The sequence below is a fragment of the Asterias rubens genome, unplaced genomic scaffold, assembly GCF_902459465.1.
Source record: "Asterias rubens unplaced genomic scaffold, eAstRub1.3, whole genome shotgun sequence".
Taxonomy (NCBI): Eukaryota; Metazoa; Echinodermata; class Asteroidea; order Forcipulatida; family Asteriidae; genus Asterias; species Asterias rubens.
Window position 1 is genome coordinate 1 of NW_022985721.1, and position 123,028 is coordinate 123,028.

Here is a 123,028-nt window from a genome sequence, read left to right on the forward strand (position 1 = left end):
GAAAAATATGCTAAAATAAAGCCAAAGTTTCAGAGTGGGAATATTTTGCTTGACATGACTGAGGTGTGTTTGTACTGTACTGCAGAACCTTGAAACGTGGTCCCAGTTTAAATGTCTCAATTAATTTTATGTCTGTAATCTGTGCAATTTTTTTCAATATTTTTGCCTTGTAATGCCACATTCAGCTTCGTGTTGCCCACTGCTGTCAGTTGTTTTTTTAATGAAATGAATGAATGAATGAATGAATGAATGAACAAATGAATTTTAAATAAGGGAATCAATGTGTGGTGAAAAGAGGTTTTCAACTATTGGTTTAATCCCAACGAGGCGTGGTTCTTGATAAATTTACCGAGACAAAGTCGAGGTAAATTATCAAGAACCAGGCCTCGGCGGGTTTAAACCCCTAGTTGAAAACCGATTCAACACACTTTAATTCCCATTCATAAATACCTTTTCGGTCAAAAACATCAACACTTTTTGGTCAAAAAGTAAAACAAATTATAATTGTTCAATGATTTCTTTCAACACAACACCCCTCCAGCTATGAAATGGTAAGGCCCTCGGGTAAACAACTCCTTATAAGGGAATACTGTGCGTGTCCTTATAAGGGAATGCTGTGCACGTCCTTATAAGGAATGCTGTGCGCGTCGCGCACGTATCGTGTGATGTGGCACAACTGTTTCAGCCGTTGCTCTCGACCAATAGGATTAAAGAAACTGTCTTATAAGCACAGATGCAAGCGCGCGCGTCACGCCCATGTTTTTAACACTTTTTACTGGTCGTTAACAAAGGTTTATACACACCTACGTGACACGCTCTCCACCAATAGGAATAGCGAAACTGTCTGAGGTATTTATGAATGCAAAGTAAATCCATTTGCAAACAGTACATGCATAAATATTCATGCAACTGTCAATCAACTCTTTTCAGATTTATCACAAACAAATATGCCTCACTATAGTTAGCATATGGAATATATGGCGGTACTGCTATAATTTAAAGTCATAAGTAATACATGACACAGCAAACCAGCATTTGAATAAATTTAACAGGCTCAACGTAGTACTTCACTTACAATTTTGTTTTCACTTTGAGAGTGGGTCATTTCTTCAGGGTTGTTATGTAAAAACGAGAGAAAAATATCACAACACAACATCTTCTTTCTAATAACCCCGCTTGACGTACATCCATTTATGTAGAAGTTTGTTAACCCTTTGTGTTACAAAAGGACGGCCATGCATATTTCATAATTACTGCCCGGGCAATCTAAGCCAGCTAGTACACTCACAACCCACTCTCCCTGAACGCCTTTGTAGGGGATTTATTATTAAGAAATGCATCAACCAGAAGGATTTATCATAAAATAAATGCATCAACGACGACACTGTTTTTCCTTCTTCAGGAGATTGCTCCTGCTTTTCATGAATAATATTTTTTTGTCTACTCTAAGATGTTTTGTCATCGCCTGATTCAACATTTCTTCGTCTGTATTCATGTTGTATTTGAGCAAAAGATTAGGGATATTTCTCAATGCCATCTGTGGACTTAAAAGCCTTGTTTAATATGCATGCTTTTTATCCACACATAAATTTACAAGAGAGTGCTTGTGTGTTTTGGGTAGAATTCGGGCAAACAGCCTTTTCAGCTGCTCAGCTGGTTTTCCTATTTTTTGTTGTCTTAAGCTGTGCCATTGACAATTGAAAAAACATGTTATAGAGACTTGCGGTGCCTGACACTTTCTGGTCAAGTATCCAACGGTGAAGCTATTTGCTGTTTGTGGTTAAAAAAGTACAACTACCCTTGAAAGGTATCGATAAAAGAATCAAGTAAAATTCTTCTCAAAATGTGGGAACAAAAATTGAAACAGAACACCCCCTTCCCCCCTTCTGTCAAAATCCGTTCAGAGAAATTATCCTTAAACAAAAAATAAATTAATTAAAATCTAGTGAAAATCTGGCCACGCAACTTTTAATGAGTTATTTTAATTTGTTCTCACCACACATGCATACTTTCCACAAATCACTGTAGGTTCTTGTGTCATGCATAAACCAAGGATGTACGCTTATTCACAGTAAGTGCAAAATTAGTGCAACAGAAAACGATGATTGTGAACATTGAAGGTGGTCACGTCAGTGAAAATCGGACCCTGGTCGCAAAATAGCATCAGACTAGAAGCCAAATTGACCGACCTTTGCCATCATTCAATTTGATGTATTAAGTAGACGGGTCACTTACAAGTCGACATGTAGTTGTATTGATTACGAGCACTGCTCATGAATATTCATTACGTCGGATTGACCGATGATGAAGCTTGTTATAGTGTGTTTTATAGGCTCGACTGTCCTTCGCTCGGTCAGAGTGATCGATACTAATCGTTTTTGGTTTTGATTGGACATATATCCTTGATCCCTGCTTGAACGTCAACCACTCCCTCTGTGGCGGTTGATCAAAGGTTCATCAACTCAAACGCATTTTCTGATATAGTTAATTATTCTTTAATCCAAAGGTTGCAGATTCAAAATCCCGCTTTAGTAAATTTCTGTTTGTTCAACCCCAGAATCATTCAAATTTGTCCAGTCAGTTTCTCTTGGTGGTTTATTACTTTTTATTTTGAGTACGAAATTAAGATATATTTTGGATCTTGTTAAAAACATTTCCAGCTAAGTGCATAGCTCTGAACAGCTATCTAAATTGTGGTAGTAGAGATTTTCTTGAAATCGAAGCCCTCTATAGGTACGGACACACTGCAAGAAAATAAAATTTCAAGCCAAGACTGGTCTATGCCCGTACCAAACTCAACGCAACCTGGTTTATTGGCTGCATATTGCGCCACAACATCTTGTAAATCATCAGGCCTACATGGTGCTGTCTAAAGGAATTGATTTCATACTTCACGGAAGCTCCACAATATCTTACAGGAAAATCATGGACTGATCAATTTGTTGAAGTGCCTTGAGCGTCACTGAGTGATAATTATGAGCGCTGCATGTAAATAAGAAGTGACTATTTTTTCAACTTAAAACATTGTCGGATTTTGTGGCTTTTGAACATAACTTCTTGACAGCCCCTGTTCAACTTTTATTTATACTCTGTAAAAATGTCTAAAGATTAATAAGAAAAAAAATTAAATTAACAAACTGTGTCCTAGTTTTTGATCCCCTCAATTCAAGAGGCTTGCTATCGTCAGAGTTCAGAGTAATGCCTGGTTCCGCATACTTCCTGCGATCGGATTGCGATATAAATGTTAACGTCACAGGGCTGTTTTCGCAGTGAATAATCGCAGGAGTTGAGCTCATTTCAACTGATGCGAATTATTCGTTACAAATATGTGTCACCAACATTCGTATCTCATTTTGCATTCTCAGGAAGTATAAACCGGGCTTGAGTGATGACTCAATTCTTATTGTACCAGTAGGTTGGAATATATAAATAGATGATGTACGTCCAAGGTTTTGTAATCGGAACATAAACCACTGTCAACATCACATTGACATTAAAGCTGAAATGTTTTTATTCTGATTAAACCAAATTGAATGAAAAATTCCTTAATGATATTGACCTTTTCTGCTTTCTTTGTTTCTTTTCTCTCCCTTGCTGTCCCTCCACACCCCCCCCCCTCTGTGATGCTTTCGCCTGATGGATGATTGGACCACATTCCTCACATTGTGATATTTTGGCTCCACACGCTCCTCCTAATACAGGTATGTATCAAACTTATGTATGACAAATTAGCCTACTTACATTATAAAGCTGACTAAAGCCGTGTTCCCATTGGACTTATTTTTGCTCAAGTAGCGCGACTTTTCTGTAGAATGACAAAATTAAATCCAATGGGAACGCATTTTAAACTGACCTCCCTGTCAACTTACCGCGACCGTGATGTAAAACTAACAGACCGAATGAGGTCGCGGAAGACTTTTCAAAAGTTACTTAAATACTTTAAGACATTCTAATGGAATGAAAGTGACCTTATGGAAAGGTTTGCGGTAACAATATGTAATGACTATCTCTAATGAGTTGGGGTGTTTCTGAAAAAACCCGTTGGTTTCAACTCGAAGTTTTGATTAGTATGCTCTGATTGCTTCTGGAGAAAGTGACCATGCCCTCGCCATGAAATTCAAGACCGGATAATCAGTTGACATGGGTCAGCAGAACTAAAAACAAACTTGAATCATTGTAAAGTAATTTTCCTGTAATAAACGGGTAACGCGTGGGGGGGGGGGGGGATTCACTTTTTAAAAATAACAAGTTAGCCTCAGGTCAGAAGAAGGGTTGAGGTCTACTCATCTTAATTCTCAATTTTAAACGGGATTTGTGGCCAGATTTATCGCAGCTTTCCTAAAGCCATAGTCCACCACTTGACATCTGACATTTTTAAGCTTGCGCTTATAGCGCACAGAATCGCCCGTCTTAGTTCCTACCTCCCCCCATCTCACGATACCCCACAACAATACCCCAGTAAATGCTATGAGTGGTAATTGTATTTTCTCTCTTGGAGCAAAGCTCTTTCTCCAGTTACTTTTATTAGTCTATGGAAATTAGAGTCTCGGGCATGTTGTCGGCGAGTGTCTTTTGATTACGGCGACTCGTTGAGAGTTTTTTTTAAAGAGAACTTTATATTCAGACGACTGTAATGTAATTCATGCATACAAAGTCCTTCCCGCTTTTTTTTCTCTTTGAGAATATCGGCGCTGCTCTTAGTTCAATCAATTTCTTGGTTTGTTTTTTTGTGTTCTTTTTTTTTTCTTTTTCTCTTTCGATTTATGTAAATTTGAGCTTTTCCTCTCTCGGACAACACTTAAAATTGAGGCCCTGGATAAGTTGTTTTGCTTAATGTGGTGATTGTAGTACATGTTGGCTGTACTGCCGTGAGGGTTTTAAAGTAAAGCACTGATTTGTCAGGGGATATGAAACCCAACATGTTTGTTCTTGTTTTTTTCTTCTGGCCAAGGGGGGATATGTCTGTCTGGATTTTTGTTATACTGGCCTGAACCTTCTATCTGGAAAGAGCAAGATAGGTTTCTCCCTGGTAAATAAGGCACTTGAATTAGGAATTTTTTTTATTTATTCAGGAACATTTCAAGAGGTATTGAGGCAATGACTAGAGGCAAGGGTCTCATTATCACTTAATAGGCCAACAAGATACTTTGCAAAAGCAATTGTGTATTTGGGTTTTTAAAATGGTTTTAATTTGTTTTAAGAAAACAGTCGTGTCTCACACAATGTCCCGAAGCACTTGTGACGAAAAAACAAGAAAGTTATAAATTATTTAAAGGGTCCTAGCTCTACAATTAAACCATTTTTACTTGTGTGTTTTTTTAGCAGAAAACTAATGCAAGACGATACAAAGTCACAAACAATTTTGAATTTAACCTGAGTTTGATGACTTTTCTTAGTCAAGATTCATCAGTAAATAAGATGTTGCCAGCCAAATAAATTAAAACACTTTCCTTGTTTGTATTTTTTTTTTTTTTTTTTTTTCGCTCACAAGTCAAGCCCTTTCATATAATTGTACTTGCACACTTGCAGTGACAGTTACTTAATTAAAAATAAGGATGAAATGCTTAGCAATGCCTTAATGAGATTAGCGTCTGTAGTGCAACCCAACTGACATCGTGTGCATTTTCCTTGTATGGAAATTTTGACATTTCACGACAAACATTATCGAAAAAGGCAAGGGGAAGGTGGGGATCAAATAGTTGAAAAAAAACAAAAACAGATTGCAACTTGTCACAATATCGAACCGTTGACCTACATGTAATTGTCATAAGAAGATGATTCGAAACTCCGTCCGGGTCCGGCCTCATGCCGAGAAAAAAAAAGCAAACCAACAATCATTACCTGATTGCAATAGTTGCCCCGTACATCACCTCCGCCCACATCGGCAGGTGTATCTTTATCTCTCCTCGGGGGCTCTGCCATCCCAATTTTCTTTTAAGATCTTCCCGTGAGGGCTACAAGATTGCAGGTGATTATATGGACACCATTGGTTTTTCTGTCGAGGTTTCACCTCGTCAACCGGAGACCAATAACGGGGAAAAAAATATTTGTCATCAAGGGGAGATGTGAGCCAGAGCAGAGACTTGACCTGGGTTTGTTTTGAGAGCCGGGAGCGTTCGGTAAATGTAGTTACTGTACTAATGCCTGATTGGTGTGTAGATATTGAGAAGACCTCTCTCGTGGCCACTAGAGGGCGCTTTGCTCGGGGGAAGTTGCTGCTGATTGGTTCGAAGATTAAAGAGTCTTTGGGGCATGTCACATCCACTGGACAGAGCGGGGATTGCCGTCAAAGTAGCATTTCTCACCATCAGTTTCTTGTTGGTAATCCTTTTTTGTTTTCCTTTTCTTTTTTTCTCACACAATCTCGCACTTTTATTTTCATTTATTTTGGACAGTTGCCCACCAATGTTTGTATGAGAATGAAATTAGCATATTTTATGAGAAGTTCGTATTACCTGTCAGGTCATTGCCTGGTGTCCCTCGAAATGATACAATAGAATTCACCTCAAATACGTGTCGTTTTCAAAGAAAACACTTTCTTGCCCTTAAAACTATGTCATTTGACAACATTATGTACATGTATAATTACAACAATTTTCAGACACATTTTGTAAGTCCCTTATTTTTAAAACCAAACAAGATGGTAATCATTATTCTGATTCTGTTTTTGGCATTACACATGTACTCCCTCTTATCCAACTAAAATGCATTACAGTCTTCAGCAAATTATTTACAACTTTTGTGCATAGAGCTGTTTTCAATCTGTTTCTTTATTGTGTAATTCTAATCTAAAACAAATATCAATAGATTTCTGTGGTAAATCTGCTGACAATCTCGGTAACAAAAAAGAACTGTCGGTCTCCAACCTTTTACCAAACTGAAGTTCTTCATCAAGTTATTTATAACTCTTGTTCATAGATCTGTTTCTTTATTGTGTAATTCAAATCTAAATCAAATATCAATAGATTTCTGCGGTAAATCTGCAAGCAATCTCAGTTTAAAAAAAATCACAGACGGTCTCGGCAGTCTCGGTCTAGGCAGTTGTCGCGTGCTGCCATTTGGGTCAGCTCAAGGCCTCCAGCACCTTGAGGCAGGTGCTATTATCTTAGCCCTCTTCCTCTTGCTTGGAACGTCAAGGCAAAACCCATCCGAGGTTTGTTCCGTACCAAATCACTCCTCCTCCACGTTTAGGCTTATGGTACGTACACTCCGACACAGATCACAACCATACGGAGGAAAACCCCAAGCCGGAGTCACGTGGGCACCGGCGACAACGACGCTTTTGATTCGCAGGAAACAGAAATGAAAACAAGAACGGGAAATTCATGGAGCCAGCCGGGTCGTCGTACAGCTCTGTTCAATTAAAAAAAAAAGGGAAAGACAGAAATGTGTACAGTATTGTTATTATTTGGGTGAAAGTCTGGATTCTAGGTCTGTTTAGATAAGTGAGCTGGTTTCAATTAAACACTGGCCTTCGTTTCGGAACGCCAGACAGAGTTTCTTGATCTTGGCCTCCTTTTCCAAATGTTTGATTTTTTTTTTTTTGACACGACGTTTTCTAAAAACCAGCTGATGGGTTGATTAATTTAGGACTGAAACAATAGATGTTTGAGGCGGGTTGTGTCTACTGAGGGTTATGTTTAGTGATGCACCTAGTATTTTCTTCCACACAGGAGATTGTTTTATTGATTCTGTTTCGAGGGATCCGTTTCCCCTTTGTTTAGGCAGTGTGCCTTTGCATGGAGTTTTTCCCCACACGAAATGTCAAATTTATAACTCTCTTTCTTCTTCTTTAGAGTTGTACTTCTGTGAAGTCGGTTTGAATTTCTCCTTATTGAATAAAGAAAGAAAACCAACCTTGCTGTGCTGCTTACATTTCGCAAACTTAATTAATTATTTTTTGTAGATACCTTCAACCACAAAAATGGCAGGACAATACGTGGCATTCTCCCAACAGCCAAAACAAAAGCAGTCCTTGTGATGACAATTTTATAGCAGTCGAATTGAGATATTTAATTAGTATTATCAAAAAATTTTGTTTTCCTTTCACTAGCCTTTGTTGGTTTAAGTGCATGATGCATTATCGTTGGCATGGAATTAATCAACGGCTGGATTTAATTAGAAAATTGGTTTTACATCTGCCATTGGTGTCTAATTAGAATTGCACCAATGGCTACCATCACGCCTTTTTGTTAGTACTAGAACTGAGCACTATGGCGTTCGTACCATTTATGGTGAGGCCTGCAAGGTTTTCGCCAGGATTCAGTAAAAGGGTGTTCGAATTTTGTGTAAATTTAAAAACTAGTGTCCAAATTTTTCCACACATTTTACCACACATTTGCATGTAAAATGACAGATAAAACAAGGCGTCAAAATGTAAAACAGGGGTGTCCAAAAGACACCCAGAACACCTTCTGGCTAAGTAGCACTATAGAGGCCTGCTAAAGTAAAAAAAATCTTGTTACAAAAAATAAAGCGAATGCAGGAAAATTTGATCTGATAGTATAACCTCTGTCCGGCCTCATGAGATAAGAAAGATACATCGACATGTATTACTCAATCTGGTCTGCATTATTCCCAGGGTATCTGTTTCTTGTAAGATTTTAAAGTAGAACACCTAGTTCACTGGACTTTGTGGTGGGTGTGGGGTACTGTGGGTGTCCATACACTTTTGTAAAAAGGGGTTATGTCAAGTTGGGATAGGGTCGAATTTCATTGGGCTGTGGAATCTAAGGTGGGTGTAAACATAAGTTCAGTGTGGGCCGAGAGAGGTTTCATTTTACACTTTTTCTTTCGCTGTTTATGTTTTTGATTTGGGCGTTGTGCAAAGAACTTATACTTTCAGGAAACAAAAAATTTGTTGAAAAAAAAAAAATGATTGAGGGAGACTAAAATGTTTCCGTTTCTCTAGTTCTCTCTTTTTTTTCCCGTCTAAATTTAGGAAAGAGTATGAATGTATGTTATGGGTGTGGTTTTACAGTGGAACAAGGAGGTAGCTGTATAATCTCAAGAGGCCCTGTAATAAATTTGTTAAACTTGTATTTGTAATAATACAGTGAACTGTTTGATGATTGGTTTAGAACCAAAAAATGTAAAATGGACAGTGGTTTTATTCGTTTCAATCTTAGGAGTGCAACTACTTGCATTGGTACAGCACAAAACAAGGCCTAGGGCCCAATTCAGGGCTCTGCTTACCGCCAAATTCTGCGCTTACGATCACGATGCCCCGCTTACATGCAAGCGCCGAATTTCTGCGCTAGCTGTGTAAGCATAGAATGCCCAGTAACGTGGAGTACGCACGCGCAGAAGCCAAAATTTGCCGCTTATCCACAGAATTCCCTGCTTTCGTAAGCGCCATTCTGTGCGTACGGTAAGCAGAGCCATGAAATTGGGCTCTGGTACAGCCACAAGACAGAGTACCAAGTACAAATGTACCAACAACCAGATGTCAAAATGTTGATTGTTAAACCTCCATTCCATACAATACTAAGAACTGTACTTGTGGAAATACCATGGGCCTCAAAATGCCAGACAAAGTACATTCCTGCAGAGGTCATTTCCTGTTTTCACTATTATTAGCTTAAATGTGTCTCAGCTCCCTCATTCCTTGTCAAGTTGTCTGAAGATTGAAGAGTGTTTTTTTTTTTACAAATATTACTGGAACTGGTAGGGGTTCAACCAACACCAGATGTTTTATGTGGTTCTGGAAGTCATTTGTAGTTCCAGAAAGATTTGGAAGGTTTTTTTAATATTTTTATTTGGATGAATAATGAACCAGACGTAATAGAATAAATCCTTTCATTGTTTTTGCTTACAGCTTACAACTCTAAACCGTTTTGGTCTTTGATTTGTTTTCCTCGTTTGGTTTTAAAGCAACTAGTACAAAAAGGGTGTGCTGCTTTTTGGGGTGCACCCTATGTTTTTTTTTAAACCGGGGGCATTCTGGACCCAAATTTGTTGATATTTGGTGGAAGCACGCAGAATTGAACAAGGTCTTTGGAATGTTTTCTTCTTGGTGTTTCAAAAACATAGTGAAACATAGGATTCAAACTGTCTCTAGCCACCGGGCAACCTCGGTAGTCTAGTTGGTAGGACACTGCTCTAGAATCCCACCCGGGTAACATGCCTGTGAAATTTTTCAGAGGACTCGGGGAAGTACCGGGTGTACAGTGCTAACACACATCTTTGTATAGGTAAAAACCCAAAAAATATTAACTTTGTGTTTATCTGGCTTTTAAATTAAAAGCCCTACTGTGAAATAAAAAGCCTCACAGTTTTTCTTTGATTTATTTTTTAGTATATATACAAACAAAATGACCAGCAGCTACTGCTGAAAGAAGAACAAACCTGGGAGAACCCCCAGCTAGTTTTGATGGATGATGGATAAAGAAAACAAATTAGATTTGACCTCCCAAGTCCAAAAACTTGATCTTAAAAAACAATAAGAACATATCAGGGTTTTTTCCTCCGTTTCTCATAATTCCAGCGACTGGTTAGCTTAAACTTTCACATGTTTTTTATTTCATGTGGATGATGATCTTTGACATTGATAACCTTAGACAATAACCAATGTTGTACGTCATGCTTTTAAACATGTGAGTTTAGAAAAGTACATGCACAATGTGTCTTTCAATTGGGCAGCATCCAGCATTCTATAGTTTACAAGATTATTACACGTTTCCCCACAATGGATTATGTGACTTTGCAAAGCTTTGGTTCTTCAAAAGCACGTAGCTGGCTCCAGCCACCTAATTAAGTTCTCAGGTATTTTAATAACATGGTATTGATGAAGGCTTGGAATTTCGCAGAAGAACTGATTAAAATTCTGATTCGGATGAATTCCGCCTTCTTGGATGTTTTGCAGCGTTGTAATTTGATGTATTGTGTCTGTTTGTAGTCTGCGAAACTCATGTCAAACAAAAGCCTGAGGGGTGCTCCAAAGAAGCAGACAACTCTGAGGAGTGACGAACAATCTTTCTTGATTTTTTTGAATTCACAGTACATCTTCTTCTTCTTTTTTTTGGGGGGGGGGATGACTGCATTCATTACTGACATTGTGCTGCATTTTGTATTGAGTGCAGCATGATTTTGATCTTGTGCCAGATTTTTTGATAATCTTAAAAATAAAGTAAAAATTCAAAGAAAGGAATTCATCGAGCTAGCCCTTGTATGAACAATATTGTAATGGATATTTGTGATGTTTGCAAATGCGTAACGAATTCCACAAATAATCTTGGCATGATCCTTCCTTTTCTTATGAGTGGCAATAAGTCAACTTTTACTTTAACAAAAATTACACACAAAAACTGAAGCTTCATTGAAAGAATCAAGTATTTCCCAAGAGGTCTTCAAAATAACTTCAATCTGAGAAATGTTTCCACTAAAGATTATCAAAGTGTTTTTTTTCTTCTTCCTCCTTTAGTTAAGTTTCATTGTATTATCTTTATACGATGAAAACAATTGAGCAGTTCCAAAAAACCAAAGATTCACTTTGCCTTTAAGGGAATTAGGAGCGGCTGTAAAATCCTTGCAAAGACTTGAGTCCGGAACGACCAAATCATGCGTGTGTCTCTGTCACAAGAAATGACAAGAAATCGTAACAAACAAGGTTTTTATCTATGGATTATCGTCCTTGGGATGAAGGAGCTCATATCCGACCAGCGTGTCGATCAAAATCTGACCAACAACCCAGTCGTGGCCCTCCAAAGCAAGGGAAGGGGAAACAAAAGTCAAAACCTATGAAGTCAGTGGAAATGACAGAAAATTATGAGGATGCTTCGTCAATGTTTGTCGGGCGACTGGCCATTAACAAGTTGGACCAGAACAAAGATAGTACCTTTTGGGTGACACTATCCATTAATGGTACACCCTAACGCATGGAACTGGACACTGGATCAGCAGTATCAATCATCTCAAAGGGAGATTATCTGCACAAATTCTCCAAGTTGGAACTGCACCCAACCCGCATGCAACTTCAGACATATACACTGGTGAGAAAATAACACCAGTTGGTTTGTTGCATGTGAGTACTGCCTACCAAGGACAACAATTCTGTGGAGAGTTATACGTTGTCGACCGTGGAGGACCAGCGCTATTAGGACGCGACTGGCTCACACACGTTAAGTTGGACTGGCCAAATATTTTGTCACTGTCTGTGGAAAATCATACTGACACTACAGCTAAGCTGACAGCTTTACTTGAGGAGTATGATGAGCTCTTTAAAGAAGAAATAGGAGAACTTAAAGGTATCAAAGGTAACCTCATACTTAAAGAGAATGCTCAACCAGTTTTCCTGAAGGCTAGACAAGTGCCGTATGCACTTAGGCCTAAAATTGAAGCAGAACTTGTTAAGCTTCAACGTGAGAACATAATTACACCAGTGGAGACTAGTGAATGGGCAACACCCATTGTGCCCGTCGCAAAGAAAAGTGGCGGAGTACGCATCTGTGGAGACTTTAAAGTGACTCTAAACGCTAATCTACGGACTAAACAATATCCCTTGCCAAAGATTGAGGATATTTTCGCGACACTTGCTGGAGGTCAGCGATTCAGTAAGCTTGATTTGAGACAGGCTTAATATCTTCATATGGTAATGAATGAGGAGTCAAGTAATTTACTCACCTTGAACACTCACAAGGGACTGTACAAAATGAACCGCCTAGCGTTTGGTGTGTCGTCAGCCCCTGCAATGTGGCAACGCTCAATGGAACAAATTTTGCAGGGCATTCCAGGGGTACAGTGCATCCTGGATGATATGATAATCACTGGCCGCAATGACACAAAGCACTTACACAATTTGGAAAGAGTGCTCAAGGTCCTGCGTGATCGCGGACTGCGACTTAATAAGTCGAAATGCGAGTTCTTTAAGAAGAAGGTGATCTACTGTGGGCATGCAATTGATGCCAATGGATTACACAAGACCCAGGAAAAGATACAAGCGGTCAACAATGCTCCACCTCCTACGAATGTTAGTCAGGTTCGCTCGTTCCTCGGACTCATTAACTATTATCATCGTTTTTTGCCTGACTTGGCAACAGTGTTACATCCACTTAACCAGTTGCTAGAGAAGAATCGCAAGTGGGCGTGGACCCCTGGTTGTGATAAGGCATTCAAAGTTGCTAAGACATTGATTACATCTGATGAAGTGCTAACACAATACAATCCAGCCTTGCCAGTAAAGTTAGCTTGTGATGCTTCGCCTTATGGATTGGGCGCTGTCATGTCGCATGTAATGCCCAATAACACCGAGCGACCAATTGCGTACGCTTCTCGCACGCTTTCCTCTGCTGAGCGTAATTACTCTCAAATTGACAAGGAAGCTTTGGCACTAGTTTGGGGTGTCAAAAAGTTTAATATCTATCTACAGGGACGGAAGTTTACATTGGTTACGGATCATCAACCACTCACTTCCATCTTCCATCCTGCTAAGAGTGTTCCCACGACAACAGCATCACGTATGGTGCGATACGCTCTTTTTCTTGCTAGTCACGACTACGAAATAGAATACAAGAACACCACTAAGCACTGTAATGCGGATGGACTTTCGCGACTGCCAGTACCTGAGGTTCGGACTGAAGACATTGACCCGGATGATCTTCTCCACATGTCTCAGCTGGAGAAAATGCCAGTCACTAGTGCTCAAGTACGCAAAGAAACGGCTCGCGATATTGTGCTCTCCCAAGCTTGTGAATTCACCATGAAAGGATGGCCGAACACATATGACGCTGAACTTAAACCCTTTAACGTACGCAGGAATGAACTTTCACTGCACGATGGATGTCTTATGTGGGGATTACGTGTGATAATTCCACTAAAACTACGTGAGACCATTCTCGCTGAGTTGCATCAGGGTCACTTGGGAGTTGTCAAAATGAAAAGTCTCGCTCGTGGATATGTGTGGTGGCCCGGACTCGATAACGACATTGAACTACTTGCGAAAGGTTGTGCTGGATGCCAAAAAGTACAGCACAATTCCAAGTCAGCACCACTCCACACATGGGAGTGGCCCACAACACCATGGCAGCGTATTCATGTTGACTATGCGGGCCCATTTTTTGGCCAAATGTTTCTTGTAGTTGTGGACGCCCACTCCAAGTGGCCTGAGGTTGTGAGTACGAAATCTGCAGACTCTACGCGCACAATTGAAATTCTACGCAGCATTTTTGCACGGAATGGAGTGCCAGAGCAGTTAGTCAGCGATAACGGCCCACAGTTTACATCGGACGAGTTTCAAACATTTCTGAAGCGTAACGGGATAAAGCATATTACATCTGCCCCGTACCACCCTTCTACGAATGGGCTCGCTGAACGATTCGTTCAAACCTTCAAACAAGCGCTGAAATCAATGAGTGGGGAGAAGGGTTCCACAGCAGCCAAATTGGCTAACTTTCTGTTTGCATACAGGAGTGCCCCACACAGCACGACCGGACAATCTCCAGCAATGTTGTTCTTAGGGAGAAACCTTCGTTCACGATTGGATATTCTAAAGCCTAATGTCCGTCGCCATGTCAACAACAAGCAAATGGATCAGACTGCGTCACACACATCTGCCAATACAACGCGTGAGTTTCACATTGGTCAAACTGTCTCTGTACCCGACTACAGAGGCAATCAAAAATGGATACCTGGTGTGGTACATGCTCGCACTGGACCTGTGTCCTATGAAGTTTGTGTCGGTCCAAACATGATCTGGCGCCGCCATATTGACCAACTTCTCGACTCGCACATTGGGAAACCCCCTAATCTCAATGTACCTGTACCCTATGATGTTATACCACAGATCGTACCATCGGAAATGGACAATCCTACACCAACACCAGTTGAACCAGACCTAACTGAACCTAGTGAAACGTCATCACCTACTAAACCTTCCATGTCGGGTAGTCCTCATGTTGTTGAACGTCGCTACCCCGCACGCGAACATAAACCTCCTGATAAACTCAATTTATAACTGACTGCACATAAAAACCAAACAAAAGAAGACGATTTTGTTTAAAGTCAAAGTTAAGGTGTTTTATTCAACAAACAAAAATGTTGCCATGGATTACTTTGATATTTAATGGACTTTACTCATTTTTGGATGTTCACTCAAACAAGTTGTTTTGAACTGTTGTTTACCTACATTTAATGGATCACTGTTTATTATTGGTTTTACCGGACTTGTTGAACATTGAAATCAACTTCATATTTAGTGGAGAGGAATTGTGATATATTTGCTTTGGCCCACTTGGTTACACCCAGCTCATAAATATTAAGTACTGTCTACTTTGCATACAGCTCATGTCAAAGGTCACACCATGACCTGCATTCCCAGGTATAGTTAATAAAACGTTTTTCCAGTATGGCAGCTCCTTTGCACAGTGTGTGGATTATTGTCTACCATCCCACGCGAAATACACTACAGTTACCCTTAAAAAGTGACTAGCACTGTGACCCTGAAGGTAGCTGTGTAGAGAAGATGATGAAGAAATTTCAGTTTTAGATGTTGGAGGAAAACCCAAACAGTTTATGTGTACAGTTCAGATTTATCTAAGTTCATGGTCTGGGTCTTGGTGTCAGACAATGGGGTCATGGTCTTGGTTCTGGAGGGACAGTCTTCGTCTTGGCCTCACAGAGGAGGTCTTGGTCTTGGTCTCCCCCTAGGAGGTTAGGTCTTTGTCTTGTCTCAGTCTTGGAGGGAAGGTCTCGGTTTTAAAGAGATGGCCTTGGTTTAAATGTTAGGAGGGAGGTCTCTTGGTCTCGAACTTGAACATGAGTTCTTGGACTTGATCTCAATTTCTTGGTCTTGGTCACGATCTCAGTGCGGAGGTCTTGGTCTTGATTTTAAGCTACAAGGGAAGGTCTTGTTTTTTGTCTCGATCTTGGAGGGGAAGTCTTTGACTTGGTCTTGAGGTCTTGGTCTTGATCTCAGACGGAAGGTCTTGGCCTTGGTTTCGATCTTGGAGGTTAGGTTTTGGTCTTGGTCTCACAGAGAAGGTATCTGTCTTTGTATCAATCTTGGAGAGGAGTTCTTTGTCTCAATCTTCTTGTGGGATGAGTATTGCTAATCTCAACATTTCATCTAGCCTGCACTAGTCATCATCAGCACTCACACTACCCTTTAAAGGAACACGTTGCCTTGGATCGGTCGAGTTGGTCTTTGAAAAGCGTTTATAACCGTTTGTTATAAAATGCATATGGTTAGGAAGATGTTTTAAAAGTAGAATATAATGATCCACACAAGTATCACTCGAAATTGCGTGGTTTTCCTTTACCTCGTCGTCAAACACGGTCGGTCATTTATGGAAGTCAAATTTTTGACTCCCATAAATGGCCCGCAAAGTAAAAGGAAAACCACGCAATTTCGAGGCAAATTTGTGTGGATCATTGTATTCTACTTTTAAAACATCTTTCTAACCATACGCATTTTATAACAAACGGTTACAAATGCTTTTCAAAGACCAACTCGACCGAGAAATAAGTAAAACAATGTCATGAAAAAAACGTTTTACATTCTAAAATAATTTTCGTCTCATGATCACTGAGACAAAAATTATTTTCATGACATTGTGTTACTCATTTCTCAAAAACTGCAGCACCTCAGCAAGTAATATTTTCAGGGTAGCTTTCTACTATCATTATCTTCAAACTGTAAATTTGGTGTAAATCAGAGACATTGTGTTTTTATCCTACAAACAGTACATAGACCCTTTAAAGGCTTGGGAAAGAGGAGACTGTTAAATCAGCCTTGATGGGAAGAATACTGCCCTCTGGTGGCGGATGGGGATGAGATAATAAGCTTCACTTTAATACCTGTTTTTGTTTTGTATATCTTAGGGAGAAGGACGACAAAGAGAAAGCTATGAAGCAAGAAACACTGCCAGATCTTCTCTCTAGTGACGTGCATCGGAAGATGATGAGGAAGAAATGGGAGGCTGAGGAGGAAGAAATGAGGAGCCGAGGTCCTGGGCCTCTTCACTACCAGAACCTCAAGTTTGATGGTAAGGTGTAAGATAGGGTTCTTAAAGGCACTGGACACCTTTGGTAATTGTTAAAGACCAGTCTTCTCACTTGTTGTATCTCAACATATGCATAAAATAACAAACCTGTGAAAATTGGAGCTCAATAGGTCGTCGAAGTTGCCAGATAAGAATGAAAGAAAAACGCCTTTGTCGCATAAGTTGTGTCCTTTCAGATGCTTGATTTCGAGACCTCAAATTCTAAATCTTAGGTCTCGAAATGAAATTTCTCGAAAACTACTCAACTTCAGAGGGAGCCGTTTCTCACAATGTTTTATACTATCAACCTTTACCCATTTCTCTTTACCAACTGAGGTTTTATGCTAATAATTATTTTGAGTAATTATCCTTTAAATGCCCCAGGCGGCCCTCATGCCTTCCTTTTGTAACGCAACGCCAGGCGGTTTCTCTGACTCCACTCACTACTGTGTACTCACTGCATGCACTCCCTCTCTCATTTATTTTTTTAGGACTCACTCCTGGATGAGGCAGTAGGTTAAAGCCATTGGACCCTTTCGGTACAGATAAAAAAATTAAAGTTCACAGATTTTCAAATAACTGACAGGGTTTACAGAAGGTAGTGGTGAAAGACTACTCTTGAAATATTATTCCATGAAATGCTTTACTTTTTCACTTGAGAAAACAGTAAAACAGTATCAATTCTCGATAACGAGAATTACTGATTTATTTTAAACACATGTCGTGACATGGCGAAACAGGCGGATACAAGGGTGGGTTTTCCTCGTTATTTTCTCCCGACTCCGATGACCGATTGAGCCTAAATTTTCACAGGGTTTGTTATTTTATATAGAAGTTGTGATACAGGAAGTGTGGGCCTTGGACAATACTGTTTACCAAAAGGGTCCAATGGCTTTAAAGGCAGTGTACACTATTGGTAATTACTCAAAATAATTATTGGCATCAAACCTTTCTTGGTGACGAGTAATAGGGAGAGGTTGATGGTATAAATCATTTTGAGAAACGTCTCCCTCTGAAGAGCCATAGTTTTCGAGAAAGAAGTAATTTTCCACGAATTTGATTTTGAGACCTTAGGTTTAGAACTTGAGGTCTCAACCATCATATGTTGAGGTTCACAATCTGTGAAGGCTAGTCTTTGACAATTACCAATAGTGTCCACTGCCTTTAACCATCACCAGAATGTGTGTATAATGAGTGCCACATAGCGACTCTTATCTGTTAGAGAGGACAATTCAATTCAGCACTTACATTACTTTATTGGGACTCTTGGTGCTGTGGTGTACTGGGCCTAATTTCATAGAGCAGAAAAATTTGCTTAGCATGAAATTTCTTCCTTTATTTTCTTCCTTTATAAAAACAGGATTACCAACCAAATTTCCACATGATTTTCAGGATAAGCAAACAACAGCTGAATACCAGTAACAAGAAATATGCAACAATGGAAATTATTCCCATCTGAAAGCACACAAATTCGTCCAACAAGGTTGTTGTTTCTTTCATCATTTTCTCGCAACTTCGTTGACCGATTGAGCCCAAATTTTCACAAGCTTGTTATTTTATGCTTTTGTTGGGATACACCAAGTGAGAAGACTGTTCTTTGACAATTACCAAATGTGTACCTTCCCTTTGAAGGCAGTGGACACTGACATTATGAGAAACGGCTCCCTCTGAAGTAACATAGTTTTTGAGAATTTTGTTTTCCATGAGTTTGATTTCGAGACCTCATATTAGATTTTGAGGTCTCAAAATCAAGCAGAAAGCACCCAATATTGTGTGACAAGGGTGTTTTCTGTCATTATTATCTTGCAACTTCGATGACCAATTGAGCTCAAATTTTAACATGTTCGTTATTTCATGCATATGTTGAGATACACTCAGTGAGAAGACTGGTCTTTGACAAACACCAAAAGTGTCCAGAGTCTTTAATGCCAGTTTTGTTTCTGTTCAGAGGTGAGAGAGATGGGTGTCGGCTGCTTTGACTTCCCAAAGGATGAGGGAGAGAGAAAGATGGAGATGTTGAGTCATCTTAGAGACGAGGTAAGAAGATAACATGATTTTTGTGTTAAGGGCAGTGGACACTATTGGGAATTGTCAAAGACTAGCCTTCACAATTGGTTTATCTCAACATATACATAAAATAACAAACCTGTGAAAATTTGAGCTCAATCGGTCATCGAACTTGCGAGATATGAATGAAAGAAAAAAAACACCCTTGTCCCACGAAGTTGTGTGCGTTTAGATGGTTGATTTCGAGACCTCAAGTTCTAAATCTGAGGTCTCAAAATCAAATTCGTGGAAAATTACTTCTTTCTCGGACACTATGGCACTTCAGAGGGTGCCGTTTCTCACAATGTTTTATACCATCAACCTCTCCCTATTACTTGTCACCAAGAAAGGTTTTATGCTAACAATTATGTTGACACCAATAGTGTCCACTGCCTTTAAAGACCAGCATTCTCACTTGGTGTATCCCAACATTTGCATACAATAACAAACCTGTGAAAATTTGGGCTCAGTTGGTCTTCGAAGTTACAAGAAAATAATGAAAGAAAAAACACTCTTGTTGCACAACTTTGTGTGCTTTCAGTTGCATAACCTCTTTCTCAAAAACTACGTTACTTCAGAGGAAAACTATTAAGGAGATGTTTTCTCTGCAACCTTACTAGTTTTTACGGTACTTGTAGTTTAGCACTTGGATAAGCATAGCCTGAACATCTGACGCCACACTTTGTGGCTCGCAAATAACACCAGAGACCGGCATCAAAAACTGGCGTGTGTTTTGACTTTTGTACTCATTAATTTCACATAGAGATACGCAGTCAAATTCCATTGCAGACTTGACAGTAGTGTACTGTTTGGGCATAATGGGTGCACGTTTATCCAATATCATTGTATCCAATGGAATCACTGGATCTAGCGGCATGGACCTGAAAGACAGACCCCCAGTCTAGGATAGGCATCACAACCAGCCCTCAACCCACAACCCGCATAATAATAATAATAATAATAATAATAATAATAACCCGTTTTTATATATCGCTTCTGACACCCGGAGGGCGTCCCAAAGCGCTTCACATTATTACCATGGTCACTGTGCCTTAAATCACTCCTTAAACCATCTCAGCTCCCTGGTGGGGAGTATGCAGCCTGTGCAACATCAATGTGCGCTACTCGGCTAAATCAATCACAAGAACCATCTCTGCCCTCACAGGTACACATTTACCCCTGGGTGGAGAGAAGCAATTTTAGTTAAGTGTCTTGCTCAGGGACACAAGTGTCACGACCGGGATTCGACCCACACTCTGCTGAACAGAAGCATCAGAGCTCTTATCCGCTCGGCCATGACACCCATACATGTATATCACAACCCATAACCAGGCCTCGGCGGGTTTAAACCACTTGAGGGGTAGCTTTTTCGCCGCCCTTGTTGCGCAGATTTATGCCACTGACACGAAACAGTTATAAACGTGTAGCGCTTGAATAGGGCTTTCCTCTGGTGTATAGTATGTGTGGATCAAAACATTTCTTGGGGTTCAAAATAACCTTTCTACTTTGAATTTCTCTCCAGAATGGCTAATATTGACGTCCGGAAAACACTCTTCGTGCCAACCATTCGGAGTAGGCTTGCTAAAACGTTTTTTTTTCGGACCAGATTATTTCGCTCGCCTATCAAGTTCAGGAATAATGGTCAAGTTCACAGACTCTGAGCGAACTTGTATGCCAACCATTTTCGGCACCCCGTTTCCTGGCGTTTTCAAACTTGCCCAAAATTGCCGTAAATGGCTCCCTCCTTTGTCGGCTTACAAGACTATAGCCTTGTGAACATTTTAGCGCAAAATTTGACTAGTACACAATACTTTTCAGGCAAAATTTTACAAGTACACAAGACTATAGCCTTGTGAACGTTTTGGCGCAAAATTTGACAAGTACACAAGACAATAGTACACAAGACTATAGCCTTGTGAACATTTTAGCGCAAAATGTGACAAGTACACAAGACTATAAGCCTTGTGAACATTTTCAGGAAAAATTTGACAAGTACACAAGACTATAGCCTTGTGAACATTTTGGCGCAAAATTTGACAAGTACACAAGACAATAGTACACAAGACTATAGCCTTATGAATATTTTCAGGCAAAGTTTGACAAGTACACAAGACTACAGCCTTGTGAACATTTTCAGGCAAAAGCGCAAAATTTTACAAGCCTTACGAACATTTCCAGGCAAAATTTTACTAGTACACAAGACTATAGCCTTGTGAAATTTTTCATGCAAAATTTGACAAGTACACAAGACTATTATAGCCTTGTGAACATTTTCAGGCAAAATTTGCAGGTACACAAGACTATAGCATTGTGAACATTTTCAGGCAAAATTTGACAAGTACACAAGACTATAGCGTTGTGAAAATTTTAGCGCAAAATTTGAATAGTACACAATATTTTTCAGGCAAAATTTGATAAGTGCACAAGACTATAGCCTTGTAAACATTTTCAGGCAAAAGCGCAAAATTGTACAAATACACAAGGCCTTGTGACAATTTCAGGCAAAATTTGACAAGTACACAAGACTATAGCCTTGTGAACATTTTCAGGCAAAATTGTACAAGTACACAAGACTATAGCGTTGTGAACATTTTAGCGAAAAATTTGACTAGTACACAATACTTTTCAGGCAAAATTTGACAAGTGCACAAGGCTATAGCCTTGTGACAATTTCAGGCAAAATTTGACAAGTACACAAGACTATATCCTTGTGAACATTTATAGGCAAAAGCGCCAAATTTTACAAGCCTTACGAACATTTCCAGGCAAAATTTGACTAGTACACAAGACTATAGCCTTGTGAAATTTTTCATGCAAAATTTGACAAGTACACAAGACTATTATAGCCTTATGAACATTTTCAGGCAAAATTTGCAGGTACACAAGACTATAGCATTGTGAACATTTTCAGGAAAAATTTGACAAGTACACAAGACTATAGCGTTGTGAACATTTTAGCGCAAAATTTGACAAGTACACGAGACTATAGTACACAAGACTATAGCCTTATGAATATTTTCAGGCAAAGTTTGACAAGTGCACAAGACTATATCCTTGCGAACATTTTCAGGCAAAATTTGACAAGTACACAATACTTTTCAGGCAAAATTTGACAAGTACACAAGACTATAGTACACAAGACTATAGCCTTATGAATATTTTCAGGCAAAGTTTGACAAGTGCACAAGACTATATCCTTGCGAACATTTTCAGGCAAAATTTGACAAGTACACAAGGCTATAGCCTTGTGAAGGTTTATAGGCAAAAGTGCAAAATTTGACAAGCCTTGTGAACATTTTGGCGCAAAATTTGACAAGTACACAAGACTATAGCCTTGTGAACATTTTCAGGCAAAAGCGCAAAATTTTACAAATACACAAGGCCTTGTGACAATTTCAGGCAAAATTGTACAAGTACACAAGACTATAATAGCCTTGTGAACATTTATAGGCAAAAGCGCAAAATTTGACAAGCCTTGTGAACATTTAATTTGACTAGTACACAATACTTTTCAGGAAAAATTTGACAAGTACACAAGAATATAGCCTTGTGAACATTTTGGCGCAAAATTTGACAAGTACACAAGAATATAGTACACAAGACTATAGCCTTATGAATATTTTCAGGCAAAATTTGACAAGTACACAAGACTATAGCCTTATGAATATTTTCAGATAAAATTTGACAAGTACACAAGACTATAGCCTTGTGAACATTTATAGGCAAAAGCGCAAAATTTGACAAGCCTTGTGAACATTTTATTTGACTAGTACACAATACTTTTCAGGAAAAATTTGACAAGTACACAAGAATATAGCCTTGTGAACATTTTGGCGCAAAATTTGACAAGTACACAAGACTATATATAGCCTTATGAATATTTTCAGGCAAAATTTGACAAGTACACAAGACTATAGCATTGTGAACATTTTCAGGCAAAATTTGACAAGTACACAAGACTTTAGCGTTGTGAACATTGTAGCGCAAAATTTGACTAGTACACAATACTTTTCAGGCAAAATTTGACAAGTGCACAAGACTATAGCCTTGTAAACATTTTCAGGCAAAAGCGCAAAATTTGACAAGCCTTGTGAACATTTAATTTGACTAGTACACAATACTTTTCAGGAAAAATTTGACAAGTACACAAGAATATAGCCTTGTGACAATTTCAGGCAAAATTTGACAAGTACACAAGACTATATCCTTGTGAACATTTTCAGGCAAAATTTTACAAGTACACAAGAACTTGTGAACATTTATAGGCAAAAGCGCTAAATTTTACAAGTACACAAGACTATAGCGTTGTGAACATTTTAGCACAAAATTTGACTAGTACACAATACTTTTCAGGAAAAATTTGACAAGTACACAAGACTATAGCCTTGTGAACATTTTGGTGCAAAATTTGACAAGTACACAAGAATATAGCCTTGTGAACATTTTGGCGCAAAATTTGACAAGTACACAAGAATATAGCCTTGTGAACATTTTGGCGCAAAATTTGACAAGTACACAAGACTATAGCCTTGTGAACATTTAAGCGCAAAATGTGACAAGTACACAAGACTATAGCCTTGTGAACATTTATAGGCAAAAGCGCAAAATTTGACAAGCCTTGTGAACATTTTATTTGACTAGTACACAATACTTTTCAGGAAAAATTTGACAAGTACACAAGAATATAGCCTTGTGAACATTTTAGTAAAAAAATTTGACAAGTACACAAGACTATAGCCTTGTGAACATTTTCAGGCAAAAGCGCAAAATTTTACAAGTACACAAGGATAGCCTTGTGAACATTTTCAGGCAAAATTTGACAAGTACACAAGACTATATAGTGAACATTTATAGGCAAAAGTGCAAAATTTGACAAGCCTTGCGAACATTTTCAGGCAAAAGTTGACCAGTACACAAGACTAAAGCGTTGTGAACATTTTAGCGCAAAATTTGACTAGTACACAATACTTTTCAGGCAAAATTTGACAAGTACACAAGACTATAGTACACAAGACCAAAGCCTTGCGAACATTTTCAGGCAAAACTTGACAAGTACACAAGACTCATAGCCTTGTGAACATTTATAGGCAAAAGTGCAAAATTTGACAAGCCTTGCGAACATTTTCAGGCAAAACTTGTCCAGCAGACAAGACTATAGCGTTGTGAACATTTTCAGGCAAAATTTGACAAGTACACAATACTTTTGAGGCAAAATTTGACAAGTACACAAGACTATAGTACACAAGACCAAAGCCTTGCGAACATTTTCAGGCAAAATTTGACAAGTACACAAGACTATAGCCTTATGAAGGTTTATAGGCAAAAGTGCAAAATTTGACAAGCCTTGTGAACATTTTGGCGCAAAATTTGACAAGTACACAAGACTATAGCCTTGTGAACATTTTCAGGCAAAACTTGACAAGTACACAAGGCTATAGCCTAGTGAACATTTTCAGGTAAAATTTGTCTTCTTTTTCATTTTTTTGCCTATTTTTCAAATACCAACATTTCCCTAAATATAGCTCATTTATTTGATCAAGTTTTATAAAAAGGCATCAGAAGAGCCCACTGCATCATTTTAGAGCATAAAATAAAAAATAAAAAAATGACAACATTTCGACAAAAAGGCTGGACTAAGGCCTACCCCCCTTGTCGATTTTTTCCAGTAAAAATCACAACTCAAATTTTGTAGTGGTTTATTATAATAATAGGTGTTTTTCTTAATGCTAACTGCAGGCCACCCGCTTCATTATATCATTTTCAAGTTGTCAAATACCAGCATTGTGACTTCTGACTGACCCCTCTTAGCCCTGCTAAGTAAATTTAGCATTAATTGTTTTAACTACTTCTACAAGAATTTCAGTTGATCCATGAAATGACACAAGTTGAAAACCAAATGATATTCAGTGTGGTAAACCGACATTAGTCGTTTATTGTTGGGTATTCCGTGCATCAGTTTTAACAAGTGACTAAAATGATGTTTTAAAAGTGAACTAACCGAATGCATCATTTTATTATCAACAGTAAAGCGCCAGCCAAGTAAAGCGCCAGCCAATAAAGTGCCAGCTTAGAACAAGCTAGAAAGTGCACGTCTTGCCCTTATCAGACATGTTTAAGCCTTTCAGGTTTTTATGGCATTGCTTTAATGTGTAAATGAAACAAACATTTGCTTGAGCGTGGCGCAATACTCAAATGTGCACTAGACTTGACATCATCTGAGTTCAGTGGTTGAGCTGATCTGGAGTCAGTACGCTATCATTGTGTGTGCAGTGAACGAAATATGTCTTGACATGGAACATGACTTCCAAGATGGCAGATAAGCTTAATGGCAGACCTCGTACTGACAATGCAGCATGTGAGGTCAGTTTAAAGGTCAAAAGGTCAAAGTTTCTTCAAACCGACCTCGTCAGAAGCCCCTACAACTATTTTCAGATTTGAGCATACCCAATGCATCCTACAAGTGTGGTGGCTTCATGGCCAAGATCAATTATATCGAGCTGAAGATCATTATTTCCCAAGCCACTACAATTGTAGCTTATTATAAAACCAGTTACCATCCCAATACTCTGTATTGTCTATTGTTTTTAACTGATTCAGGACTAGGTTTGCTTAGCAGTCAATTATTTCCCGCTTAGCAGTTCTTTGACATTAGGCACAGTTACTCACTGACATAGGCTTCAGTATTGATAATAAAATGACAATTCTAACACTCTGTACTTTTTTTCGTCAGAACACCATAAAAATAATATAATTATTTTACACTCATGAGAAAAACCTCTGAATTAAAATAAACCATTGGAATAAATTATTAATCTCAAATAGGCTATAGAAAGGGGATAAATATTGCAAAGTTAAGTTTGTCATTTTAAAGACTTCAAAATACTGTGCAACAATAGTGTGAACATCAACTAAAATTGTTTGTACGTCTTCTCACCGCTCTCTAAGATGAAGAAATTTACACATAATTTACTTCTTGTGGAATACAGCTTTCTCAGTCTTAAAAAATCACAAAATAATTACAAATGCATAGAGGTTCTCAAGATTTGTTTGGCTTCACCTAACAGTTAAAGGCAGAGGACACTATTGGTAATTACTCAAAATAATTATCAGCATAAAACCTTACTTGGTGACGAGTAATGGGTAGAGGTTGATAGTATAAAACATTGTGAGAAACGGCTCCCTCTGAAGTGACGTAGTTTTTGAGAAAGAAATAATTTTCCACGAATTTGATTTTGAGACCTCAAGTTTAGAATTTGAGGTCTCGAAATCAAGCATCTAAAGGCACACAACTTCGTGTGACAATGGTGTTTTCTTTTATAGTTATCTCGCAACCCCGAAGACCAATTGAACTCAAATTTTCACAGGTTTGTTAATTTATGCATATGTTGATATACACCAAGTGAGAAGAGTGGTCTTTGACAATTACCAATAGTGCCCCACTGTCTTTAAATGAAAGCTCTCAATTTGGCATCAGCACGAGGGGTGGGGTGCTTTTTGTTTTAGGGGGGAGGGGTGTTCAGCTTGTAAAATTGCAAAATGTAAATATTTTTTGAGGTTACACGGTCAACACGGTCAAATAAGTGACTTCAATCTTTAAGAAAATAATCTGAGTGGTTGAGGTGGAAATCTTTCAACTGCATCTGCAAAAAATGTGCAGCACTCAACATGCACTAAAACATACATGGATCATTGTTTTCTAAAGTCTTTCACTGGTGTACATTTCTATACAATCCATTTCTAGAAGTGTTGGTTTTTTAAATCTTGTGTATCGCATTTCAAATAAAATCAACTTATTGAACAAGTTTCAGACTTATCAATCTAGACTGCTTAACATGATTGCTAAGCACATAAATATGGGGAAACCAGTCTCAAGCTGTGTTATAGTAGCATTGCATTTTTGGCTTGTCTGAGCTTAGCAAACTTGCTGGCGCTAAGAACACAAAATTCGGCCCAACTTGTTTTCAAACCTTTAAAGGGACAATCCCGAATCAGAGTAAAAAAATACCATTAAAAAACCATTTACTTACACTACATGTATCTCTAAACCATAACTTATTCACCTAAGAAAAGTGAACTTTATGTTAATGTAAAATAATTATCAAACAATATTATGAGGTAAAGTTAAGTTACCCATATGGGAGAAAAACAAAAATGAAAACTTCTTTTTCACATCATGTACAATTTAAACATTTTTGTTTTATACTCCAACTCTTCTAGAGGAAAGATGTATTAATCTACCCACTTTAATCTGTACATTCAATATATACATTATGTTTTTTAATATATATATTATATATTTCAAGGAATTATTTCCATTATTAACAAGAACAATTTTTGGGAACTCCGTGGAGTCTCACTGGCTCGTCTGGTACCCCGACTCAACGCAGAAATGCTCTATTTATTGGATTAGAACAACCTGACTGTTTGACTGTGGGCTTTGGCTTTATCATGGTGTCAGTTGCAATGATAAAGAACAAGGTTATAAGGCTGTGGCCGTGTCCGAAACGGCGACTTCGGCTACAGCTACGGCTAGATCGCGCGCGTCTGCCTATTCTTTAACACTGGTAGACGCGCTGATCTAGCACAGCTGTAGCCGAAGTCGTCGTTTCGGACACGGCCTGTGTTTGAATCTGTGGATGTGGCTGTGGCTAAGAGTGTTGCTATAGGTATCCTAGGCTTCAACCATTATGGAGTGATGAAGCCACAGTTGCTGTCGGAGGTGCTACTTCCAACATTGCCTCAGGCCCGAGACCGAGACATACAAATTGCCAAAACCTAAAAAAATATGGTTTCTTTAACTTGGTTCAACCTGGAGCACTGATGGCCTGGTATTTATTTTTATTTATTTTGCCATAAATAACCCACTTTAAACTAGATCAAACCAATTTACTAGCTTCAATCTGAACGCTCAATGATTATTCAGAAGTGCCAATCCACCAGAGAAATATTTCAATCTGAAATACTCTCCAACAAAACATGAGTCCTTGTTCAATTGCTTTCACTTCAAGAGAACCCCCTAATATGATGAAAATGCACTCAGGCCGTGTCCGAATTGGCGACTTTGGCTACAGCTACGGCTAGGGCGCGCGCGTCTGCCTATCCTTCAACACTTACAGACGCGCTGATCTAGCCGTAGCTGTAGCCGAATTCGCCAATTCGGACACGGCCTTATTTTTTTTTCAAACTCATGATGTATATAAATGTTACCATACTGCAATCTGACATTTGAGTCGGGGTACCATACATACTTAGAATGATACTCTGAGAAGACAAAATCTGCCTTTAATGTACATACCTGACACTGGGTCGGACTTATAAATAACTTGCATAACTTGTTTCAAATCTACGCTTCACAGTTCGGACTGATTTACACACACTGTACTCCAAAACTTTAGTTTCAAGATTATTTGGAAATGAGAACTAAAGTATTTCAAGCTCATGTTGAAAATGCAGAAAATGTTTGAAATTTGGTTTTGATGGACCACCCAATCCCAACTATGAGCTTTAGGGAGTGTGTTAAAAGTCAGGCTAAACACTCTAGGGACAAGAGACCACATCGTTAAAACTTCCTGGATGTTAACAAACTCATGTGAAAACTTTTTCTGAAAAGATTTTTTGTCACCAACAACAAATTTCACATTTTTTCTGCAACAGTTCTATGTGTAGGTCTTGGTTATATTTGTTTAATTACCCTCAATTTAGAAATTATTCAACACTACTTAGAGTGACCTGAAAACCCTTTGAGTAAAGTTGAAACAATCACCTCAAACTTCCTGAGAATAGTTTGGCGGAAGTCCCCTTTGACAATTTTTCTTTTTTTTTAAAGCCTGAAATTACATAATTATCTCTCCCTGGGTTCTTACCCTATTTTAATGAACTCAATACGACACATCCAAGCCAAATAAAAGCTTCATTACAGGGGCAAGTATGTAATGATCATAATCACACAGTTTGGGAGTTGGGTGAAGGATTTTGATGAATTTCACCAATATGGCTCCTTCTAGAATGGCTGTCCTCTATTGACAGAAAAATGAAACAATATTTTTCCCCCTTTGCTTTTAACTCAAAATCATTTACATCATCGATGAATGTGTGTTTATTGCGTATAAACAATACCTTGACTTTCCCAAAATATTACATAAACCCCTAGTGCGTATTAAATTGTTTTCTATTTTGAATACAGGCCTGAACTCTATGTTTTATTTATCACAATTTGTTAACTACTTTCAATCATTCCTCTGTTCCTTACGACTCCTTTTAACTATTTATTACTAAGTCCTTCATGTGGTTCTGGTGAACTATATCATTAAATTATATTCATTATCCTACATGGCCTCCAGGCTGTATTATAAATTAATTATTCTCTAAGTATAAAAGGTAAGACGAAAATTTCTCCTCAAGGATAGGTGTTCTTAATTTATTTTAGGGGGGGGGGAAGCTTTGCAATTATCGTTTTACAGAATGCATCATATTTTTGCAGTTGTTTATAAATTAAGCCACAAACACTTTTTTTCCAAACAGCAGTTGAAACACAAAAAACACATCAAATTGTAAGAATAATTGTCACTATAACACATTGGCCTGGTCACCATTATTGCCTTGAACCCTTGCGTCCAAACCATGCGTGTTTGTCTTCAATCATAAAAAAGCAACACCAAAACAAGACGTTCGTATGGCTACAGTAGTTAATTTCTTCTGGGAAAAATGTGTTGGTTCTGAAAAGAACAAGTTGGATTTAAGCAACAACACTTCTTCCCAAAGGGGTATATACTACACTTTGTACCAGAAAGAACTACTATCCACCATGCAGAGCCTCAAACAAACAGCAAACACACCTTGTTGTATTAACGCTTGCTTAACATCAACAATAACACGCTGGCTATCTCAATGGTGATCAGTCAATTTGTACTAAGACGCCAGGGAACAAAACAAAGCAGCAGTAAAATTACACACGTCTATTCCAGGTTTTCACCATAGCAACGTCAAACATGGCCTCTTGCTCAGCCATGATTTGTCATTATCCATGTGATAGCAACGTATTCTATACCATAAAAAGCAATGATTACAAAAACTTTATACCAAAACAATACCAAAGCAGCAATTGTATAAATTAAGCCACAAAAGTGAATCAAAGAAATCGTAAAATAGAGTTATACAGATCAGTCCCTTTTTCTTACCGAACATCTTAAACACTCTTGGTTTTTTTCCAAACAAGAAGGAACCTTAATAAAAAAAAACAGCTTGGTTTTTCAACAGATGCTGAAGATAAATTCCCTATCATCAGGTGATGCGATGCCTTGATGGATGTTAAGCCAACTAAGTCTACAGACTTCACCAGCAAAAGGAGTAAAGAAAATATAGTCCAACGGCGAGTAGGAAACGGCTGTCTGTAAGGTATGTACATAGAGTTACAGGCCCTGCTACTCCTCCATGCATCAGTTGTAAATAAGATTCATCCTCTAGCACATACAACCGAGTTGATAATTAAAACTGTAGCTCTGGTGCTTCGCTTGTCCGTTACATTCTGTTGGGTGGGGGATGAGGAGGGGGCAACGTCTCAGCGGCCTGAATTGTGATGGCATGCAGCAGGGATAAAGGCAAATCATTTGCTCAAAAATATGATGATTGTGCATTGTTGACGACTCTGGTTCAAAGATTCCATGCTGTTTGATGCCAAAGAATCAGCAACTCCGGTAATTTAATAAAACATCCGATACATGAAACAGCAGTGGAACTATAACATCCTGGAGGGTAAAACATGTCAAAGTTTCTACTGTGGCTTAAATAGGTGTACATGAAACAGCAGTAGAGCTCAAAATTCCCCTACACTTTTCCCATTGTGGCTTCAGTAAAACTAGGTGAACACGAAACAGTGGTAGAGTTAAAATCTCATTGACTCCATAATATCCTAGGTGGCTGGCTTTCTTCAGGTTTAATCGCTAATATAAATAAATGCACTGGCATATACAGATCATGAGAGTGAATTCCCTCAGTCTATTATAAATCCGTCTCCTTTGAAGACTTTTCTTTCAACTTTGCAAACTTGTTCTCCAGGTCTTCCGTTTTGACGACATCCGGATGTGAGAATTCCTTAGAGTTCGACTTGACCACAGTCTTGGTTTCGTTTGGCACGGGCGTGTCGCCAGAGTTTATACTTGTCACATCCTGATGCTCCACCGGAGACATCTCAAATTGAAACTTCTCGTCATCGTCTGCCTCTTTGATTGTATCGTCTTCAGACGTCGGGGTAGGGCTGTTGCGGATCTGGCTGCTATACCAGTCACGGTTCTCTTCCAGAAGATCTAGGAGCTCCTGGGCGTCTGGGTAGACAAGATCCGCCCACGTCTCCCACAACGGATGCACGATGTAGTCAATGAAACCAACCTGTTGATGGAGATACAAACAGAAAAAAACTTTATACATTAGTAAATCAAGAAGACACAAAGCATGGTTTTCAAAAAGAAAAGGAACAAATAACACATGGTAAGGCTCAGTAAGGCTCAACATTTATACTAGACTGCTGGTTTTTGTGGCAGGCCAGTAAACTTATGACCAAACAAATCCAGCTGGTTGTAATTGAATTACAAAACAATATACCACACTGTGCAACATCTTGAACAGAAACAAATTATGTTAAAATGTTGACAAAGTAAATCTCCTCTTAAATGTTTTAGACTAATGTTCAAATAAAGTTTTAAGTTTTAAATGCATGTTGTCCGGAATCAGGACTTTTTTGCATAATGATTCTGGACTTGCTAACAATTTCTCATCCAGAAAACATCTATTTCCCCCAAATTTGAGCCCTGCCCCCACCAAACAAAGTATCAATAAATGCCCCAAACCCACTCCTGAACAAACTCCCAGAACAGCACCATTTCCATTGGACATACCTGTGACTTTTCGATGGATGCATTATACCGGTCCATCATGGGACTGACTTCCATTCCTTTCTGTCTCTCTAGATCACCCTGTAGGAAGAACTCTTCCATCACACGCTCCGTCCACTTGCGATAGATGTGCAGTGGCTTGGTTGGATTACCAAGATCAGCGCAGTGGACCAAGTTATTCAAAACCTAGGAGAGATCAATGGGACAGGAAAAGATGAGTAATAGCAATAATAATATCAAAGTCTTATATAGCGCACGTATCTACCAAACCAGGTACTCAAGGCGCTGAGTATAATACAAACTTTCAGAAAGATAGGTAATTGCATTGATGAATTTTGAGACCCAATTATTTAGCACCTTATAATGGTTTACAAGGTGCTACGGCGCATATAGTAGCTACTGCCAGGAACACCGGGGCGAACCCCTTCTCTTTTTCCAAAAGTGCACTGGGTTCTTTAACATGAGTTACACAACGCATGGGACCAACGACTTTACGTCCCATCCGAAGGACGAAGCAATGGTTAAGTGTCTTGCTTACGGACACAAGTGTCACGGCTGGGGATTTGAACCCACACTCTGCTGATCAGAAACCCCAAAGTTTGAATTCAGTGCTCTTAATCGCTAGGCCACGACACTTCCAAGTCTCTTGAGCTTTCCATCGCAAGGTCTTGGTCTGAGTTTGCCAATCAAGGCTAGAAAACTATAGAAGGCCATAAGTGCAAAGCAAAACGATGTTTGTTTCCAAATGAGAATGGACCCTTCCCAAGAATTGTGCTAATAACATTCACGCATGCGTACAGACCCTATTGGTTGGCAAACGCCATAGAGATGTGCACTAAACAGACGCGCAATCGCGTCTGCGTCACGCAGCCATAAGCCGTGTACAAAACAGCGGGATCTCCCTCATTTTGCCAACCAAAACGTTAGTGCGCACGCGCTATATGCAATTTACATATTTCATGGGAAAGGTCTATTAGCAAAGCACAAAATATTTTTGCTTACCAAAAAAACGTGTATACTGATAGTGACTGATGCTCTGCTTATTTTTCTAAGCAGGAATTTTCTGAACAAAATGTCTCTGTATATTTGGTATGCAGTAACACAATGTTTACATCTTCTTGCTGGGTAGAACTAGGTTCTTCTGAGAACCTGTCTTGCTTTTTATTCTAATAACCGTGGAGTAGATTTTTTGAAATATTTTTTAAATTGTTTTCTTCCTATGCATGAAATTGAGACCACATCTTACGAGTGGGCGTAGAAAACTTATTTACCATCATTCTGTCGTTGTAGTTGTCTAGGAGGAGCACCCCTGATCCAGCAACCTTCTTGGACTCTACCATTGTCTTCAGATCGGCTAGTAAGCTCATGTGCTTGGACATGTCTGTTGCTAACACCTGAGAATATACAGGGGAAAAAAAAACACAACTTTTTAAAATAGCAACGGAAAGTTATGTACAGAAAAGAAATGAGGTTTCAAGAATAATAAATTGGAAAAAATGCTATGAAGTTTCTTGTCTTCAATTATTGTGTATTTTTATCAATCTTGTTTTTAGTTTACATAATTTATAGAACTGTTATCTTCTTGTCAACTACATTTGGTACATCTTGCATATAGAAATAAATGTTTAACGCTGAACTAAAATAAGTCATAAACCACAAGGGAAACTGACTGAGTTAATTTTAAAGAACTTTTGGGTTGAACGAAGATACTCCACAGGAGTGAGACTTGCAACTCCTGGGGCCAATTTCATACAGCTGCTAAGCACAAAAATTTGCTTAGCATGATACCAGTAACAAGCAATACGGTACAAATGGAAATTTGGTTGGTAATACTGTTTTATCAAGGAAGAAAATTTCATGCTAAGCAAGTTTTTGTGCTTAGCAGCTCTGTGAAATTGGGCCCTGGATTAATGTATCGATGTGGCAGGAGATTTTGTCTTTTTGGAGATTCTGTCCCCCCATATGGCGAACTGTGTACAAACGTCTTCTGATAGCGCCCTCTATTTAATAATCCCCCTACAGCCCATGTTAATTTCCCCTGACATAATACCCTGGGATACCAGCACTAGACCAAAACCGATCTATCTAGCCCTATGTTGGAAGTCTCCCTATTTAGGAAAGGTTTGCGGTAACGCCATGCAGTGACTATCTCTATCGAGTTGGGGTGGTTCTGAGAAGAACCGTTGGTTTCAACTCGATGTTTCGATCAGTATGCTCTGATCATCTTCTGGAGACAGCTTTCCTTATTGTATTTCCACCATGCAAAGTTTCAAATCCTACTTCTCCCAAATTTGTCAATGTCTTTGTTCAGGGGTGCCAGTAAGAAGCCATACAACCTGTAACTGCTGTGTAGCCACACTAATCACACCACAGTTTACAATTGAGATCTGCATAAGTAGAGGGGTGCAACTTTTTATTTGAACTGAGTTAAATAAGGGCTCCCTCTATTGGTTGTGTTAAAAGCGCGTATAACTCACCATATCAATCACCATTCGCCTGAGCTGTTGCAGCTGCTTCTTGGTCAGTGTTTCAAACAGGTTACAGTTTTCCAGCTGCAGTAATTTGAAGGCTACAGCCACAGAGTGGTTCTCTAATACTGACTCATCATTGTACAGAATTGCTAGCTCAGAACCTTCAGAAAGAAGTGACAACAAAAATATACAAGTTAAGTATTTTTGAGGTTTGAGATCTGTAGCAGATGAACAGCGGTTGATCACTAAGCATTAAGATTCATCTTAAGATCAGTGCCCAATTTCATAAAGCCTGCAAGCACAAAAAACTTGCTAACAAGAACACCATACAGTTACCATTGCTGCGACTGGTACTCACTGCTCTCTTAATGTAAAATCGTGAAAAGTTCACTCTCTTGTCTGAGTGGTGTCAGTTTCGCTCTGTTGAGAGTGAAAGTCAATCTGTGTCGCTCTCTTTGAGTGAAATTTGAACCAACTTCACTTTAACTCGAGATGAAAGTACCCGTCTTTCACCCTAAAAAGAGTTGTCCGCCATATGGCTCTTTGCAAGAGTGGTATGGCGGACAAAACAAGTTGTTTTTCACTCCTTTTAAATTAATGGAGTGGTGCTCAAAACTCATTGTACTCAATGGTGCTCATACCACAGTTTCATGGAATTTTATTTATTGTTTGAAATGAGTTTAGCAAGTAAGTAAAAAGTACATTATGCAAGTAGAGAACATTAAATCAATTTATTGTAACAAATGTAGTCGAAACCTGCTGTAACTGTTTGGAGATGTAAAACTATGTAACAAAATCGATCAATCAGTTATTCAATTGATCAATCAATCAAATGCATAAAACAAACAACCATTCATTCCATATTTGGTTAAACAATGAATAAAATCAATACCAACTTACTTGAGGCAATGAGGAACTAGTTTAACAAAATCAACCAATCAGTTATTTAATTAATCAATCAATCAATCAAATCAATAAATCAAACAACCATTCATTCCATATTTGGTTAAACAATCAATAAAATCAATACCAACTTACTTGAGGCAATGAGGAACTGGTTGTTCAGACCAGGGTGCCTTACATCGTGTATTGCTGCAGCATATAACGCTGCAAGAGTCTCAATATCTGTGAATACATTCTGTAAGAAAAAAAAACACAGAGAAAACAAACTTGGTAAAATATCAGAGTTTCATACTCAATAAGCTTCTTGTTAAAGCCATTGGACCCTTTCGCTACAGGAAAAAAAAAAGTTCACAGATTTAAAAAATAACTTATAGGGTTTACAGAAGGTAGTGGTGAAAGACTTCTCTTGAAATATTATTCCATGAAGTGCTTTACTTTTTGAGAAAACGGTAAAACAACATCAATTCTCGATATCGAGAAAACATATGTCATGACACGGCGAAACGTGCGGATACAAGGGTGGGTTTTCCCGTTATTTTCTCCCGACTCCGATGACAGATTGAGCCTAAATTTTCACAGGTTTGTTATTTTATATATAAGTTGTGATACACGAAGTGTGGGCCTTGGACAATACTGTTTACCGAAAGTGTCCATTGGCTTTAATTTTTTTTTAGTGAAAATCCAAGTTTTGTCCCCTTCCTTTTTAGAGGAATTGAACTGGTTGCATGTTAATTGCCACACATGACAGAGCCCCCTACAATTTAAAACAAAACCTGGTGCTTTTGATTCACAAGACTCTTTTCAACAATTGGGTATGGTTTTAACTGTCTTTAAGGGGGCAGTGTTCTAATAAGCCTTGGCCCAACATTATGGAATCCATTAACCCTTCTTAATCTTGTCTCGATGTAAATGGACCACGCAAATCCAGCGCAGACACGGAAGCGGAAACGCATGGCTGGGTGTGTAAGTATACTTGGCCCAGATGTAAGAACTCTTGCATACAGACAGCGTGGAGTTACACTGTGAATGTCAAAGTACACCAGTACACTTGAAGCCTTTTAGCTCCCTCACTAAATTCCTTTTAGGAGGGGCTTTCAAGGTCAAACTCAGTTTTATGATGCTCTCATATTTCACTAGATCGAGGTCCTATGAACTTTGGTTAGAAAAAGTACAGGTTCTCAAACATCATGTTGAAATGGTCAACATTGTAAATATATATGACATTTTGTAAACAAAATTACATTATTTGTTCCTGTTTATACCCTTTCGGTTTGAAATATAAAACAAAACTTGTTTAGTCTGATTACTTATTCATCCCAATGCTCACATTAATGTTGTAATGAACCGGAGGGATAAAACAAAAACATGTTGCAAATTGTTAAGTTGAACAATCAGGAGCCTAAGCTAATGACATTGTCTAAAAAACAAAAAACTAAAAAACTAAAAACAGAACAAAAATACAGAAAAAAATCAACAGTAATTGTACAAAAAACTGTTCTTTCACCCACCAGTTGGTTTAGTGCCAAATTGAGAACTTTCTCCCATAAGGAGATAAAATTCGCGAAAAAAGTTGTCTGCCATTAAACGCGACAAATTACAATCTTGTAGCTAACATTAGAGTACTCCATCATACTTAATAGTTTATTAGTTTGCCAGAACCAATTAATGTTGAGTAAAAAGAAACAATAAATAAATAAAGAAATAACAAATACAGAAAATTCATCAGTAAGTGTACAAATACAGTTCTCTAGCCACATGTTGACCTGCTGCCAAATTGAGTACTTTCTCCCACAAGAAGATACAAGTTTAAAGGATAGAAAATGTGCCTGTCAAGAAGTGCAACCATTTTCAATCTTGTATCTAGTTTAAGTGCACTGTATCATTATTAATAGTAGATCAGTTTGTCAGAACTGTTTACACTCAAGGTTTTTACTGGGGTTGAAAATAAACGACTTGAACTGACTTAGTTTTGAAATCTGTGAACATGCGGCAGGCAGATTTCACACTTTTTGAGGAAACTTTTTTTGGAAGAATTTTTAAAAACGTTTATCATGCTGCCCTGTCTTTGTCATGTACCCTGTGTGCAATCTAAATAATGAATATTGATTTTCACACAACCACAAGGGGCTAGACTATTTTAACCTTCCAGCCTTGTTGTGGTTAACATTGATAATAGAGTTGGAGATAAACAAGATGGCTGCCCTATGCAATGGTCTGGTAACCCACCTCAAGTGCTGGTGCTGAAAGTAAATAGTTGGTAGACTGGACCACGTCTGCAGCATGGATCTGGTTGTGATACTTGACATCTTTATTGTAGTTATCCTCTAATATCATCATGTATGTGATTAGCGTCTTGTGAGGAATCTGAAACGTCTTTAATAATCCTCTTTCCTACAAAAAATAAAATATTTACATAGATATCACCGGCTCACATTCTTAATCTATGACAGCGATTAGAACACTTCAAGTCTGTACAGATAAGTATCACTTATTCCCCTGGCTAGATTGATCTTATCAGACGAGTCGTGTAAAACCTCTCCATTTGGTAAAAAAAAAAAAAAAACATTTCCATATTACGCATGAATCTAAGAATTCAAACTGCCTCTAGCCATCAGGCTAGCTCGGTGGTATAGTGGTAAAACACTTGCTCTACCAATGCAAAGGTCATGGGTTGGAATCGTGAGTACAGTGCTTTTAAAATACCCATTGCTTAAAGGAACGTTACAGAATTGGTAAGAAACAAAAATCGTGAAGATCACAGATTTACATAAAACTTACACAGTCCTAATGATGATGATAGTATAAAACATACCTTGAAATATTTCAGCCTGTAATTTCATATTTGATGAGAAATAAATAATCTACTTTCGCATTTGGAGTTTATCGCTCAGTGAGCGTTTTATTAATTTCTGTTTTGGCATCGATGCAATGCAAAATTTGTAATTGTTTTTCACTGTTCTCTTGTGACCCAGATGGCCGACCGATCTCATACTTCTACAGGTTTGTCAGTTCAAGTATATGGTGGATTACATAAAGTGCTTACACTGCCAGCAACTTCTTTTTTAGCAAAACCAATTCTGTAATGTTCCTTTACGTGTAGACACTAAATTATAGTCTTTGAAGCCCTCAGTATTACCCACTATGAATTCTTTGTTATAATCCTGTTTCCAACTCGACCCCCAATGAAACCCTAGTGTCAAAGGAGTATTTTTCCACAAAGATGACCACCCACTAACCACACTCATGTGTTCAACACACATCCCCTTAGTCGTGGCCTTTTGTAGGGTGAAGTTGCTTACCTGCAGGACTGTGAATGTGACTGCTGTGAGAGGTCTGTGATTCGTGAGGGCATCAACCCTGAAAGCATCAAATCCCCATCTATCAAGATTCTCCATCTCCTAAATAAACAATAGAGAAAAAAAAATGTCAGCAAATGTTTAGTTTTACAGATCATCTTTCGGTTCTGAGAAATATTGAAACAGAGCTTACTAGTGGTTAAGGAGTAAATCACATTTTGACCCTAGCTGAGTCCTTCTCAAAAGCTAAATGACATCAGGGGTCGATTTCACAGAGTTAGGACTAGTCCTAACTTAGGACTAGTCCTAGGAGATATTAAAAACTCAAGGCTAGTCCTAAAGTATAGTATAACTTGTCCTAACTCTAGATAAGACTAGTCTTAACTCTTTGTGAAATCCGTCACAGAGCACTTAGTATTTTAGTGAAAAACTAACACCCATGTGTGTAAATAACAATAACATTTGACTTGATGAAGAGATGAATGAAACATCATGAAGTTTTATTACATTTATTGTTCTAAAACTTCAAAAAAATATGTTCTACCTTCTCCATATCTTCTTCTTTTTCGTATGAGACGCCGTACCGTGACACAACATCCTGCGACAAGCTGTTGTGGTGCTTCAACTTTTGAATGCCTTTGATTTTGGTGACTGCGTCGTTGCTCCGTCGTGCAGACAGCGGTCCTGAGGTTGTTGTCGTAGACCCTTTACTGTCGACTCTTGACGGGGCATTCTTTGGGATTGGAGAGGGTGACGGGGCATCTCGTGGTGGTTGGACGGGCATGTCAATATCCGTGTGTTTGTCTGAAGAGAAAAAAGGAACAATTTAGGTCAAGATAAACTACATTAAAAATGATAAGCAACGTATACTCCGTGTTTTCCTGAGTCCTGCTGAAACCCCCCCCCCCCCAAATTGATGGACCTACTTCTCTGGTGGGATTAAGACCCACACCCCTCATGCTGCTTGAATTCTAGAACTCTAGGGGGTACTGGGGTTACTGGTCTAAATCTCATCAATAAGGAAAGTCTTTTTAAAGTTCAGATCTCAATTTCAGACCCTACTGGTCCGCTGGCCACATGCCAGTTACAACTACTAAAGACTAGTCAAAGTTATATCTCAGTGGTCCTGGTGTCTACTTCAATTTCATAGAGCTGCTCAGCAAGAAAATTTGCTTAGCATGAAAATTTCTTTCTTCATAAAAACAGGATTACCAACCATATTTCCATTTGTTGCCTATTGCTTGTTACTGGTATTTAGCTGTCGTTTGCTTATCCTGAGAATCACATGAAAATTTGGTTGGCAATCCTGTTTTTATCAAGGAAGAAATTTCATGCTAAGCAATTTTTTGTGCTTAGCAGCTCTATGAAATTGGGCCCTGATGTCTTTACCACAGGCATGTGAGAAACTATCCATTAAAGAAGAGGAAAAGAGAAAACCAGGCAAGAAAAAAGAGGGAAAGATATTATTCCTATTCTTTTGTACACAGAAAGTGAAGAAAAAGAGAGGAATCAAAACCCCAAAAGAGGAAATCAGCTTAAAAGAGAAAATCTCACATGCCTGTAACCACTAGACAACCAAGGGTGTCCAGTGACTAGAGGTCAGTTTGAATCCTTCAATTAGCAGCGGGTAACGTAATCAATTTAATATTTGCATTGGGGTCAAGTGGTCTAGAGTGCAGGGTCTGTGGTTCAAATGCCACCCGAGTAGTAGTATGCATTGGATTACTTTTCCCACAGGCATCGGGTACACAGTGCTCATCAAACATCAGTGTAAGGCCCATGTCACATGAGGCAATTTACTGGCAACCAGTTTGAAGCAATCCCAAAGAAGAAAAAGCATTCACATTTCAATGTCTTATAATTTTCATGAAGATAGTAAGACATTGATTGAAAAATAACTCATGTGCTACCAAAGTGGTTCTGTAACATACACTGTAGTTGGTTACCACCAAGTTGCCTCGTGTGACAAAAGGAACCCCCAAATAATATTCTTCATCTGAGATGCAATTTATTTCATCCATTAAGCTACATGTAAGTCACTGTTAGTGTTACTGGTTCAACATTGTCAGTTCTAACCCAGGGGCGACAGTAAATTGCCGACCAAACGGTCTGAAACAAAGATCTGAATTTAAAGCCATTGGACACTTTCCTTATCCCCTCCGGTCACTAACCATCCAAACCAGTATTGAAAAGCTTGACATCTCATTGGTTCATATGTACATGCTTCTTTTCAAACTTTGAACATCTTGGGTGGATTTAACAAAGAGTTATTCGTCCTAACTAAGGACTATAGCCATACGTTTTGTATATCTTAGGACTAGCACCAAGTTAGGACTAGTCCTAACTCTCTGGAAATCGACCCCTGTGCATGCAGTGGGCAGAAATATATAGTTCTCGGTGTTTCTACTGGCATAGAGGCCAGCAGACTAGAAAAATCAGAGGAGAACACTGTTAATTACATTAATAATCAACAATCTTGCAGTTCCAAAACTGACACCACCCCCATAATGTAAATAAGGTTGTTTTTTTTTTTTTTTTTTTTTTTATCAAGTTGGGGTTTCAGTCTTCAGGAGCATTTATACTCACCTATATATGTACTTAACAGGTACTCTGATACCTGGTTGCCTGATTTACTGGTCTCTGAAAACGCAGAGAGTTCTCTACCGAGCATACGTCGGAACTGAAGTAGCAAACAGAGACAAAAAATAAAAAGGTTACTTTTCCGTATCAGCTTGCATCTCAACAGTGAAATACAAATACAACATCATACAGTATTTCTGGTTTCGAGAGTAACCTGAACTTACACCTTGAGCACCTAGAAGTGTTTACTTGCAAGTGTCTTCTTTTGCAGCTTCTTAAGATAGGGTTAGTCTTCTAGACTTGTACAAGGGAGCATTTATAAAACACAGGAGGCCGATAAAAGCTTAGCGGCTGTTGTAAACTGGCTACTAACCAAAAGAACATATGGAATAAATGCAAAAAAAATAGTTAATAGCCTGATGTTTCGACCCTAGCAGAGTCTATCTCGAAGGTAAGGTGCTGCTAGGTTTGAAACATAAGCCCATTAACTTTTTGTTCTGCTTTTTGTGATTTGCATGAATTTTTGTTAACTGATCATTAGGTTGGATGTACTACTGAGCTTTCTATATTTATTTAATGTGGTATTGGTGTTTATTTCAAGACTCAGTAGGCAATAGAGACCTTTCTAACTATAGACCTTTCTTCTGCAACGTCACAGCCCATGTTTTTGCCAATCGTGGTTGGAAAACTATGGAAAGCCATGAATGCAAATCAAAAACAGATCGCTACTGTTTGTAACAATGTTACAAAAAAAATTCAAATAATGTGTTGATTTTATTGAAAACAAATCAACGATATGGGAAGTATCTTATTTCATTGAAACGATGCAGAAATTGTGAATTTTTTTAAAAGATCTGTTTATACGATGCCCTCCATGTCAACCAAGATGGTTTGTTTATCAACAAAAGGAATGTCTATAGTTTTGAAAAGACATATGATTTGTGACTTACTTTACTTGTTGCCAGATCGCTGACTGAGCGATGTGTTTGCATTGACTCCAGCTGTTCCAGGCACCAGTCTAACTCTTCAAGGGTATCAAACGCCATCTTACCATAGCTCTCATCTATGCATCAACAAACAAATACACATTGAATTACATGTCCTGTTCTTACCAACTTTCCTGCCCCTCTGTCAAATACTGCCGTAACCTGTTTTTGAAATACAATCTAAAAATACAAAAAACTTCATCAGAACTGTCCAAGAAAAAGGTTAGTGTCACATTGTTAAAAAAATGTACTGTCTTTGTGCATTCCGGGCCATTTCTTGGGAGGCAAGTCTTGTCAAACTTGTGCCAAAATTACCACATAAAAATCAAGACTTAAAAAATGTACAGCTTAACTTAGGGAATAAAAGGGTAACAACGAGTTCTTAAACGGACTTTTAAAACCGGCAGGGTCGTTCCCGTGTGATAAAGGCCTGCGCCAAAGGGTGAGGGCCTTTATCTTGAACAAGAAAAGTGTGTAGCTTTTAGCATTTTTACAAAAGGGGGCTGAATAAAGATGGACATGACTTACCAACATTAGGTGGATTAGGTTTGATTTGATGTAACTTGTCTTTAGGCGACTGTCTGTGAAACAAAATGAAGAAACAACAACAAGCCAATGAAAACTTTGATCTTTCCCAATTCAGTAACTCCATTGTCAATGGTAGTCTTTCAAGCGCTAGGTGGCAGCAGACCAGGTGAAATTCCATTGTTTATGTAGCTCTGAGCATAGAGCAATGCTCTGAGCATGCTGCCACATCATGCTTAAAAGTAACCCATGGAAAGTTTTATCTCTGAAAAATTCAGGTTATTTTAGGCCTGTACAAAACAAAATTCTACCAAGGGTTATGCAAGCTGGCTTGTGCCAATGTCGTTAACATTACACGCAATTAAGAGCGCGACACAGAAATAGTGGAAATTCAACATTGATTTGTTTATAATTCTTTTGGTTATGTAAGAATTAATCCAATTATAGACAATGCATTTATATGTTAGAAAAGTGTAAGGGCTGTAGTCTATAGACTGTGCAAGTCTCGCGCGCATCGGAGCGAGAACACACGACAACTGAAGAAATTAATTTTTTTATGAATCAAATCTTTGCTTTAATTTATTCTTTATGCCGAATCTGAACAACAAAAATACCCTATAGAGCTTGTTTAAATTAGTTTAGCAGTTTTAAACACATACACAATTATCGGTTAAAGTCTATGTATAGACAAAAGTAAAACTCTGGGACAAGGGTGTTTGTATGATCTTAAACTTTTTGAAACCCCTTTTGTAAATCTTCGCCCGAATGTGAAACTACTCAAAGCTGGTTTATACGCGGACGCACGATGGTCGCAAGGGCGTGAGATAAACGCGTGACGCAGTTTAAAGAGGAAGCCGACGCCTAAACGACCAATGACAAGGTTTTTCACCCCGCGCGTCTGCGTAAGTTTCGTGATCGGAGATGGGCACAAATTCTTAATTTTTACCAAGCAACCTGACCCGAAGTCAAGTTTAAATATCGGTTTTTCTTCGTTACCATGTTGACTTTATTTTTACTTTTATATATGATGTTAGTTAGTGTTACATTTTTAACAACATATGTCATTTTTATGGTCATAAACTACATTAAACTAAAGTAATGGACGAAACAAAATCTCCCCCACGTAAAACTACATAAGGTTGGGACCACAATGGTCCCGGAAGTTCAAATCCGCGCGAGACTTGCACAGTCTATTCCAGCACCCCAATCCAAAAGGTCGGAGATGCAGCACCCACAGCTATCACAGGCCCGATTGCTTTTTATCAAAACAGGACAGCGGAAAAAGATAAATCCTTAATTTTCAGCAGGTGAACAAATTTGGAAAGAGCCCTTCGGCCAAATATAGAACTAGGCAAACAAAACTTATCGCCCCATTTTAAAAAGGGTATCCAGCAAGACTTGATACACCTCTAGGTAAATTGAAAGCTATCCGATGACCATTTGCTGATATCCCTGACCTTCATACAAGTTTTTAAAAAGGGACGAAACCGAGGGCTGCGATAGAAAACGAGAGCTGCGAAAGAATGCCTATACTTACCCCGCGGGTCGCATCGATGAAAATATTATTTACTAATGCAACTGGCACTCAGTGACGCAATTACATAAGTGGTGAGACTGTATTTTGATAGGTATAAGGTGGCGGGTTAGAGTAGGGAAGGAGTGTGGACGATACCACAAGCCTGGACGGACGATAATGTGGCTATAAAGTGGCATGGATACACATCTAGGTATGAAATACTAGCCGCTTCAAAAATTCCATCTCAAACCCAGGGATCTCTTTACACATCGTGACCTGAGAAAATTATCTTAATGCTTGAAATTTCAAACTTCTCTGTGCGATAACAGCAGATCTGATGTACACATCGTTTGATCAGCTTGAAAAACAAAAACAATCGATCTCTCGAATGACATTTCTATGTTAATAAAGTGGAGCTGTTGACGGTGATAATACCTAAAATAGCCAAAGTGTCGGGGAAAAAAAGAAACAAATGAACACCTTGTGATGGGTAGGCATCCTGTGGGATGTTGTGGGAGGGGAGGGGGCTTGCGCCTTCCCCCGCATCGTCAAGAGAGGATGCAGAAATGACCAATACACCAGTCATTATTTTGTCACTTAAACCTTAAACAGACAGGAAAAGTGCCACAGCCTAATCATCATCAATACCTAACGACCGAGCCAGTAATTAAAGCAACCCAACCTCCTTCTCTACGCTGCAGAGAACATCGACCAAAACCAACACTGGAATCTGCCGTAAGGACATTGGTGCGTAACCGTCACAGAAATTACCCCCAACTCCATAAAACAACCCAAATGGAAAATTAATTCCATCGGCGAAGTGTCATTACAACACTATAAGCGTCAGGCCTGGAGCCAGGTTACATTTATCATTGTAGGCGGGGGAGTTTCTGTTGCGATACATCAAAATATTTTTCGACTGAATGATAAAATATTCATTGAGATGGGGATGGGGTTTGAACCCTTGACCTATAGATTGTAGTGGGCTGCTCAGATCACTCTACACTATGAAATAAAGCTCTGGGTTATTCTATAACTATTCAATGTCCAACCATCTTGTTACCAAACTATGAAGTCCAAAGTAAAAGGTAGAAGGCAAAAATACTTGGCACCAAGCAAATGGTTTCTTTTGAATTCAGTCTAAGTAAAAGACAAATCAATGGGAGACTTTTGAGACGCTGGTGGCAGCAGAAATAACAGTCCTTTTTGAGGCTCTGAGCATGCATGCACATACTGAGTATTGCGCGCGTCAGTACTGTGCGCGTAGGTCTGAGCACAGGCATGACTGGCAAGAACTGTGATTGTGAAAAATGATTGTCCGAAAGTCTCCGGTAATTAAAAAAAACATTTCATGGCAAAGGGTGCCCAGAATTTGATGAAGTAACAACAACAACTTCTGGTTGACTTTATGTTTATCATGCGATTTGATGCATTGTGGTAGCACCATGTGATTCAACTTAAAACTGTTAAGATTTGTTCAGGCTATATCTCCGACTGTATTTGCCATGCTGTCACTTTAAACCCAGGAATGGGCAAGGTGATAACCTTGAGTGCAGTCAAGATGACATGATTGGAGATGATCTGACAAGGATATCATTCCATTCAATCACAGCAAAAAACACTAAATTTGAATAGATATTGGAATTCATTACACATCGTTTCACTCGACGTGGCGAGAAATTCCTTTAAATCCTTACACATACCCTCTAAAGAGAGACTTGTGCAAACATTTTTTTTTTTCATTTTCTTCAACCCACAGCCACTATCAGAGAACAAATTCACTCAAGAAGAATGATTTCTTCACTCAATTTCAAGATAAGGTTTAGATTTGATTAAAGCTCGGGATGGTTGCAAACAAAATGTGATACACGTTGAGCAACTAACACAAATCCTAGGGTTTTATGGATTCAAGCAGCTCCTTCCTTTAATGGACACTTTTGAATCTCAACTTAAAACCCATCTGTTTTGTCAATCTGGTTATAGCGCTTAAAAACGTCCGTATTTAGCGCTCTATAAATGTTGTAATTATCATTATTATTATTATTCTCCACCCACCCAACCACCCCCCCCCCACACAAAATAAATAAAAAAATCAAGATGTGCAATGGTTAATGTTCTCTTAGATTTTACACAACTGCATTGCTTTGCATAATGTGTCTACTGATGCTATACTTGGATGTAATAAAATACTTTTTTCCTTGACTGGATAAAATGAATAAATTCAGTTGCACTGGGGACACTTTCCTATTCAGTATGATGTTATCGCTATGTACTGACGCCAACTACCTCTGGCACTTATTGATAATTGCAGGGTAACACTTCATGAAACCATAGAAGAAGGAAGGGGGATGACATCTGAACAATATTTACCACCACCCACACTGCTTCGTAACAGCTGAGACCTACTCTTGGGGTTGAGAGTTATTGCTGATTTTTAAAAAAATCAGGAATCAGTCTTTTATATCATGTCTGACAACTCCACTACTACACAATATAGTTCCAACAGCGCAATGCAAAATAGTAGCGCTCATAATAAAATGCACCCAATAATATTTTTTTCAGTTTATAAAGCGAAGTAATAAAAAAAGAGATTTTGGGATTGATAAGGAGAATCTGTAATAAGCCAAGCAACGCCTACTCTACATAATCCAGCCAGAATCTTCCTAGGGTAAAAGAGAGCGATCGCCGAGCAAGCACGTCTTACGGAGAAATGACCGGGATTACAGCCAGAGTAAACAACTCTCCTTTTCCAACTTCTAAGTTAAAGAGAACCGCAGAGCATTAGCATTCTAAAAGGACCCCATCAACAATAGGTCAAGCAGAATTTATAAAGCCATGGATCTGTTGAGAAGTCTGCGTCTCTCGCCCCCAAATTAGTCGGTTATCATGGGAGATTTTGTTGTCACAAGGGGTGCGTTTTAGTCATGATACAGCAGGGCAATTAGATCATTTTTTTTTCTTCCCTGTCTTATTCCTCCTCGAGAGTCCATTAGGAGGAGAGCTACAATCCCGGCCAAAATGCTTGGGCCACCCTTTCCTGATACAACAGTTCCCTGTGCACTTCCCATTCACATTCACATTCAAGACATTTGCTGCCCCCCCCCCCCCCCCCCCCCCGCCCATGTTGACTGTAATTCGGAAGACAGTCGGCAAATGGAACCAACATTGAAAGGGGGCAGGGGGGGCCCAACGAGATATGGCCGGGATTGTCTTAGTTAATTTCGTAATTTTTTTCCTGTTTTTAAATTAGGAGATAATGCTTTTACAGGACTGTTAATATCAAAAGACATTGGATATGCATTTATAACTGAGTAGGGCATTAAAAAAGATTTTAAATCAGCAAGTATTTTTGTTGGGGTGGGTGTGGGGGGGTGGAGTGGGGGTCTGACTATGATGGGAATTGACAGTCAATTATGTTTGGTTGCGGGAAAAAGTCTAAATCACTAGCAAATCAGTAATGATGTTTTGTAGGGTTGGGGAAGGTGGCTAACTGTATTGTGCATTAACATAAATTATTATTTATTGCCGAGTACAGCGTGTTAACACAAAAGTACACACACAGGCAACTTTTGTATTTTAACTGTCTTTTGAGAAGGGGGGGGGGGGGGCGGGGGGTTGCACCATTAGGCCCGTATTATGTTGGCAGGATTAATAAGAAATAAGTAAAATAGTAGTATAAAAAATGCACTTGGAAAATGAAAGAATGGGTATAAGCGATTAATATTAATTGTATGGCGAGTAAGCTGATACAAATAAGATTGAAAAAAATTCTGCTTTCACCATCCTGGAGTCATTTTAGCTTCAACTATGCTTTGTTAAGCGTATCTCTTAGTTATTACACCATGGAGTCGCATGCAAATTCAAGCACAGTGATGCTCAGCGTCCATAGACTTGATTTCAAGTCTGAGGTGGCTGTTATTCCTCTCTATGAGACACGAAATACGCCCGCAATAGGTTAGCTGTCATGGGACAAGGTAACAATAGGGCGCTATTTGGGGCAATACTGTATTTGCTATCAAGTTGACTAGAAGAAACGATTACAGGCTTGAATCAAGTTTACACGGTTCACCGTAGTAAAGTAAATAAGGAAATTAATGAATTTTCTTTTCTATTTGGTATAAAGGGTTAACCGTTTGAGTTTGTGTAAAAAAAACGAATGAGGTGGTTGAATAAATAACAACAGGTTATGTGTTGTTTGTGGACTGTAATGCCATTTTCGTGTTGAAAAAAAGACATTTCCCGGTAAGTTAGCAGTCAAAATGCTATGGTTAACCGTGTGGTGAACCGTCAGACATGAACGCAACCAACTAAATTGGACAGGTACATTATTTGTCTGCGCAGGCGCAAGGCGCTCGTGTCAGGGATCGTCATCGCGCCTCAGAGTAAAAGGCAATGCAGATTTTGGACGGGCTATTTCGGGAGTTACACATGTCTTCATTTATATTATTTTATGGACTTTATACCGAACAACAAAAGATGCAAGCCAAGTTACATAATTAATTTAGGTGTAACCCATGAATATAGTTATGTTTTATTTGTGAAAGCGAGTAAAGCAAAGTCATGTCAAGGAGTCCATTTCAGCGAGCATGAATATGACGTGTGAGAAAAGCAGTCGTAAAATCTTTTGCTTAGCGCCAAAGAGAGGTAATAAAATTTTGCATCACACAATGACGCTCGTACGAGTTGCTTAGCGCCATACAGGGGGTATTCAAGTTTACTAATAACACAATGCACTCTCTGTATGACCAATAAGGTTTGACTTAAGACATAGTGTACATGTGGTTGCTTTTTTGAATGTGTCTTTCGTCTTAACATCTGATTTGGTCAAGATGGACGACCCTTCCCTTCCCAAAACACCACTACCCCCATTGACCCAGCAATAAATTCACTTTGTTTGGACATTCATTATCTTTTCGAAGCGTTCTTTGCATGTTCAAAAATTTCAAAAAATCACTCAGACAATCCCGGCCAAAATGCTTGGGCCACCCTTTCCTGATACAACAGTTCCCTGTGCACTTCCCATTCACATTCACATTCAAGACATTTGCACCCCCCCCCCCCCCCGCCCCCGCGTAAAATCTTTTGCTTAGCGCCAAAGAGAGGTAATAAAATTTCGCGTCACACAATGACGCTCGTACGAGTTGCTTAGTGCCATACAGGGGGTATTCAAGTTTACTAATAACACAATGCACTCTCTGTATGACCAATAAGGTTTGACTTTTGTCTTTCGTCTTAACATCTGATTTGGTCAAGATGGACGACCCTTCCCTTCCCAAAACACCACTACCCCCATTGACCAAGCAATAAAAACTCTCTGCCAGTCCCTAAAAATTTGTCTGGAAATAGCTGAAATCTCAAATTTCTCATCCCCGGAATTTCAAATTTAATTAAAAAATATACCAATTAGCCAACTCCAAGAAATATTTCACCTACATGTTATTCTCGTCCTCATGTTAATGACAAATTGATACGCCAGAGTCCAATATGCTGCCTGCGGGCAAGATAGCTGGTTGCATTTCTCCGTTCACTCCCAGACAAAATTGCAAAATTTTCTTACCGAGGCAATTAGTCAAATTCCTGGGGTTCTACAATTACAGGGTATCGATACCAGGAATTTTCGAAAGGCAATCTTACCTGTTAAAATTGGACGGTAACCCTGTGAGAGAGGTATAGTTCTTGCGAACACTCCGCAAACTGGCAAGAATTTGGGCGAAGGGGGTGACGATCACGTCTTCTGCATTGTGACTGTGGGGAAATAACAAACAAGAAACGTAATATCTATTCCTAAACTTCTGACCCATTGTAACAACTTGTTAGGATTCGAACCGCCTATAGCTACCAGGTAATCTCAGTGGTCCTGGTAAGACACTGCTCTAGAATTGCAAAGGTCGTGGGTTTGAATCCCACCCCAGTAATAACAGGCTCTGTGATTGTGTTTACAGAGCTGGGGAAGCACCGAGTATACAGTGCTAACACACATCAGCGTATATTATTGGGTAAAACCAAAATGATTAATATCCCCGATGCAATCTCCATCTATTAAACTTGTTTGTGTTTATGTACGAACTGCCCACATCAAGTCGGAAAGCCAAGCTTTGGTCGAGAGAACGAGGCAAAGCCAATTTATCCCCCTGGCTGATACATTTAAGAGGATTTAGAAACTATTTACATAACTATAAATAAAGAAGTAGAGTAATAGGGGCCTTCCCTTAGTCCAGATGAAGACACTTAGAACTTCAGGCCAGGAATTTCAACTTTGAACACGTTGAAAGGGCAAGGCCATTTTCATTTGACAAAGTGCACTTCCGTTGGAAATCTTAAAGTTATTAGAAACTTTTGAAGGGCACCAAGGCAAAGACCAGGGGCAACGGTGGCCATTGCCCCCGTGGCTTGTGTGTAATTTCAGGCCTGGAACTTCTTTCAGAGCATTTAAAAACCGGTTTATATTCTCATAAATAAAAATTCCCATATTTCTATGCAGCTTTGATGTTAAGAATGGTGCACCCTTGGTCAAGAGGATAAATACACCCTAAACTCCATGGGTGTTAAACAGCTAATTGAGCGGAATGTTTTCAACGGAAATGGTGTTTTAACTTGTTTTTAAATGTTCACCATTTAAATGTTATTTTGATATGTGTACACTTCTGAATTTTTTCGTAATTATCTATTAAAAAATCAGGACCCATGAATAAAGAATTCAGGTAGAAGGTGTAGGTAATCGCCTTGGTCTGGGGATGAAGACACCCTGAACTTTAAGGATGTTACATTTGAGAGGACTTACAAATGGTTTACATTACCATAAATAAAGAATATGGGTAGAAGGTGTAGGTAATCGCCTTGGTCTGGGGAATGAAGACACCCTGAACTTTAAGGATGTTACATTTGAGAGGACTTACAAATGGTTTGCATTACCATAAACCCAAGAATTTAGGAAGTAGGTGTGGGTATCGCCTTGGTCTGGGGGATGAAGACACCCTGAACTTCATGGGTGTTACATTTCGCAGGGTTTACAAATTCTCTACATCACCATAAATAAAACTTAGTAAAACTGGGTATGGGTTTACCCTTGGTCTAGAGGATGGAGAAGCCTTGAACTTGATGGGTGTTACATTTTTGGGGTTATCCAGAATCAACATCAATACAAATGAAGAATCATGTATAGTGAGTGTGGATTGCCCCTTGGTCTAGAGGATGAAGTCCATTTAACCCAATGGTATAACATGAACTAAAGCAGAGCTGCCAACATTTGCATCTTGCAATCTGGGGCCAATTTTATAGAGCTGCTTTAGCACTAAATTTGCTAAAGCACTAAAATAGCTCGCTTGTTTTACACATGTGACTGGCCAAAATTTCATGCCATATACATTGCTTGTGACTGGTATTTAGCTGTTGTTTACTTAGCAAAACAACTGAATGGAGTCTTGGCCGGTAATCTGATTTTACTAAGCAATGATTTTTTTGCTTAAAGCCATTTGACCCTTTCGGTAAACAGTATTGTCCAAGGCCCACACTTCGTGTATCACAACTTCTATATCAAATAACAAACCTGTGAAAATTTGGGCTTAATCGGTCATCGGAGTCGGGAGAAAATAACGGGAAAACCCACCCTTGTATCCGCGCGATTCGCCGTGTCATGACATGTGTTTAAAATAAATCCGTAATTTTCGTTAACGAGAATTGATATTGTTTTACTGTTTTCTCAAAAAGTAAAGCATTTCATGGATTAATATTTTAAGAGAAGTATTTCACCACTACCTTCTGTAAACCCTGTAAGTTATTTGTAAATCCGTGAATTTTTTTTTTTTTTTTCTGTACCGAAAGGGTCCAATGGCTTTAAGCAAAATTTTGTGCTCAAGCAGCTCTATGAAATTGGGCCCAGGGGGATTTTGTACAACCATCAGGGAGGTAGCATTACAGAGAAACAGTTTCCGTAATGAGGGGAGCTTTTCAAATTTGTTCATCAGAGCTCGGACAGAAAATGTGTTCATCAGAGCATTGAGAGAATGCTTTAGTTTCAGGGAACTTCCTGCAGAATCAGGGAAAGGTGGCAGCTCTGCTCAAGATCTTGGACTACATGTAGGTCTCTCCTGAAGCTGAACCTCATACATTGTAGGTTTTACATTTGAAAGTAGATTTAAGCTCAAAGAAGTTGAACCCAGTATTCTCTTCCCTGTCATAATATTTAAAACTAAGAAACTTTGCTTACCAATCGCTTGTAATGGATGAGTTTCTGGACATAGACTTTGGCGACAGGTCAAAATCGCTGTCGGATCTGTACAAGAAGGATTCTCTCCTCTGTGGGAAGTTTGCCGAGAGGATGAGGCCAGACGATGGGCTCGCCGCATCAATGCCCGGACTCCTGCTCGGTGATGCGCCATTCTCAACATCAAAGCTGCATGGAAATATAGGAAAAGAGTAGAAACAGATGAGACATGAGGACGCCATGTTGTGTTTTGGGTTTTTTGAGGGAACTGGAGAAGTTCCTTATCATTAAATCTCACCCACCCCGAGTGGGATTCAGTGAGTGGGATTGAGATCTCTCTATCAAAGATTGGGACTGGAATCTTAGTGAGGGGGTTGAGATTGAACATATTGGGATTATCACCGAACTTGTGTCAGAGTAAGTAGGAATGATAAACAAGCGTCAATGAGTAAGATTGAGAACTTCCTATACTGCTGAGTGGGGTTGAAATCTTCAATTGCTAAATTGGGGTTGCTGTTCTGAAAAAAAAAGAAACTGGCCAACTGTTGATTACGACTGTGTTAAAGTTATCATTGAATCACACAATCTTCTCTGAATTTAAGTAAGAATTGAAGCATTGCACAGTGTAGGAAGTAAGTAGATTTATGGATTTACGATAAAAATCTCTCTTTGGCACTAAGAAGAAATATAACAGTGTACTCTGCTCATCTTCTGGAGAATGCAATTCCTCCTCATCAACCTATCATCATTTGGGATAAAGCAGTCATGGCATCTTGTTAGCCGATTCCAATAAATAACAATGTTGAGTATTATAATCCGTCCTACATGTATGACACTGAACTTTGAAACAACCGTCCCAGTTTTTCTAAAGTTGGCAGTTCTTATAACTTTGCTGTGCGTTAATTACTTTAACTACAGCCCTGATATTTCACAGAGACAACATAAGCAATCGCCTTCATGCCCCTACCCCTGTCATTGCCTTGGCGCCCCTCGAAATGTAGCAGTAGAAATTTACGTTTCCCTCGAAGTGCCCTTTACTAAGGTTAAACTGTCTTGCCCTTACAATAACAAAGTTCCACGACCGAATCACAACCTTCGTTACAAAAATAGTAAATCACGGCAACCAAATATATACCCCATGGAAAAAGTACTGATATTAAATGCATACTGCATGATTTAATCTCTGTTGGCTATAGTACCCTAAAGGGTCAGGCAAAACAACCTTGTACCCACAGCATAGTCTTATTACAACAAAATTGCCAGAGGAAGACTTCACATATGAATTTGTATAACACTGAAAAGTCAACTAAAAGAACATCGAATATCTACGCACACACTGCTATAGCGCGCGCCCTCCCGGATTTGTGTGTGGCTCTGTGACTTATACACACTGAGCGACTTTGTGCAGTGTGATAGGGGATTTGTTGCGTGATCGTTTATTGGTTCAACTTGTTGATGCCCAGATTGACGGAGGAAATATATACTCTAATAAGAAGGATTGTCTAACCAGATTAAAGCTTATAAAATAAAGTTTAACTCAATGCAAACAAAATTTGTATTAAAACTTAGGGGGCCCTAGATACGGCCTGTTGAAAGGCTGCTAGGTTGTAAAAAAGAAGTTATTTTTCAGTTTCCCACGCGAAACGGTACGAAACTACAAATTTTAAATCGAAATCTGACGGAGGAACAATAATCGTATTCTCCAAAAAAGAGAGACTATGTAAAAGGGGATGTATTCATATTTCTTTTTCTGCAAACAACAAGTTCACACAGTAAAGGAGTAAGGAGTAATTATGACAAAAAAGGAGTGAAAACGTGTTGGTTTTTGCTTAGAAACGCGTGTGTGCAGGGGGTTTCGCACTGTAGCGGCTTAATTGTCATTACAAATTGATATGAGCAGTAACCTTGTAACCAGGGCCTCTATACCTCAACTAGTCAACTGAAGAGCTTGAGGTAAGATAAGTAATCATCGTAATGAAAAACATATATTTTTTTATATACAAAATAAAAAATCTCTAGAATTACATAATTAGGTTTCTGACCTGCCTTGAACGCACTCAAAACAAAAGCAAGGACAAAAAAAAAAATGTACCCAAAACAAGACTTTTACACAAATAAAAACTTTCCAATAAACCTAAATAAACAGCAACAAAAATAGTACACTACTGGTAATTACTCAAAATAATTGTTAGCATAAAAACCTACTTTGTAATGAGTAATGGAGAGCTGTTGATAGTATAAAACATTGTTAGAAACGGCTCCCTCTGAAGTAACATAGTTTTTGAGAAAGAAGTAATTTCTCTCTAAAATATGTGAAGCGAATACCAGAAAGCACACAACTTGTGCGACAAGGGTATGTTTTTTTCCATTAGTCTCTCGCAACTTCAATGACCAATGGAGTTCAAATTTTCACAGGTTTGTTATTCTATGCATTATATGTTGAGATACACCAAGTGAGAAGAATGGCCTTTGACAATTACCAAAGGTGTCCAGTGTCTTTAAAGTAAACCTAAAGCTGCAAATATTTTCCCATCAAACGAGAGAGCATTACTGTTCATATCATCTATTTTAGTTTGATACTGCGAGCACTGGGTTTCACATTTCCATTTGTGATGAACAAGCAAGTACAGCGACCATAAAGGTGGCCTTTCTCTGACGGCTAATAAATTACAAATCAGGTTTGATACGCCTTGAGATGCCTCCACCATAACACTTCAAATAGTAACACACAATCCTGCAAGGTAACATTTGACTAATCGTTTGAGGTAACACCACTTTTTGTTACCACAAACCTCTCTAGTTATACCATTCAAAGTTTGAAATTAATTTAACTTTTGACTGCAAAGCAAACAAAAGAAATACTTAGGTGTTTACTTTCTATCTCGGCTCAGCTGGGTGTGTAACTTCAAATTGGCGCCGGAAATGTCAGCCATGTTAAATCATCATAGTTCCACTCTGGATCTACCGATATCATCAACACAGCAACAGCCCTCTTCCCCCTAAGCCACAAATTCTGAATACCACTTGTTGTACTCAGTTGCCATAGCAACGCCCAAAGGTCTATAACTCTGCCTAAATCATCACATGTGCAGACCCCCTGCTTGGGTGTAACAAGTACAACACTAGTGATTGATCAAACCATAGACCTTACTCTTTGATCAAACAAAGAGCTTCCAAACTGTAGTTTATGACACTGCATTAAACAAAATTCTTCCAACACTGTGCAAAAGATTCCTACATGAGGAAATATTGACATAGAGAGCCTGGTCATGTTTGTTTATGAAAAAAAAAAAATGAAAAAAAAAAAAAAATGCAGCAAAGTTTCAATATGGAGATTTCGGTTTTATTTTTAGTGATCAATCATACATGTACATGAAATAACAAATTTTGACTTAATTTTTTGAGTGAGTCGCGAGAATATACTGAAGAAATTCTATCATTTTCAGAATCTAAGTACCTTGTCATTAGTTTTTTGCTGAAACAATCAAAATCAGTTGTTACATTAGTTTTTTTTTAGATAGGGGGCCTCCCTTTTTTATTAAGAAAAAGGGAGGCACCCTATTTAAAAATATGTCTTTTTCAGATAGAAATATTTCACACAAAGAATGATTCTAGTATGAACTTCATAATCAGTATGCTTTCAGACAAAACTAAAACATGTATTTTTTATCCTGATAGTACCTTTCGGTGATTTAGTTTATTTATTTTGTTTTTCAAAAGGTAAACTCCTGCTGGAGGTTGACATTGTAAACTGCAGAGAAAAACCCCCCCAGAATAACCTCAAAACCCTAAGTAAAGCCTCAGGCAAAGTCACACAATACAGGTCATTCAAGCACTGTTCTTGTAAATAACTTTTCCTTTTCACATTTTCTTATATTAGTTCATCATTTCATCATGTATGGGCTATGTGTGGCCATGTTATGTTCCGGCCATGTTATGTTTTGTCCATTTGAAGGGAAGGTTTATGTTTGGTAATCACTCAAACAATTAATGGCAAAACAAATTTACTTGATTAGAAATAAAGCAGACCAGATTTCGATAATACACAGCATTTTGGGAGTCATTTCACTTTAAAGTAGAGAGGTAATGAAAAAAGATATGAGTTTTTATTTTTTACTAAAATTTGAATTTGAGAGACATTTCTGCCGCAAAAATGCTGCACCTCCTTTAAAAACAATATTTTCACAAGATAAATTTATTGTAAAAATCTATATCAGGCTGAAACAATTCCCCTATTTTATAGGAAAAATTCACTTGTTCAGTTAAAAAATAAAAATAAAAATGCACTAAAAAATGTTTAGATAATCTCAAATTTAGTAAATTTCTTTGAACATGGATCTTTCTCTTCAAAAGGCGTTGACTGGTTGGCGGTACGGTTGGCTGTACGTGAGTGTGACTTTTTTTCTACTTCTCAGTTCACATCCTGAGGAATATTTTGATGTTATGATTCGATTTGGTTGTGATATAGTTTATTATGATAACATTTATGTCTCACACCTAATGCACTGTGATGATCTGATACGATTTTGGTGTGTAAACTCCTGAGCAGTCTTTAAAGGCAGTGGACACTATTGGTAATTACTCAAGATAACTATTAGCATAAAACCTTACTTGGTAACGAGTAATGGGGAGAGGTTGATAGCAGAAAACATTGTGAGAAATGTCTCCCTCTGAAGTGGAGTAGTTTTCGAGAAAGAAGTAATTTTCCACGAATTTGATTTCAAGACCTCAGATTTAGAATTTGAGGTCTCAAAATCAAGCATCTGAAAGCACACAACTTCGTGTGACAAGGGTGTTTTTTCTTTCATTGTTATCTCGCAACTTCGACGACCGATTGAGCTCAAATTTTCACAGGTTTGTTATTTTATGCATATGTTAAGATACACCAAGTGAGAAGACTGGTCTTTGACAATTACCAACAGTGTCCAGTGTCTTTAAAGGGCAAGTATACCTTTGGGAAGAGTGGTTGAAAGCGTGTTAGGATGATTTTTAAAGGCACTGGACACCATTGGTTATCACTCATACTATGTAATGAGCAATTGAGACAGCTGTTGAAGAGCTGTTGATGATATAAAACATGAGAAACAGCTCCCTCTGAAGTAACATAGTTTTTGAGGCAGAGGTAATTTCTCACCCAAATATTCAGACCTGAAGCCTTTTATTTTAGGCATCTGGACACAAAGTTTTGGCAAAAAGGATGTCTTTTCTTTCATTATTCTCTTGCAACGTCGAAGACCAATTAAGTCCAAATTCTCATAATTGTTATTTTTTTGCAGGATACTGGTCTTTGTTAACTACTAAAGGTGTCCAGTGCCTTTAAACACACATTTGTATGGTTGGCTTATTTTTATAATACAGTATTATTTGGAATAAGATCAACACTGGGAAGTCAATCCCAATAAAGCATTAAGAGCTTCACACTTTTCTTTGATGACAGAAGTTTGGCCAGAATATCTGTTTAATTGGATATTTTCCTACACCACACAACAGAACACAATGAATAAGAAGAATTCTAATAATGATGTGCTTTGTGTTATAAAATACACTGACACACATGTATAGTGTATTCATTTTATGACAATTTTATTCATGAATTTGGAATTATGTGATCTGGAGTTAGAAGTGTGTGACTCAATGACGCACTCCCCAAATTATCAGAGCAGCATCTCCCTTGGACGGCAGCCAACTGCCAACTGCGTTTCTCAGATTATTTGACTTGTGTTATCTGCCGTCCATAGCAAACAATCGATGTTTAGAATTTAAACATATTGCTGACTACGACAGTAAGTAAGATGACTGCGTGGACGAGCTACCCACGAAGTTACCCCATGGCTTTCTGCATATAAATGTACGGCTGTTCAAATATACTTAGTGCAGGCATCACTTAACTCTCCTCATGCCCAACTGGAGATACACCGAAAAAGACTTCCTCAGTGTTTGAGGTATTAACCAGGGTTGCAACTCACTTTGGAGTACGTTCCAACGCTTTCTATGAGTTTGTACTTTTGCAACCTTTTAACTAATGGAGACAATTTATTGCCCTTGTTTCAACATCTATAAACTGTGTCTGTAAAGTGTCACTGAAAATATCATGCTTTAATTCTTTATATGTTTTTATTATGATTGTTTTAACAGCTAGTACACAAAGTGGGATCTTTAGCACAAAATCTTTGTCTAGAGAGTATAGGCAGAGAAATATACCAACTGCACCAGAGAACATTGAGCAACTATCAAAACTATGTGACACGGCTGTCCAGTGGTTAGACTGCAGGATTTGCAAACACAAGGTTGAGGGTTCAAATCTTCCCAAGCTTACCATTGCTTTCACAATGACTACAATAACTGAATCACAATTTCTTGGTTGTGTAATTAATAAGCATAGACATTAGGCCAATCAGACTAACCAGTTTAAAAGGATTACCTCAGGTCAGAAATTTAAAACAAGCAGATTTGTGACTCTGTTGTGTGCAAAGATTTCAACCAGTCCTATACAAAAAGCTGGGTTTTTTTTTCTATGAGATTTACAGGGCAGGAGCGTGTGCTTAAGACGAGCAGTTTTTTTTTATTGTACAATTGGCAGGGGTACAGCAAGGTGGGTGTGGCAGGGGAACAGCAAGGGTGGGTGTGGCAGGGGTACAGCAAGATGGGTGTGCCAGGGGAACAGCAAGGTGGGTGTGGCAGGAGTACAGCAAGGGTGGGTGTGGCAGGGGTACAGCAAGGGTGGGTTGGGCAAGGGGCAAAACAGAGGGTGAGCTCAACAAGATATTGCTATTGTACAGGGACTTAGCAAGGGTACATAACAGGGGTGCATGGTTATTTTAGATACAAGCATTTCATGGCAAAGTAGGGGTTGATTTGTATTGAACTACAATGTACATTGTACAGCATGCACATAAATGTCATTTTACATGCGTTGCCTTAACACCAGCGCTTTTGGCACACAATCTGAGCTTTCCGGCACAGGACTGCGGGACAGTCAATCATAAAATGTTTGCAGTTTTATGAAAAGTCATTCCAATAGTCTGTAGTCTACAGCATCAATCAACAAAATATTAAAAAGAAAGGCACCATGAAGGCAACTTGTTAAAGGCCACCGACTTGCTTTATATTCAGTCCACTTTATTGTGATCTTAAAAGTCACCATGCATGTCAAACTACCCACCAACGACCAGACCAGCAAGGTCGTAAAATCAAGTCAAATCTCAGAAATACAATAAAAGGGCAGCCAGCAATTTTGGCTTACAATATAACCAACGTCATTGTAACGCAATAAAAAGGGCTGGATGTTTGATACTGTTCGGTATATGTAGACAGTCTTTGACAGACAAAATCAGCAGTATGTACAAGCAGGTTTATCTGAAGATTATCACGTTTGTTAAAGGCAGTGGACACTATGGGTAATTACTCAAAATAATTATTAGCATAAAACTTTACTTGGTAACGAGTAATAGGGAGAGGTTGATGGTATAAAACGTTGTAATAAACGGCTCCCTCTGAAGTGACATAGTTGTCAAGAAAGAAGTATTTTTCCACGAATTTGATTTAGAGACCTCAAGTTTAGATATTGAGGTCATGAATGATGAAATCAACCATCTAAAAGCACACAACTTCAGGTGACAAGGGTGTTTTTTCTTGCATTATTATCTCGCAACTTCGACGACCGATTGAGCTCAAATTTTCACTGGTCTGTTATTTTATGTATATGTTGAGATACACTAAGTGAGAAGACTGGTCTTTGACAATTACCAATAGTGCCCACTGTCTTAAAGGGCCTCAACCTCAATAGGTAGACGCCCCCGAGAAGCTCAAAATGGAAATTTTTTAAGGGCGGTTGTGGAACAGGCATTTTCACCTCATGAAATGTGCGTCACTCATAAAAATAAAAACCTGTAGGTTCTGTTCAGAGGGTCATTATCCAGGGATTTTTTTGTATATAGAAATGAGCGAGCCTTTCATTATTATACCCATGTATGGCTAATTAACCACATGATGGACATACATAATGGAGAAATTGCTTTAATGCATGATGGCATTTTGCCAGACACGCTTGTTACATTAGATCATCATCTTGTACTTATCATTGTAAATTTTGTTTGCTTTATTGTTGGTTTAGGAATAATGTTTTTGACTCTTTTTTAATCTAGTAAAGCACTCAGTGACTGGTTCGATGCTGGGTGCTGTATAAATCCTGCTTATTATTATTATAATTATTTTATGCCATATTCATGACAGGTAATATTTTAATGGTTTTAGCAGTTAATAATCCAACGACTTTTGATTTTTCTTCAATCTATCTCAATGTAGCCCATGAAGTTATTTATATTAAGAACTAGAGGGCGCACTACCCTAATTTACGCTGCCCCACGTGCGCCCATAACGCAAGTTGTAAAAACAGCATCGCATAGCATGCATTTATCATTCACACATGGCGTGTACCTCATATTCAAAAGGCGTACAGCGTTCATGGCGCACATCCTTTCGGTCCCGTCGCATTTGTGCATGCAGCATCACCAGTGCGCCTTCTAGTTCTTAAATATAACTCTATGATGGTAGCCATGCAGACTGAGGCCATAGTAAGACAAGCAGTCAGTTCCCTTGGTAAGAAAGTACAAATACACGTAGAATCATTGTGTACATTGGGAACCTGACAGAGAATGCTTTTGATTGTTGTTTCTCAATGTTTTCCTGAAGGAAGGTCTCGCTTTATGTAATGTTCTCATCCGGAAAGCCCCGCAAGGGCCCAACATTTTAAATGTCAAATCAATGATTGTACACATGTACCACCCCATCAAACAGAATGTGTAATGTATGTTTATAAATTGCCGACATCAGTTCAGCGAGTGCACTGAGGTGCAATTGCTTCCCAGACAGCGTTGTTAGAATACGTGCAATAAAAGGCAACACAAACAGAACAGTTAATGAAACATCGCTTTTCATTCCTATAACGGCTCTACTTACTGATCATGGTCCAGCAAGTGCTTGTCGAAAACAGGGGACAATAGGGAGCTGCCAAGTAAACAAATTAACAGTTGCTTTTTGTGTTGTAACCATAAGGGGTATTCCAACCGAAACAGCTTTTGGCAACGCCCCTGAATACAAAATCCCTGATGAATCTTACTTTAAAGAAAATGCATTTGCAGCAAATGAATTTAAAAACTCTGTCTTTCATATGAAAGTCTTTACAAAATTTAAGATACATGTACAGACACTAAACATGCAAAAAGGGTTTTCTGAACCTGTAAATACTCCCAGCAGGAAACGGCCTCAATCCCCTTAAATAAACTGATCTGAGTTTATAAAGGATCCACACTGCCTCAATCCTCCAAAGTCAACCAAGAGTAGTTTACACAGGATCCCTACAGCTACTGCCTCAATACTCAACAAAGATCAACATGAGAGTTACTTAAATACAACTGCCTCGGACACGAATATCATCCCTTAATACCGTCCCTTAATCCTTCAAAATCAGCATCCATCCAGATGATTGTAAAAGGCTTGAGAAGGTTAGTTTTAGGGCAATTTATTTTTTTGCAAACTAGACTTGTGGACAAGTCGTTATATTCATGTCGCGGTGATAGCGAATCGGCTCTCTCGCAACTATCTTGCGAGACTGCTGCTCTGCGCAAGACTACTGCTTTCTTCACTGTTTATTAGAGCAGTAGTTTTGCGCAAGCAAGCAATCTCGCGAGATAACTGCGCGAGAGCCGTTTCGCTATCACCGTGACAGAATTATAACGACTTGTCCACAAGTCTATATCGCAAACAGGCAACGATTGACAAGACACAAGCATCTGGAAGAGCTTTAAAGACACTGACCACTAGCACTATAAGTAATTGTGAAAGACCAGTCTTCTCACTTGTTATGCATAAAATAACAAACCTGTGAAAATTTGAACTCAATTGGTAGTCAAAGTTGCGAGATAATAATGAAAGAAAAAACACCCTTGTCACTTTCAGATGGTTGATTTCGAGACCTCAAATTCTAAATCTGAGGTCTCAAAATCAAATTCACGACGGGAAATTACTTCTTTCTCAAAATTACGTTACTTCAAAGGGAGCCGTTTCTCACAATGTTTTGTACTATCAACAGCTCCCCATTAGTCGTTACCAAGTATGTTTTTATGCTAATAATTATTTTGAGTAATAACCAATAGTGTCCACTGCCTTTAAGATTGCACTATTCAGATAAGTCTCTTGTTGACCTGTCTGACATCTGAGTAAGATGCTGATAAGAGTTGGGAGGAGGTAGGAATGCAATCTTTATTTATGAATATTGATCGTTATGAGCATAGATAATAACGTAACCTGTCACAACACATTTTGAGCAACAGAACCTGTGTCAGTTCAACGACAGGTCAAAGAAAAAAGCATTTAAAGAAAATTTGCTATACCTTTTTGTTATCAACGTCTAGAAAATGGGTGGAGCTGCCGAGTTGGATATGGGACGCAGAAGCGCTATGTTTTTCCGTATTCCACTCGCGCTTGTGTGATAACTTATATTATGCTATCAAAAGCTGCTGTAGGACTCTTACCAAAAGTTTGTATTGCCATTTAATTAGAGGGTGATTAATAATAATAAATAGTCGATATTATAGCGCTTTGTACTTAGTAAGGGCGTCTCAAAGCTCTGATTACCAAACACTTAAACATAAAACAGGTAGAAGAAAGAATAACAAGAAGTACTATATAAATGGCAACCATAATGTCGAGGTGTACAGAGCCGAAAAACAAAAACATAAATTAGACAGCGAATACCTACATGCACAAGAACACATTGCATGAAATCAACCTTGAAATGTATTTTTTACAGTCATATATCCACCCAAAACCATACATTAATGTCAATGTGTAAGGCTGGACTGACAAACAACAGCCTGTATTATAATTGAACTAAGGAAACCTGCAAAAAAATGGAGCACAAAATCAACCTTTAATGTATTCAGTTTTATATTCAACGGGGGAAAAAATTCCCCCAAACCTATACATTATGTAGATAAAACTCATAGACTTTTTAACTTGATCTATTAATGGAATTGCTCTTTCAGTAACCTACTTGCACTGCCTAAATCATAAGGCGCCAGTTCTTAGAACAGGCATTTTTTAAGAAACTGAAATCTATGTTGTAGTTTCACGGCATTGGCCCGGGTTGGGAATGTGGAGTATGATTCTATGCGTCTGTACAACAAAAAGTTGTATGATTTTTGCCAACAAGTTAATTCACACAAGAAATGCTTAGCGTGTTAACGTTGTATCTAATTTTTTACAAGGGGTCTATTCAGTGTTCTCCCTAGGATTTTCCAAAATTGTTGGGCATTCTGAACAATTTTTTGTTAAAGTTTGGCCAAATAGACTGTTGTCTGCTCGGTGTTTACCTAGGATTTAAATGCCCTAGTGTGCATTTTGGAGATGGTTTTATCCTGATGAATTTTGTGTAATTAGTCTTTTTATTTCTAATGGGCATGCACATTGGACAACATTTGTGCATATATTTGCACGTAAAGCTGCACGTATCACATGGATACGCTAGCTTGTGCAAGTGGGTCTGTTGATAAAGGGGAATCTTTACAGAAAAGTCCCTTTCACACGAGAGCAATTAGCAAGGGTCCCTTGCTACTTGCTAAAGTCTAGCATGATTGTACTATTTTACAAAATGTACCTCATGTGAAAGGACAATTATTTCTTCTGTCCCAAGTTCTCTTGCAAAATCTTGTCAAACATTGCTACATTTCACAACCATGCTAAAATTAAGCAAGGGATCCCAGTGAATAGCACTTTAGGGTACTGCATGACAGCTGGGTGTTATAACTCCCAACCTTCAAATTAACGTCAAATCCTTTTGTTATCATTTACAAACACACTTGAAATCTTGTCTACCTGATACCACTAGGGTGAGTACACACTTCTAATCTGTGTACAGATTACATGCACTCAATCATCAAGAGGTTGATCACCTTGGACAGAATACATACTAGCAGAAAGAAAACATGCAAGAAAAACAAATACCAGTTGATCGCCGGGGTTTTCCAAAAAGAGGAGGATCGAAAGGCCCCCACACCCACCCCCTTTTTTTATAATTGGTCGCCTGACACATTTTTAAACACAAGCGGCATGGTTATTTTCCAAATTATTATTTTCTTTTGTGGCGGATATCGTTAAAATAAATCCGCAATTTTGTTTCCGGAATTAAAACTTTGAAATAGAATAAACAAATTAATGAAAAAATAAAAAAGGAGACATCCTCTCAAAACGAAGTGGGCGGGAACGATTAACAAGTTTTTTCTTTTAATTTGGCCTTATTATACACTGTGTGAATGCAAACCAGGAAGTTATTGCTTGATGGAAATACAATAAGTAACTGTTGTTTCACACAGCTGAGGGCAGGGGATGGCTTACTAAATACAATAGGATGAACCATTGGGGATCAAAGGTTACCAGGCACAAAGTGATCATCCAGGAAGAATATACTCCAAGGCTATAAACATCCTACACAGGATTCAGAAATTGTATAGCTAGATATGTTGAGATAATAATACACTCATATTCAAAGAACTTGTTTTAGAAAACAAAAACAAACAATGTCTGATTCTTGCCGACCTTGTATATAATGACAGTGTGACAAACCATAAAAATGCCTAAAGCACGTTTGTGCATATGCAGGTATAATTTAAACGATGTTAAATGTGCACCGGGGATAAAGAATATTAATTTTTTTTTTTTTTTTTTGTGCTATCGGTGTATATGGGTATAATAAATAAAAAAAAAAAAAAAAAAAAAAAAAAAAATTAACATAAGCAGGTATGTGGTTTGTATGGATAATAATAATAATAGTATGAAGGAAGCACATCTCTCGTTCTGCTGAATTGTTTTCATATTGGAATTTATGTAAAAACAAACTGAAGAAGGAAAAAACCCAAAACAAAAGCCGCCAAGAAGTTTACAATTTACTTTAAAAACTATGCATCATCATTTTGCCATGGTAACTCCTTTAACAGTGTTAACTATTCTCTTCTATTTCCTAACACCTCCAAAATCCTCTGAAATCTGTTTCAGAAAGCTGTGTGACTGTGGAGAACTTAGAACTGTAGGCCAAGAAACAATTCCGGGGCCAACAGGTACACCAATCTTATCCAAACACGATGTTGATGGTTAGGCTTACATGGTTAGACTACCTGACTTGCAATCACAAGATTGTGGGTTCGAACTCTACCAAGCTAACTGCTGATTTCACATTGATTAGAACATTGAGCAAGGACAGTAGAATAAATATTGTTGTCTTGTTACCGAAGCAAAATTACTTGATTTATGCAACTCGTAATCATAGACGTTAAAACCAAAACCAGCAGGGTGTTTATGCCCCTCGTGGGAGTTAAAACTAGTTCCCTTGAAAGGAAGATCAGTTAGATCTCCTCCTAAACAAACATTAAAAAAAAATACTAAAAATAAACAACAATAAAACATTGAGTGGAGGACTAGTAGATGATTGAGATTGCCTGTGGGTAAATGGCCCTCAGGATAGCCTTCCTTGTTGGGTTTGCCTAAGGAGAAGGTTCCTATAGTAATGACAAATTATACCCAGACAACACAGATTACATACACACCACAATGGTGTAGTGTAAAATCTTCATTGTAAATACCAGTATTACAAATTATGTTTATTGATTCAAATGATTACCTGTTAGAGCGTCTCTTCGGAATAGTAATCCGTGGTATGTCATGTAGCTGCAGAGTGTACGAACCCTTTCTCATGCCATTACGCTTTGTATTTAGAAACTTTGACTCCATCATGAAAATATGACTGCTGTGCAAAACGACAACCTGTAATCATTGCTCTACACCCATGCCCACTCTAATTCTGACCTCTGTTGTGTTTACATAAAAACATTCAGTTGGTATTAGAGTGGGTTCTGGTTGACTGGTTGTATGAAGGACACCCTCGTGTAGTGATTATTTGTATAATTCGCTGCAAAGGTTGTTCACAAGGTGACTCCGGGCGTACTAGTCCAGAGAAAGTTTGACAAATGGTTTTAACAACTTTGCTGCTGTATGCTACCTCTATGATGATCTCATCATCCAATACACCAACAAGACTCTCCAAAGCTACCTCTTCAAGGAAAAATATTGTCTAGACAGCAGAGGATTAGGTCACATGCAACGTGAACACCCAACAATCCGGTTTACCCCAATGGGTGTGTTTAGAATCTGTCAGTTTCATTGAATCATACCCCATGTGGGTTTTAGGCTTGAAGACCCCAGTTAACAATCCCATACAAGTGAAGTCATTGTACCACGCTTGAGTAACTCTAATGTGATTTCTCAATCAACGTCTATTGTTTGCGCCAGTCTACATGGTTTTATATCTCCAATGGATTGAGCTCATCCTTCATGGAGTCCAGCGCTATCCCAACACTTAAAATACCGCCGCAGAGATAAACTCTCATGTAATCAATCCGTTTGTTCAAATCAATACCTGTGAAATTCCCACCCAAGGACAGAGTCGCTGGATAATGCCTCAATGTGGAATTATTCTCAATCGATTAAAGTGTGAGAGTTTTTCAGCAAACACAACAGGAAAAGAGGAATAATGATCAAAACACTGAGGGAAAGGTTAAAATATGTTGGCGTTTTTCTTGGAAGAGTAAATGAACTCCTTCATGTAGCTTTCAACAATCGCATCTCACAATTACCCTGTGAAATCCGGGTTTAGTTGTGAAAATAACAACAAAAAGTTTGTGCTTGCTCATCCATGTTTTATATTTGACCTTTGAAATCCATTGTGCTTCGGTGGGTCCTTAAAGGCATGGTAAACTTTTAGAAAACTGTCAGAGACCAGTATTCTCACTTGGTGTGCCCCAACATATATATGCATAAAATAACAAACAGGTACAAATTTCTGCCCATTTGGTTATCGAAAGTGCAAGAAAAGAATGAAAAAAAAAACCAACACCCTTGTTGAATAGAATTCACCCCTGAAGCCTTTTCTCAGATCAAAATTTGTAGGTGGAAAATGACCTCTTTCTTCAAAACTAAATTACTTCAAAGGGGTCCGTTTCCAACAAAGTTTTATAATATCAAAAGCTCTCAAGTTTTTGTTGTCAATCCTTTTTGAAGTTGTTACCATAGGTTTACCCTCCCTTTAAGAGATGTACTATACATTACAGGTGGCTTTTCTCAGTTTCAAATGTGTTGGTAAAAATTATCTCTTTTTCTAAGATTACATTACTTCAAAGTGGTTCATTTGTAACAACGTTTTAAAAGAAGCTCTCCTTTAGTGCTCTTTACCAATTAAATTTTTATGGTCATTAACTTCTGGGCAATTACCAAAAGTACAATCTGCTTTCAGATGCATTTTTTTGACCTTGACTCTTTTTTCTTGAAATTCAAGTCTTACCACAAACCTCTTCAGACTTATTGGAAAATCTTTGAAACGAGACTTTGTTTTTCACGGATGAACTAAATTTTCAGGCTTAGCAATCAAATAACTCATAGGCTTATCAGTACCAACAGAATGCTAAGAACTTAATCCACATCCTCTAAGCTGGTAAATAAATAATAGCTGTCTTAAGATCTTCCTCAATTGACTCACACAGTCTGACGATAAATCAATTGGTGACGCAAGTCAAATAATAGCACCGATTGGCTAATGACTATTTTCATGACAGTTCATTCAACTTTCAAAGAGTTCTTTGTTAATGTTCAGTCAGGGCTGCGAGCGGAAAAGCGCATTGAACCAAGGTTCTAGTGGATGAGTATTTTGGAGTGCGGGGGTGCAGGTCCCGGTCGTGACACCATGGTGTCCTCGAGCAAGACACTGAACTTATGTAAATGCATCTTATCATTCAGGATCAAGTGAGTACTTGCGATGGTGGAGATTGCTGATGTGAATGATAATAATAATAAGACTTGTAATGCGCACATATCCACCCTGCTGGGTGTTCAAGGTGCAGTAAAACCTCAAAAAATAAAATGATTAGGAATATGTCCACTCATTTGGCTGCTGCCGCAGTGCTGCATTAAGGAGTTGAGATTGGTTTCAAGGAATACTTCAGGGCGCACAAACGTCACAGCCCAAGTTTGTTTATTGGTTCACAAACTATGGAAAGCCCGAAATGCAAAACAAAATCAGATCGCGACAGTGGTAACAATATTACAAAATATTAAATTAATCGTGTTGAATTTTGTTGGAAATAAAGCAACCAAACATATATGTGTTTGCAAATGACAATTTGCGTTGCTTAATGACAATTTGCATTGCGGTGCGGATGGTTTGAATTTGATAACTCTATCTGTGTTAACAAGAGTCAATGTTTTGCTAACATTCTGCAAGTCAAGTCAGTTTGTTTATCAACAATACAATAGAAAAGTCTATAATAACACATGATGCTTTGACAGGCCTATTAAGATAAGCTCACAAAAACTATAGGTAATTATTACCAGATATTATTTTGTTTACTTTAAAAGAAATATCATAAATATCTTCAAAAAAGTCTTTAAAAGCCACCATTTTCAATGTGGTACCCATCTTGTTTGTCCCTACTGTAACCAATGTAACCAAACCGATACTGGAAAGTAAAACAAAATAGTCAGGTACCTCAATCTCATAAAGCGAAGCCAGGAAACATGTCAAACTGCTGTCAGGAAAATTATTTGGAATTTGAGGCATTGTAAAGATATGGGGAAAGTATTGATTAATCAAAACAGCTGGATTGTTCTACTGCATAGGCCCAATCTCATAAAGCCTGTGCACACAAATTTGCTAAGCGCAAACAAGTATTGCTTAGCAGAAATAGGTTACCAGACAAAATTACATTAAGTTTGCTACTGTGTGAATGGTGTCCCACTCATTACTTGCTCAGCAAAAGAGTTTGCTAAGCAGTGTTTTCTGTTTAACAGCTTTATAAACTTGGGTCTAGTTCATCCGACTGAGGCAAACAGCAATCATTGCCAGCTGTGGCTATGGGGAATACAATTTCATCCAATTCAATTTTAATTTCACATAACGATGATAATATCGTAGTTATGTCTTTGCCTATATAGCGCCCTCAGGGTATACTGTACACACTGATCGAAGAGATATTTTACCTCCATGCTGTGAGGTTTGCACTCGGATAAAGGAGTCGTCTAAAAACACTTTAAAGGTCATCTAAATGAAGGAATTTTATCTCTGCTGTGTGCAACATGTGTGTGCTTGAAGGAATGTTGATTCTAACTTACATTATTTTATTAATTAAATAAATTCAACAAAACTAATTATTGTAATGACTGTGTTATGATAACCTTCAGCATTTGATGAAGTAATTGTTGTAACTGATTCTGCTGGAAAACCCCTAAACGTTTGACCCAATTTTGAATTTTTTTCCCTTCAACTTATTGTGAAAATTTACAGTGTTCAGATTTTGTCTTTTTCCCTTAGTGTCTAGAGAAACAACTCTCTATGGTGACAAGAAAATCTCAAACTGACCCATGGATTCAGGATTCTATATATTTTGTTTAAAAACACACAAAAGTAGAACCAATATGAAGGTTTTCCCAATTTAGAAAAAAATTAAACATCCTGATTTTATAAACATGATGAAATTCTTCTCTTAAAAAGACCCCATTTGAATTATTATTTTGGCATATTCTTTTTCGTGGATGCAGATGATAAATTAATATCTAAACTCACCCCAAATAAAACTCTGTACTTTACATCCAACAAGCTGGCATATACTCTGTTTATGACTGACGTCAGTTAAAAACCATTGTAATTTGCAGATAGTTGTAGGTTTTGACGCATTGCATGGTGAGGTGTCAATGTACATGAATATTTGGTTTGTAGTAACACCATGTACTGCTATGCTGTGAAAATGTTATTGTATGCAAACTTTGTCTTGCTATTTATTCTAATTCCACGAAGTAGTTTTGGAATGTGGAGAATACTTGTAGGCCCCTTCTTACTTCTGATAGTTAGGACACATAAACTGTTTATCACTGGTACAAATATAACAGTTATCCATTAATTATAATCACTTAATTCTAAATATAACTCTGTACTTTACCACCCAGCATGTGGACATGTACTCTTTCTCGATTGACGTCAGTTACAAATCTTTTCTAATTAGTAAACCGTTAGGACAAATAAACCCCCCACAAAGAGAAACTATTCATTGTTTGTTAGAGAGATTTGCACAATGTGTTATTGACACAAACAATTAATGATAGCATTAGTGGACATTAGTTACAAGAAAAGACCACCCTGTGGTTTACCATCAATAAGGTTTACTAGTATAAAAACACTGTGACAAACCGCTCCCTCTAAAGTAACATAGTTTTAGAGAAAGAATTTATTTTCCATTGAAGTATTTGAATTTCATTTCAAGACCTCAGAATTAGATTTGGAGGTCCAGAAATCAAGTATCTGAAGGCAAACAACTTCAAGTGACAAGACTGTTTTGTCCTTCCATTATTATCTCACAACTTTGACTACCACTTTAGTTCAAATTTTCACAGGTTTGTTATTTTTTTATAAGTTGAAATACACCAGGTGAGAAGATTGGTCTTTGACAATTACCAAAGGTGTCCAGTGTCTTTGAAAGTAAGGTATACATTGGTAATCACTCATAAAATTAATAGCAATACAAACCTACAGGAGCTTTCAATAGCATATAGCATTTTGAGAATAATTTCACTTCCAAGAATAGTGGTTATAGAAAAAAGATATCAGTTTTTAACCCCCCACAATTTGAATCTGAGAACTGTTACTGTACATTTATAATAAAAAGTAAACATGGGTATTTTTAAAGGGGTTGTACAAACCCTGGTCAACATGGGTATTTTTTTAAAGGTTGCACAAACTCTGTACAAGAGCAGTGCATACAGAATATAAACATGACACTTCAATTAAAGATGCTATGTAATGTCAGATTTTTGGCCGATTTGACCCAAAAATTTTGATTTAATATTCAATAGGTATTTTGATGGGGGTCAAGAAAGTTACAAGCTTTCATTTGAGCCATTGCTCGAAAAAGTCCGTCAATTATTAGTAGCAGTGAAATAAAGTGTTCAAAATTAGTTTTTGTCGGGATCCCGACAATATATCACGTGACCAATTCTTGTGTGTTTTATAAGAAAAGTTTTTAAATTTTTGTCATGGTTCCTGACCATTAAAAGTAAAAGTTTTTTTTTCTTTTCGTTAGAGCGGGTGATACTCTTTGAAATACCATTCACTCAAAAAAATCTATTTTTTAAAGGCACCTGGAAATAGGAACATAAGAGTATATATTTATTAACAATAAAACAATTTTTTGAGTAATTGTTTGTCACAATTTATATGTTAAAAAAATTAATTAAGTGCTTGGGGGGGTTGACTCCGCCTACCCCTTTTGTGACGTAGGAAAAGGAAGACTTTGCCTCGATCAAACATAGACACAAAGACGTGAGTTTGTACGCTGCGAAAAAGTTTTTTTTTGTTGCATTATTCCGGCAATGCCGACCAGGTGTATTGCTGCTGGATGCAGCAAACAACCCAACCAATGATTTGTTGAGATTGGGCTTTAACGACCCCCTCCCCCTTCCACAAGAGGACTGCCTTTCTTTTCATGAGAAAATAACAGAACATGTTTTTTTTTCAGCAGGGCCTTACTTTTCAAGATTTTTCATTGGCGACCTACAAAGAAAAAAACACAAGTGTGTCCATCTCCCTCTTATATTAGACTATATTCACTCAATTTTCCCAAGAATGAATTCTGATGGATTATTAAATAGTAGTAATGATTTAATGGGATTATTGGATAAATGATTCTGAGTCTCTCCGAATGTTTCACCGATTGATGGGGTAAAAATGTAGCTCAGTTTTATACTCTGTTCATGAAAGAGCAACCGATCTTTGATTGATGAGAGCTTGGAATTCTCTAAGGAAATCCAAAGGTAGATTGGAATGTTTAAAGAAATAAAAAGCAAACACAATGGATAGAAGCAATTCCCTTATTAAGCAACCTCTTTGTAAACCAAGGGGGTGGAAATATAGGACAAGAATACCGCCTTATCTTTCCTTCAGCTTGACTGTATCGTTTCAACTTTATCTTTAAAATATTCAACTTTAGATTGATCGTCTGGATTGGTATACAATTCACGTTTTTATTTCCCAAGCCTAGGCAATGGATGTCACAATCATGCACAGAAATGAAGACAAGAGAATAAAAGATGCAAAGTCCATATTAGCATTCTCATTCAAGTTTTTTTTTTACCCATGAAGTCGGTGTGGGGGGGGGGTTCTAATCTTTAAAGGGAAGGTACACGTTTGGTAATTACTCAGAACAAATATTAACTTAAAAACTGACTTGGTAACAAGCATTGGAGAGCTGTTGATAGTATAAAACAATGTGGGAAATGACTCCCTCTGAAGTAGCACAGATTTTAATTTGAGAAAGAGGTAAATTCTCACTCAAATATTAAAAGACTTCTAGCTAGGAGTCTTTTATTCCTATCTGAAAGCATATTAATTTCCTTTTTTGGGGGTTTTTACCCATACACCGATGTGTGTTAGCACTGTATACTCAGTACTTTCCCGAGTCCTGTGAAAAAAAAAATATCACAGGCATGTTACTCGGGTGGGATTCGAACCCACGACCCTTGCAATTCTAGAGCAGTGTCTTACCATCTAGACTACCGAGGTTGTCCGGTAGCTAGAGGCAGTCCGAATCCTATGTTTTGGCTGCGGGTACCGCAACGATATAATAGATGTTAAATTTGCATCGGGATAAAGAATATTAATCTTTGGTTTTTACCCATATACACCGATGTGTGTTAGCACTGTATACTCAGTACTTTCCCGAGTCCTGTGAAAAAATATCACAGGTATGTTACTCGGGTGGGATTCGAACCCATGACCCTTGCAATTCTAGAGCAGTGTCTTACCAACTAGACTACCAAGGTTGCCCGGTAGCTAAACTTAGGATTCGGACTGCCTCTAGCTACCGGGCAACCTCGGTAGTCTAGATGGAAATTCTTCCCATCAAGAGTGTTTTTTCTTACATCATTTTCTCGCAACTTCAATGACCAATTATGAGCCCAAATTTTAACAGGCTTGTTACTTTATGGTTATGATGAGATACACCAAGGGAGAACACTGGGTCTTTGACAATTACCAAACATGTACAGTGCCTTTAAAAATCAACTAGATATACGATTCACATTTTTTGCCATTTCATGCCTATGCAATGGATGTCTGATCATCAGAGATGCAATGGGCAATGGGAGAGGGGGGGGGGAGTGTAATGTAAATAGAAATCGATGACATTTATGACGATGCTTTCAACATCACAGCATACAGTCCCAACCCGCTGATGTTTGCAAGTTAATTCTATATATAGATCGCGGTAAATGTCAGGGTATGTCGCCCCCTATGTCGAGGGCAATGAGAAAGAGTCTGTGTAAGAACATAGCGTCAGGGTAATTCCTTAGCACTGTGGGGATTATTATAGCTAGGCCACTCATGTCAATAATAAAATATTACAGTTTTCATTAGACTACTATTGCATATTTATAATCCAATTCAATATTTTGAGGCGCCATTCAAATTGATCGTCGTTGTAAAAAATGTTGTTTACGATGGGTCAAATAAAATAAATGAAGAACAAAAAGAATACGCGTTTAATAAAAATAAACACTTAAAACAGTGGTGTGGGTCGATTTGTACTACATTTACAATGTATTGTATGGTATTTGAATCAATTGAATAACAAAATGTAAGTTGCAAGCACCTAGTTTAAGATATTGACGTTAGGCCGTTGGTCCTGTGTGTTGTTTCATGCACGAAAAAGAACCCACTGCACTTATCGTGACGAGAAGGGGTTCCATAGGTGATCCTGGTTGTTTTGCATGCATATTGCCGTAACGCTTCTTAGATTCAAATTTTGGGGAACAAGAAATTGTTTCTCAAAATGCCTCACCGGTATACTATCGAAAGGCTGTAAACCAAAAGTTTGTGTTTCCATTAATGTTAAAGACAGTGGACACTATTGGTAATTGTCAAAGACTAGCCTTCACAGTTGGTGTATCTCACTATATGCATAAAATAACAAACCTGTGAAAATTTGAGCTCAATCGGTCATCGAAGTTGCGAGATAATAATGAAAGAAAAAAACACCCTTGTCACACGAAGTTGTGTGCGTTTAGATGGTTGATTTCGAGACCTCAAGTTCTAAATCTGAGGTCACGAAATCAAATTCGTGGACAATTACTTCTTTCTCGAAAACTATGGCACTTCAGAAGGAGATGTATTTCACAATGTTTTATACCATCAACCTCCCCCTATTACTCGTCACAAAGAAAGGTTTTATGCCAATAATTATTTTGAGTAATTACCAATAGTGTCCACTGCCTTTAAGAGCGATTATAAAACATAGGTTGAAACACCCCCAAATGTACGCACTACCGCTGTCTACTCCAACAATCAATCAGACTCAGACACTTCCTTGTCCAATGTTTCACTTGACTTGCCTTTTCATTTCAACCTGATCCTCTGTTCCCGTTAATATATACCCTTCTTTTAAAGCAACTTGCATCGATTAAGCACTTAAGAGATACCATTGTTTCTGGAGAAAATTTCTCAGAAATTAAATTAGTCTGATCAATATACAACATAACTCTAAAGGTCAAACAGCGGTCTTTGTTTCAATAAATATTGATGTTTTTTGTTTCTATTATAGGGACAGCTGTGTTGATCAAACAATGAAACAAACAATAGTGATCTGCTGGAGGTAAATATAATTATTGAATATATTTATTGATGTTGTGTAAACAGGAAGTTAAGGTGCAAAACCAATATTTTCAACTGATATTATTTTCTAAAGCAGCGAAGACAAATATTCACACAATCTGGTGCTCAATTGTGTACATAGAACACACACTCCCCAACGACGGAGTGGTTTTGCTGGACAGAAATAGTGCTTCTAATGAACATCATTATCAGGATACAAAATACCCACTGCAACAACAGTCCAGTAGTTTATGCACTGAGCCAGTGTACCAAATAAGTCTTGCTTGCAAAATCCCGGGAACCTAATTAACTTTTATTAAATCATTGCGGTACATGCTGCAGTGCAAAAACATGTCTCGTGGTAAGACATCTGCTCTAGCAATGCAAAGATCATGGGTTTGAATCCCACCTGAGTAATTTGCCCCCGTTTTTTTTTTTTGTTTTTTTTTTAGAACTCAGGAAACAGTCCTTAATATTACAATGGTGAGTAGGGCTAAAAATAACAAAGGTATATTGTTTATCCTTGATGTAAAACTAACATCTTTAAAGTCTTGTGTTGTTGAAAAATTGTATATATTTAAACTTTTCAATTCCATAACTCTTCCTAAATGCTCCGCAAATAAAAACTCTCACTCTGGTTGAACTTCTCATACTCTGCTCAAGAACTTTTGCTTTTCCCGGTTTCGCAAGCGTACAGATACTGTTACAGACAAATTGTGCATTTATGGTCGATACAATTGTGCGCTTTAAAGGATGTCGTAAGCGCAGAATTCCTCAGCCAGGAGAGCAATGAATTTCTTAGTAAGACTAGACCACCGAATATGGCGTGTCCTCAAGCTCCGTACGTGTTTCTGATCAGTCTAGTGTGGGTTCGAGTCCCGGTCATGACACTTGCATCACATCAGCACTCTTGTTTACAGGTTTCCTCAGGCTTGCGAGATACAGTAATTAAGTTCTCTTATTATTGGTTTCATTACAAGAAATATCTAACAACAGTAATAATAGTGCTTGATTACGAGAGGTCACTTCGTATCACATTATGAAAATTTTTCAATGGAAAATTAGTTTAATCATCAAAGAACATAAAAACACCAAAACATGAAGTCAAAGGTAGATTTCTAGGAAAAAAATAAGTCTGAGTTTCGCTTAAGCTTTCCAAAATGGAAACAACAAAAAGGCTCTGATATTTATCTATAAAGACACTTGACCGAATTGATTTCTTATCCAACGAAACCTTCGAACGGCTCTCTTTGGCCAGCTGCGTGTTGGGGAAAAAAGTCAATATAGTGAAAAAGTAACTTCGTTTTGTTCACAGTTCAGGATGTCATACATTGAGCAGGTGTTTTTGAAGCAGACTTGTCAATAACCAATCTTCCTTCAACCGTTCTTAAAAAAATCTTGAAGATAAAGTGTACAGGGTTGTTTCCAAGGAGGTTTCTGGGCATCTTTTAAACTGATTCCTTTTTTTTATTTTACTTAGACACCTTGCTTAATCTGCAATTTACATGTAAATGTATCAGACGGGAACAAACGAATGTGTTTTTAAATTTTCTGAAATTTGTTGACATCCTGCACGTGTTTCAAGTCCCTATGTGGACCTCTTTTGTTCTCAGGTCCACACTTGTAGGCCTATGTATCGTTAAACAATCATCTTTATTGATGCTTCTTCTCTTTTTTTTCTAACACAAATTCAAATCTAGGCAGGAGGTCTGTCAAACCATCTGGATTCCTCTTATTTAAAAGGTCTCTGAACAAAGGCAAAGCCTAAAATTGCCCCTGGACATTGCCTCGGGGCCCCTTTCAACTATCCCAGAAACTGCGAAGGTGCCCTATACGAAGAGGAAAAACAATCTCTTCGTTTCACACACATTTCATTTCAATCAGAAACTGTGGTATATTTCGTAAGTGAAAAACACAAACTAAATTGTAATGGGTTACCAAGGCCAAAACCGTATAAATGGAGGCCGTAGCCTTTGAGGAATCAAAGTCCCATAAACCAAACCCTGCTCGGAGAAAAAACAATTTACTCAATATCACTATTATTCAATATCTCTACCATTAGAAAACCAATCCCACCCTGAAATACAAATAAACAAACGTACCTGAAAACGGGCTCAGAGAGCTTGCGTATTTTCAAGCTCAGCCGCGACATCTCGGGATCTTTAGCACTCAGTGGAGGATTCCGCTCTCGAAATGGTGAGAGCAACGGTGATACTGGGCTTAAGTTGCCTGCTCGGGGTGAGCAGCATGGAAAGTGTCCTCCGTACGGTCTCATGAAAGAACAGTTAAGTGTCATGAGTGATCCTGATAACGTAGCAATTACTTTCTCAGATTATCCCCATACCACAGATGAGGACAGCGATAATGTTGTTTTGGTGTGATCCAATCGAATATTCACGGCCTGTAGGGGGGCTGTGCTGCCGAGTCCGAAACGTGACTTGATGGATGGATTGTACTAAAAACACACGACTGGTCTGCTTCTTTCAAAGCATCCTCACCAAAAAAGGATTACAGTGCTTCTCGTGGAGAATTCTCATGGAGAAGTCTCTGATTTTTGTCTCTATCCTTTATGTATATATGGAGGGATGAATCAGCGAATTCACACGAATCCCGAAAGAAAAAACAGCATCTGAAAACGTTTGCTAAACCAATACTAAAAATTACTCCTCATATAGTGGCCTGTCATCTATGACATTGAGTCGGTTGTCAAAAGATGGAGGAGAAAAAAAATCAATGTGACGCTAAATGCATAAATGACACATGCCATTTAATTATTGGCATAAACCTTTAAAAAGGTTACAGTGTATGTCTTAACCGCTTGCCAAAGACAACAAAACAGTAGCTTTAAACTTTGCAATTGTCAAAAACATTGACTGCTTCAGATCGAGAACGCTAATAAAGTCAAACAATGATTGAAGCTATTTCTCGGTAGACATGCTTGACATTTTCAAACAGAGCAGGTACTGAGACTCTCTGATTGCCTGTTTTTCAATTCCTTGCCCTGAACTGCCAATAGCTGGTCATATTCCAGGAATGAAACAAATACAAAATGATTTCCATTTCTGACCTACTTTCCATGGATGTTTTTGGGGGTTTTCTGATAAGAGTCAGATTCCGAGATAGCTGGCCTAGATACATCCATAGGGAAAACCATGGTCAAACAAACTGTCCTACATGGAGCCCGGGGTAAATATGTACTAGCCTGAAACCTCAAAGCCTGTACACGACCCTTAAAACATTTACCCGCCTAAAGGCAGTGGACACTATTGGTAATTACTCAAAATAATTATTAGTATAAAACCTTACTTGGTAACGAGTAATGGGGAGAGGTTGATAGTATAAAACATTGTGAGAAACGGCTCCCTCTGAAGTAACGTAGTTTTTGAGAAAGAAGTAATTTTCCACGAATTTGATTCCGAGACCTCAGATAGAAATTGAGGTCTCGAAACCAAGCATGTGAAAGTGCACAACTTCGTGTGACAAGGGTGTTTTTTTTTCGTCATTATTATCTCACAACTTTGATGACCGATTGAGTTCAAATTTTCACAGGTTTGTTATTTTAGGCATATGTTGAGATACACCAAGTGAAAAGAATGGTCTTTGACAGTTACCAATGTGTCCAGTGTCTTTAAAAATGTGTTGCTAATGCTAGTTTTTTCAGACACTAATGATACACTTCGCTAACCCCTAAGTTGTGAATATTTTAAGCATAATTATGACAAGATAATCATAACGGACGTCATGTTAAATCGAGTCAGAAGCAAGGATGCCGTCTAAGAGGTGAAATTAATCTATTAACTATCCTGGGAAGATGCAGTCGCCCAAATTTAACTCAGTGTTAACATATTCTGTATGAATTATAAAGGATACTACCTCCTACTGGGCATGCTTGCTAAAAGAATGACCGAAAGTCTGACTTCAGAGACACTTTTAAAGGAACACGTTGCCTTGGATCAGACGAGTTGGTATATAAAAAGCGTTTGAAACCGTTTGTTATAAAATGCATATGGTTAGAAAGATGTTTTAAAAGTAGAATACAATGATCCACACTTGCCTCGAAATTGTGTGGTTTTCCTTTTACTTTGCGAGCTAACACGGTTGACCATTTATGAGAGTCAAAAATTTGACTCCCATAAATGGCCGACCGTGTTTGTCGACGAGGTAAAAGAAAAACCACGCAATTTCGAGTGATACTTGTGTGTGGATCATTATATTCTACTTTTAAAATATCTTTCTAATCATATGCATTTATCACAAACAGTAACAAATGCTTTGTCAAAGAACAACTCGACCAATCCAAGGCAACGTGTTCCTTTAGCATTGTACAGTCTAATTTTTTTTCATTTTTCTACAAGCTTCTGCTTATCAAAATAGGCCCCTCTCCTGTTTATACTGCCTGCTAGTTGAATGTTAGTTTTGCTTTACTCCATAATTACATGTACCGGGTACTTGTGTTTTTGTTTTTTCTAGAAGTATGGAAACAAATGTGGTGTTGTTATTAAATGAAAAAGTATGCAAAAAAATAGACTCCTAGCAGAGTCTTCTTGTACGAAAACACAACACACAAGAACAGGTATATTAAAGGAACACATTGCCTTGGATCGGTCGAGTTGGTCTTTGAAAAGCATTCGAAACTGTTTGTTAAAAAATGCATATGGTTAGAAAGATGTTGTAAAAGTAGAATACAATGACCTCATACGTTTCACTCGAAATTGCGTGGTTTTCCTTTTACGTCGTCGACAAACACAGTCGGCCATTTATTGACTCCCATAACTGGCCAACCATGTTAGTTCGCAAAGTAAAAAACCGTGCAATTTCGAGGCAAATTTGTGTGGATCATTGTATTCTACTTTTAAAATATCTTTCTAACCATATGCATTTTATTACAAACGGTTACAAACGCTTTACAAAGACCAACTCGACCAATCCAAGGCAACGTGTTCCTTTAAGTGTAAACAAAAGCCAGTCACGAAAAATGAGGAAATCAACTGGTCAGCTCTATACCTCCTGAACCTCCGTAAGACTATGTCACTTGTCGATCTTCAAGAATACTTGGAATAATCGTAACTGGTTTGAAATGTCTCACAAATCAAACATTATGAATCCACAAAATAAATGAAGCAATCCACAGAAAAACAAATGAAGCATCCCCAGAAAGACAGCTCAAATGAAGAGATTGACCAGTCCAAGCCAATGTACTTTTCTCATCTCCTTGGAAACCTTGGAAAGATAAATCTCCCGCGGATCCGCGGTGATCGTGTTTAATTAATCCTTCCCTACACTCTCCAGGATTCCAACCGGGATGGGTGTCGTCACGAAGAGGGCATTCCAGAATCCCATCGAGCTGTTGCTGTTCAAATCTCAGTATCGCGTCTGTTCCTACCCAACCCAACTCCCAACCTAATATTCCCCACTAAAAAATCCTAGGCAGGGTGTCATTTACATTGTGGCATCCCCGGACGTGTGACAATCAACCAATTACAGGCCAGCTCCTTTACAGCCACTGTCCTCAACCATTGATGGCATAGATAGTTATACTAATTCACAATATTTGTTTCTACTGACTGCTTCACTGATACGAGGAGACTTAAGGGGTTGGCTCTGCCTCTACTCCCGGTAGATGAAATCTCTACATGAAGTCCTCTTCTTTGATACAAATCTATTAAAAAGCCATCCTGCCCTGCATTGCGATCGTCTGATTAGAGACCCTTTCATTTATATCAGCAATCAGCAAAAGGCCCCCCTTCTAATGTTACACATTATGAATGCTGTTAATGGCACAATCTATCCTAACTCAATAGCGATAATCAAAACGACTACCAAACCTTCATGACTTTGCATGAATGATTCTTTAAATCGTTCTCCGTGAACGTCTTTTCTCAAAGGATCGGATTATTAGCTTTCTCTTTAAGACATTGCGCTAAGGAGTGGGTGTGACCAATCTCATTAGGACGAGGATGTTGCCACCATTAACACAATTCAAGGTTAGGATGTCTCATTATGTATTGGTGTAAAATTCATTTCATAAAACAAAAGCAATCTCCACTGCACTATAAGTTTATTGTATTGTCTCATCAGCTTATAATCTAGTTTTTTGTGTTTTTCTCTTTTTTTTGCTGTGTATTAAAATGGCTTCAGAAGACGTCATACATTATACATCACTAAAACTGACATAAATATACAGTTTTTGATGTAGGCCTGAAAAAGATTTAGTAAAATAACTTCTTAAACATACAAGAATTACAAATGGAGTCATATGCAGGAATAGCCAAGTAACCAACATTTTTATTTAAAAATGTTGGTTACTTGGCTATTCCTGCATATGAAATAAAAATGTTGGTTACTTGGCTATTCCTGCATATGACTCCATTTGTTATTCTTGTATGTTTAAGAAGTTATTTTACTAAAGGGTCTTAAGTGTCAAATACAACTTTCAAATAGGTCTGATTTGTATAGCGTCACAGCCAAGTCTGTACACGAAGAACTTTCAAAACTTGGATATCGGCCAGAAGCTATTGACCCATTTCCAAGAAATGACCTCATGAATTTTTACACCTTGCACCACTTAACTTCTTGTACTTCCGCACCCCTATTGCCCCCCCCCCACCCACAAGAGGCTGAATCCTGTGCCATATCCTGCATGAAGAACATTTACATGCTACCACTTCTTAGAATCCTGACGCCTGTGGAACTTCATATATTGCTCATACTGTTTCCCAATGTCACAATCAAAATAAGCCTGATGTGTACACAACAAATTCATCAAATTTTCTTCCTTTTCACCTTTCAAATGTCATCTTTGCTGATGGGATGGGGTGTTGATTGATAACTGTATAAGATATGATATAAGAAAACTGGACATCCTACTTAAATCCATCTGAAGATTCCCTCCCCTCCCCCCCCCCCCCTAAGCTATGAGCAAACAGTCTATAGTATAATAGTTTATTTAACCTTGGAAATAGCAGGAATTTTATGCTAGTATAACGGCTGGCCTACACATTGTCTTTACTTTTGTAGACTTTTCAAATTTTGCTGGTTTTTCTGAGTGCAAACAAAATTTTGATAACAAATTTAAGTGTGAAGAATAACATGCCCTGCTATTACTCAGAACATCAAACACAAACCTTAGATAAACCTTCAGATTAATTTTCTTAAATAACTGCCAATAATTTTGATTTTGGTGGGCCGGTGCTAGAAAAGGACTGCAGTGAGTACAACTATTTATACCACCACCTTGACGGCAAAATTCATTCCTCTAGTTTTCCCACAAACAAACCATCTAAACCTTAAAAAAATTAAGTAGATCCGGTTGGTAAAATAAATTTAAAAAATGTGGTTATCAACATTGTTGTTGATATTTGTTTTATTTTTTTATGGGCTGAGGGGGGGGGGGGTCTTTAAATGTTTTTTTTTTACATTGCCTCTAGCCATTTGGATAGCTCAATGGTCTTATGGTTAGATATCTGCTCTAGCAATGCAAACGTCATGGGTTCGAATTCCAATCCAGTGATTTTGCCTGTGGATTTTTAGGGGATTCACAGAATTCCAGAAAGTATAGGCCTACTGGGTTCACATTGTTCCATTCATGTCAGGGTGAACATTCTTAATTACCAATGCAAACATAAACAACTATTGGCAGTATTGTTGACCCTGCATAGGAAGGTCTCTGGAGGATTGGTACTGGTATGACCTTAAAAATCAGTATGCCTGCAGCTTTCAGATTTGAACTAGTCAATATTTTGTTTATTATAACAATCCTTGAATGCTGGATAAAGCCTGAAAATTTCATCCATGCTTGATCCTTTCCCCCTTTTTCTCACTATTACCCTAAAGCATGTAAAATCCACGTATTCATTGTCTATTTACCGTGTCATAAAGAAGCGAATCACAGAAATCCTTTCATATACACAAGACTGTTGCTTTAGATTATACTGAAACGCCACACAAACGTTGATTTCTACTGGGAGGCTCTAATTACATGACTAAAATTCAGGGGGGAAAAACCCCCAGAAATCTTAATTTGAAAAAAGAAACATAATGCTGGCATTGGAATATAGAGGTTATTATGATTACCTTTGAATTTCACTTTCATTTGACATTGAGTAGAAACAAATAAATTTATCGAGTAGAAACAAAATGTCAAATTTGTTTTCCACGCCCAAAAGCCTTTTAAAATAGAATAATTTCATATCAAAATCAATCGTAGTTAATGCCTCAGCTTTCATAAAAAAAAATCATTCAAAAAAATCTTCCATTGAAGTGGTGGTCTTCAGTTGTTGAAACTTAAACATAAGGTTTTCAAATGCGCTACTTCAATAGTAATGGCAACGGATTGCTATATCTAGTGCTTGATTATGCCAAGTTGCACTGTCAATTTTAGGTCAGACAGAAGGGTCGGCCACAGTCTTCAATTACAGTTTCAAATAAAAGGGAAATAAATTTGCTTTTTAAAGGTGCGTCTAGCTGGGGGGGGGGGACACCCACAATTGAACCATTTCCCTGTCTTAGTAGAGACCGGTAGAAGTTAAACTTGCCGGCTTTCACATAAGTATTCAATCATAATTTGATCACAAATCTGGTAGATTAATTCAAACATAATTCAGGAAAGTTAACTGTTGTCAGTTGACAATTTGGTGGATGATGTGTAACTTGTTTATATGTAAAATAAAAAAAATCAAATAAAAATCAAATAAAAAAAACCTAATAATATTGTAAACATGTAAAAAAGAAAGAAAAAATATATATGTAAACCCTACTATAATTCAATATCACAAGTATGAAGCTCAGGCAAACAAATTATACTTACATCTCTTCTGCATAGCACAGTACAAGAAAACAAGTATTCTAATTTTTTCTCCATGGTTTCTATTATACAAAAGAGTGTGACTAATTAATAAACAACATTACAAGCACAAACATACCTCATCCACGGATCAAACAACTGAAATTAAAAAAACTGTTGTCCACTTCATTTCAACACAGACAGAAGAGGCCTTACTCGATTAAAAAGCCAGACAATCTCGCAGACACTATTAGTTTCAAATCACAATAACGATATGGAAAATCAGCTTACGTAAGTCAGAAAATCAATCTTGCAGTGTGTAAGAAGAGGAAAATTAATCCACTGTAAAAACAGCGATGCATGAACCGGTATCCACTACCTCCATGGTAGTAGCACATGTTCCTGTTCGCGATCTCAGAAGCTTGTATACGAGCTATACATGTAGCTCTATGGTACAGACTCAACACAGCTTGGCTAGTAAAACTCCTACTATTGGTGGTAGAGTCAAAGTCATTACACTCTTACCTAAAGGAGGTTACCACACCGCTATCCCGCAATTTGACCCGACTGTTCCATGACCGGATAGCACAACAGATAAAACCTCACACTGGCTGTGTGTGCGTCTACTACTACTACAACAGTGATCCGCAAGTCTGTGGGATATTAATATACAAAGCCACTGTTTTCTGAACATGCAGGAAACCAGAGTAGAGGGAGCTTTATAGCACTCAAACACACTGACAAAATTATATGCCCCACACACAAACTCCCATGGCAATGGGAAACGTGGAAAAATAACCTGCAGCCTTCATGGTGTGTAGACTACAACTACATAGGCTGGAAAAAAAAGTACTTGACGGGGCAAGGCCTTAGACTGCGTGGGAAACATGTATTGTGGTTGATATTTATACAGGTAGATTTGTAGAGAGATTTTGTTACTTTTATAGAATGATGGTATTGTTATTTGTTTTTACTTCGTAAATATTTGTACAATTGCAGTTCATCCACCAGGGGAAACTTTCCACAGCGTTTGAGTTTAGATTTACTTTAAGTGCTATACAAATGAAGCCAAATGGATATATTTTTTTTTACTAAATAAACCTTTATTAGACTAAAGGCTATAATAAAGGCAGTGGACACTATTGGTAACTACTCAAAATAATTGTTGCATAAAACCCTTACTTGGTAAAGAGTAATGGGGAGAGGTTGATAGTATAAAACATTGTGAGAAACGGCTCCCTCAGAAGTGACGTAGTTTTCAAGAAAGAAGTAATTTTCCACAAATTTGATTTCAAGACCTCAGATTTAGAATTTGAGGTCTCAAAATCAAGCATCTGAAAGCACACAACTTCGTGTGACAAGGGTGTTTTTTCTTTCATTGTTATCTCGCAACTTCGACGACCAATTTTGCTCAATTTTTCACTGGTCTGTTATTTTATGCATATGTGGAGATACACCAAGTAAGAAGACTGGTCTTTGACAATTACCAATAGTGTCCACTGTCTTTAAAGACAATTATATAAAAAAAATTAAAAAAACATTGCAGAAGTAGAATGTTGTTGATTTTCTAATGCTGTGTGATCTTTTGAGAAGAAGTCATCAAGGGTGGATTTAAAGGAAGTTAAATCAAACCTGTATGATATAAGAACAAATAGAGCAGGAAGTGGAAATGTGTGTTGGACATTCATTTTTTTTTAAAGCGTCTCTGTTTAAAGTTGCGAACACTGTCAATAAATCGTCATAAAAAAACATCAGTTGCAGACAACTACCTCACTGTGAAATACCTCAGTGTCACATGCACTGAGTTTGTAGAAGCTTTAAAGGCCTAAAACAAAGTTTTTTTTATTAAAGCAAAGTATACCTTGGTTTGTGGAACCTTTTGATTGTTTTAATCCTATATAAATGGAGTATCGGCCTACAACTATAACCTGTTAAAATTTCATTTCAAATGGAGCAGTGTTTCTTGGCACGAAAAGCATCTGGAGCAGTTATGGCCACGCAGGAGAATAATCCAAAATTGGAATCTACAATCTGAGAATTTGTCTGCGATTGAAAGTGAGTGTTTTTGAAACCCTCTCCTTAAAACCACATTCCTTTGAAGGGAATTGTTTCTCAAAATGTTATACATTATCAAGATGCAGTTCCTTTCTCTTTGTTCTCACTATAGTACTTCATTTCTCGAGAAACTACCAAAGATACCCTCCCTTTAAGTGTATAAATGCCATTTCAAGATTAACTTATGCACTGCCGTCATTCGTACTACAATCCTAGAGAAAAAAAAACATTGATAAAACAATGGAAACCCAAAGCTAAGTATGCACACGGCACTCGATGGGTCAAAGGGTAACTGCTTACTTAAAGGGTGCCACACCCCACTGCAGCTGCATATACAAAATCTAAAAGAATCTTTTTATATTATAATTAAACTTTACGATGACGGATTGTTCCCAACTACTGAGATTTGTTTTCTTCACAACAAAACAAGAAGACAAATACAGGGCTGATATTTCGCAGAGGGCAATGGGAGACTTTGGAGCGTTAGGTGGCAGCAGACCTACCAGTTAAATTTCCATGGCATCCGTATAGTTCTGATCATGCGCACTCCAAGAACAATTTTACCGGATAAGTATGCTGCCACCTAGCATCCCAAAAGTCCCCCACTGCCTCCGTGCCCTTATCCTTGGTAACCCTTGTAACCTCCTTTGTACCCCTTAAAATATTCCGGTTGAAATTCAGATGTCAGAGCTTATATAAATGCCCTGGGAATAATTTCCTTGTCCAAACACAAAATCCTGTTTTAGATCAACCTTGCTGGGGGGGTTTCGGAGTGAAAAACAGGTTGCTTCAATCTGAAGGACAAACTTTGCACGAGGCTCAGTGCTGTATTATTTGTATGATATTAAAAGAATAACAAATAAAATCATATTTGAGTTAAACAAAAAGATGTGTGCTGTAAAAATGAAGAGGAAGTTTACCAAAGACAGATTTTTAAATTTGTTTTTACCCTTGCACTGATGTGTGTTAAGCACTGTATACTTGGTACTTTCCAGAGTTCTGCAGAAGAAATCCACAGACAAATCACTCGGGTGGGATTCAGACCCACAGCCTTTGCATTGCTAGAGCAGATGTCTGACCACTAGACCAAGGAGCTAGATAAACTCCTATGTGCTAGAAGGGGGTATCCCAATAAGCAGAATGCAAAGGAAGTGGACATGAAATGCAATAATGAGCCCGGCTCATACTTCCTGCAAATGCAAATGCGATTCGAATGTTGACTTCCTGTACTCGCAACTAAATTCGCAGCAGTGGAATTGTGCTCAACTCTCTTGCGAATACCGCTGCGAAAACAGAGTTGTGACGCCAAATTCACAGCAATTTCGCATACGAGGAAGTCATGAACCGGGCTTTAGTAACAAAAGATAAAAACACTTCCTTTGTTGGGTTTTTCCTGAAGACAAGCTGTTGGAACATTTCCCCTTTCATTCTACGAACCAACACTTATCTCAAATGCACATTGTTCTTACATGTAAACATACTCAGATCTTACTTCCTACACCGCATAAAGCTTCAAATCCTACTTAAAGGCAGTGGACACTTTTGATAATTACTCAAAATAATGATTAGCATAAAACCTTACTTGATAACGAGTAATGGGGAGCTGTTGATTGTATTACACATAGTGAGAAACGGCTCCCTTTGAAGTAACAAAGTTTTTGAGAACGAAGTAATTTTCCACAAATTTGATTTCGAGACCTCATGTTTCAAAATCAACCATCTAAACGCACACATCTTCGTGTGACAAGGGTGTTTTTGCTTTCATTATTATCTCCCAACTTCGACGACCGATTGAGCTCAAATCTTCACAGGTTCGTTATTTTATGCATATGTTGAGATACACCAAGTGAGAAGACTGGTCTTTGTCAATTACCAATAGTGTCCAGGGGTCGATTTCACAAAGAGTTAGGACTCGTCTTGTCTCGAGTTAGGACGAGTAACTCGTTTTAACTTGGGATTAATCTTAAGGTCTGCATGCTACAGTGCAGGGTTGGGACTCGTCCTAAGATGAGTTGTAAGTTAGGAAGAGTTTTGTGAAATCGACGGCAGGGTCTTTAAAACATTGTTGTTAAATGCCTGCAGACAAGGTTTCCAACTTACAAGCTCTAGTTGGGGGGGGGGGAAATGCAGGGCTTGTAGCTAAAAATGTTTAATGGACTAGATTTTTGTTACAAGACAGAATCAACATTTAACAAAAAAACTCCCTGTTTTACAATTGTGACTGTTTTCAAATGAACATACATACACAAAGTAAACATTTATCTATTGTCTTTTGGTGAGTAAACTTCAATTATCAAACCATGGTCAAACACAAGACTGAAAGATTTTTATCTCACTAAAAAATCAACATTTTGTTTCAAATTATGTAACAAAATAATATGAGTTATTTGATCCAATGAAAAAACACAATGAAAAAACACAAAAGACCAACAGACTTCACAGGCAGACACTAAAATCACCGAGTAGCCTTTACAGCAATTTCAAATTGGCGAACGTCACAATAACAAATGTTATTGGTTGGACTTTCCCCCGGTGGCGTCTTTTTCCATCCCTGTTCAGTGGAGTCCTTTCCCTACCCTTCACCTCATGGGACCCACCTCAGTTCCAATCCAACCTCAAGCTGGAACCTTGCATGTTGCGTGGGTTTTTTTCTCCCTTGAAGTTTTCCTACCACATCTAAAACTCTAAATCTAATCATATTATCTTTCTCATTATCTATTATTTATTAATCCTGGTATTGTCTTATAAACCCATACTCTTCTATAATAGTTTTAATTGCATCAATTAAAAAGAGGTATCCTTGAAAAAAGATGATGGTTCTAAAAGTATTTATTTATAATGCCCTGCAGCCTTGTATACACACGTCAATGGCTGTCAATGGCTTGACATAATCTTGACTTAAGAGTTTCTTGTTTTATGAACGGAAAAAAAACAAATATTGAAAAGGTTTGCGTGGGCCCAGGTCTCCCTTGGTCGTGAGGATGCAGTATTCAGCTCTGGGGTTTTGGGGATTTCTCAAAAACGTGACCATTGAAACAACATTTCCACAGATTAATTTTATGTCAACATTTATGTAAAATTTAAACATTCAAACAGTTCCAATAAATAAAGGTATACTTTGTCATTAAAGCTTAAACAATAATTCCATCACAACACAAATGTTTACTGATTTCCTTTAAAAGCCTCAACAACACTTGTACATAATATTTAGTTCACTTCAAAAGACAGGTTCAATTGAATAAAATATGAACACAGGAAAAACACATTAAAAAGGGAAAGTCAGAAATTCTCTGCTTTACTGTACAAAAACACATGGTGCTGTTTTTCACAGGTTTTGCTGAAGCTTTTCCCAGAGTGACAGTGTACTTAGTTGAACTCCCCCAGCAACACAGACTGCCATACTTTCTCAAGTGCCTAATGTGGTTTACACAGAGTGGGGGGAAAAGCTCTCTCAGCAGATTATCAAAACATGAATGCAAATAGTTGGCTCATGGACTCTCAACAAAGTTTATAGAACGAGCTGTGTCTACGAAGACACCTGGCAAGATGAACGATACACCTCAAGATTTCCCATCTGAGACTTAAGAAAGACAAACTTGGGAAGGTGTCGGGTGAACTAGAGCAACACTCTTTTTAATAATATACAGAAATAATTTAATATTACAGCTTGATAATCTGTTTGGTCCTCAGGGACAAATGCTGGATAAAACACCTAATGATCAGTCAAAATCCAAGAAGTTCGGCTGGTTGTTCTGTGTTGAAATGCATCCTACTCAACATGAATTATGGATAAGTGACAACGCTGGGGGATTCGTGGGATGACACACTATCTGGTCCCACTGGCTACAAGGAGAAACACTGATGATTTATAGGGCCAATACATACAACAAAGCAGAGACAATGAACTAAACATATTTTGACAGTCTGTAAAGTTTAAGCTTTTGGCCCTCTTGCACAACATATAATGCAGATCATCACAATGATTTACCATTTCCACCATTTTGGGAGTCAATTCCCTTGGGTGCATTATTTACTCTAAAAATGGCAGACAGGTTGTGTATAATTGTAAAATGAGTCAAGAAGGTGTGTGTATTGACCCCTTGCACGCGTATCACACGCGGCGACCAATGCCACGCTCACCCTGTTGGTGGGCAGTTGGGTTTACGTGTATTAATGCCGCGTCGCCTAAAATGCTCACTTTACTGCATAACGCGCAGCATAGAGTTATATATAAAAAACGCACAGTGAAATTGCCCACCAGTATGGTGCTTTCAAGATTTTTCTGCTGATGACGTCAGGTGAAATGGGTTAATAGGCCATCCACAAACTTGTAGACTCTCTATGACACTAGGTGGCAGCAGACTATAGGCTCCTAAATGCATTTTTTTTATCAAAATACAATACAACATTCTCCACTTTATCTGATGCAGCCTGTATTTTCTCTCAAATAATCATTTGCAGAGCCATTCATTTCTTCAACTAAAAAACTTCAATGAAGATAACAATTTCAACTGGGGAAAGCTATTACAGATGATCAATATAAAGCGATTACGTGAACATGCAAACTTTTTAAAAAAATTTATTTAGTAATTTTTTTACTGGTTGGGTATGATGTGTTTTCTGAAAATTTGGAGATGAACACTCTTCCAAAAACCAATGATGCATTTCCTCTTTGGGGTATAAGATTGATTATTTGCCTACACTAAGTGCATGGTTGCAATTATCACCACCTTCTACTCCTATCAATCACATATCCCAAGTGGGCAAGACACGCAAGTGTGAAACGGCAAGCTATCAAAAATTAAAGTTGATCAATCAAAGTTTACTTTCATCATCAGTACACAGTGAATCCAGAAATTATCAGATATCTTAAGGATCTATATACACCAAGTAAAACAAGTCCATAACAGGCCTTGAAATTGCCATGGTGCCCCATTCTTTTGCCGCAGTGACCCTCCGCAAAGTCCCACTACAAAGTTACATTTTCCTCACAGAAGTTCCCCTTACCAGAGGAAAATACTTGTGCCCCCTCAACATGTTTAAGAAAGAAACTCAAGGATCCTGCCACGACATCAAACCACCAAAGAAAAACAACTTTCAACCATGATTTGTAGATAAAAAGTCAGTTCAGAACTCCAGAAACATTTCACAACCAAATAAAAAAGACAGCATTGGTAGATCAATAAGAATCATACTGTGTTTAACTTCAACCCTCACAGTGTGTCTATGAGAATACACCCACTAAATGGTACAGGCACCATGCTAAAATAAAAATCACTCCAACTGGATATAGCTGTATTGCAAAGAATACAGTTTCCATTTACACTGATTCAACATCTTAGATTGTTTGAACTGTGTCAACAAAACAACTTAATGTCTCCCACATCTTGTCCATTGCCGCCAATTAATGTAGTGGTCAAATATACTCACACTGAAACTAGCGCTCTGGAGGTCCACAGACATCTAATAATGCCCTTTATTGTAGGTTGAAAAAATCTCAAAATGCTGGTTCTCCGGATATAATTCCTAAGTCGGCGACAAACAGGTAAAAGTGTTGTTTTTGCTCGGAGAGTCAGTTTTGAAATCCAGAATGTCTCGTTCCTCTTTGAGAGCTCAGAAATGATGATATCTTTGTCAACCGCACATCAAGTTTTTATAGATCAAACACGGATATACACAAGATTTATTCCCTTCCTAATTTGGCGCTGGATCTGTTTTGGTTATCTTAATATCCAAATTAAGGAGCAGAGACGTTATTTAAAGCAACCTATCCCTCTGAAAAGACGATCGAGGGATGTTTCACTTTGTACGTAGCTCTGACGATCCCCGCCAGAGATGCTATCCAGTGCGTCATAACATCAACCTTTTGCGCAGGCTCTTGACACTTTAAGAAAATAGCTCCGATTATTTCCTCATTGCTGGCGAGATACTCAACATGCGTCAACGAAAATATTCCGTAGGTACAAGAGAATCGCAGTGTTAAAGTACAGCTTTCTTTTAAGACCCGAAGCACAAGGAACTGTATAGCATAGAGTCACATGGATACACACATACTCTGGGGCTGAGTTGACATTATCCCAAGCTAAGCTCTGAAATGACATAATAAGGGGATTTCCCTAATGTCAATAGCTCCCCCCTGCAGATGCGGTTGACTGCTTGGCAATAATTTCAAGGGAAGCTGGGTGGTTTGGTCCTATTGAAAGCATCCAGGGTAGCTGTGCAGAGACCCTCCAAGCTGCAGGCAATTTGTGCTTGTAGAAAAATCCCCTGTTCAAAATGTCAGCTCAACTTTATTAATGGCTTCAAGTGACCTGGTGAGGGAGCCCTTCATCAAACATTGGACTGTCGTTACAGGCAGTTAACACACATCTCACACTAATGACACTTAATGTAGTTAAACCAGCCCCTCCCACTTTGTTTCCTTATTTACTATTTACCTCTTGCTTTTTCTGTGTGCTGTTCCCCCTATCTCAGAAATTACTTTTTTCTCTCAAAAACTATGTAATACCTCAGAGGAAGTCGTTTTTACAATGATTATCAACAGCTCTCCTTTGCCTGTTACCAAGTAAGTTTTTATGCTAACAAGTTTTTTAAGTAATTACCAATAGTGTCCAGTGCCTGAGTGTATACTCAGTATGATTTGTGTGGAAAGGGGGGGGGTATTACATTACAAAAATTACAGATTGAAAAAACCCTGAGGTAATCAGATATTCTCATTACTAAACATATAATTTGATTTTAAACCATGGGACTTTTCTAATTCAGCTTAGACTCAATTGGTTGTCAAAGTTGCAAGAGAATAATGAAAGAAAAACACCATTGTTGTACAAATTTGTGCACTTTAAGATGCTAAAAAAAACATCTGGCCTGAAGTCTTTTAATGAGTGAGAAATTCTCAAAAGACTACATTACTTCAGAGGGAGCCGTTTCTCACAATGTGTTATTCACTATCAACAGCTCTCCATTGCTCGTTACCGAGTAAGTTTTTATGCTTGAACAATTATTTTGAGTTATCACCGCTAGTGTCCAGTGCCTTTAACAAAAAGTACACAGTACCGACCAAGCCCCGTCTCGCGAAAGAGGTTCCTGTTACGCCAGCATAAAATGTACGCAAAATGGACCTGACTTGTTTATAAATTATTCACATTTATACAAAAAAAGTAGATCAGTCAATACTGTTTCTTCTCATAAGTATGCTAGACTGGACTTGAAGTATACCACACTTGAGGTGTACATAGATGCGCGCTTTCAAACTCAAGGATTCTTAATCACTTGAAACTGACAGCTTGAATTCCACACTCGGCAAACAGGACAGCAAAGTACACAAAAGGGTTGACCAGGTATACTTGGTTTGAGCCTACCTCTATGGTTTGAGAGACAGGCTATAAACTCTGTCAGACACATAGTACTGTGAACACTTTTAGCCCTCCACCAGCTTGGTTCTGGGGAACCAAAAGTATATTCTGCACATTTTAATATAAAACATGTTTAAACTCTCAAACAATGATCACAGGCCCTGAAACAACTCACAGACGCTACAGCATTTGCTGTGGTGCCCTGTGCTTTTGCTGTAGTGTCCTTAGCAAAATTACTCTACAAACTTTTCAAAGAAGACACCCCCTTCACCAGAGGAAAAACTATTTTTCCCCCATCGAAAATCAAATTCGAGGCCTGTGATCAAGTTATGAATTTAAAAATGAAAAAAAAGCATCCTATACATGATCCAAAAAAAGATAGACCACAAAACTGAAACAATCATTGAAAAATGGGAGAAGTCCTGAATTCAATAAAACAATTTAAAGAAATGTTATCTCTTTTTATATTGACAGAGTTTGAGGCAAACTGTGATAGCATTCACTGCACAATGCTTGAGGTGCCCAGGCTTTTCTTCACTAGTTCATCCCCCGTATTGTTATCTCTGTACTTAATAATAAACTGTGCCTACCGGACAAGACACAATGTACAGTTAACGATTCTGCCTTTCAGTTGGTTTCTTTATTTTTAAAGACAGGAAGCGAGTAACTTCAGGCCCTTTTCTTGCGGAAGCGCAGGAACCATTTCAACGAGGGACAGTTCTCCTTCACTATTAAGTGCAAACCACTGTTGAATGCAAAAGTGTTGTTTTCTCTTTTCATGTTTCCTTTAAGGCGTACTTGTGGATGTTCCGGACATTAATTATCTTTGTAAATTGGGGTCGTTGTCTGTATACAATATATACACTACATGAGTATACTTTCATACTCTTCGTCAGAGTTTATTGAACTTGCTGAAAAGTTAGTACTTGACAGCTGAAGAGCCAGACTCTGAAAAATATTTGAGGGCAAATAAGGAACAAAGGAATCAAAACTGTAATTTGGAGGAAGTTTTGTTGTCTTGCAACTTTTGTTTTAAAGGCTGTGGACTCTATTGGTAATTACTGAAAATAATTATCGTCATAAAACCTTTCTTGAATACGAGTAATGGGGAGAGGTTGATAGTATAAATTATTGTGAGAAACAGCTCCCTCTGCCTGAAGTGCCATAGTTTTCGAGAAAGAAGTAATTTTCCACGAATTTGATTTCAAGACCTCAAGTTTAGAGTTTGAGGTCGCGAAATCAAGCATCTGAAAGCACACAATTTCGTGTGACAAGGGTGTTTTTTACATCATTCAAATCTCACAACTTCGACGACCAAATTTTTACAGATGTGTTATTTTATGCATATGTTTAGATACACAAAGTGAGAAGACTGGTGTTTGACAATTAGCAATAGTGTCAACTGTCTTTAAAACAAAAGAGGTATGTTTGTAAAGTTCATGATTTGATAAGGAAAAAATTATATACAGGTACCAAGTATGTTTGTGCATGAATTGTGTTGGTCATTGGGATTGGGGGGGGGGGGGGAGACATTTTTCAGCCAGGGGAGAGGGGTTGTGCAACAACTGTTACCTCGCAAAAAGGAACAAATTAGGGGATAATCAAATGATACCAAAATATCAAGTTTTGAGTTTTGTTTTCATATTCCTGCTCAACATATATTTACAATACCACTGGAGAAACGTCACAGTAAATAATTGGTGCACTTAATTCCCAAATCTGAAAATCTCTATATGAAATTGGTTTACAGAAGAAATGCAAATCTAATCATCCCTTCCATACAGTAGCTTAGATTCAATCAAACATTGGCACGCAAACAAACCATGAGGTATAAATCTCACACGGCTATTGGTATTTTCCGCTGCTCAAGAAAAAAAATTCCAGAAGATATAAACACAGGCGGGTAATGACAGAGCATATTTTATGTTTGTTGAAATGTCAGCCTCGCGTGCCGTCATCCATTATTTATGAATTAATTACTGAGGTGTTTTTATACTGCAGGTACTATTTTGTTCAGTTTCAGTGACTGTTATGCAGGCGAGGAATTTCATCTTTGAAAGGGCAAGGCCATTTTCATTTTGCAACTTTAGGGCACTTTCATTGGAAAATCTTAAAGTAAAGTGGAAACTTTTGAAGACCAGGGGCATCAGAGGCCATGGCCACCTGCGTGTAATCCCAGGCCTCTGCATGTTTGGCGAGTCGTGGCTGAACAGATAAGAGCACCAGACTAAAACTTGAGTCTTTCTATTCAGCAGGGTGTGGGTTTGAGTCCCGTTCATGACACTTGTGTCCAAAAGCAGGGCACTTAACCAGTATTGCTGCGTGCGTCCTTTGGATGGGATGAAAGGCCCTTGGTCTTCCTGACACAGTTCAACACGCCTTTAAGTGTTTTATTTGAAGATTCATCTCATTTGTCTTTAGTACCTAAAGGAATTGCAATGTAGCCTTTATAACTGAAAGTCAACATTTGAACATAATTTGCCTCTGTTCAAAATATTACACCGTCGGGTATTATTAAAAAAAAAAAAAAAAAAAAACAAGACAGCTGGACTTGTTTGGTCTTAAGTTTGTATGGCCTAATGCTCGCTGGTCTCGGGCATGCAGTCCATATTCAAATTTGAGCCCTTTCAAATGTGCTGCTTTCATGTTTAATAGCCACAGAGAGCCTTTGTTTTATTCTCGTTATGACACACCTTCGAAATGGTTTAATTACTAGTTCAAGATGAAATTTTCTGGGTGACTTTTTGACAAAACAAGGACAAACTCCCTGACAACTAATTTCAATGAAAACCCACAAAAAAATAGATGTTAATTTTGCTTCGGTGTGAGGGCCAAAACCAAATAATGCAATCACGATACAGGACTGCAGAATCGTATCACAATTTCTGAGCTAAAACATGTTGAAGGTTGACTATTTTAATACCAAGAACAATACCAGTTTCTCTTGCAATTGTTTATCAGCTTGCTCCAGAGCAAGGTATTTTAAGAGAAATTTGCCAATTCTAACCACAAGCAGGACATTTGAATGATCATTTAGGCCAATGAAGTTAAATCACCACTTTCTCATCAGCGAGCGCCCGCATGTAGTTTCGGTACCGCACCAACAAATTTAATTATTTACCGTACCAAAATTTAATCATTTTGGCAAAAAATAACTCTGGTGAAATCAGATGCAAAGAACTACCAAGCAAAAAGATTCCATACAAAAAATAATAATTGATTTGAACTGAAAATCAGGAATGATACTTCATGGAGTCAATGTCCCTCTGTACTGAGCCTTGGTGCCCCTAATAATGTTCAAGTAAACATTTGAACCTCCCTAATGACCAAGTACATGTGCATCAGACTCAAGTTGTGGTAGATGCAAAGCACTACCAAGCAAAAAGATTCCATACAAAAAACAACAATTGATTTGAACTGAAAATCAGGAATGATACTTCATGGAGTCAATGTCCCTCTGTACTGAGCCTTGGTGCCCCTAAGAATGTTCAAGTAAACATTTGAACCTCCCTAATGACCAAGTACATGTGCATCAGACTCAAGTTGTAGTGGCTAAGTCAACAGGGTGATGGGTTCAAATCCCAGTCATGACACTTTTGAAAGATGCTCAACTCTTTCATGGACTCAACAGGGTGATGGGTTCAAAACCCAGCCAGGATACTTTTGAAAGATGCTCAACTCTTTCATGGACTCAACAAGGTGATGGGTTCAAATCCCAGTCAGGATAATTTTGAAAGATGCTTAACTCTTTCATGGACTCAGCAGGGTGATGGGTTCAAATCCCAGGCATGAGACATAAAACATTAGGCCTAGAAACAGGTTTATTTTGTCCCTCCTTTATTGCTGCAATTTCCCCCTGAACTCCCCTGAACTTTTCCCCTGAACATGCCCCACACTACTTTTCATTTCCAACGCTGTATCGTACATTGAAAAATATACAAACATGGTATAGAGGTTGAATTAACATGCAGACCCAGAGAAACAAAATGGCCTCCAGGTCTCCTGAGTATGATCCATCTAATGAGATGGCCAAGAGCACCCGAAGCAACCGAAATATATATCAGTCAGGTTTTCAAGACGCTCCAAAAAAAGACACAACTGTCTGTGGCAACAAAAGCTCGGGCCAGGAATCCTGTACGACGTCATTACGCAGCACAGCCGGAGTTTCAATTTAATATGTTTAAACCGGATAGCTTCAGGGGGGAAAGATGACGGAGTTCGAGTAGAAAGGTGAGGATGCGGTGAAAAAGAAGATGTGATGAGACACGTCAGCAGATGCATAAATTAGATGTATGGGGTGGAGATGATCACAAGAGGGGGTAGTTTATGCTGATGGTGGTCTGGAATAAGGAGGGCGGGTGAACGTTGATTAGAGAGAGGGAGTGGGTGTCAGTGAGGACATGCACTGCTTCCCACACAATTAGTTGTAGCTTTCAAGGGCATACAACAAAATAAAAATAGGAAATCAGCAGGCAAGTTGTACCCCTTGGTTTTTGGAACTGTTTGATTGTTTTAATCCCATAATGAATATACAAATATGTAGATATGTACAATAAAACTAAATAAAACAAAAGTCGATCAGCTTTACGAGATATTGCCGAAAGTCTGGAGCAAAATTTCCATATACACAGGAAGAATAATCTGCAATTAAAATACACAATCTGAGAAACGTTACTAACAGTAAAGCCAGGTTCATACTTCCTATGAATGCGAATGCGAAGCGAATGTTGACGTCACAAAATCGCAGCGAATAATTCGCAGCAGTTGAACTCTGCTCGACTCACTTGCGAATATCGCTGCGAAAGGAGGGCTGTGACGTCAAATTCACGTCAACTTCGCTTCGCATTCGCATTCGAAGGAAGTATTGACCGGGCTTAACGCTTCTAAGATTCAAATTTTAAGGGGATAAACTCCAATATTTGTTTACAAAACCACATACATAAATTGCTTTATACTATTGAAAGCTGCCAAACATTTCAAGAGTGATAACCAAACGTTTACCTTCCCTTAAAATATAATATTCTATTTATTATCCTTGACAATGGCATCCTATGAACCACCATCACTCTTCGCCATTTATCACTGCTTAACATTCAACAATGCATCACTCTCGTCGACTGGTAATATTTACACAACTCTCCCAAATATTTTCAAAGGAAACAGTTATTTGGGCAAACTTTTCCTCGCCGCTTGTGATTTGCTCTAGTTTGAGGATGGAATGTTGGGAGGTTTCAGCGGGCACATACTGACGTCTGTTTACATGACTCCATATTTGAGTTGGCAAAATATTCGGTAGACCCTAAAAGAGTCTCTAAATCTTTATTGGTTATTTTGGTAAACTCTCGGGCCAGGAGCATAAGGAGCAACTTTTAAAGACGCCATGTGATGTATTTACAAGGCATGCTGGTGGCAAACTGAGTGCAATTTATCTGGCACAACTGAACGTGGATAAATGCAGATTGGCGATTTGTGCCTTACGATGACATAAATATTTGTACACGTCTGCTTTACTTATTTTAAATATAGCCAAATAAAAAATCTCAAAAATTCAAGAGATTATTTTATGATTCCTATGGGGAATAAATGTTTATTTTCTTCACACACAAATACCATCAACAATTAAATAAATAAAAAACGATCTCCGCTGCAACCCTAGGCTGCACTCATCTGTAAAACTTTGTTTTAATTTTTTTTATTTATAGGGCCTACTATATTTTTTGTCTTACAAATTCAGCTGAAATACTTGGCAGTTGTATTTCACCGTTGGGTTTGATTTAAAAATCTCAACCCATCCAAAGTGATTTTTGATTGGATGGCTCTATGGGGTATTCACTAAAAAAAACGTAGGGTGTGAATTTATCTACTCTTTTCAAAAAGATAAATAATAATAGTTATTTCTTCAACATGCACCAAACAAACAACCTTCTGATCAAAACTCCCACCAAATCACACTCCATTAGTCAACCCATACAATAATAACATAATATTTTTTGACATTAGTCAACCCATACAATAATAACAGAATATTTTTTGACATTATCACGACTAACCAAAGCTCAGACAAAATGACGATATTTGCCCATTAAACTATTACACATGGTAATTACTCAAAATATTTATTAGCATAAAACCTTACTTGTTAACGAGTAATGGGGAACTGGTGATAGTATAAAACATTGAGAAATTGCTCCAACTGAAGAGGAGTAGTTTTCGAGAAAGATGTTATTTTCCACAAATTTGATTTTGAGACCCCAGATTTAGAATTTGAGGCCTCGAAGTCAAGCATCTGAACGCACACAACTTCGTGTGACAAGGGTGTTTTTTCTTTCATTATTAACTAGCAACTTCGACAACCGATTGAGCTAAAAATTTCACAGGTTTGTTATTTTATACATATGTTGAGATACACCAAGTGAGAACACTGGTCTTTGACAATTACCAATAGTGTCCAGTGTCTTTAAACTCAAGTTGAAACCAACGGTTCTTTTCAGAACCACCCCAACTCATTTAGAGATAATCATTACAAGTAGTTACTACGAACCTTAACCAGTATATCGTATTTCCACCATGCAATGCTTCAGAGATCCTATTTGATTAAACTCTACAATTTGAGCAGTGATAAAAGTTGAACAGCTACTTGAGCGATTTTTTTTTTTTGCAGGAATGCTACTTAATCTTGCTTAAGTGTTTGTTTATATTTTTACACTTCTGAATTTCATTTCGCAATTATCAAGCACAAGGGCTGACCATAGAGCACGGGGCTGACCTACATATGCACAAGGATTAAATGGGCTATTTAATGTACAAAGTACAAATTTTCAAGGGCAAACAAAAAAATACAATCAAAAATCAGGCGAAAGTATAGAAAAATATCATCAGACCATGAATCTCAAACTTTAAGGGGCACTAAAAAATTCAACTGGAAGGGGCACTTCTGTGAGGACAATTTTGCAAAGGGCACCACAGCAAAAGCCCCTAAGCCAATTGCTGTTTGTGCCAAGGATTATTGTGAGGCCTGTATCATCCCTAAATTGTACTGAACTACATCTCCTCTTTAAATTCAGCAGAATTCGGAAAAGCGATCTTCCCCCTAACCCCGCAAGAAAGACGTCTGTCTGTATTACGGTGCTTTTTTTTGTCCCCTCTTGTATTGATGTTGGGACTGAGTAAAGGAAACGGCATACGATCCATGAGTAGTCCGTGGGCCTCAAATATTCCCTCTCTGCGGTAGAGAATTCGTGGAGAATTCTGCCCACGAAACATTGAGTAGTTCACCTGGTGCTATTGATTGAAGTTGGAGCTACAACATGGATGGGAAAAAAAAATGGGTTTACTTGTAGTGTACAATTTTCAATATTTTGTGACTATGAAGTAGATTTGACCTTGCTATGGCATTAGGAAGAGACGTCTGGGCATCTATTTGGACAAAAAACAGAAGCAAGTAAAAAGCCTCATACCAAGGGATGGGTACATTTTGGGATGACATTTTTTACCTAATCAGAACCCTGAAAAATAATAAGCATTCTTAGCCTTAGTATGATTATTCTCTACTCTGTAAATAACCTACATGGTTTTTTTTTTAGAAGGAAGTAATTTCTCGCTAAAATAATTGAATTGAATTCAATAACTCAGCTGAGGTCTCGAATTCAAGCATCTGAAAGCATCTGAAAGCACACAACTTGTGCGACAAGGGTGTTTTTTTCTTCCATTATTCTCCCTAGCAACTTCGATGACCATGTGAGTTCAAATTTTCACTGGTTTGTTATTTTATGCATAAGTTGAGATACACAAAGTGAGAAGTCTTTGAAATTTACCAAAGGTGTCCAATGCTTTAAAGCCATTGGACCCTTTCGGTAAAGAAAAACAAATAAAAGTTCACAGGCTTACAAATAATTTACAGGATTTACAGAAGGTAGTGGTGAAAGACTTCTCTTGAAATATTATTCCATGAAATGCTTTACTTTTTGAGAAACAGTAAAACAATATCAATTCTCGATAGCGAGAATTACAGATTTATTTTAAACACATGTCATGACACGGCGAAACGCGCGGTGGGTTTTCCCGTTATTTTCTCCCGACTCCGATGACCGATTGAGCCTAAATTTTCACAGGTTTGTTATTTTATATAGAAGTTGTGATACATGAAGTGTGGGCCTTGAACAAGACTGTTTACCGAAAGGGTCCAATGGCTTTAAAGTCAAGTTAATGAACCAACAAGTTTTGTGAGGGGACATAACATCCTCCAGTCATCGTTCAATGGGTTGCCCACAGATCCTAGCGTTGACGAAACTGGGTCGGGGGATTTCCATTCGGGGGATTTCCATTCCTGGGCAAAGCAAGACATGTATAGATGTTGTTATTAAAGGGTTTTGATACCTTTTGTAGATCAAGTTTTTGGCCATGAGTGACTGTGAATGAAGATGTACATGTATGTAATATAATTTACAAGTAGAAGTTTCAGCTTCATTAGTCGTAAAGTTTTTGACAAAAATCAAAGACCGATGTTGTCAGGAGAGTCGCGTATAATTTTCCGTCTAACTGAGAAAAAAAAAACATTTTCTGAAATTGTTTTACTACTTTACATTTTCCATGATAAATTAATTTTTGGTCTCACTGTGAAAAAACAAACATATTTTGTGTGAAATTGTTTTACTCATTTAACATTGTCCATGATAAAATAATTTTTGTCTCACTGAGAACAGAAATATTTTTGTGAAATTGTTTTCCTAATTTTTTTATAAACTACAGCACCCAACGAAGGAAAGCTTTAACCTGGTACCGTGTAATTTTAAAAGTAAATTTGTGTACGATTGTGTATTGTGTCGTATACCCTTTAAGGGACCCTTTATCGATCCCCAACAAGCCAGTTGTCTTCTGACGCATTAGAGATGTATAGCCATGAGCTTGGGGGGGGGGGGGGGGCGGATGGACTGTATAATGTACTATTGACAAAACACTGAGCTCTGCATACAAAGAACTGTCACGCTCTGCACTTATGTCAAGCCACATCCACACTGACTAATTCAGGTTTTTTGTTCACTTTAAAGAACTTTAAGGGCTCTGGACACCTTTGGTAATTGTCAAATGCCAGTAATCTCACTTGGTGTATCCAAGTGAATATAAAATAACAAATCTGTGAAAATTTGGATTCAATTGGTCATCGAAGTAGCAAGAGAATAATGACATAAAAAACACCACTGTTGCACAAACTTGTGTGCTTATCAGATGCACAAAAAAAGGCTCTGGCCTAAAGTCTTTTATTATTTGAGTGAGAAATTGAAAACTGTAGTACTTCAGAGGGAGCCGTTTCTCACAAAGTTTTATACTATCAACAACTCTCCATTACTCATTACCAAGTTGATATGCTAACAATTATTTTGAGTAATTACCAATAGTGTACAATGCCTTTAAAGTGCTTAAAATATCTTTATCAAGCACTCATGATGCACCATGCCAAAGCCAGTAGACATGACTGCCAATAAAAGTGATGACAACCAAAGTGATATCAATAATGTGTGATGTCTCAAACATGTTGAGAAATATTACAATTAGTCCCCAAGTAAGTGCTTTTTAAAATCTATTTGATTTGGGTTGAACATTGGATTAATAACTAGAGTGATGGAGACTTGAACCCAACCTCCAGGACGTGCCGGTGCTCTACCAACTGAGCTATCGAACCCTAATGTTGACAGACTTCCTATTCTGTCAATATCTGTGTCCAGGGTGTCATCTATTTAATGAGCAAATAAACCCCGGAACTACTCAAAAGGCTTTGAGCTTCACAAATGATTTCTTCCTTTTAGTATTTGTTTTCCAAAGTACAATTACTTTGTCCTCTTAAACAACATTTTTCGTCACATTACTTATATGACACTGGACACTATTGGTAATAATATTGTCAAAGACTAGTCTTCACAGTTGGTGTATCTCAACATATGCATAAATTAACACACCTGGGAAAATTTGAGCTCACTGTGGTCGTCAAAGTTGCGAGATAATAATGAAAGAAAAAACATCCTTGTCACATGAAGTTGTGTGCTTTCATATGCTTGATTTTGAGACCTCAAATTCTAAATCTGAGGTCTCGAAATCAAATTTGTGGAAAATAACTTCTTTCTTGAAAACTACTCCACTTCAGAGGGAGCCGTTTCTCACAATGTTTTATACTATCAACAGTTCCCCACTACTCATTAACAAGTAAGATTTTATGCTAATAAATATTTTGAGTAATTACCAATAGTGTCCACAATGTCCACTGCCTTTAATCAAGCAAAATGTATCAGGAGGCTACAACTGTACCTCCCTTGGATGCAGTTGAGTGAAGGTTGAGTCAATCATGAATCAAAAACTACGTTTCTTCAGATGGAGGCGTTTATCACAATGGTTTATACGATCAACATCTACCCATTACTCGTTACCAAGTAAGGTTTTATGCCAATAATAATTTTGAGTAATTACCAATAGTATCCACTGCCTTTATGGCACCCCTGGATAAAGATATTGACAAAATAGGGAGACTGCCAAAATTAGAGCTCTGTAGTTCAGTTGGTACAGCAGAGAATGCAAGTCCTTTTAGCATTTTCCAAAGTACCATAATTTTGTCCTCAATACAAAATTTTTTGTCACTTTACTAAAACCTGGGTAAAAAAATCATTGACAAAATAGGGAAACTGTCGACATTAGGGCTCTGTAGCTCAGTTCATAGAGCCATGTAGAGCAGAGGGTGCAAGTCCTTTTTTTGGTACTAGTATTTTTCAAACATAAAATATAAACATAAAGCACCATGGGTCTTCGTAGCTTCCATATTTCCAACTTACAGTGGTTGAAAAGATTGTTGTAGTCTATTTTTCGAAGGTTAACCTTGGGCCCAATTCTATACATCTGCTTTTTGGGCAATTTTATGCTTATAATACTGTAAACACAGGAAAAAGCATGCTAACGCTCTGACGCTAACTGGAAGTACATAAAACTACCAGATTCATTGATAAAAATTAATAAGTACTGGCTCTGGGTAAGGTAAGCTGAGTGAAGTATAACTGTATAGTACATCATGTTTTACTGTACACATTATTTTATGTATAGAAATCGATGGAAACCTCTTTCAGCTAGACACTGCCTAATACCGCTTGGGGGCAGAACATACAGAAACATCTGCTTCCTTTTTTTCTTTTTTTCTTCAACTATTTACAAAGAGGATTATCAGCAATTGCACAGGTTCGGCATTAAATTTTTCATTAGCGCCATTTTGATTCTAGAGACATATAGTACGGGGGAATTACTAGAAACCAAATTAATAAGACTTAAACTGAAAGCTCACCGATTATGATGTCCATACCAGTACCATCCTCCAGAAATAAGAAAAGTAGAAATATTCAACCGAGTCGAAGGCTGCATGTGCATATGGCACACTGTATAATTTAATAGACAATTCTCAATTCTCCAGAAAAATAATACTTCCAAAATACTGCCGAAACAGCTTTTGCAGGCATGACATTTGTCTTTGGAAAAAAAGTATGAATATTTTATTGACAGGCCCTACACTGCCGACCTACATGTACATTATTATGCACTGTAGGCAAGACAATTCAGACTCTTTAATCATAATTTTTCCTGTTTTTTTCTAAGAAAGACACTTCAAAATCAATCACGTTCCCAAGGGTGATCGATCTTGCAGTGCTATGTTTTTTTCCAGCATGCCATGCTCGCTCATAACCCATGGTATTGGTTAATTTAAATGTGCGTAACCTTTTAATTAGGCCTGTGGTTGATACACTCAAGTAGCTCGCAAAAGAGGTATCAAGTCTAAAAGCAACGGGTCCCTTCAATCTTCTTTGATCTTGCGACATATCTTATTGTATGCAGTTAAGGTTGACTGTATTTAAGCATGATTCATTTGAAATGCAATGACATGGAAATACTAACACTTTCACATGTGTGTGCTAAGAGTCCCACAAGTGCCATACAAGCAATCAAAAGTTTTCAACAATCATGTGCGCAAAGCCGTCTTGTTTGGGAACCAATCAGCACTGTTTTCCGCACTTCTTTTAGGGGTTAGTAGCGACAGGTACTGATATGGCGCACTGCACATGGTAGTGAGCCTACCCATGCTGACACCCCTCCCCCACAAAAAAAAATACCAAAAACATAATTAAAAAAAACTACCATTGTTTATTGTTCATTACAATGGCTGTTATCATTGCACCACTGTCAAAGTTCATAAAGCCTGTAAGCACAAAAACTTGCTAAGCACAGAAAAATACTGCTTAGCAGTAACTGGTTACTAGCCAAAAGTCCATAAACTTGAAACTGCGGTGACTGGTGCCCCAACCATATTTGCTAAGCAGTATTTTAGCCAACAAAAATCCACTGCATATTAAATTTGTACATGGTTGGGATTTGAACCCACACCCCCTGCATTCAGGAGCAGATGTCTTAACCGTACACCACTAGCTTTAAGTCTAAATAACAACCACGTCTTTTCATCCTCTGATCCTCGTGTCATCTGAACATCTCATCACTCTCTATCTGACAAGACACTTTTGTCCCGTGTCCAAGATTTTCTAACGACTTCACCAGCTGTTCCAACAAGATGTGTGCGTCAATTCCCAAACAAATTTCACGGGAAGAGCTTTTCAATCACCGCATACTTTTTTGTCTTTCGTAGAAAGCAGCGGCTGTATTCATTAGATCAATATGATGATAGGAATCTCTCACTGTGTAGTAACCTGCACCACAACCAGGGCTGTATGCTTCGTTTTTGAAAGGGCAAGGGCACCAAGGCATTTTCTCTTTGGCAAAGGGCACCCTATGAGGAAATTGTAAATTTCTACTGGAGCAATTCAAGGGCACCAAGGCAATGGCAAGGGGCAATGGAGTCAATCGCCTCCGTTGCCTCTGTGAAGTATCAGGCCTGACTACAACCCTTGACAATTACATGCCTCTATACCTCAGCCAAAGATTGACCATAAATGTCTCTCTCTTTCTCATCCAAAATTATAAATGTCTCAAGACGTTATTAGTTTCTGTTTAACTCTTTCCCTCTAACATTTATTTTCCCTATAAAGGCCCCTTGTCAGACGAGGAAACTTTTACAGGCAACTTGACTTGGAGGCATTTACCAACTGCAGTGCAGGCTACAGGACAACTTTGGTAGTAGATGAGTCATGTGTCAAAAATATCTGAACAAATTTGTGAAGATTCTGTATGTGAATGCCCTTTCTTCTCAGAGACTGTCGGAACTGGTCGCCTGTAAATTGTCTCATGTGACATGGAGCCGATACTTTAGACATCTTTGCCATTTTAGTATGCAAAAAAAAGGGTGTGTTTTAATGCTTTCATGTCACCAAATGGCCTAAAGTTTCTGATTTGCTTAATAAAGGAGCGTTCCAATGGTATTCAATGCTCCGTGTTAGAAATATCACTTAAACATGCAGAAATTTCAGAAAACCAGACACTCCCAATACAATGTGTTTTTGTACATTCTTCAACACATACTGTGCTAACTGCTCGTTTTTGTTGGATTATGTCACATATTAAACAATGCATAGATCTGCACAGGGTTTCTGAAAAGAAATTCCAACTAGACTTTATTACGTTAGGATTACCCACCTAATAAATTGTAAATTCACAAGAATGTAAACCTCTTTCTGATATATGCATGGAATATCGTTGACATTTGTAAATTTATCCAGCAACCTGTCCCAAACACTATTTTATCGCCGGTATTGTCTGTCGGTAATTGATATGTGGATGTTGAGGATTCATGCCAACAGAGCTACCTACTCTGCCGTGATTGATTTTTCGATTTTATTTTCTTCCCGGAGAAAGGAACGGCGACGAAGAAGACGGAGGATCGGCATGCCATTAGCTGGACACCCAATGCTTATAATTCACTCACAGCTAGACAAAGACAGAAGGACTTGTAGATTATGAACCTAGTTGTAGCCCAGCAGGATTTCACAACCTGGCTGTATTAAAAACCAGCAGTGGCAACAATCTGTCTTCAATTTGTTTTTAAAATTACTTCAATGCTGCCTCCCAACACAACGTTATGTTTACCGATATAATTGGATGTGTCAGCGATGGCATCCATCATAATTTGTATAACAAGAAAGTAACATCCACAGGGCATACATCATGAGGTCTCAAAATTGTCAGAAGAAGAAAACACAGGGACGAGGAGTAAAAACAGCAAAAAAATAGACAGTAAAGAAGTTTACACCGACTTTGAAAATAAAAAAGCAGTATGAAATTAAATCAAAGAATCATCTTAACTTATTTGTGATGTTGAGGAGAATGAATTGGTATCAGGTTTAGAAGAAGTTAACACAGAGTAAGACAATAAAAAAACAGTACAAAATAAAATCAGTCATACATCTTGGTATGAGGCCTAATTTGTGACAAGATTTTGTGTTTTCCTACATGTCACCAGAAACAGATTGGGATTAATTTGACACAAGCGTGCACATGTTTTAACTCTTTGACTTTCATCTTGTTCAACCGGACCGGAAACAGACCCTGGAAAAAGACATTTCTTGTTGCTTGGGGGCAAACATCGATAAGAATTAACATTTTGTATTTAAGTAGCAAATCACATGCTAGGACACAGAGAAATTTCCCAATTAATATCCCAGTTTGAAATGCCACTTAAGTATCCAAATAAAAGACGGCAAAATAAATTGGTATTGACACAAAATACTAAAAAGCTTGGGCGGAGTGTTTGCAGTATTTTTCAGCGGGTCAACAGGTTTTTACTGCATATTCCTGGATGCTATGCTCCAGCCATTCCAGATAATAGCTGTGATCAAAGTTCACTTGATTTTGTTTCACAAAATAAATAAACATCTCAAACTTGAGGGGAAATGAAAATCTTATTTGAGTTGTTTCTGCGAGGCATACTGAGGTAATAAATTAAAAGGATAATTTCTGCATTTATAATTATAAATCTTGATAGCAAACTGAAGTATTTTAAATTATCATAAACAAAAGTCTTTTCTGTAATAAGTATTTCTAAATTTAATTTATGTTTTTATTTATAAGTTTGTACCATGCCTTGCTGTAAATGGACTGGCTCTGCTTTCCTATATAATTTTAAGGAAACATTTTTGTTTGTAATCATTTGTTTGATTTTTTGTTTACAAACTGTAGGTCTGGCCCCAGATTGAATTCCTATACAGTCAAAGTCCTTTAAGACCAGCTGGAATAAAAACAACAAGTGATCTATACTGAAAACTATTTAAAAAGTGTTCAATTAATATAAAACTAAGGGAGACATGACATTAACCGAGTCTTTAAATAAAGGAAAAACAAATTCTGAAAATATTCTTCACCGCTTTTCAGTATTCACAATGAGCCATGACGCTCACTCATGTGGTGTAATTTGTGGGAGCATCGTTTTGTACGTGGCTTTGTTACTAATCAGACAAGACCTGCATATTATTATTTGTGTTGACAACTTCGCAGTCAAATACGTCTTTAAAAATGTGCAAAAGGAATTTATGAAACAAAATTGTCCTTGGCGTCTGAACTTTCAAAAAGGATAATTGTGGGGAAAGCTCACAAAAATAATTAATGATTGGGTATTGAAAAATTGACAAGGGCTAGGTCTAAACCAAAACTTCAAAATTAACATGCTGGCACGCTACCAACTGAGATATCTAGCCCTCCCTATACAATAAGCGAAATTTACTAAAATCAGAGAATGGGTGTGCCTTGTTTGTTACCTAATGTGAGTACCTAAGCAATGGCTACCTGTGATATAAGTCTGAAACCTACCGTTTCTTCGTGGAGTCGTAGAAACTGGCCATCGAATGGCGCCGCGATAACGGCGGCACCATCTTGGGCAGACGGGGACGCGGTTTGGGCCTCATGGAGGACATCTCGGTGAGGACGTCACGCAGCTGTTCCGGCTCCTCCGACAGCGTTGAGAGGCACGCGGCCATTCCTACTGCCGGTGTGTTTGCAATAGGTTGTCCAGAATTGTGAATGGGCATATACACCAATAAAGTCAAGAGACGGAGGAATAGGTCCCGTGTATAGAAGGCGCTAGGAAATCGTAGATGGCTAGGGGTGGACGAGCTCGAAACAAACGTCGATCGACTTCCTCCTGGCCCGAGGGTCGTCAGGGTCTACGCTTGGAAATCAAGCTAGATTTGCAAATCCGGACAAAAATCCTCAGATATATACCACCCAGGCCCTCTTCAAGGGCATGGCTATTCGCCAGCTAAGGTTACGATCAATTTAAGTCTAAGATAAAAAAGAGTATAAGGGGGTTGGCGGTTGACATCTGGAATGCTCAAACACAAGCGTAGTGAAAATAAATTTTGCCCCAAATTCCGTTTGAGTCATGCAGCCAAGAGAAAGTATGCGTGATTATTTAAGAAACCGAGCGCCTAAAAAAGAGAAATTATGATTGGATATTTGCGAAGATCATATTTCACTCCAGAGCGTTGCTTATTCGGTTTATTTTCATAAGTGCCGCTGTCAGTACGAGAAGACTCTTCATCTTGGACAGATCAAGTTAATAGATCCTTGCAGACGTTTCAAGCCCCGCCGTGATTACCATTGCTTTTGATACAACAGGAAAAGTCAAGTGACGTGATCAAAACAAATACAAAAAACTACGAAGCTGTGATAGGAAAGAAAAAACCAAGCCACTTTTGGACAGCTGGAGATTTTTCAGGAGAACGTCATACTCACAGATTAAAGGATTAATGAGTCAGAAATTTAGTTTCAATGACAGATGGAAGGGGGAAAAAAGGGAGTTAGTGACTAATAGGATATGAACAACAAAATCATCATAAATAAATTAATTTCTTCTGTCAAGTAAAGAACACTAAATTTGTACCCTAAAGGGACAGAAATGAAATAAAAACAAAAACCCCGAATTAAGCTGTTAATCCTATTACGTAAAACAAAACAAAAAACTGAAAACAGACTTTTTTTACACAAACAGTATCAAAATAGCAAATTATTATTGAGCGCCAGTCTGCACAGTGGTTCTACCGCAAATATTTCTGGCAATCGAACTAATGAAATAATTAAATCTATACAATACTGCAATGCTTGCACAGAGTATGGTCGCTAATCAAAATACATATTGACATTGTATATATTATTTTGCATATTATACCTTAATTATTTATGTCATGGTTTTTTTTTTAAACAAATATACATCTCTTTGTGAGCATCAGTGGCAGGCATATGGATAATATTTTCACCCTATATTTTGAAAGCTGATCTGTACTTGATGCAAAACAGGTCTGTATGCAAAGGGCAAGGGCACCAAGGCATTTTCTCCTTGGTAAAGGGCACCCTATGAGTAACTTGTAAATTTCTACTGGAGAGCATTTCAAGGGAACCAAGAATGACGAAGGGGCATGGAGGCAATCGCCTTTGTAGTTTTACTACAAATTGTACGAAAACAAATTGCTAAATCAACTTCACCCGTTATGAAGTTTCTAAAATTGCTGTTCCAAAATTATCTGCAATACCGGTGTGTAAAAACAACTGCACTGAAATAATAATGCTATTACAGCTTTACACCAAAATGCTAAAAAATCTTAAAGCTGTTAAATTTAATCAATCTTTAGCAGCTACAAGGGAAACTTGCTGGGTAAATTTCAAATAGCTTGGGATTAACAAAAAAATAACAAGAGCGGGATTTGAACCATGTTGAAAAAAGACAAATTGACTAGAGCCTAATTTGAACCAATGTATAGGTTCAATTCCCCTTTGGTCAATTGTCCTTGTTCAACCAATGTTGGTTTAAAGTTGGTTTAAAATCTGCTGTAGTAAATTTTTATTTGTGTCAACCCAAAATCAATACTTACTCAGAGAATTTCAAAGAAAATAAAAAAGATTGAATAAAAATTAGTTTTCCCCACAAACCATTGAATCATATTCCCTTCAACCAATTTAAATACAAGCCTACTTTAAAATCATCCACAGGACTGTCCGATCAAACTTTGGTCACAGACAACCAACAAGACAAGAAACTTACATGACCAGCGAGTAAAACAGAGAAACAAAAATCGATACGGGATAGAAGAAAAAAAACTACTAAACATCGGACAGAGAGGATTTCTGCAAGTAATGTACGGGAGGCAACGTGTAGTTGATGTTTTTCTTAGGAGATCTGAAGTGCATTGCCTCCGCTCAAAACATTCGCCTGTGAGCATTTGTGGAATGTGCAGGCAATAATAAATTGGGCGATGCATCGTTGAGCTCGCCTCGCTGAATATACAACGGTGAGCGAGTCACAAATTTTGCAATAGTCGTATTTTGTTTAAACATACATGTATGTACACTTGCTCTCAGATTTTGGCTCTTGTCTATTCCAATGGAGAATCATAGAGGACACCACTTGCAAAATTCACATGGGTCTCATTCACTTAAATCATGTACTTGATTTTATTTTAAAACAATTTTCAGGCAAAAGCCTTTCAAAGGAAAAATTGCACCCTCAATCCATCATTGACTATTGGTGAGAAGGTCATGTTGTTATGTTGATTTCTTCAGACTGTATTGTATAAAGGAGTTTCTGGAAGGTAAATGTCTTTATGGTTGACTCTAAAAGTTACATTCTGGGAGGTGAACAAATCCTGACGAACCACACAAGCATGTACATGTAGCAAGGAGTAGTGTAGAAAAACCAAATAAGATATGCCAGCTAAAACAGACTACAAGTGGGCAACTGGAAAGGAAAGATTCAAATTTCCTTCCACAGATCGATGTACACTTTTTGCCTGCTTGAATTTGACCCCCAAAGAGACTTGATTGACCAGAATGAGTCACCTCCTCCATACACATTCATAATTTCTTGTCTTTACGTAGCCTGAGCGCCGAACAGCACCACATCTTTAACGAGCCATGCTTTTCAACTGTGGCCCATGGTGAAAAAATACTTCAAAGCAAAGCAAAACGTAATTAAATTTTTTAATAATTCCTCTAACACTGAAATAATTTAATATTTTCTATAGTTGGTGTTCGGTCAGTCTTAGGTAGCATCAGTTTATCAAACATGAGTGGTAGAAAAAACTTCCTTCCAAATTAAATTTTCTGGAATAATATTTGTTTTTGCTTGAAAGGTTTATGTTTGGAAAATTTTTTTTTACAAAAAGAGACGTGATGTAACTACTCTCCTTTTAACTGATAAAATATTTCCATGATGCAAAAATTAAGCTGAGTAATGCAAATAATAAATAATAAGAAACAGTACAGTAATTATCAAGAAAAAAAAGAAGATTCAGATTCTAAAGTTCAAACCAGTATACCAATCCTCCAGAGAAATATTTTACCTCTCAAAGCTCACTGATTCTTAAGTACATATACCAGTTACCAATCCTCCAGAGAAATACATGTCTGAATCAGTGCTCAATAGAGTGGAAGAACCAGCATTGAAAGACTCCCTAGAATCAGGTTGTCTTCCCTCACTACTATTTGTCTCTCTTTGAAATTACCGCATTTGAAATAAACCTGATACAAACGTGCACAAAACCCGATAAAATTTTGAACTGTGTTTTCCTTTTTCCAACAAAGCATGAACTTGATGATTTTTCACAGGGTGAAACAGTTCTTTGAAGACAAAGTGCAGAATAAGTAATCATTGTGAAACAAAGATGAGTTTCAGTCTATTAAAGCCATTGGACACTTTCGGTAAACAGTGTTGTCCAAGGCCCACACTTCGTGTACCACAACTTATATATAAAATAACAAACCTGTGAAAATTTAGGCTCAATCGGTCATCGGAAGCGGGAGAAAATAACGGGAAAACCCACCCTTGGTTTCCGCACTTTTCGCCGTGTCGTGACATGTGTTTAAAATAAATCCATAATTCTCACTATTGAGAATTGATATTGTTTTAATGTTTTCTCAAAAAGTAAATATTTCAAGATAAGTCTTTCACCATTACCTTCTGAAAACCCTGTAAATTATTTGTAAATCTGTGAACTTTAAAAAAAATTCTGTACCGAAAGTGTATAATGGCTTTAACTCAGGGACTATGAAGTTCATAAAAGCACCAAGCCTTCAGAGACTATTTCCGTCGTAAATACTATCCAAGTTGTAAAAGTGAAGACTTAAAAATTGTAATCGCTGAAATCATAGAGCAATGAATTGCACAATGTGCACACCAATGACATAACAACAATTCATCGTTTTTACTTTTAAATTAACAATCAAAAGTTTACTCGTTGTAATGGAAAGTGTAGTTACTCAAACCAGGAGATTGTGATCGAAAGTGTAATCGACTTAAAATAGAAGAATGCACTCCTCCAAAAATTATGTACTCTTCCTTTCAATAAAAAGAAATCATTAAAGTACAGAAATGAAGGGAAACACCAATAAGCAGAGAGCTTGAGATGGGAAGTCTATAAATTGTTTGCCAACCATTAGAAGGTAAATACTACAGGAAATGATGCTTGTGTGGTTCTAACTGTGCATGCACTGCTTGATATGAGTGTAGATGGTGAACACTTCATCTGTTTTACCCACATTGATTAAATGTATTTGACAAAGTCATTTACAAGAGGAAAGGGGTAAAATTAAGGAGCAAGTACAGTACATCAGTAAATATTGAAATGGCCGTAAAACTTGGGTATACATTATTGATGTGTTTAATTGGAAAACTTGTGTAATGTGGATTAAGTACATGCTTTAGGAAGAATCATGCTACAATTGTGTACATAAAAAAAAAAAAAAAAAGGGTAAAACTGCACCAGTTTTATATTTGCGTTAGGATAAGAACAGTAAATAACAATCATTTTGAATGTCCTTATCCAGTGCTTTTTTGAAAGATTTGCGAAAAGCCCCGTTACGTAATCACTCTCAAAACGTCATAGTTGGGAGCTCAAATTTTGAGGCATATTTGTGTGGATCATTGAATTCTACTTTTATTAAACATCTTTCCAACCATATGCATTTTATAACAAACGGTTACACACGCTTTTCAAAGACCAACTCGACCGATTCAAGGCAACGTGTTCCTTTGAGGTTTGTTCTACTATTTTTTTCATTGATGTGTTTTGAGGAATATCATTCTCAGAAAAAAAATTCGTTCAGAGACCATCTGCCATAAAGAGGAGATGAGGCAAATATTTTTCTGCCAGAGTTGAAAGTCCAGCTGGTTACATGTTGACCTTTTCTTTAGGCACACCCCCGTAATTTCTTTCACCAAAGAAAAACTCTGGTGACTTTCCGTCTTACATTCTAGAAGAGCGAGCTGAGGCTGGTGTCAATTTCACCCCAGCAATTGCGAACATGTGAAGATTTAAGGCGAGACCAACACATCTCGTTGTGCGAGGAGGTGACTTCCATGCAATTTTAAAGGGAAAGTACACTTACTGCTAAGTTTGTATATACTCAGCGCCTTGACTACCTTGTTGGTAGATGCCTGCGCTATATAAAACTTTGATATTATTATTATTACTATATAATCTTTTAAGAAGAGAGGATCCACCCCAATCTTATAGTTTTCCATAAACACACTGAACAAACGCCTTTTGTACATTTGATAACAAGTCCCTTCGATCCACTAAAGCAAATGTATGGGGGTCGTCCTGCCGATTTCTCCACCTTCTGCCCAGGTAGTAGTTTAAAAGCAATACAGTTCTTTTCAGAACTAAGAAATCTCCTCAATTCTAGTCAGGGGTAGTATAATATAAAACAAGACAAGTTCTCAAAAGTTCTCAATTTTTGTGGATAAACAGCAATATCTTTTTCCATAACCTCAGTACTTCGAAGTGAAATTTTTCTCAAAATGCATTTTACCACCCAAAGCTGCTGCAACTCTTACAAAGTAACAGGCCAGATTCTTCACTGAGGCAACAAAGGTGATCGCCTCCCTAGTCGTTGCCTTGGTGCCCTTGAAATGCTCCAGTAGAAATTTACAACTTTCTCATAGGGTGCCCTTTACAAGGAGAAAATGCCTTGGTGCCCTTGCCCTTCTCCGATAACGAAGCATACATGCCTGCAGTAAGTTTTGATTGCCATTAATGTTCAGAGTGATTACCAAACAGACACCTTCCCTTTAAGCTGAGGTGGCCGCATGACACTTTGAAGGACATGCCTTCTACGCCATTTCTAATAGTAAGCAGACAAAACATGACGTGCGCAACGCCAGGTGCACCCTTGATCTCTAAGTCTATACTGAAGATTCTCTTTGTCGGCACTCTATCTTCATTACAATCAGATTAGAGTTTTCAAACCAAACTAAATCCGGACTATTTTGAGTTTTGTTTACTAATATTAAAGACACTGGACACTATTGGTAAATGTCAAAGACCAGTTTTCTAACTTGCTGTATCTCAACATATGCATAAAATAACAAACCTGTGAAAATTTGAGCTCAATGGGTCGTCTTAGTTACGAGATAATATTGAAAGAAAAAAACACCCTTGTCATACGAAGTTGTGTACGTTTAGATGGTTGATTTCGAGACCTCAAGTTCTAAACCTGAGGTCTTGAAATCAAATTTGTGGAAAATTACTTCTTTCTCGAAAACTATGGCACTTCAGAGGGAGCCATTTCTCACAATGTTTTATACCATCAACCTCTCCCCATTACTCGTCTCCAAGAAAGGTTTTATGCTAATAAATATTTTGAGTAATTACCAATAGTGCCACTGCCTTTAAAGGAAAGTGTTCACAGTGAAATAATACAACTAAACATTTGTGATTTATAAGTTATTGCATGGTGATGTATCAAGGTATATTTGGTATGCAGTATCACCGAGTGTATACTTTGCTGTGTAGATTTTGTTCTTTAAGAACATGTCTTGCTATTTATTTGACTGCCGTGGAGTATATTTTCGGAATTTGTGAGATTTCTCAGTTCAGGAAAGATCTGTCCTGCTTATAAACTCCTGGGCAGAAGGTAGGAAATCGGCTGGGACTACATTTATTAGGTCTTGCAATGTGAAAATACCTTTTCAGCTCTTTACACATCGATGCTTCTAAACATCGCAATACCTTTAAACGATTGTTTCTTCACAATGGCTTTAGATTTTGTGTAATGTGTTTACCCCTCATTTGGAAAATTTTACACAGCAATAAATGTTTGATAGCAAAACAGCTCTTGCCTTCAACGAGCAGGATGGGGGGGGAATAAAGACAGGCTGAAAATTGAGAGTGATACAAATCAACTATCCATTTAGGAAATGGAAGCGCCGTCACTATGTAAAGCTAGCCCTATGGGTGATGCTCTGAAATTGACAAGAAGGTTTTCAAGACATGATCCGAGAATAAATAACCACACAAAGTTGCGTGTGTCACTTACGATTGATTTAGATAAGAGATCATTAAGATAGACAGAGAGGTCTTGAGTCCAAAGGTATCTTCTCTTGAGTTTATACAAAGCCAAACTGCCTCTGTCTCACAGTTCCTTAACTTCTTCCTTTGGGTTGGGAAGATGTACAGAGGCTGATTAGGCTTCCTTATAGTTTGGTTTCGGAAGACAGAAATGATAGCAATTTACCTAAACTTAAGAGTGTTAATATTGCTTGAAGGCTATTTGTATACCGTGGGAGACAGGATGTGGGAAAACGAAAGCGCGGAATAATTTTTTAGCTATCTTTATTGGGTTGCATTTAGTCCGAACAATCAAGATAAACGTCCATATCAGGGCACAAATCAAAACAACCCTGACAATTTGATTTAGGAATGATTAGGTGGAGGAATTGAGTGGCATGAACAAACTTTATTTCTGCACAGAGGAGGATCCACATACTGTGTGGACTTGAAAGCACCCACTGGACACCACTGACCAGTCATTTTAGCAGTGGGCTTCGTAGTAAATCACAATCAAACAAGTCCAGCTTAGGCTTAGTGTTTTTACTAAACTTCTACTCAGCAAGCTGATATCAGGCCTGACACTTCAAGGAGGAAACAAAGGCATTTGCCTCCATGCCCCCTGGTCATTGCCTTGGTGGCCTTGAAATGCTCCAGTAGAAATTTACAATTTCCTTATAGGGTGCCCTTTACCAAGGGGGAAATGCCTTTGTGCCCCTGCCCTTTCAGAAATGAAGCAGACGGGCCTGTTAGTACAAACCTACTACTAAATCTTCAGCAAATATGAGAAGATGTTTGATCTTGTAATGTAAGCATATATTTGGTCTGGTATAACATACCAGCTATAAAGACATGTGTTTCAGTGAAAGATTAAGCCCCAACAGATAGTCAGCAGGCCACCATTAGCATCTTGCATTTAGGGATATTTAGTACAACAAACAGGGAGGTTTATAGAGTTACAACCTGCACACAAAGTAACTGAAAGGACACACAATAATATTTAAATAAACACATCAGCAGACTGATAAGTTGGTACAGGTTAGAATCCCTACAAAGGCATCTCCTGATTGGGGTGGGGGGGGGGGTACTCATTTAGCGTTTTAAAAAGAAAAAAATAACTTTCATTATAAACTAAATGAAAAGAAGTAAATGATAAAAACAAAGAGAGAGGAATAAATAAAAGTTGCTTACAGCTGTGCCTTGAATCGAGCTCTTAGAATAGCTTGTTGCAAATCCAACGATGGGCGATCGCAATCCATGACATCGAATGTTGCACACGGACGCTATGAGACGCTCCAAATACCCCTAATCTCACTAGCGTTTAAAGACTTGGGCGAAAAACGCAGCTCCAACTGCCTGCTACATCAAATCCTTATTCCTTCCCCCGATAAACAAACCAAGGCGTCGTGGCCAGAGACCCAAATTGTATTAGCCGGTAGCGAGCCTAAGAACCCAATGCTATCAGACGCTAAAGCTATATCTGGCTCACCAAGGTGTGTATAATTTTATTACGTCAGTTGATGCCCCTATGTAATATCACTCATGGCTGAACATGCACTGCACACAGTCAAAGACGACCAGCCAGGGCCAGTACACAACCAAGGGCCAATATCCACACCATGGACTTTGTGTCTGAGTATTGATAAAAAACAGATGAGGTATTTTCTTAAGCTTTGTTATTAACCACCATTGGACGATATTTCATAAAGTGGTCCCCGATCTACTTATTTATTTTAAAGGGGCGCTCCGTGGAGTTTTTCCTCTCTATGACCTGAGTACATATTTACGGTCAATATACATTGCATGGGGCTTGGTGACGTCTGGGTAATGCAACATAGACTGGTAGAAGATGAGGTTACGTGATTGCATATGCATTGTGATGAAGCTAAGTAGAAATTAAGCCCAGCGAGAGCAACATGGAAGATTCCATTGTAGCTCCCAGGGGAGGTTTTGTAGACTAAGTGGGTTTTAACCAACTATCCTTATGGGGAAAGTAGAACAGCATTGAATTATTAACCCCTAGGTTTTCTTAGAATGTTATCATCTCAATGAATGATAATTTGTCTTTGCTTTTGATTTTCTCCAACAAATCCTAATCTTAAAGGTCTCTCTCAACATGGAGCTATACAAGTGCTCTCACATAACATTTAATGCAGTTACAGGACTATATCTGTATCATGTTCACTTCAATTCAAAGCAACGTTTAGTTCCACATACCCCTATGCACATAATTATACCATCATCAAGAAAACAAAAATTACAGTCAATCAAATGTGGAGGCACGTTCCAAAAAGCTGGGCTGGTCAAGGAACAGCCTATAAAATGAAACAAAACAACAGCTTTGCAATAGACGAATAAATAAAAAAATGACACCTACAACAAGTAACAATAACAGTATGGGTTTACGTGTACTAGCAACAGAAGTAAGATGAGATAATAATAAAAGTGTGTTAATACACTATGTGTAGCTTTCTTTTTGACTAGGCCTACATGTGGGTTTATGGCATCTTTTGCAGAGTGAAAACTCCGACCCATAGCCTTTACCAATAGGGTTTCCAATGTGCTAAATAACTGTCAGATAAAAGTTCAATCCACTTTGCCTAAAGTGCGTCCTCAACTGACAGCAGATCGAATAAATAAACAATCAAGTGACTCTGCAGATGACACAAGGCTCAGTGATCAGCTAAATATTTGACTTATTCAAAAACAAATATTGAGATAATTAAAAGCGATCAGTGCAGTCAGATGATGGACCCTATTTACACTACATCCAGAATGGTGGACAGATCCGGATCTGACTATATAATATCTCAAATTAAAAACACCAAAAGACCAAGAAAGGCAAATGCAATTCTCATGAGTGGGATAAACAATTAATGTGCAGTTCACCCCTTGATGTTTTGTGGTGATATTTTACAACCTTTTGCAGCTCATCTTTATCCTCTTCCACATAAATTATTTAAAGGAACGTTACAGAATTGGCAAGAAACAAAAATCGTGAAGATCACAGATTTACATGAAACTTACCGGTCTATAATGACGATGATAGTAGAAAACATCCCTTGAAATATTTATGTCTGAAATTTCATATTTGCTGAGAAATAAATAATCTAATTTTGCGTTTGGAGTTTATCGCTCAGTGAGCGGTTTATTCATTTTTGTTTTGGAATCGATGCTTTGCAAAATGTGTTATCGGTTTAACTATTCTCTCGTGACCCAGTTGGCCGATTGATCTCGAACTTCTACAGGTTTGTCATTTAATGTATAGGCCCTATGGTGGATTACATAAAGTGTTTACTCTGCTAGCAAAACCAATTCTGTAATGTTCCTTTAATATAATGATCGACAACGGGGAGGGGTTGATTAAAGAGCATGATTAATTAAGGGTAGATTAGACATTCATCTATGGACTAAACGACAGAGAGAAATTGCTGCCAGGCCCTGTGAGCTCTATGCCATACAACCTGGATTAAACAGAAGATCACAAAACATAATGGTCTGACATTTAGACCTAGCAGGACGAGCCTGTCTGATAGGCTAAATATATAAGATCAGCACAAGACCTTTATGGGATTTAGTGATGAGTAAACGATTGCCTCCTTGGCCTTTGGTTTTGGCCTTGGTGCCTCTTTAGAAAATAAATCCTGAAGGGAAATGGAAATGGCCTTGCCCCCTCATATCTCAAACTATAACACTGAAATAGAGATTTAGCATTAAGTGGGGGAGGTTTGACAAAACTGCTCCGGATTTGCAGTATTATCTCAAAAACGCTAGCACAATCTAAAATGAATAATGAGCTTTATTGTTTATATTTACACATAGGATTAAAAGGAACGAACAGTTCCAAAAACCAAAGGTAGAAGATGTTCCTTTTAAACTTAAGACAAGGGACAAGGTCAATGAGAAATACTCTATATCACATTGCTGCAGTACTAACACCCACATATATCTATAAATCCAGTACAAATTGTAAACAAATCTTAAAAATTTGATACTAAATGTATTATCCTCTTCGCCTGGTGATGAAACTTCTTGAAAAATAGAATGAGAAAACAGATTTAGCTGTTGTAGACAAGTTACCAACCAAACGGACTAATGGTATAAATGGTATAAATGTTTCTACCCTAGCAGAGTCTTTCTCGAAGGCTAAAATAGAATGTCACATTTCCAACTACATGTTTGATGAAAACAAGACCAGAGTCTTCAGTCTATGATGATGGCATGTTCCTCTCTATCAACAAAATCTGAAGGCCGAAGTGGGTACTGAAGAAATCCTGGCAAATCCCAAGCCTGCCAGTGCCATGAATGTTATTTCAATATTTCCATTATCAAAAACCAATTAAGAAGAAGGAGCTAAAGACACTGGACACCTTTGTTTAAAGTCAAAGACCAGTATTCGCACTTGGTGCATCTCAACATATGCATAAGACAACAAACCTGTGACAATTTCAACTCAATTAAAGACACTGGACACTATTGGTAATTGTCAAAGACCAGTTTTCTCACTTGGTGTATCTCAACATATGCATAAAATAACAAACCTGTAAAAATTGAGCTAATTTGGTCATCGAAGTTGCAATATAATAATGAAAGAAAAAAAACACCCTTGTCACACAAAGTTGTGTGCTTTCAGATGCTTGATTTCAAGACCTCAAAATCTAATTCTGAGGTCTCGAAATTAAATTCGTGGAAAATTACTTCTTTCTCTAAAAATTAGGTTACTTCAGAGGGAGCCGTTTCTCACAATGTTTTATACTATCATTAGCTCTCCATTACTCATTACCAAGTAAGGTTTTATGCTAATAATTATTTTGAGTAATTACCAACACTGCCTTTAAGTTGCAAGGGAATTATGAAAGTGTGCTTTCAGATGCCTAAAAGCGGCTCAGGACTAGCTGAAGTCTTTTAATATTTGAGTGAGAAATTATCTTTCTCAAAAACTGTGTTACTTCAGAGGGAGCCATTTCTCACAATATTTTATACCCTCAACAGCTCTCAATTGCTCAATACCAAGTAAGTTTTTATTAATCATTATTTTGAGTAATGACCAATAGTGTCCAGAGGCGTTAAAATTTAAAGGATGGGAAAATACAAATGGAGAAGTGATAATATAAAACGAAGTGCTAGTAGTGCCACTGACTTTAGGTTTACGGAGATTGATGCATTTGGACCTGCATTATATTGCACCTAATTGAGTGGGGGGGGGGGGGGGCAGACTGGACTACAAGACATTTCAGCAGCATAAGTTGAAAATATAAAATGGAATTGGGCTGGTCAAATCTGTCATAGAACAGACAATATGTGGGTAGTACAAACATAACATACAGAGAAGGAGTAGGGGTGCTGGAGAGATAAATTGCACCAGTACTGGGGCAATAATAATTTGTTCCATAAAGCTCAGGAATAGAGACACTCGACGATGTCATGCTGAGGCCTTATTCATCCTGCCGTGGGTTGACAACGGCTGAAAATACATTGTAGCATGCAATTGTTTTGATTCACAATAAATCTAATTACAAATTAAAAACCCTGGCCTGCTTGTTATACTGTGATGATGGATAATGTATACCCCCCCCCCAAAAAAAAGAGGAAAAACACCCAAAACCCAAACCCAAGAAATTAATTTCTTTGGTTTTATATTTGCAATTATCAAGCAAGTCTATGTTGATGTCATGCCATGATGCATACGATTCCATTGATTTGTAATAATTAATGCTTGAATAATTTACGCTGCAGGCAGGATACATGTATATTGTACTGAACCACAAATGCCAAGGTTTGTGGCGTCTAAATTCATAATCTGATACAGCCCTTATTGCATTCTAAGAAATTTCAATAAAAAGTTGCATGTAATTTCTTCTTGGTTAAATAAAAACATATGAAAAAATCTTAAAAAGCATATAATTCACTGAAATTTGAGTGATATTGTACCAAAACAAAATTCCATGGTAGTATGAAATGAAACACTGACTTCAGTTCTGTTATTTGTTCAAATGTAACTGCTGTGGTTTCTCTACCCCCCCCCCCCCTCCAAGGACAAACAACAACAACAACAAAGACACCTATAACATTTCTGTAGAGTTGCTATAAAGGAACAAACCTCTATTACAATCAGAATTTCTCCAAAACATTCTTCCTGCACTGCACATCAGCACAAACGTAATAATTCATGAATGATTGTTTGTTTTTGTGAAGGTTACAATATTTATGGGAATCCATATGACATGTGAGGTCTAACTCAAGGAGTTAAATGTGAAATGTGGGTGAGTTCAGAAAGAAGAAAACAATTTCATCCAAGAGTTGGAAAATCAGAAAGTCTATTATTGGAAACATTTGAAGGGCTTACCAAGGCCAATACAAGGGACAACAGATGCTTCATGTAATTCCAAGACTGAAGTTGAAGTAACAAGGGAAAATCAACACTTAT

At 37.9% G+C, this 123,028-nt stretch overlaps 4 protein-coding genes and 1 long non-coding RNA gene across 6 annotated transcripts; 4 read left to right on the forward strand and 1 right to left on the reverse strand.

The window, feature by feature from the left end:
• The first annotated feature begins 11,618 nt into the window (after positions 1-11,618).
• Positions 11,619-12,577, forward strand: LOC117306354 (uncharacterized protein K02A2.6-like). Its single transcript, XM_033790957.1, has 2 exons — positions 11,619-11,832; positions 12,180-12,577. Exons 1-2 carry the CDS (start codon positions 11,619-11,621, stop codon positions 12,575-12,577), a joined length of 612 nt encoding a protein of 203 aa, XP_033646848.1.
• A 72-nt stretch (positions 12,578-12,649) lies between these two features.
• LOC117306355 (uncharacterized protein K02A2.6-like) lies at positions 12,650-14,950 on the forward strand. Its single transcript, XM_033790959.1, has one exon. It carries the CDS (start codon positions 12,650-12,652, stop codon positions 14,948-14,950), a length of 2,301 nt encoding a protein of 766 aa, XP_033646850.1.
• A 1,842-nt stretch (positions 14,951-16,792) lies between these two features.
• Positions 16,793-20,581, forward strand: LOC117306357 (coiled-coil domain-containing protein 174-like). Its single transcript, XM_033790962.1, has 3 exons — positions 16,793-16,979; positions 18,925-19,013; positions 20,545-20,581. The coding sequence occupies exons 1-3, from the start codon at positions 16,841-16,843 to the stop codon at positions 20,551-20,553; spliced, it is 237 nt and encodes a 78-aa protein (XP_033646853.1). The 5' UTR covers positions 16,793-16,840; the 3' UTR covers positions 20,554-20,581.
• A 9,830-nt stretch (positions 20,582-30,411) lies between these two features.
• On the reverse strand, positions 30,412-77,685 carry LOC117306356 (cAMP-specific 3',5'-cyclic phosphodiesterase 4C-like). Of its 2 annotated transcripts, none has more exons than XM_033790960.1 (14): positions 77,227-77,685; positions 52,393-52,578; positions 49,821-49,931; positions 42,674-42,726; positions 42,110-42,222; positions 41,166-41,259; positions 39,124-39,383; positions 38,583-38,681; positions 37,510-37,674; positions 35,419-35,518; positions 34,387-34,541; positions 33,181-33,303; positions 31,913-32,095; positions 30,412-31,406 (listed from the first exon to the last, which is right to left on the reverse strand). In XM_033790960.1, exons 1-14 carry the CDS (start codon positions 77,418-77,420, stop codon positions 31,020-31,022), a joined length of 2,223 nt encoding a protein of 740 aa, XP_033646851.1. In that variant the 5' UTR covers positions 77,421-77,685; the 3' UTR covers positions 30,412-31,019. The 2 variants fall into 2 exon arrangements, with proteins under 2 accessions (XP_033646851.1, XP_033646852.1); XM_033790961.1 differs by lacking the exon at positions 77,227-77,685 and adding an exon at positions 66,062-66,376.
• On the forward strand, positions 31,419-32,060 carry LOC117306358. Its single transcript, XR_004520929.1, has 2 exons — positions 31,419-31,505; positions 31,985-32,060. It is a non-coding gene; the product is annotated as an uncharacterized LOC117306358 (long non-coding RNA).
• Positions 77,686-123,028: the final 45,343 nt, after the last annotated feature.

Excerpts from the sequence above, each read along its gene's own strand:
- LOC117306354 (XM_033790957.1), top strand. The coding sequence starts at position 11,619 with ATGGATTATCGTCCTTGGGATGAAGGAGCTCATATCCGACCAGCGTGT. Across the intron at positions 11,833-12,179 it reads GTTGGACCAGAACAAAGATA|CTAAGCTGACAGCTTTACTT; the intron begins GTACCTTTTGGG and ends CTGACACTACAG.
- LOC117306357 (XM_033790962.1), top strand. The coding sequence starts at position 16,841 with ATGAAGCAAGAAACACTGCCAGATCTTCTCTCTAGTGACGTGCATCGG. Across the intron at positions 16,980-18,924 it reads CCAGAACCTCAAGTTTGATG|AGGTGAGAGAGATGGGTGTC; the intron begins GTAAGGTGTAAG and ends GTTTCTGTTCAG.
- LOC117306356 (XM_033790960.1), bottom strand. The coding sequence starts at position 77,420 with ATGACACTTAACTGTTCTTTCATGAGACCGTACGGAGGACACTTTCCA. Across the intron at positions 41,260-42,109 it reads GCGATCTGGCAACAAGTAAA|TTCCGACGTATGCTCGGTAG; the intron begins GTAAGTCACAAA and ends TTGCTACTTCAG. Across the intron at positions 35,519-37,509 it reads TTTCAGCACCAGCACTTGAG|AATGTATTCACAGATATTGA; the intron begins GTGGGTTACCAG and ends TTTTTCTTACAG.
- LOC117306355 (XM_033790959.1), top strand. The coding sequence starts at position 12,650 with ATGAACCGCCTAGCGTTTGGTGTGTCGTCAGCCCCTGCAATGTGGCAA.